Source organism: Pygocentrus nattereri, chromosome 22, assembly GCF_015220715.1.
Source record: "Pygocentrus nattereri isolate fPygNat1 chromosome 22, fPygNat1.pri, whole genome shotgun sequence".
Lineage (NCBI taxonomy): Eukaryota > Metazoa > Chordata > Actinopteri > Characiformes > Serrasalmidae > Pygocentrus > Pygocentrus nattereri.
The window spans coordinates 17049756-17158544 of NC_051232.1; the positions used below are offsets into that span (position 1 = coordinate 17049756).

The 108789-nt window shown below is 38.8% G+C and overlaps 4 protein-coding genes across 4 annotated transcripts in view; 1 reads left to right on the forward strand and 3 right to left on the reverse strand.

Moving 5' to 3' along the window:
- The first annotated feature begins 245 nt into the window (after positions 1 to 245).
- On the forward strand, positions 246 to 45878 carry ecpas (Ecm29 proteasome adaptor and scaffold). Its single transcript, XM_017709349.2, has 49 exons — positions 246 to 267; positions 2912 to 3042; positions 5106 to 5222; positions 6798 to 6916; positions 7161 to 7307; positions 8046 to 8214; positions 10366 to 10505; positions 10603 to 10681; positions 11498 to 11617; positions 11820 to 11905; positions 12977 to 13052; positions 13592 to 13641; positions 13830 to 13896; positions 14330 to 14452; positions 14889 to 14992; positions 15070 to 15193; positions 16939 to 17019; positions 17135 to 17342; positions 20496 to 20587; positions 20701 to 20835; positions 22253 to 22418; positions 22525 to 22697; positions 23380 to 23481; positions 23632 to 23755; positions 25316 to 25461; positions 25921 to 25975; positions 27088 to 27202; positions 27468 to 27536; positions 28883 to 29000; positions 29738 to 29905; positions 30220 to 30299; positions 30395 to 30500; positions 30892 to 30939; positions 31146 to 31264; positions 32261 to 32411; positions 33881 to 33946; positions 34168 to 34257; positions 34692 to 34758; positions 34959 to 35050; positions 35171 to 35237; positions 36869 to 37057; positions 38603 to 38814; positions 39125 to 39168; positions 40096 to 40288; positions 40377 to 40518; positions 42386 to 42491; positions 43784 to 43872; positions 43956 to 44027; positions 44793 to 45878. Exons 1-49 carry the CDS (start codon positions 246 to 248, stop codon positions 44930 to 44932), a joined length of 5499 nt encoding a protein of 1832 aa, XP_017564838.2. The 3' UTR covers positions 44933 to 45878.
- A 2384-nt stretch (positions 45879 to 48262) lies between these two features.
- smc2 (structural maintenance of chromosomes 2) lies at positions 48263 to 63805 on the reverse strand. Its single transcript, XM_017709350.2, has 24 exons — positions 63458 to 63805; positions 61791 to 61940; positions 61567 to 61689; positions 61313 to 61351; positions 60956 to 61066; positions 60664 to 60708; positions 59947 to 60180; positions 58415 to 58564; positions 58061 to 58294; positions 57788 to 57947; positions 57596 to 57713; positions 56445 to 56583; positions 55981 to 56100; positions 55690 to 55894; positions 53499 to 53634; positions 53127 to 53251; positions 52686 to 52879; positions 51813 to 51956; positions 51353 to 51547; positions 51062 to 51262; positions 50244 to 50360; positions 49967 to 50127; positions 49457 to 49604; positions 48263 to 48873 (listed from the first exon to the last, which is right to left on the reverse strand). The coding sequence occupies exons 1-24, from the start codon at positions 63623 to 63625 to the stop codon at positions 48685 to 48687; spliced, it is 3606 nt and encodes a 1201-aa protein (XP_017564839.1). The 5' UTR covers positions 63626 to 63805; the 3' UTR covers positions 48263 to 48684.
- Positions 63806 to 70059: 6254 nt separating this feature from the next.
- Positions 70060 to 79670, reverse strand: si:dkey-245p14.4 (uncharacterized protein LOC563576 homolog). Its single transcript, XM_017709343.1, has 3 exons — positions 79550 to 79670; positions 75381 to 75541; positions 70060 to 70320 (listed from the first exon to the last, which is right to left on the reverse strand). The coding sequence occupies exons 1-3, from the start codon at positions 79668 to 79670 to the stop codon at positions 70060 to 70062; spliced, it is 543 nt and encodes a 180-aa protein (XP_017564832.1).
- Positions 79671 to 88547: 8877 nt separating this feature from the next.
- LOC108434321 (adenylate cyclase type 2) overlaps positions 88548 to 108789 on the reverse strand; it is a 26376-nt gene continuing 6134 nt past the window's right edge. The window contains exons 5-26 of the mRNA XM_037532797.1: positions 108065 to 108214; positions 107050 to 107195; positions 105283 to 105394; positions 105044 to 105171; positions 104198 to 104356; positions 102523 to 102670; positions 101603 to 101773; positions 101375 to 101418; positions 101217 to 101276; positions 100432 to 100495; positions 100231 to 100328; positions 99561 to 99645; positions 97886 to 98023; positions 97345 to 97425; positions 95788 to 95966; positions 95541 to 95625; positions 95269 to 95427; positions 93826 to 93972; positions 93600 to 93707; positions 91379 to 91493; positions 89729 to 89853; positions 88548 to 89113 (exon numbers count right to left, since the gene is read on the reverse strand). Coding sequence (XP_037388694.1) covers positions 88982 to 89113; positions 89729 to 89853; positions 91379 to 91493; positions 93600 to 93707; positions 93826 to 93972; positions 95269 to 95427; positions 95541 to 95625; positions 95788 to 95966; positions 97345 to 97425; positions 97886 to 98023; positions 99561 to 99645; positions 100231 to 100328; positions 100432 to 100495; positions 101217 to 101276; positions 101375 to 101418; positions 101603 to 101773; positions 102523 to 102670; positions 104198 to 104356; positions 105044 to 105171; positions 105283 to 105394; positions 107050 to 107195; positions 108065 to 108214 — 2634 coding nt within the window. The 3' untranslated portion in view covers positions 88548 to 88981. The remainder of the gene's footprint in view (positions 89114 to 89728; positions 89854 to 91378; positions 91494 to 93599; positions 93708 to 93825; positions 93973 to 95268; positions 95428 to 95540; positions 95626 to 95787; positions 95967 to 97344; positions 97426 to 97885; positions 98024 to 99560; positions 99646 to 100230; positions 100329 to 100431; positions 100496 to 101216; positions 101277 to 101374; positions 101419 to 101602; positions 101774 to 102522; positions 102671 to 104197; positions 104357 to 105043; positions 105172 to 105282; positions 105395 to 107049; positions 107196 to 108064; positions 108215 to 108789) is intronic.

The window sequence follows — 108789 nt, forward strand, 5'->3', positions numbered from 1 at the left end:
TGCTGTAACACTTTCCAAAATAAAAGTTCGTGTGAGTTTCTGGTAAAAACTGTAGGTAGATATGATCACATTCAAGGACAACCAGTATCCGAACGATCGAATTTAGCTTAATATTACAACATGTAATAAATTTGCGTATTTATAAACTATGTCGTTATGTTAAACGCATACCGGGATATTTTGTATGCGTGTGTGTGGGTGTGTGTGTTTGTGTGTCTCCACTGCTGAACTGACTTCACTCCAACATGGCTGCACAGGACGAGCTCAGTAAGTTTGACCACATATTTGAAAGATTATTTGCACTGAACTGACCTCGTTTCGTGTCCTCTTGTGTTAAAGCCAGACGTTTTGTGAAAATGAAAGCCATCATGTTTTTATTCATTTGACCACGCGTTATTGATACGGCCGCGGTGTGAGGTTTAAAGCTAGCTGGGCTGGGAGCTAGCCGGCTGCTGCTCAGTGCTTCACAGGCCCACTGCACAGTCATGCTCCGAAATGAAAGTGAGCTTTTCTCGGCAGATTTGAGCGATTTAAAATTCGCCACATGTATGAAATGCTTTATTAGTGCCCTCCGTTTGTTTGGGGTTCAGTGTCATTTGCAGTGAGCGTGTGAAATAAGGTGGCGTTACGCCCTGAGGGCCCAGCCTCTGGATGTAATGTTGCACTAAGCCTATTTATTGCACACTTGCACAGTCTCTTTTTGCACTATTTGCTACTATTTGCACTTCTGGTAGATGCTAACTGCATTTCGTTGCCATGTACTTGTACTGAGTAATGACAATAAAGTTGAATCTTATCTATCTATCTATCTGCTGAAGTTTGTTAGCTGCCAGGCTAACTGAGCAGCCCAGGCAGCCAGACGGCTGTTATTCCACATTAACTGACTACAGACCCGTCACTTCTGATCCGCCGCTTCAGCCACTGCGCTGTCCGTGTGACCGGACACTGAAGCAGCGACAGACGCGCTACTGAACGTACAGATGAATACGAGCAGCTACTGAAGTGTTCATTCATTTTACTTGCCAGTTAAACGCAAGTCAGTCACAGTAACTGTAGTCTTGCTCTTTTTCATCAGCCAATGTGTGAACATCTCTCTCTTTCGCCCTCCCCTCTCCCACCTCCCCTCTCCCACCTCCCCTCTCCCACCTCCCCCTCCCTCCCCCCTCTTTCTCCCTCCCCCCTCTTTCTCCCTCCCCCCTCCCTCTCTTTCTCCCTCACCCTCCCTCTCTTTCTCCCTCCCTCCCCCTCCTTCTCTTTTTCCCTCCCTCTCTTTCTCCCTCCCTCCCCCCTCCTTCTCTTTCTCCCTCCCCCCTCCCTCTCTTTCCCCCTCCCTCCCCCCCTCCCTCTCTTTCTCCCTCCCTCTCTTTCTCCATCTCTCCCCCTCTCCCTCTTTTTTATTCCCTCCCTCCCTCTCATTCCCTCCCTCCCTCCCTCTCTCTCTTATTCCCTCCCTCTCTCTTTCTTATTCCCTCCCTCCCGCTCTCTCCCTCTCTCTCTCCCTCCCTCCCTCTTTCTTATTCCCTCCCTCCCTTCCTCACATTGTCTCCATCTTTCTTTCTTTCTCTCTCTTTCTCCCTCTCTCTCTCTTATTCCCTCCTTCCATCCCCTCTCTCTCTTATTCCCTCCCTCCCCTCTCTCCCTCTCTCCCTCCCTCCTTCTCTCGCTCTCTTATTCCCTCCCTCTCTCTCTCGTATTCCCTCCCTCCCTCTCTCTCATATTCCCTCCCTCCTTCCCTCTCTCTCTCTTATTCCCTCCCTCCCTCTCTCTCTTTCTTATTCCCTCCCTCTCTCTCTTTCTTTCTTATTCCCTCCCTCCCTCTCTCTTATTCCCTCCCTCCTTCCCTCTCTCTCCTATTCCCTCCCTCCATCTATCTCTTTCTTATTCCCTCGCTAACCTCTTTCTTATTCCCTCCCTCTCTCTCACTCTCTTATTCCCTCCCTCCCTCGCTCTCCCTCTCTCCCTCCCTCCCTCTTTCTTATTCCCTCCCTCCCTCCCTCTCTCTCTCTCTTTCTTTCTTTCTTATTCTCTCTCTCTCTCCCTTTCTTATTCCCTCCTTTCCCTCTCTCCCTCCCTCCCTCTCTCTCTTTCTTATTCTCTCTCTCTCTCTCTCTCTCTTTCTTTTTCTTATTCCCTCCCTCTCTCTCTCTCTCATTCCCTCCCTCCCTCCCTCTCTCTCTCTCCCTCCCTCTCTCTCTCTCCCTCTCTCTCGCTCTCTCTCCCTCCCTCCTTCTCACGCTCTCTTATTCCCTCCCTCCCTCTCTCTTATTCCCTCCCTCCCTCCCTCTCTCTCGTATTCCCTCCCTCCCTCTCTCTCATATTCCCTCCCTCTCTCTCATATTCCCTCCCTCCTTCCCTCTCTCTCTCTTATTCCCTCCCTCCCTCCCTCTCTCTTATTCCCTCCCTCCCTCCCTCTCTCTCTTTCTTATTCCCTCCCTCTCTCTCTTTCTTTCTTATTCCTTCCCTCTCTCTCTTATTCCCTCCCTCCATCTATCTCTTTCTTATTCCCTCGCTAACCTCTTTCTTATTCCCTCCGTCTCTCTCTCTCTTTCTTATTCCCTCCCTCCCTCTCTCTCCCTCTCTCCCTCCCTCCCTCTTTCTTATTTCCTCCCTCCCTCCCTCTCTCTCTCTTTCTTATTCTCTCTCTTTCTTTCTTTCTTATTCCCTCCCTCTCTCTCTCTCTCTCTCTCTCTCTCTCTCTCTATCTTTCTTTCTTTCTTTCTTTCTTTCTTATTCCCTCCCTCCATCTGTCTCCCTCTCTTATTCCCTCCCTCCCACCCTCTCTCTCTCTCTCTCTCTCACACTCTCTGTCTCTCACACACACTCTCTCTCTCTCCCTCTGTCCCTCCCTGTTTCTTGTTTTTCTGTTTGTGTCTTTCTGTAATAAATTTTTTGTGTGTAATCCCCCCTACAGATCAGCTGGAACGTGTGTTCCTGCGTTTAGGTCATGCAGAAACAGATGAACAGTTGCAGGACATCATATCCAAATTCCTGCCACCTGTTCTGCTTAAACTCTCCAGCGCCCAGGAGGGTGTCCGCAAAAAAGTAAGTGCTTGTTTGTCTGTAGGAAAAACAAATGAATAACAATATCTCAGACATCAAGCAATGCATTTGTAAGCATTTAATGAAAAATCTGGGGAATTCCACTCTGTGTGATAGTAATTTGAGCTCATCAGTTAGTCATTAAATGAGATGTACAGTTAAATGGTCAAACTTTAGCTGATTTTAAAAGAAGTGCGTTATCTAGCCTTGTTACGTTAGTTATCTTGAATCGAGGAGCGCAGCAGTAGACAGGACCATGCTCTGATCCACATCAGGAAAGCACTTCTGTACAGCTGAAAGTAAAGTGCATTTCATAGTTTAGACCTCCTGCTTCTCAGCTGTCTTCACTGTCTCTATAGCACAGTGACGTGTTTGTGTTGTTGGAAGTCTTTTTGGCTGGATGGAGATGTCCTTTAAAGCCAGGCATATACTGTCTGTGTACATGCCAATCTGATTAAAAACATTCGATAGATTAAAGACTGAGGGGATTTATATGCTCACTCTTTACATACACACTACAAGTAATCAGATCTAAAATTTCACACTTAATGTAGATGTTACCATGACAACGAGCATCACAACACATAAGCTGGACGTCCTGTCCCACTGCCATCTTTTGAGACAGCTGAGACAGGTCAATCTACAGAAAACTTCAAATAAAGCTGTTTCATTCAATATAACATGCTTCGCACAAAGTACTGAGCGAACACACTGAGAAACTGAGCTACAGCAGCTCAGCTCTCCATGCTGTGCTATATACACAGTAGGACAATATAGCCTATTTTACAGTGACCACTTGAGAAAACAAACGCAGCATATACAGACAGATGACTTCTTTTTTGCCTCCATTTTTGCTGCCTTGTGGGCTTCCAGCTGTGTTGGTAGTAATTTGCCAAGGTGGAATGATTAAAGTGACCAACAGCTTTGTGTCCAACTGGCACAAAATCAGTAACTGCGTGAGCAGATCCTCATTCACTGGCAGCTTGAGTGTTGTGTTCATTAGTGTGGCAATGTACACTCGGCTTACAGCACGTGGTATCAGCTGGTATCGAATGTTAATATCAGTGTCTTTGTCTGAGACTGAGTAAATGTATTTGTTTCAGTGCATCTCTAATTTTTAATGCTGTTTGTATGTTAATGATTCTTTAATTTAATCAAACTTAATGTAATTTAGGCTTTAATTGTTTAGGCTTAGGACGGGTCTTGAGACGGGTCTTCCTAATATTAAATAGAGAAACAAATACCAATGTAACAAAGTGAGCCATTGAGTATTCAGATAATACAGGCTAGTCCTAGTTGTATTGCTGACTCACGTAAATCTCATTCAAGAAGAATTCCCCTTATAAAAAAAAATAATAAATTGGACATGAAGCCGGATTCACAGACACTGCGTGTGTGGCGCGAACGATGCGGAAAGTCTTGCTTTTTATTTCAGGATGCACGCTAAGTAGTCAGCGCTTTAACACAGGCAGTGAAGCGGCGCAGTGTGTAAAGAATAGACCCACTGCTGATTTTTTTCAGTACAGCTAAATACAATGAAATAACCCTTGAAAATCAATGAAAATTAAACAGAAGACCATATAAAAACAAAATACTAGCTAAACATTCCCTCAGTTGGTCCATCAGGCTTGAATCTTTGGCCTAATCACAAGTCAAAATGCTGTCCAGGATAAACTAATATACCAACAAATATTTTGTCACTCTTGCCACTTTTGCTACCTCTACCTCTCTGCATGAAACTCACAAATTACATTATAGCCTAAAGTTTTCCTGCAACATAATCGTAAACCAATGTCTTAGACACGGTGTAATATATTTAGTGCCATTTTGGTGTTTCTGTGAGGGAGCTTTTAGAGGCATTAAACTCTTCAGACGTCTGGTTCCTATCACCAACACTGACTCGTTAAGTTTACCTAGAAAAGAGCATTTCATATCAAATTATGTTGAACTTCTCTTATTTAAGTATTTAAGCATACAGAAAATTTGAAAAGTTGGTGGAATTCCCCTGAAAAGGCTTCCCTTCTAAAGTGATTTAATATTTGCTGTTGTTATCTTGCTCCATCCAGGTAATGGAACTGCTCGTTCACGTCAATAAAAGGATCAAGAGCAGACCCAAGATTCAGTTGCCCGTGGAGACACTCCTAGTGCAATACCAGGACCCAGCGGCCGCCTCATTTGTCACGGTATGTATAAATTAACTGTCCAACTGCTAAATGCTTAGCATATAGTCTTCTCTTTGGAGAAGATGCTAACATTGTCATCTATTAATTATACATTATTGCCACTTTAAACACAGAGTATATGCAGAATGTGGTCATTTCTTTCAACATCTCAGTCCTGCACCAGTTTTCCCAACTCTTTTTACTGTAAATAAATGCTTATACTGTAGATCTATGTTGTAGATTGGAACGTGCAGTGTACGTTGATTTTCTGAAATTGCATAGCCTTTTTAGACATAGTGCTTAACTGTGGTTGTGTTCAACTTTTATTGCGCAAACCCATTATCAAAAACTGTAAAACCGTATGTGTAATGCAAATAAAATCTGAAAGCAGTGATTTTATGAACGTACTTCGACTGGAATTTGAACAAAAACAGTACAAAAGCAAGATATATAATGTATTTCTTGTCAACAGCATTGTGGGTTTTTTTTTTTGGTAAATATACAATCATTTTGAAATCGGTGCCTGCAGTGTTACAAAGCATGTCCTAAAAAGTTGGGTTATGAGCAATTTAAGACTACGGCCCAATCCCATTTCTTATTTTTATCCCTTACCCCTTGTTTTCCAGTGTCGCCTTGCCCCTTGGAACTGAGTAGTGGTAGAAATCTTCCCCTGTGAAATGGGACAAATAAAGAACATTACATCATTACATGCTACTAGCGGTGTGCTGTATGCGACCCTGCCAGTCTGCAGTGATAGAGGAGGGTAAAGTTCAGCAACTTCACTGTTAGGCTGTAGTTACGTTTAAGACATCATATACCTTCAAAGAGGGGGGATTCTAAAGTGATATGAAGCTGAAGTCACCTGTTCACCAGCATCTTGATCAGATTTTCCCTTCCACCTTAAATTGAGGTGACCCCTATCCCTAGACATGAATGCACAAAACGCTAATGGCTAAGTAGTAGAGGCAAGGGGTAAAATGGGATTCAGCCTTGGAATTTCCTAAATAGGTGATTTGAATCATGCTTGGCTATAAAAGGAGCATCCACAAAGGTCTAGTCTTTTATGAGCAAGGTTTGCTCGAGGCAGTTTTCGGTTAACATGGATCAATGGCAAGGATATTACATATTTCACCCTTTATGGTGCAAAAGGTCATCAACAGATTCTCTGAATCCAGAGAAATATCTGTACATAAAGGGCAAGGCTGAAGGCTACACCTGAATGCCCATGATGTTTGACACCTCAAATCAAGTACTGGCATGTTTCTGTGATGGATATCACCACATTGGCTTAGAAAAACTTTGAGAAACCATTGCCAGTAAACACTGTCACTGTGTCCACAAATCCAAGTTAGGACTCGAAGGACTTGTTGAAAAATGAGTAATGTCAAAAAATGCTGCCGACTTCTCTGGACTCTTAACTTAAATGGACAGATGCAGAGAGTTTGCGTATGTTGTAGTCTGAGGAGTCTCATTGTTTCTTGAAATCATTGATACTCATGTTCTCAACTCAAAGAGCACAAGGGCTTCTAACTTTTTTTGGAACTAGGCATGTATTGTTTTAGTCCTGTTTTCACTGACTAGTGGATTTATTTGCAGAACTTTACTATAATCTACATAAAAATGGGCTACCCAAGACTGGACGTGGCCAAACAGTGTGAACTGGCTCCTACATTGCTTACGGCGATGGAGGGCAAACCAGAACCTCAGCAAGACAGGTGAGTCTGACCTTCAAGAGTCTATGTGTCTAATTCAACAAATTAGATCGATATTTTTGTGGAAAATCAAATTTGTACACATTACCCCTTCCTTTAATGTGATTCATTAACCAAGATATATTTTCTTGTTGGTCTAACACTGCACAGAATTCAGGCTTCCAGATGCCTGATGCTTCTACTGATTTTAGATATGTGGCATTATTTTGTCTTCAAATTAGATGGATATTTCTTGTCTCTTTTCCAGCTTGATGCATTTGCTGATTCCTACGCTGTACCACATGAAGTATCCCACAGAACCGTCTAAAGCATCGCCCTTTGTTCTGACTGAGAAACCCAAGACGGTCCACCAGCTGCTGGAGTTCATGCTCGATGTGCTCCTAATGCCTTATGGGTATTTGTTTTAAGTTTCCCTTCCGCTTTCAGTCTTGGTCAGGTCCCACCTACTGGCTAGGTCACTACTGTTTACACTGTGCTCCAAGCTGAGAGGGTTAAAGGAGAATTTCACTGATTTGTTGAAATGTCTGCACAATTAAAAAGATGGAAACATAATCATTCAGAGTAGTTTGACCAAAACAAATACTGAAGAAATTTGGTAACAAAGCAGATACATAGAACGATTTTCTGTGTGCAGATATTGTAAAGATATTTTAAAGTTTTTAAAATTTCCATCCATCCATCCACTTTCTAAGCCGCTTCTCCGTCAGGGTCACGGGGGGATGCTGGAGCCTATCACAGCAGTCTTCGGGGGGAAGGCAGGATACACCCTGGACAGGTCGCCAGTCCATCGCAGGGTTTTAAAACTTTGTGCTTTATAAAAAGTTTTACTGGGTTTTTCCAACAATAGCTAAAAGCCATCAACCTTAAAATGCTCATTAGATGATGATGATGATAATAATAATAATAATATGTACAAAATGAAACAGTTTATTGAAATATATTTGATATGTGTTGTTATTTGTTGACTGGACTAGTAATTATTTGCTAAGCCTTTGCTTTGTAAGTATGAGTTTCCCAAATGTAAATGATTCCTCCTGCTTTGTAGGGTCTCTTTAACATTGCCTTATGATCCAAATTGATTTTGAATTCATTTTGGCTACCAGCTAAAAAGGGCTTTTTCCTCCCTGTGCAGCTTTGTGTTGAATGAACCACCCAGTCGTCCAGCTCCTTCCTCGCCACAAGGCGCTGTGGCAGGAGCAGCAGCAGGACAGAACCTCCCTCAGCCTCCTCCTGGGATGAGCCTGTATGCTGTCAAAAGGGTCATTGGAGAGGCTCAGTGGAGCCCTGAACAGCTGGAGCAGGTGAGGGAATTAGTACAGTTTTTGTTTGGGATGAAATGTCTGTGAATGCTATGATGGCATGTTCATGCATAGTAAGGAATCCACAAGCTGCACTGCGAGTTATCATGTCAAGTAAAATGATCTTAAATCTAATATTTCTCCTGTTGGGATTGTTGTAAGCTTATTTCACAATGATAATTTCTATACCTGAAACCAGCTAAATTAATTGCCAATATAATGAGACAACTTTTCTTGATGAAATTGCTTAAAACAAGTAAAAATGTCTATGTTGTAGATTGGAACATACAGTGTATGATGATTTAATGAAATTGCATAGCCTCTTTAGATGTACTGCTTAACTAGGGTTGTGTTCTATCAGTAATTGTCAACTTTTATTGTGAAAACCCATTTCCAAAAACTGTAAAACCGTATGTGTAATGCAAATAAAAGCTGAAAGCAGTTATTTAGAAATGTACTTCACCTGAATTTGAACAAAAACAGTACAAAAGCAAGATATATAATGTATTTCTTATCAACAGCATTGTTTTTTTTTTTTTTTTTTGTAAATATACAATCATTTTGAAATTGGTGCCTGCAGCGTTACAAAACTTCCAAACAATGAGCAATTTAAGACTACGGCCCAATCCCATTTCTTATTTTTACCCCTTACCCCTTGTTTTCCAGTGTCGCCTTGCCCCTTGGAACTGAGTAGTGGTAGAAATCTTCCCCTGTGAAATGGGACAAATAAAGAACATTACATCATTACATGCTACTAGCGGTGTGCTGTATGCGACCCTGCCAGTCTGCAGTGATAGAGGAGGGTAAAGTTCAGCAACTTCACTGTTAGGCTGTAGTTACGTTTAAGACATCATATACCTTCAAAGAGGGGGGATTCTAAAGTGATATGAAGCTGAAGTCACCTGTTCACCAGCATCTTGATCAGATTTTCCCTTCCACTTTAAATTGAGGTGACCCCTATCCCTAGACATGAATGCACAAAACGCTAATGGCTAAGTAGTAGAGGCAAGGGGTAAAATGGGATTCAGCCTTGGAATTTCCTAAATAGGTGATTTGAATCATGCTTGGCTATAAAAGGAGCATCCACAAAGGTCTAGTCTTTTATGAGCAAGGTTTGCTCGAGGCAGTTTTCGGTTAACATGGATCAATGGCAAGGATATTACATATTTCACCCTTTATGGTGCAAAAGGTCATCAACAGATTCTCTGAATCCAGAGAAATATCTGTACATAAAGGGCAAGGCTGAAGGCTACACCTGAATGCCCATGATGCTTGACCCCTCAAATCAAATACTGGCATATAAGATAATCTTATAAGAAGTACACAACCATCTCAAAATAAGAAATTTTACAAAGATCGAGAATTTAAGGTCATTGCAGTTGACAGTTCAATTTTTTGCAGCATTTATGAACAAGAGTGAGAGGTTATAATCATGAAGGTGTTGGAGCCGTTGGTTTTATAAATGATATATAATATATATGCTCATTGGTTGGAACATGTAGCCACTGTCGCTCTCAGTGGACATCCACTGAGGAAATTGGGAACTGTGGTCTGTGGAAATCACATGATTTTCATCTTAAAGTTCACATGAACAATGCATTGACTAATGTTACTGCATTATTGATAGTAATGTTCCTACACTGTACTGTTGCTCTTTACATTGTTTCATAATGAGTGGACCAAAAGAAATAGCCCACAGTGACTCGGTTCCATTAACTTACATTAAAAGTAAAGTATGTTTTTTCCTTCCCCTGCATAGCTGCCTTTTTGGAGATGAGGTTTTGTTCCTACGGCAGCAATATTCAGATGCATTCATTCACCTGACATTTAGGGCTGCCTGCAGTAGGCCTCTAAGGACATGTGGAAAGTTACCCTATACTCACCCCCTGGTCCCAGAGAGAGCAAATTAATTCTTATTTTCTCTTTAAAATAGATTTTTAGTAACAAATATTGTGTTATTTATCAAATAAAACAGAAGATTCCATTTGAATCCTGTCCATCTTTTTGATTTATATATTGTTTTGACTTTTTGGCCCTTGCCCACCACCAACAGAGCTCTTAGGGACCCTCAAGACATAAAACAAAAACTAGGCACCTCTGATACAGTTCTGCTCTTTGTGAATGTGTTGGGGTTTTTAATGCTTCCCTCTACAGTGTAAGCTAGGGATCGTGAAGTTCATCGAGGCGCAGCAGGTGCCTGAAGTGGAGACAGTCGTCCACCTGGTCATCGCCTCCAGTGACACCAGACACAGTGTTGCCACGGCCGCCGACCTGGAGCTGAAAAGCAAGCAGAGGTACTGTGCTTTTATATGAGCTGGCAAGTATGGACTATGGATGTTTTGTATGAACTGACGTATCACCTAATGTGTGCTGTTTTTTTTTGTATTACAGCATCATTGACTGGAACAATCCACTTATAATTAACAAGATGTTCAGAGTTTACTTGGGCGACATTCCACTCAAAACAAAGGTATGTTTCTTGTTAAGGTCAAACAGCTGGTCAGGGTTTGGGAGTGTCCTTGTAACAATGGTTGCATTAAAGAAATGTTTCAGCAAAAACTCATTTTGAGCCTATTTTCCAGGTGTATTCGATCAACCAAGATGTGTTTGGAGTCCAGATTTTGCTTCTTTAGTTTAGAACTGGAGCTGCGAGGCTAATATTGCTAACAGGCACTAGAACTGCACCAAAATAACTCAAATGGATTCTGTAAAAATACATCTACAAAATCTGTCAGCACGCAGAAACCACACCCAGCCCTTCATTTGGGTCATGCAGACTCGCTGATGTGGCTTAGAGCACAATATGATTTGTCGTAAGCTATAAAAAAGTAAAAATAGAGGACCATGTTCCTCTGTATTGAACAAACACTGATTCTAGATCAGCACTGCTGCTCCTGAGGTTTGTCTATTTGGACAATGTTGTCTAAAGTGATTGTCCTCAGTTTTGTTCATCTTTACAGCTCACAAAGTCATTTTGTGTCCTAAACCACAAAGATAAGTCTGCATGACATGAAGACTCAGATGTGGTTTAAGCAGGCTGAGAGATGTTTTGTGTGTATGCTTTTGGGTTGAGTTCTAGTGTTTGTTAGCAGTGTCAGCCTCACAGCTCCAGAACAATTTGAGCTCCAAACACATCTCAGGTAAACAACTACATCTGGGGTAAGTGGAAAATTGTGATTAGATTTTTCATCAGACCTTTCTTTTAAAATTTGCCTCAATATGCTCTTGTGATCCCTCAAATCCGTTTGACATTGGTAGTTCATCCATTAATTTATTTTTTACCCAGGGTGCTGCAGTAAAGCGAGAGCTGAAGCATGAACCGGTTAGCACCAGAGTAAAGCTGAAGATACTGCCTCACCTTCTCCGCTCCAGACTCGCAGCAGAGTGTTTCCCTGCAAACATCCAGGTGAGTGAGAGAATAATCTCAGCCTCAGTTGATCTACTCAGACAGAAATGTAGTGTGTGGGTGTAGCTGTTGAGATTTTGTCAGTCAGGTTCTGATTCGCTATCCTCACATCCAAATATAGATATAATAGTTGTAATCAATTATTTTATTTTATTTTTTTACAGTATTTGATAATCTTAATGTATGTTTCTCTTTATTTCAGGTTGTCTATGATGGTCTGTTTGGAGCCAACTCCAACAACAAACTCCTGTCTCTCACTCTACAGTTTGTGCACCATATTTGTGTTGTGTGAGTGTTGCTAATATGGTTAGAATTTTCCAGCTACTTTGGAAAACATGTCCCATTAATGCTCAGGCAGAGATGGCCATAATGTAATTTCTGTAGTGTTAAGCATTTTGCAGCTTGTAACAAAAAATGTGGTTCCAGTTTTAAAAGCTTCTTTAAATAGCCAAATACATCAGACTGAGAAGAACCATATAACCATATCCTGATGAGCCCAGTGTTGTGTAAACTTTCCACCTGGCAACAGTAATATTTTTGTTTTACCTTTTTCATTTACAGTAAACAGTATTAAGGCATGAGAGTTTACATACATATAATATGCAAAGCAATTAATGTTTTATTTTAGGGTGTGTACATAATTGAACTAAATTCCATGCCATGGCTTTTAAAGAAAATATTGCGCCACTTGATCTAAAATTTGAACATCCATCAACTAGAAGATGAAAAATAGTTAAATCCTTCATTTCATCAAGCATGTAGTTTCAGCTTCGATCCAAAAGTGTTGGGAGTATGCTGTTAATACAAACATTTGAATAATCTGATAACTGTAGAAATCCAATTATGATTGGATTATTGAGTGCATGTAAACACGCTCATTGAGAGACAGTTCTGGATTGCAGGAAGGCCAGTCTTGGCACGTGCACTCTCTGAGTTTCTTACTAATACCCCCTCCAATACCATGACAGACCATCATGACTTCAGAACTACACTTATAATACTGTGGATAGTCCTTTACTTCTTAGGCTCTTAATATACAATGTCTATTATTTCCATAAACAGTCTGAAAGGTGAACCCTTCAGACCATAATATATGTTTACACGGTGGTTGGTTAGTGTAGTGGTTAACACCTCTGCCTTTTACGCTGTAGACTAGGGTTCAATCCCCCACCAGGGTAAGCACCCTACACTATACCAACAAGAGTCCCTGGGCAAGACTCCTGACACCACCTTCGCCTACTTGTGTAAAATGATCAAATTGTAAGTCGCTCTGGATAAGAGTGTCTGCCAAATGCCATAAATGTAAATGTGTATCGGTCCATTTCAGATGAGCTCATTCTAGATGTTTTTGCTTTGTAGGTGCCCCGATACTAACAAGCCACTGGGTCTGATGCTGTTGAATGGCCTCACCAAGCTTATCAATGAGTACAAAGAGGTAGAATCTTTAGTATCCTTATTTCAATACTGTTTATTTTTACTGTTCAGAATCTCCATTTAAGGGCCCATATCCAAAATGTTTCTTAAAATTAATTTCTCTTCAATGTACAAAGCCTACATTTTTCCTAATTCATTTTTTACCTACCTCTGTTTATCTCTTGGCTTTCGTTGCAGTGCCATTAAGATTAATATGTCTAAATGTATTCGCAAATTGGCTGCCCTGCTTTGTTGTCCAGACTGAAACACTCCCGATAAGTTCAGTGTGAATAAGTGGGGTTAAACTGCTGTAGGCGGATATAAAATATATCCGCAGATATAACCTCAATATCAAAACCCTGATCTCTCAAAATAAAGAGTTTTGCACTTTAGTTTCAGTGTATGGACTGAGGAGTGAACTGTATATCTTGAGGCTCTTAACAACTTTTATCTTTTATTTTAAAAAGCAAGATAAATTCAAATTTCATGATATGGGTCAATCAAAAGGAAATTATGGAATGAAAAATGTTAAGACTCAAATATGATCATTTTATTCTTCAGGATCCGAAATTATTGTGTGTGGCCTACTCAGCTGTTGGAAAACTTTCAAGGTAATTTATGGTTTATTTAATTTATCCATTTGGCTAAGACAGAAAATAAAGCGTTATATACGAAAATGCAACAGATATATAGTAGTATGTACCGTCGTAACCTTTTTGATTTTGATAACTGCCACATGAACCATTCCCATGTTTCTTTTTATTCAAAAATCTCTTCTGTCACTGTATATCACATCTAGCCGAATGCCACAGCTCTTTACTAAAGACATAGCTCTGGTCCAGCAGTTCTTTGAATCCATGTGCAAGGTGAGTCCATTTATACCACTATGGAGCAGCAAAGAATGGTTTTCTTTCACATAACATGACAGTTTAATGTGAGTTGTACCCAGACAAGAGGCATTTTCATTAAGTTATACATATAAGATAGCTGGGTGCTTGCAATGAAAGCTGTATTTATGGTGTCTCACCCAAATGCATGCAAATGACCTGGAATATTTATCACTATAACCCAGTCTATCCCAGTTGCCACAAAATCTTCTACTAGTACTTAAAGGCTCTTGATACCCACCCTGTTAAGTAAAATGTTTTGTTGCATTTAACATGTTGCAAAAAATAAAAACAAGCTAAAGTGTACCATTACTGTTGCCAGTAATTTTGCATTAAAAACTATAATTAGACCAAAATTTTGTATACTTCTGTATTTTTAAACCAACGTCTGTCTCCACTTTCCTCTTAACAGGAGGAAGCTGATGTGCGATTGGCTATTCAGGAGGCTTTATCTATGATGGTCGGTGCATATGTCAACCTGCAGGGGGCACTCCTCAACCTAATGGAGGCACTGGTGGCCGCTTACATTGGAAAGGTTCGTCACATCAGTCAATTATCATTGCTGACAGATCTTGATTAGTTGCTTGTGATTTATTATGCTTAAATGGCACTGGAATATGGTGCTATTTTCCAGAGCATAATTGCTTTTGAAATGAACTGGGCACCAACTGAGTGAGTAGAATCAGTAGTTTTGCTTAGCTTGTTTTTGGTTTGGGCAGTATGGGATAAATCTTGACACTTGAAGATGTGCTTATTACAGTATTGATTTTCATATATTTAGAGATTTGATAAGTTCATAAAGTACTCCTATAATCAGAAAAACATGCTTTAATGAAATTTATCACAATAAAATAGTCATATTGGCATCCCCTGGTTTGATTATCCTTTTATGTAGCAAAATTAATTTATGGATGTGCAATGTTTTATTTCATCATTTGATTTGATACTAATAACACCATATTTTACCGTAGCCTGAGGTGCAGGTGCGTCAGGTGGCGATGAAGTTTGCCAGCAGTGTGTTTGCGCCTGATCATGTGCCGTCCAGATACCTGTTGCTCCTGGCAGCGGGAGACCCGTAAGTTGATATCTGAAATATTAATATTTGTATTAATGTTCTTATAGTCTGTCTCATTAATGTTTGTGTGCTTATAGTCGTGAAGAGGTGTGTGGAGAGGCCCGCCGTACTCTGAGATCTCTGTCGTCTAAGAGGACAGAGAAAGAGGGATCCAAGCCCATGCCATCCTTTCCAGAGATGGTCAGCTACATCCAGGAGAAGGTACAGCCAGATAGAGTAAAGTAGGTGGGTGGGGGGGTTAATGGACAGTTCTGATGGCTCTTTTGGGGCTGGAATGAATCGCAAATGTCCATTCTTTTTCAAATTTTATTTACATTTTTTATGTATAGACATAAAAGCCATAAAAACACCAAAGTTGCTGCAGACATACTGAGTCATTTCAACAATTCAGGCAAATCAAATAAGCCCAATTTGACCTGATGGTGGCTTTATAGTGCAGAAGATTTTGGCCAGTATCGCTGCACCAGTGAAAATTGTATGGTCAAAATTTTTTTTTTTTTTTTTTTTTTTTCTTGGACCATTTTTTCTTGTTTTTTTTCTTTTTCATTCACCTCCATCATACTGTTTGTGGCTGGTATCCTAGTATTAGTAGACGTGAGCATGTAACTGGAAGGTGGGTTCATATCTCAGGACTGACTTTGTATACTTGGTTGTGCCCTTGTGCAATGCACTTGGCCCAGGTGGTGCTGCTCTGCTGGGGACACTGGGCTTCTCTGTAAAGTCCATAGCATACTGGGTTTCAAGCTCATGCAAATTGAAGTCTTTGGTTTTGGTCCCGTCCACACAAAAATCTTAATGTTCTCTAGTATGAATCTAAATAAACATTTAAAAGTGTTGCCCTTTGAAAACAGTATGGTTATTTTAAGCATGTAAGAGCTTTGACTGATTCAAACTAAATTTGAGACATACAGTATACTTTATTGCATTATAATGAAGCATCCAGATTTAGGGAAAGTTTTATCAATAGAGGGTGGTAGTATGTGTAAATAAGTACCTTGATCTGCCTTCTCTCCTAAACTGGGTAACCTCAGGTAGCAACTGGCAGGCCTTAAAAAAAACAAGGATTCACTGGCTCTTTATTCTAATACATTCTAATACTGGTGGGACCACAGCTTCTAGGCATGAATTCAGAAGGTGCTGGAAATATTTGATAGCGATTCTGGTGCTTGTTAGTTGCATAATGTAATAGCTGCAGAGCTGTCAGCTGCACAGTCATACTGTGAATCATTTGATCACATCCTAAAGGTACCCTATTGGATTTATACCTGGTGCTATTATAGTACACTGACCTCATTGTCATGTTCGCAGAACCAGTTTGAGATAAATTTGTGACAGTTGTTGTAGCCCATCCACCCCAAGGTTTACAGTGTTCAGAGATGCTTTTTTGATCGCTGCTGTAAAGAGTATTTGACTTCCTGTAAGCTAGAACCAGACATTTTCCTCCGACATCTCTCTCAACACATTTTCTACTTCTACCCACAGAACTGGTGTTCACTGGATGTTTTTGGTCTTTGCACTGTTGTGTGAATGAGTGGCCTCATGTTTTAGCAGTTCTGATGTTTTGATGTTTCCATTAACTGAAGTTCTTGACCCATCTTATTCATTGCACCACAACCCGATGATTGGCTGGTTGGAAAACTGACCAGCTGTACAGGTGTTCCTAATGAAGTGGTTGATAACAAAAGACCTGAATCTATAAACCTGACTTTCCCTATATACATTTTACTTGTTGTTTTCCTGAAGTTCTCAAAAGTTTGACATGACATTTCAAGCTAATGTCAAAATTGATCTTGTACCTGAAGTAGTCATTTAGAAATTTTAAACCGTAGCTTGAACAGTTATGATAAATGTCACAAGCAAGTATAATTGAATTCACATTTTTCTTTTGTTTTTCATGTTAATATTCTGGTTTGCTCCATGACTATAATTTAAAATGTTTGTAATAGGCTTCTGAGAGAATGAAGAGTCCAGCCAAATACATTATTGGAACCTCAACACTTCCTTTTAACCCTGCCACATTTGAAGAGGTGAGCCAGAATGTATAGATTATAAATATATACAGTACTATGTGATTTCTTTTTGTGTCTGTTGATAGTGTATTAATAAATAATAAGCAAAAGGTTCATCTTTATTTCTCTCTAGATCATTCTGTACCTCAGGATGTGTCTGGCTCATAGTGCTGGAGCCACACCGACTTCTCAGAGTTTGATTGATATGCAAGACGACGCCCCGCTTATTGGACGCTACATTCGATCATTGCTCGCAAATGAGGCTTCTCCCAAAGGATGTGAGACCAGTCCTGTGCAGGTCTACATGGATCTTCTACAGCAGCTTCTGTCAGCTGTTGGAGGTAAATGAAAGAGAAGGGCTGAGACACTGCACAGTATAATGTTTTTATTGCTTTTGAAGGATGAAACATACATACGCTACTGACAAAAAGTTGGGGATATTTGACTTTTGAAACTTAGTGAAATTTATGGAAAACATAGAAAGTTCACGCTACAGTGATATTGTATCATGAAAGTAGGGCATTTAAGTAAAAGCATGCAATGGAGATTTCCTCATCTCAAACAATTTATTGAAACAAAAACCAACAACAGTGGTGGGTAAACCCCCAAAAAAATCTCACTGTCTCAATAATGTCAATGTCTCAGTAACTTGTCATGTGCCCTTGAATATCAATTACAGCTTGACAATGACGTCTCATGCTGTTCACAAGTCGATTCATTTTCTGCTGTGGCATGGCATCCTACTTTTCTTGAAGGGTGGCCCTCAGGTCATTGAGGTTCTGGAGTACAGAGTTACGAGCCTCTACGCGGCGACTCAGCTGATGCCATAGGTTTTCTATGGGATTCAGGTCTGGAGAAAGTGCCAGCCACTCCATCTGAGGTACCCCAGTCTCCAGCAGCCGCTCTCTAATGATGCGACCTCGATGAGCTGGAGCACTGTCGTCCATGAAGATGAAATTAGGCCTGTGTTGTTCATGCAGAGGCACAATGACTGGATTAATGATGTTAGTAGTAGTATGGGCTTGTCACTGTACCATTCACAAAGTGCAGGGCAGTTCTGTGTTGACTAGACACACCTGCCCACAGTGTAACACCACCACCACCACCTTGCTGTTAAGCTCCTTGTTAGAGAACAGCAAGTTGTGCAAAACGTACTGAAACATTGAACAGGTGGACATGTGCTTTCAAAAGTTTAGAGAAGGTCACATTAAGTTCACCTGTAAAGGTTAGAGTGCATTTTAGGTTCATCCTGAAATTTCACCCAAAAACCAAATATCCCTGACTTTTTGTGAGTAGTGTATATCGTCATTGTCCAAAGAAAAACAAATATCTCCAAAATAGAAACTTAAAACCAAAGAATATTTCATTGTAAGTTAAAGATATGTGTGCGTGTGTGCGTGTGTGTGTGTGTGTGTGTGTGTGTTTATGTTTATATATCACACACATGGAGAGAGGGAGAGAGAGATTTTCTTGACTGTACATTTTTAAAATCTGCTTTGTGTATATGTGGCCATTGAAGATTAATAATTAAGTACACATTAATGTTTAAGTAGCCATCTCCTTTTCAATCTCCCACTAAGCCATCAGCTGTTTTATTTTCTTGTCCTCTTATCTGGTCGTTCGAAAGAATGTCATTCGATGTGTTCATTACCAGCTGTTCCACAAATTTGTTACACTTGCAACTGTTGCTGCTGAGTTTCAAGTGAGTTGCTGTAAACTTTAAATTATGCAATTTAAGTGCAATTTGGTTTCAGTAGTTTGGTTTCAGTTGTAGTTTTCAAGCAACTAAAGTTGAATGAACTATCTAAAATCTTAAATATGAATTTAAGACCAGAGTATGTTCATGTATAAACAATGTCTGTGTATGAAACCACATACATTTAGAAGTGGACCTCAAATGGAAAATTAGAAAAGAAAGAAAATGTAAAAAAATGAGAGCTGTGGGCAGCATTGTTTTACCACCCCGTTTCCAAAAAAGTTGGGACACTGCAAAATAGAATAGTTACAGGACTGCAGGCAGGTCAGTCTAGCATCCGGTCTCTTTTGATACGGAGCCGTGCTGTTGTAATACATGTAGAATGTGATTCGGCATTGACTTGATGAAATAAGTAAGTTCTTCCCTGAAAAAGACATGATCTGAATGCCAGCATAGGTTGCCAAAACATGTTTACATTGTTCAGCATTAATGGTGCCTTTACAAATGTGCAAATCACCTATGCCATGCTCACCTGTGCTCCCCCATACCATCATGAAAACTGGCTTTTGAACTGTGCACTAATAACAAGCCAAGTGGTCTTTAGCCCGGAGGACCCAATGTCCATAATTACCAGAAAGAATTTCAAGTGTTGATTTGTTGGACAACACAACATTTTTCCACTTCACCTCAGTGCATTTTAAATGAGCTTGGACCCAGAGAAGGTGGCAAGATTTCTAGGTCCTGTTTATATTTGTTTCCTTTTTGTGTTTTAGACTTTTAACTTTCATTTGTGGACGCAGAGACAACCTGTTTTCACAGACAGTGGTCTTTAGAAGTGATTTCCACTACAGAATCATGTCTGTTTTTAATGCAGTTCTGCCTGAGGCTCCAAAGATCACAGCCAGCAAATACTGGTTTTTGACTCTTTGAATCTTTTAGTGATATTATGTACTGTAGATGATAAAAAAGCAGGAGTTCTGTGCTATTATACATTGATAAACATTGTTCTTGAATTGTTACACTATTTGCTCACACAGTCTTTCACAGAATGGTGCATCCTTCCCTATCTTTAATTCTGAAAGACTCAATCTTTCCGAGATGCTCTTTTATACCCGGTCATGATACTGACTTGTTGCTTCTTTTTTTTTTTTAATTTTTAAAAAACTTTTTAAAACTTTTTTTTTAAACATTACGCAACTTTACCAGCCTTTTGTTGCCCTGTCCCAACATTTTTGGAATATGTTAAATCAAAATAGGTACAGTACATTTTCTCAGTTTCAACATTTGATATGTTGTCTTTGTACTATTTTCAGTTAAATGTAGGGTTTAAATGGTCTGCACATCATTTGCATTTTTTTTTAGTTTTTATTCATCATTGGATTTTTTCAGTAATTTGCAACAAAAAATGAAAAGCAGTAAAATTTTGTAATAATTTCAGTAATACATAACTGAAGCAAACATTTTCAAAAATATCTACATATATTACCAAAGTGAAATGAAAAGTATTTTCTGCCCTTAGGTTTTATCGTCATTGAACTGACAAAAACAGTTGTGTTCACAGTTGTGTACCACAATTTATGCTGGTAACTTTATAATGAAGTGAACACAACAGCCGAACCTCGTAATGCTGTGTTTCTGTTCTCTCATAAGTTTAGAAAATGGATAACGTTACAGAGAAGTTAAATTGGTTATGAAACTTATTCATATCAATCTTACTTGTTTAAAAAAAGGGCTCACAATAAATCAGTTATATTCCCACATTGATTCCCATAAATAGTTTTAAAATCGGTCTCTGCAGGTATTCCAGTGATGTATTGTCTTTTGGAGGTGGTGTCTGTCTGCCCTCCGAAACTCGCTGCCAGATTTGCTCACAAAATCGATTGGATAAAAGTAAGTGGTTCAGTCCAACTGCTTACTTCCTCAGCTGAATAAAATCAATTCATGTGACTGTGTACATTGATTTATAGTTATTGATGTTAGAGATGTTAATTGCTGTATTTCAGGGTCTAATGAATACTAATAAGGAAGATATGCGAGAGCTAGCTGCTCAGCTCTATGCTGTGGTTGTCTCCACCATGTCTGGCAACGAGCTCAAAACAGCTGTACAAAACCTGATCAAGATCACCAAAGACGCTCACGTATGTACCATTAAATTATCACCCACTTTATTCTTGTATTTAATGTAGCTTTTTAAAACATTGCCCAGAAATGTAACGTGTGCTTTCCATTTTTTATCGTCTCTCTAACGAATGAAGGTATTGTGCAGTTGAATACAATTTCAGTAAATATAGGTTTATTTAAATATAGGTGGTTGAATACAGATTGTTATTGTAATGACTTTGTAATGTTCTTATTAAGCCTTTTAAAATCAGTAGCTGCTTATTGACTGGCTGCTTCCTACTTCATTGTGTATATAATTCTTCACAGCATCTTGTACAACATATTGCATAAGCCATTAGAAGTCCATTATAACACTCATATTAAGCCTTCTTTAGTAAAAGATCATGGTCATTATTTTGTTGTATAATACAAGAAACTCGCTGTGGAAAATCCTGAATTCACCCTTGTTTTCCCATGTTAAAGTGGTAAACGATAGCCAATAGCAAAAAGTTATTTACCAGTCAATTGATAATACTTAAAGGAGGACAATCACATTTTTTGATCTCAAAATGCCAGAGGTTTTTCCATCTCACACATCGTTTACTATCAGCTGTTTCAGATAAAAACACAAAAAAATAAGGGTATATTAAGGCAGTTTAGAAATCTTAAAAAAATAACTGCCTATTTTAGGTGACATCAAAGAGGTAATATTTAATGTTTGTCAGGTAATATTTCATGATATTAGGCTAAAACACTTTGCAGCAGCTAAAGAGTTGTTAGCTTGGTTATTACCAACAGCCCGCTTCAGCTCAGGTTTTCTGTTTCTGTCGAGTGTGCACAGAATGACTGAATTCCAGTGTTGAATTGATGGTGAATTTCAAACTTTAAATTCTTAACTCTGAAGCTATGAATGTTTCTTGGAATAAATAATGTGTCTTTACATTGTACTTTACATGTGTTACTTTTTTTTACAGTCTGGCATAAATACTGGCTTTTTACATATGCATATGTTTTTGACTGAAACGATTATAAATTCCACTGAACATTAGGTTCTTACTAAAGTGTTTCACTAACGACATTGTGGTGGATGAAAGGGTGTGGCCATAGATCTACAGTGCAGATACAGCCAAACCACCAGCTGAACAGTGCAAAAGTTATCTTGGAGATTTGGGACTCAAGCACTTTAGATTCTATATCAATACCTCTAGAAGGGTACTGCAGAATGTCATGATTTGTTTGGTCTAACATTTTTAAAGGGCTGTACAATTGAGTGTTCTTGGTCCCCTTGAATACAAACACAGGTGTTATAACTGTTTATTCTGAGTTTTAACCCGATTTTTATTAGGTTGAGAACTAAAGCTGCTCTATGACCTATAAATTATGCTGCATGCTTATAGGTAGAGTTTGTATAAGATGTTTCTGAATGACAAAGTTGAAATATTCCATTTGAAACAGAGTCCCGAGACCCAGCATGGAGCCATTTTGGCTCTAGGCTATATGGTGGGCAGGTATATGAGCCGGAGGCGTGGCTTGATCATGGGTGACACCCCAGACCTTGATCAAATGAGTGCCACATCCAGGGAGGATGAGGAGCTGATCACTATGGCAACCAAAATTATCGGTATGGCCGTAGAAACTTAATTAAAGTCAGTAAATTCAGTTTCTGTTTTCATTTTTTGTTGCTAATTAAAAACACAAAATGACTTAAAGTGTTAATGGCTCTTTAGGGTCATTTCTGGATAGTGGGTCTCCAATGCTCACGGTCGCTGCAGTAACAGCTCTGGGTGAGATTGGTCGTAATGGTGAACTGCTGATACCAGGAGACGGAGATGGCTTCACCAAACTCAGCCTTGTGGACAACCTGCTCGCCAGGATACCATCAGGCAAAGAGACCGGAAAGGTAACAATCACTTTCGCAAAACTGACAGTATGTTGAATTAATTTCTAGTATTCACTAAAATTAAATACTTGTGTTAATGTTATTCATGAACACTTTGAGATGCCATCGTTGCAAATTAGTCACTCAAGTTGGAGTTTCACCAGAGTCTGAGTCTCTCTGAGCACAGCTGGTAGATTATTGCAACAGCTGCAGCACAGCAGAAAGAGGTGCAAAGAGAACTTCTCTCTCTCAATAGGCTAAAAGGACATGTCCTGTCCAGCATGGAGAAGGAAAAAATATTCAGTCTCATACAAAAGCAAGTATGTCTGCCATCAAAAATGTATGTATATAAAACAAAAAAGCACAAAAACATACCAAACAGTTTGGCAGACTGCTGATGGGCTCACACGTGAATTCTTTAATATTTGGAGACTTTAAGTTAAAATGCTTCCTAAAGGATTCACTGTAAAACTGAAACACAAAGTTTTTTTAAAAAATGCCATTGTAGGGCTGAAAGATTTGGCCAAAAAATTCTGACCAATGTTGCAAATTAAAAGGTGATTGCTTTACTATAAATTAAGATCTAACTTATTAACAGACTCTTTGTTACTTTGTTTCGTTTTTCCAGTTTGCTCCCTACCATGAGAAATAAAATGATTAGAATCAAGTTACTTGTTGTTAAATGATCCATTTCTTTTGTCAGATGAAGGAGCGTGCTATCCAGACACTTGGGTTCCTTCCAGTAGGAGATAGTGAATTCCCCCACCAGAAAAAGCTCCTGCAAGGCCTCATGGATTCAGTAGAGGTAGAGTTATAGCATCATAAGCATCATTTAAGATGTAGTAAGGACTATTTAATATGGTAGTAAGATGCCAATAAATTAGATCACCATTGTAAATCCCATTAACCGTACTGTTTCAGTGCTTCTATCTCGTTCTCTTTCTCTCTGTCTCAGGCCAAGCAAGTTGAGCTGCAGTTTACAGTAGGAGAGGCCATTACTGGTGCTTCTATAGGAACCTGTTCTGGAGCTGCCAGAGACGTCTGGACTTGCACTGAAGACCAGTACTGCCCTCCTCAAAGTAAGTGTGTACATGACAGTGAGAGAGCTACTGTTTTGTGTGCATCTGTACATCTGTATCTGAGAGCATTGCAAGAATGATGCAGTAGTTCAAAAGTTTGAAATCAGTCACATTAATAATTGTAGGCATTTTATTCAATAATGTTGATATAGACTGCATACTTCTCTGGTCAGATTCCATGTTTTGTTGATTTTCTAAGTAAAAAAAATGCTCATCTTAAAATAATCTTCTACAGAGAGTTAGAGTTTAAATTTAAGATGTTTAAGATGTTGGAAGAAACCATAAAATAAAATGTGTTTCAACTTTAGTGCAGGCCACTTTTTATGTTTTTATATTTTTGTCCCCAGTATGTTCAATTCAGCAAATAAACAGTAAGTGTGGATTAAAATGTGTAGAGGTGTGTTATCTGTGGAGCAGGTATGTGGAACTGAGGGGTTGGGTGCACAGTTGGGTGTTTTCTCTGAACAGCACAGTTGGGTGTTTTCTCTGTTCTGTCCCACCAAATAAACTTGGTGATTAGTAGAGATGCACCGATACCACTTTTTCCCTTCCGATACCTGATTCTTTAGTAATGACTGATACTGAGTACTGGTACTAACTCTGTCTAACCTAACTCAACCAAGTCCTGATTTTTGTACAATTACATTTTTAAAATATTTTCTTTTGGTAAAATCTTCTGCATCGTAAATAAAACGCACTTAGCTTAGGTTCATGGTATTTACTTGTTGGATTACATTTATTAGACACTTAAACTTATTTTTTGTTTCTTTACTTTATGTATTTAGTATTTCTTTTTATATAATTAGTAATAAGAACCATCTTTAAACTTCAGTAAATGTAAAATATGTTAATTGTGTAAAACAGTTAAAAACAGAACTGAACAGTATACAGAAACTTGTATCCTTCAAATGATTTGAATCATTTTGCAATAATTGTATATGTGTAAATGGAACAGAACTGTTCTTACATTAGCAACAGTGATTCCTAACTTTTGAACACTACAGATTTGCAATTCACTTATTTTGGGAGCAACAGAAAGTTTTGAAATGATCAACAATACTCTGCAATTATGACATTTTTGCCTCAAGATTTAATCGTTTTGAAATATGAGATATTAGGTATTAATTCATTCATCTTCTGTATTATTTGACTTTGCAGTTTTCTCAATTATTATGGAATCAGCTACAGCTCTGTTGGCCTTTTTATCATACATCAACTATTGTACCTTTGCTTTAAAGCTATTGTTTAAAATGTAAGTTACACAAGACTAGCATATTCAAATTGTTTTATACTTGAATCTGCAAGCAGGCTGCTTTTAAGTTGCTTCCAACTTTTTTAAGCTTTTGCTTAGTAGAAAACATTTGTAGACACACATGCAGTGTCTTAATGGCTTGCTTCTCTCTCTCTCTCTCTCTCTCTCTCTCTCTCTCTCTCTCTCTCTCTCTCTCTCCCTCTCTCCCTCTCTCCCTCTCTCCCTCTCTCCCTCTCTCTCTCTCTCTCTCTCTCTCTCTCTCTCTCTCTCTCTCTCTCTCTCTCTCCCTCCCTCTCTCCATCCCTCAGATGTGAAGAATAATGATGTGGTGCCCTGGGTGTTGAGCTCCATCTTGTCTAAGTACATAGTGAGTCAGAACCCTCATGTGCGTCAGGCTGCCTGCATATGGCTGCTCTCGCTAGTGAAGAAACTGAGTGAGCACAAAGAGATTCGGGTAAGCATAAACACGAACATGTACATGTCATGCAACAGATATTTTATTTGCACACTGGTCATGTAAGTAAATGAATGAAAAGAAAGCAGTTTGCAAGTGCAGACTTGAACCTGATGTTAGAGAGCTACTTGTATTTAAATATAATTCATTATGTAAATTAATTCCGTAAAAGGGCTGGCCGATCTTCCAAAATATAGTATCATGGTGCTTTTTCACAATAATCAATATGCATCTCTGTTGTTTCTGAAGTTTTCGAAGAATCGATAGCTGTAGTGAAAAATGCAGTGCTGTTTTAAGTAGTTATCCAGGGTAAACTCAGAAAAGCATATTGAGTCATAGATTATCACAATAACAGTAAATATCGTATTTGGCGTGTAATCTAAATATGCATCTATAGTCTAGTATGGAAATTGCATGTATGGCAAACAATGGTAATATCACCATGTCTCTCTGTTGCAGTCCCATCTGAAAGAGATTCAGACAGCCTTCATTTCCATCTTATCTGACCCAGATGGTGAGTTACCAATTGCATCACCTTAGGGAAGAATTGCACTAATTTTTCACAAATTCTGCTTAAGTCAACTGTTGAGAGTATATTAAATAGTTCATAGCAGAGAAAGTTACAGATTTCTTTACAGTGGTGGTGATGGAAACCAGGGGTTGTGACTCTGAAATCTTTATCTGTTTAGTCAACATTACAACTTCAGTTAGGACTAAATTTAGCACAGAGGCTATAACAGAACACCAGTTTTTAAGTTCATCATCTGATCCATGAACAATGGATAAGAAAACAGTATTACAGAAACATCCTAACTAGACTAAATCTCCTAAATTCTGTTCTAGCTTTGCCAGAGGCGTCTTAACTGCTGTTTAACCATCTGTTTCTATTGTTTTATGCAGTGACAGGCAGCATAATTCTGTAGAACTGGCATAATGATGTTACATTAAAAATGGTGCTTTGACTTATGAGGGTTTGTGCTAGCATTTTAAAACCCCAGACGCTGCAGACACAATCTCCACTGTCCCATTTATTACCATTGTTTGTTAATGTTGATGAAAACCTGTCAGCTAAAATTTTACAGTGATGGTGGTGAATAATGACATTAACCTCATGTTACCTAATGTTAGCTGATGTTAGCGGTCTGGCTAACTAACTTGATTACTTTAATTGCATGTTCACGGTTCAGCTGTGCGCGTATGATTGATTGCTAGGTAACAGACATGACAGTTTATTGTCGATTTAGATCAAGTAAGTTAAGATTTCGTGACTTAAGATGCTGGAAGATAAGATTCCTAAATTAGATAAGATTTTCTTATGTAATATAAATTTGTATCTTGACCTCGAAGGTCTTAATACAGAAGGATAAGAAGGTTCTGTATATGGCCTCAGGTGTTGTGATGTGTACAATGGAAATATAGCCATTTTATGTACTATACGAAATTACCACTGAATCTATAGTTGTTTGAGTTTTTATTTGTGATGGTAATAATAGTACAACAGTTATAAATATGAAAAGCTTTCTTTAAGGACAATTTTAAATGTTAAATAAAGCCAAATCATAGTGTGGAACTACTACTTATTTTCATCAGTATGTAAGATTTTGATGAATGCGTTTTACTCTGTAGAACTGAGTCAGGATGTGGCATCTAAAGGCCTGGGTTTGGTGTACGAACTCGGAGGGGAGCAAGATCAGCAGGAACTGGTGTCCACTCTAGTGGAGACTCTTATGACTGGAAAAAGGTGGGTAGTACACATGTATTCATTCATTAATCATCCATTATATCTTTAGCAGATATTCAAGCATGAGTTGAGACAGTGAGATTCATGGATTATTGAATGCTGCTGTCAGTTTTAGGCATGGAAAAATCGAAGTGCATCAAAAGAGCATTTAGCGGATGCATTTAGCTTTATTATCTTTCTGCTGCCAATTCATGATGACCAGTATAATGCATGATTAAATATTTCAATTCCTTTTTAATGGTCTGTGTGTCTGTTTGTGTTTTAGAGTCAAACACACTGTATCAGAGGATACTGAGGTCTTTCAAGGCGATGCTCTTGGTAAAGCACCCGATGGGTAGGTGTTCTATTAGATAGTATTTTGAACTAAAATGTTTTCCATTCATTGACTTTTTGTCTTTAGTTTGTCTATAGTAGGAAACATGGAACTGGACTGCACTGTAGGAAAAGTCAGAGAGCTCTCTTCCATCCTTAATAAAATGATAGAAGCCTCAGCAATTAAATGTACATCATTTCAGTATTATTGTGTCCACCCTTTGCCTTCTTTACAGCTGTCATTCTTTTCAGAAAACTGCCTTTCAGGTTTTCAAAGTAGTCTCGAAAGTTCAGTCTTAAAGCCATTTTACAGTCTCACTGTCACTGGACAAAAAGTACTATGGTTGACGATGTCACAGCAATGAAGACTTTCATAGTCCTTCGCCAGCAACATGATGCCGGAATAGAACGTGATCTGTAGTTTTTATGAAAACGTTTATGTTGATGCAGTTAATGAAGCAGCAGTGAAACCACACAGAACCATCTGAAAATAACTGCTACAGTGAAATTGCAGGGTCACTGTGGCAGCCATAAATACTTTTTTTATCACACGTAATGTTTTTCACTTTTTCACTTTCACGTGCAGTTTTCTCAAAGTCTCTTCAGTCTGAAAGTGCAGTGGAGGGTGCATTACACTGTTGTGAGTTGTGTTTTCTGCTTGGAATACATTTGTAAAGTGATCACAGTCGCAGAAAATTGTTTGAAAATGAAAACACATTGTATATTGATCCTTGTTCTGAATAGCTAGCAACCTGTTCTGCTTCTGAAAGCAGTGGAGCAGTAAGAAAGAAGCCGCACACCGTGATCACGGCAACAATCCAGAACGTAGAACTTGGAACAAATTTAGTCTCATTTACATCATTTTGTTCGAGAGACATTTGTTGCCTGGAAGCTGTTAGAAGTCGGTTCCGTATTCATCTTTTGCTGATTCAAATAGTCCCAGACACCTTGAGGACTGGACTCTAGGGTGGTAAGTTTATTGTTCTGAGAACACCAGCAGCTCCTTTGTTCGATTTGCAGATGTTCCTCCTTTTTGTCGGTTTTCTTTTCTCAGTAACAGCTTCTTGACAGCTACACATCCTTTCAGACCCACAATGTTGTTGTCTTCTCACAGTGGAAGGATGGGCAGAAACACCTGAATTTTGTTTGAATATGCAGCTAGAGTGAGCCTGATTTGGAACAGTTGTGGTGGTCTACCAGGTCTTGCATTGTTGTTAGGGGTCCCGTTTCATAAATATTTATCAGAAATATCTCCTGAAAAAATGAATAGCTTGGACTTCTCTGTTCTCTGACTTTCACACAGTACAGTATATGCTCATTATTCAGTCCAAATAAAAACCTAAAAACTGGCTTTGTTTTTGTTGACAGACATGGCCTCTCTACCTACAAGGAGCTGTGCTCATTGGCTAGTGATCTGAACCAACCAGATCTTGTTTACAAATTTATGAATCTGGCCAATCACCATGCTATGTGGAACTCCAGGAAGGTAAGTGGCATCAGTTAGAGTGGGATTACAACAGACATATAGTAAAATCCAATTCAGTATTTAAAATCATTTTGTAATGATGTAGATCTCTAATCTTTTTTTGAAGCAAAGTGCAATTCAAATAATGTTCCCACTTTTTTGTTCACCTGTCTAGTTAAAATGCTGTAATTATTCACAAATGTTGAGCAAAGAACTGGAGTAATTGAACTGAAGATCAACACTATGGAGAACTCTGTTCACTACAGACCATAAAGGTTCTCACAGCTAAAAGGAGACTTTCAATCTATTCAGATGTTTTAAAGCAGGATTCCTCAGATTTTTCTAAATTTGTATTGGTTAAGTCTTTCTGAGTGGTTTGATATTAAATTCTTGGCTCTAGAGAAAGAGTCAGAATTGATTTCTGAAGAGTTTAGTGCCTCTAAGAGCTTCCTCACAAGAAGCTACTACATAAATGTTTATAAAAACACTAATTTATTGGCTTAATAAATATTTAATCTATTAATGACTGTTGGGTCCTATAACCCCCACTGTGAAAATCTTATATGCCAAGTTCCTTAGCATCACAAACTGTATTTTTGCATGCGTTTTGCATTTTTACATATCTATTTTAGCTGCTTTGACTATTCAGTCGTGCTCTTTTTGTGTATAGCTTTAAAAGTAGTGCCAAAGTATATAGCAAAAATATGAAGTTAAAAATTTGTGATTTTCTTCATACCTGCTTTGATCTCTCGCTGTAGGGGGCAGCATTTGGTTTTAACATCATTGCAGCAAAGGCAGGGGAGCAGCTCGCTCCTTTTTTGCCTCAGTTGGTGCCCCGCCTCTACAGGTACCAGTTTGACCCCAACCTGGCCATCCGGCAAGCCATGACCAGCATCTGGGATGCCCTCGTCACGGACAAAAACATTGTGAGATTTCGTTAGCAGCTTTATCTCATGCCAACTTCTCTCCAAACAAAATGCAAATATAATGTAATTACCACCCTGAGGTTTAAAGATATGGACTTAGTCTATTGATTACACATAAGAGCATACATTACAAAGATATTGTACCATGAAACCTCTGGGGATGTTTAGTATTAAACATTTAACCAGGTGATGCTGAGCTGCAATTCAGTTCATTCTGACTTTATTATTATTTTTATTATTATTATTATTATAGTACATTATCATGATATAGGACAACATTGAGTTTTTATATTTACACCTTTTTCATAACCCAGGTTGATAAATACTTGAAGGAGATATTTCAGGACGTCATATCCAACCTGACCAGTAACATGTGGAGAGTTCGGGAGTCATGGTAACTTAAGTCTAATAATTCATAATCCTGACCCTAAATATCATTATCACTTCAATAGAGACTTCACGTTTTTACTTTATTTCCACTCTCTGTAGCTGTTTGGCTTTGAACGATCTGATCCGTGGAAGGCAGGCAGATGACGTCATTGACCACCTGACAGAAATCTGGGAGACGCTGTTCCGGGTTCTGGATGATATCAAGGTGACCAAGTAGCATGACATTTACAATTCATTAACGTTCAGAAGTTTGCACTCACACATTACTAACTTCTTCAATGTGAATTGAATGGGCCCAGCCCATTCACAGTGAAGTTATATCTTTTAGTCAGTCATTTATCTGTTTTGAAGGCCCACTAACAAAAAATAGCCTGTTATTTCTATGGAATAAAGGTGCTTGTATGGATTTGACAGTATTTGGTACATAAACTACACAAACAACGTAAAAATAAAAAATAAATAATATGCAAGAAAAATATTAAGTGTTGACCATTTAATTGTTCTTAACAGCAATTAAAGTGTCTAATAATTAGCTTGTATTTGGCTGCTGTTTATATGGTCATCTGTTATTCACCTGTGTGACTTTTGTACTTCAGGAATCAGTAAGAAAAGCAGCAGACTTAACTCTGAAGACCCTCAGCAAGGTAAATGCCTGTTCTCAAAAGTCATATGCTGTCCATTGTAAAATGCTAATAGGGCTAACAATGAAAGACAGAATGGTTATAAACTGGTTATTAGTAGTTTCTACAATTAATCAGTCATTTACCGAATACTAGTATTTTGTGAGAAGTATTCTTTTGAGGGTCTGATGAGTGAAAACAGTCTAACACTCAATTCGTTTGCTCGGCAGGTGTGTGTGAGGATGTGTGAATCAACAGGTGCATCTGCTCAACGAATAGTTGGAGTGCTGCTCCCAATTCTGTTGGACAAAGGCATCGTCAGCAATGTAGCAGAAGTGCGCTCTCTCAGGTAGAAACCAGCATGCTTCATTAGTTAAACATGTACTTATGCAGTTTGTTTATAGGTATACTTAAGCTAAAATGATAAAATTCCTCCTTATTGTGTTGATCAACTGAGACATGTTGGGTTTCGTTTGATTTCAAAGTTTCCTGCATTCGTTTTTCACTTGAGCTACAAGGCTGTTATAGCAAGCAAGTCATTCACCAGCAATTGGCATTATACAAGCTGTATGCCAAAGTCATCGCATGCTTGCCTCAATCCACGTCAAGTACTCTCGGAAACACTGTTTGTTTAGTAGATTTAATATTCTTCGTTGATACTTAACCCACGTTTAACTTGCATTATACCGCCACGCGTATGTGGACACCCTTCCTTAGTTCTGATGTTTGAGTCACAATCATTGCTAACAGATGTAGATAATGAAGCACATAGCCATGCAATCTCCATAGACGAACACCAGAAGTAGACTGGATCGTACTGAAGAGCTCAGTGACTTTCAGTTTAGCGAAGGCCTTTTGCTGTCTAAGCATGGTTCCTCTGATTCCCCGTGCATAAAGCAAGCTCCATAAAGACATGGTTAGACAATTTTGGTGTGGAGTAACTCCAGTGGCCTGCAAAGAGCCCTGACTTCAACCTCACTGAACATCTTTGGGATGAATTGACTAAGTTTTGCATAAGATCTGTTTTGCACTCATGAACATAATGTTACATAAATGTTATCCTGATCCAGATCCTAACCTTAAGCTTAAATGCAAATGTATGATGAAGTGTGCGCAATGCCAACTGGTGCAGTTTAAGATTTATAACTTATTAGCTACATTAGCTTTGTAGGCCCAGTGCTAAAGGAGAGAAACTTCAGACACCTATTGTCTTGGCTGATTAGCTACATTTGGGATAAGCAGGAACATTGAGTACATTTAGATTTTTTCATCAGATTATTCCTTTTAAAGTACGTGTATGTGTTCGTTTTTAATGTTATTGTCTCCATCCGTGTATGTGGATCAGTATCCAGACGCTGGTTAAGATCAGTAAGACAGCAGGCAACCGCCTAAAGCCCCATGCCCCCCGTCTCATCCCTGCTTTGCTTGAGGCACTGAGTGTGCTGGAACCTCAGGTGCTCAACTACCTCAGTCTGAGAGCCACTGAGCAGGAGAAGGTAAGTGCCTGCTCTGCTGTTGAATAGTCTGACATTAACTCACCATACTGAATTGTTAATGTGCTGTCATGAGCATCTAACAGCATCTTACAGGAAATATGGGTTATCACAACCATGGGGTCTTCTACAGAGCTTTATTGAGAGAGTACAGAGTTAAGAAGAGTGACGTTACACTGGAATAATTTTAGACTTAATCCTCATAGGTTCTTCGTGATATACACAGTGAAGATTTTGTTTGATTATTTCTCACTCGTAGCTAATTGAAACGGGCTGTCTGGCTTTCTAAATGAGCTTGCTTATAGGCCCATCACAATCATGAAATTTTAGCTGAGGATAAGTTGCCGTAAAAATATTGTGATTTAACAACTTCATTGTCTTTGTAGGCTTTCTCCACACATATCTGGATAATAAAAACAAAAATTTGAGATTTTGTTCCGACTACAGCGATATTGTTTGTTGCCAAGCCTGCGCCACGATCTCCAAAACACCCACACAGTCAGGCAGAGAAGCTTGAGTTTTTCTAGCTTTTTATGTAGTTTGTATAATGAAGTTTGGTTAGAATCTGACTTTTGTTAAAATCAAGTCATAGATGCTTAGTATTTACAATCAAGATGACAACCCGTTTACACCCCCCCCCCTATTTTCTATTTTCGAAAGCTATTTTCGTTTGAACTGGAAGCCAGATTGCTGAAAAAACTATGTTTCTTAAAAGATACAGATATGTGTGGACTGGGCCTTAGTTTACTGTTACAGTGCAAGTCTAAATTGGCCAAACGGGCTGGTTTCTAGCTGTTGATACTGTTGATGGCTCCCAGCTGATTACAAGCACGGCTTGACCTTAGATAAACAAACAGTACTGACCACTGCCCTAGAAGAAAAATGTTCCGACATCAGTCAAAACAATGATTTCCCAATATATGGGTTTTCTGCTTTGCTTATTTAACTTTTGCCTCAGCTCAGTTCACGTTGTTTGTTGTAAATTAAGCACATCTCACCTTTTTTTTCCTTCAGCTGAGAGCTGATCAGAGTTTATTATCTTCACAGCGAAGGCTTGTTGTGCACATTAGTCTATTTGCTAATGATGCATTCATTCACATGACATTGCTCAGTAGGATGTGTGCATGCAGGTCATTTCAGGACGCTGGTTCATTCACATTAATGACAGATTTGAGTCACTTACCTAAATGAGTGTGAACCATCTTGTCAGAAATCGGATTTGAGCAAAAAATCGGATTTGAGCAGTGAGGCTTGTAATGTGAATGTACCTTAGTGTCTCTTCTACAGACCATAATTCTAGACCGAGTCAGATTCAGAAGAGGGAAAGCTCTACTCAAATGATTTATTAGACTATTAAAATGTAAGTGGGGGGAAAAAGAAACTGAAAGTCAAGGTTCCTGGTGTGTGTTATTGGTATGTGTAAATGTGGGAGAAATGTGAATCTGAAACTTTTCCCCTCCCTCCCTTTTTAGAGTGCAATGGATACTGCCAGACTGAGTGCAGCCAAGTCTTCACCCATGATGGAGACTGTTAACATGGTATGAATTTGCATTGTGAAGACAGGACTCACCACACGCTACTGTATTTATGATCAGATCTGACCAGACTTTGAGTCTATATTTAGTGCTTGCACACAAATAAAAGTTTTAGTTAAGAACAATTAAAATAATTTTGTTGCACAATGTTTTGATCTGTTCAGTTATTTTAATGTCCTTTTGTGTGCAGATTGATGAATTGCTTTTTTTGTTGTGTACTGTAGTGTCTGCAGCATTTAGATGTGTCAGTGTTGGGAGAGCTGGTCCCCAAACTCTGCGACCTGCTGAAGAGTGGAGTCGGTCTTGGAACTAAGGTAAATTTTTCTGTGTAGAGGTTGTTGCTGTCGTGATGAAAACTCATAATTAGAACATAAAAATTATATAGAAGAGAGAAAAATTTGTAAGAAAAGGTCATTTTGGAGCATTTCTGTTGCTGCGTTCATTGTAAAATTTTAGTATATTGTAAAGAGTAATTTTATGTAGTGTGTGTGTGTGTGTGTGTGTGTGTGTGTGTGTGTGTTGAATGAGTGTGTGAAATAGACTTACAAGATTTTTTTTTTTTTAATTATTATTTTATATATTATTTTTATATTATTACAAATATTATTATTATATTTGTCGATACACCCGACTTGGATGAGAATCAGATCACATTTTATGCAGAAAACCATAAAATTCCAAAAGGTTCACATACTTTTTCTTGCCACTGTAATATATCCTCACACACTAACCTTTTTGCAATCCACAGGGTGGCTGTGCCAGTGTGATTGTCTCTCTGACAGTACAGTGCCCTCAAGATCTCACACCTTACTCAGGTAATTACCACTGTGTTCATGTTACATAAATATTGAGAGGGGAAATAATCGCATCGGTTCAAATTTTAGGTAACCAAAAAAAAATCCTAGTTCTGTAAAGCAGTTGAGAGGAGATTTGTTTCACTGGGTAAAAAGCAGCTATATATTATTTAAGCAGAGCAGTTAAGTATACCACTGATTACTGCTGCCTTCATGTGTAGGTAAACTAATGAGTGCACTTCTTAATGGAATCCATGACCGCAGTGTCGTAATCCAGAAATCTTTCGCCTTCGCCATCGGTCATCTGGTCAGGGTGAGTGCACATCAGCTTTGACGTTAATCATCCAGTGATTGCAAAACGTGTGCACGCAAGTACAAAAACATATTGGCTTAAATTGAGTAATAAAACATGGTTCTCCTGGTTCTCCTCCAGACTGCAAAGGACAGCAGTGTGGAGAAGCTTCTGCAGAAGCTCAGCACCTGGTACTTGGAGAAAGAAGGTGAGATAATTGTACAGATTGAGGAAAAAGTCTGATATGTTTAAACTGGCTGCCTTTTGTCAAAAATACCGCCACAATCATGTACTGAATACACTCCCGCAATGTTTTTCACCCTCAAGTATGACTAAAATAGAGAGAAAGAAAAACGGTAGCTGTGGCATCAGAGCAATATAAAATGTACATAAGTAGTCTAATAAAATCAGTTCAACTTGTGTATTAATATGCGTTTATTAAAAATCATGTGACTTTAACTGAATTGCCATTTTAGCAATCGGTTACTTTGGATTTTTGCAGCAGTCAGATTTGATCATAAGCCAGAGGTCGGCAACCCAAATGTTAAGAAGAGCCATTTTGTCCTTTCAACAAAAATCAAACTGCCTTGAGAGCCACAACGTTTTATATACATTTTACCCTCTTGGCTGTAAATATGTCTCTGTGTGTGCTGATGTCCTAGTGTAGACTAAAAATATAAACAAAAACAGACTTGCTCTGCTTTAAGCTTTAGGTCAGCTGCTTTTTTTGCATCTCCAGCAGAAAACTTTACCACAAAATTGAAATAGTTTATTGTTAAATGTCTCAACGTTCAACTTCTTAAGGGTTTGATCTGCAGTGAAACACTGAAAATTTGTGAAGCTGAAGTCAGTTTCTCGTTCAAATTTCACCGTTCCCACTTAAATGGCACAGCAGGTACATTCTGGCACCTCAGGCACAATTTAAGGTGGAACGGTAAAATTTGAATGAGAAACTGCTTCAGCTTCACAGATTTTTAGCGTTTGACAGTGTCTCGAGGCAGATTAAATGTAGCAGGAAACCATTTGAAATGATTGTAATTGCAAATAAGTCCATTCTTCTTCAGTGGTCCTCTTATATCTTTCTCTTTGCTGTGTCGTTAGCTACTAGCTAGGCGAGACTAGGCTGCATTGCTATGGTGACCAGCAGTCTGCATGCCAACCTTCAGGCTTAAAGGGTGAATTAGCAATTATGCATTAATTCCAGCGTTTAAGACCATTTGTTGTTAAAACTGTTTGAATGATCAGCAGAGCTTTATTTTACTGCAAAGGAAGATTATTCTATTTTTAAGGAGCCACATGTTGAAGACCCCTGTCATAAGCCAGTGTTCAGCACTGATTTTGAGAAAGTAGGCCTAGAAACAAAACATGTCTGTCCACATATCTGTCCAGAATGTCACGTTATGCTCACCCTAAAATAAACAAATTTTACTGTGTTATTAATCAGCAGAGATGCATAGCCCTACCTAAACTGTGGAGCTGTATTATCTACAAAAATACAAACAGGGGACCAGAATTTGTATTATCCATTACAACATATTAAAGGATTCTAATAAGATTGGGTTCCAGGACCTCTGTAATTAAACTGTAAGATGATGCATAAAGACGCTGTGGAAAACAGAATAGCCCACCATGCAGAAACATCTAGCTGAACAGTGATTATGTGTTCTAAACTGACTGCTGATGAAAGACTAGAGGACAGGATCGTGTAGTCTCAAAGTGCATATTCACATTTTCAACCAGTTAGTTTGAATAAATTAGATGTTTAAGACCATCTTGTTCTTGTTTTCTGTTTTTATCTACTTGTTTTTCCTTCTTTATGTTCTTCCGTCTTGTTTTCAGAGGTGGTGTACAAGTCTTCATGCTGTCTGACCGTGCATGCCATCAGTCACTACAGTCCTGACGTGCTGAAGGCTCATGCAGGCGTGGCCCTGCCGCTGGCCTTCCTGGGAATGCACCAGCAGACTGACGAACAAGGAGAAAGTGCTGACGCCAACCTGTGGGCTGAGGTCTGGCAGGAGCATGTGCCTGGTAAGGAAAGGGAGAGATGCATGAGTGAACGACAAGCAGAAAATACAGCAGCACAGTACACAGGCCTTGGATTAGGCTTGCAATAGCAAATTAGAGTTTGAGTTCAATTTTATACAGCAGGAGGAATCCAGACACAGTCAAGTAATTGCACAGTTGATGGCACAGGACAATGAATAGCTTGGCTTTACCAGTTTAAACCAGACGGGTCTGTATGTGGGTCCACACTACTGTTCCTCCCTCTCATAACTATGTAATGCGCAGATTAGAGCAGTCGTGTTATGCTGGGATCAAACTACACAAATTCAACAGGATTTTGTCACAGCTAACACACTTCCAGCATCAGGTCCGAATAGGAGTGTTGGGAACAATGAATGGGTCTTGTAGTGTGACAATCTAAGAACAGTGATGCGGCATCTCGGACGTCACCACAACAAAAACTCTAGCAAGGTAGTTTTTTTTTTGCATTTTCCTGCTTAGTCTGACCTACGACACTAACCAATAGGATGGCAGAGTGCTGTCTGGCATACATATGTAAACATGGCGAAGAAAAAGAGGCACTAGAACAACAAAACTGAGGGAAGGTTCATTAAGCTGTGGCAGTAGGCCCTGCCTTTTAGAAGTTTCCATTAGTCCAAAGACATAAATGTAGGCATAAAATAGTGTTTAAAGCATCTGTTTACATCTAGTGAACCTGGTAGCTAAATTTATATTTACTTCAAGCTCTCTTTGATGGATAAACAGCCCATACCATCCTCTTCGTGACACCCAGGAACAGGTCCACAACAGGAGCAGTGTTTGGTTGGCATCTTGTTGTGTTGCCACATTTATAATAATAATATAATATAATAATATAATATAACATTTATAAATTGGTCATGTCACATGAATAGTCCAAAAATAACTACCAAAAGCTATAATGTCAGTGTGCTCCAGTGGTGGTAGCTGCTACTCAACATGAAGTACTCAGATTGAATCAGGAGACAAAGTGGATTGAAGATACAGCCTGTTTAATTGGATAAAGCGCAGTGGAGTATGTGAAATGTTAAAATAAGTCATTGTATTCATAGTTTCATATTCGTAGTATCTCCCTTCCGTACCTAGTAAGAACATTAGTGTTGGTTGCCTAGCTAGATAGCTTTGGCAAACATTTTAAAATATAAAATTCCAAACATTAATAAAGTGAAAAAGTTGTCATATAATAGTGCTTGGTGTGTTTTGTTGTTTTTGTTTTTGTTTTTTTTTTTTTTTACCCAAAGATTTAGTTAAATTGTGTTTCTGTAGGTCTATAGTTTCTAGATGTCTGCTTGCAAGTGTTACCAAAGTAAGGGAACTTCAGACATAGGCAGACACAGCTAGAGGTCAGCTGAATAAGTCTGAGAGTGTTATTGCACTGATCCCTCTATGAATGTGTTTTCTTTCATTGTTTATGTTTCAGTCTTGTCTTTGGGGAACAGAATTGTTTCTTTTTAACACCTAATGGAGGCCCAAGTCCATGTTGGATTCCCTGACTCTTTCTCTCTGTACTTTTTTGTTGTTTCTTTTCAGGCAGTTTTGGAGGAATCAGGCTGTATATGACAGAGCTGATAGCCATCACCCAGAGGGCTTTGCAGTCTCAGTCGTGGAAGATGAAGGCTCAAGGCGGCGTTGCTATGGCCACCATTGCAAAGCAACAGACAGGTTCTCTGGTGGCACCTCACCTGGGTATGGTGCTGAATGCACTGCTGCAGGGACTCGCAGGACGCACCTGGGCAGGCAAGGTGAGGTGCCACCAGACTCACACATCCACACACACCCATCTGAGACATATATGTATATGTATATGTATATGTGTGTGCGTGTGTGTGTGATTTTTTTTTTTTTTTTATATATATATAATCTCACTCTCTCACACACACACACACACACACACACACACACACACACAGAGAGAGAGAGAGAGAGAGTTATTGCAGAACATTCGGGGGCTCTTTTGAGTGAATCTCCCTGTATATAGTAATTAAGTGGGGGTGTTTTGAATATTTCTTGGTGAGTCATAAGTCACTGAAACATTATCATCTATCCCTTCAGGAGGAGCTGTTAAAGGCTGTTGGATCTGTGGTGTCAAAATGCAGGTTAGACGACTTTTTTCTCTCTTATTTCTTGGTCTTTCATTTCTTATACATGCCCGATAGTTTTGGCTAATATCTAAAAATAATTAGCATGATATTTTTAGTTAACTAAAAAAAAGGTAATCATGAATATCGACTATGTTGCCCCACCCCTAACAAATACACTTAGTCGGCCACACCTTTCTATTCTGTGTTTAATTCAGTTTTTGTTCATGGAAACGTTTGTCTTTTAAACATCGCCATCAGGGGGGTCAGTCCTTAATGATATCCATTTACATCATCCTTTCATCCAGGTGATCATCCATTGGATGTGCCAGTGGCAATTTTTATCAGCTGCACAGCAAGGACATAAAACGCAGTGTTCAGAAAAGCCTTTGAATGTTTCAAGGACGATATAAAATGCAATAAATTATTATTAAAATAGTGGAAGTGCAGCAGGTACTGACTCTGATTTTTCCCAAGTAAAGGTAAATGTAACTGATCTCCTATACAGATTCCAAAAACTACAACATTGTAAAAGCCCCGTTCAATATTGTGCGAAGTGCAAAATAAAAATTTAGCGTCACAACCAACTGCAAGCACGTTGTAAGGCTGTTAGGAAAAAAAGAAATAAGCGTTCCCTCAGCAGTCCAGTCCTATGAAAACAATAAAATAAATTGTTTAGAAAAGTCCTTATGGTGATGCAGGTTTGTTGTGAAAGTAGTCTTTAAGCTATTTATACACAACACTGGGAGTGTGAACAGTGCACATGTGTTTGCTTTGTAATTGGCTCTGTAACATAGAGGTGACTCTGACTCTCATATAATTTGATCCGTTCTGTCGTTGCAGCTCTTAGCGATGTCTGCATTGCGGACACTCATCGGATTAATGATTAAAAATATGATTAATCACATGTCTACTCTTTCTCTAATTTTTTTGTGTGTTTTGTAGCGCGGAACTAAAGAAGACGGTTGCAGGTCAGCCGAGTGTACGGCAGGTACTGGACCTGGTGCTGAAGGAGTGTAAAAAGGAGAGTCTAGTTTACAAAATGGCTGCCCTGCGCTGTGCAGCAGACATTTTAGAGGCTACTGAGGAGGACCGCTTTCAAGAAATGACAGAAATTCTGTTCCCACTCATCAGAAAGGTACACCAATGACCATTTTAGGAGCAAATATGTATCAATGATAAATACTGAAGTTTGTTTCTTCATGTGCACTTTCCTGTGTCATCAGAATCAACCTACAAGCGCTGGTTCACCCAAACATGATGATGACGACGACGAAGAAGCAAAAGAGCGAGAGCTGCGGATGGAGGTTCTAATATGTGCATTTGAGACCCTCGGAAAAGCCTGGCCCAAAACTGCACAGATGCAAAGTATGAAAATACAATAACAAAACAATGTGAAAAGAGCAATTACTTGCTGTAATATTAGCAGTGCTACCAGGTACCTCTGTTAGTATGTAGTGTTTATTTTAATGTGTAATTTCTTTCTTTAATATGTACACTGTATTGCCAAAAGTATTCACACCCATCCAAATCATTGAATTCAGGTGTTCCAATCACTTCCATGGCCACAGGTGTATAAAACCAAGCCCCTAGGCCTGCAGACTGCTTCTACGAATATTAGTGAAAGAATGGGTCGCTCTCAGGAGCTCAGTGAATTCCTGCGTGGTACCGTGATCGGACGCCACATGTGCAAAAAGTCCAGTCGTGAAATTTCCTCACTACTAAATATTCCACTGTCAACGGTCAGTGGGATTATAACAAAGTGGAAACAATTAGGAACGACAGCAACTCGGCCAAGAAGTGGACAGCCACATAAAATGACACAGTGTTTACAGCAGATGCTAAGGCTCATAGTGCGCAGAGGTCACCAACTCTCTGTAGAGTCAATCACTACAGACCTCCAAACTTTATGTGGCCTTCAGATCAGCTCAAGAACAGTGTAGAGAGCTTGATATAATGGGTTTCAATGGCTGAGCAGCTGCCATATCAGCATACCAAGCCTTACATCACCAAGCTCAATGCAAAGCATTGAATGCAGTGGTGTAAAGCGCCACTACTGGACTCTAGAGCGGTGGAGACATGTTCTCTGGAGTGACAAATTACGCTTCTCAGTTTGGTGATTGAAAACGGTACTTGTCTGACTGCATTGTGCCAAGTGTAAAGTTTGGTGGAGGGGGGATTATGGAGTGGGGTTGTTTTTCAGGAGTTGGGCTCGGCCCCTTAGTTCCAGTGAAAGGAACTCTTAATGCTTCAGCAGACCAAGAGATTTTGGGCAATTTCATGCTTCCAAATTTGTAGGAACAGTTTGGGGGCGATCCCTTCCAGTTTCAACATGACTGCGCACCAGTGCACAAAGCAAGGTCCTTTAAGACATGGATGAGCGAGTTTGGTGTGTAAGAACATGACTGGCCTGCACAGAGTCCTGACCTTTACCCGACAGAACACCTTTGGGATGAAGCTGTTATAGCTGCAAAGGGTGGGCTCACATCATATTAAACCCTATGGATTAAAAATGAGATGTCACTCAAAAGTTCATATGCGTGTGAAGGCAGATGAGGGAATACTTTTGACAATATAGTGTATGTATACAGCAGAGGTTGCCTATGCAAATGTTAGGAAGAGGCTCATAGTGCGCAGAGGTCACCAACTCTCTGTAGAGTCAGTCACTACAGACCTCCAAACTTCATGTGGCCTTCAGATCAGCTCAAGAACAGTGTAGAGCTTGATATAATGGGTTTCCATGGCTGAGCAGCTGCATCCGAGCCTTACATCACCAAGCACAATGCAAAGCGCAACACATTTTGTGCTTTCAAAAAAAAAAAATCAAACCACGTTGGGAGACACAGCATGTTATGTCCATTTTATCATCTTAACTGTATGTCTCAGTATTGTATTTGTTTAGGCTAAGGCAGGGTGCAGCCTGCAGTGTTTTTTTTAGGTTTGGCATATCATTACAGATGCTTCCACATTGTAAATTGCATTTAAAAGTGGGAAAAATATAAAAAATATATATATAAAATTATTTTTTGGTAGAACTAACGAGGTACTTATAGGGATCGGTAGAGCAGGATCTCGCTTGGGCCCTGAAAATGGCCATAAAGACTTCTTTAAATGTTCATTCAAGTGTATAAAAAAGTTGCTCATGCTAGATAGAAACATTAATTCATGTTTGTTATTACTGTGTTAGAGGTGAATCTATGTGCAGATATAAGCATGTGTGCATGTCTTGTTGCAGGTCGGTATCAGGCAGAGGTGTGTGGGCTGATGTGTGATAGACTGAAACTGAGCACGTGGAGGGTTCAGCTGGGTGTCCTGCAGTGTATGAAGGCTTTCTATCAAAGGTAAGAAAATACAGCATCATCCAGTATCTACAGATATGATCCGGAACAGCAATGATGGTAAAAGACTTGGATTTCAAAACTGTTTCAAGGAAATGAACCTTGACTACAGTCACAGTGCAGGTAAACGCCACCCCCTCCCACAAATGTATCAATAGGGTTGACCCATCTTTGAATAGGTGTTTGGCTTATTTTTCTTCAGATAAAAAGAGAGTTACTTGTCTCGCTTGTCATCTTACTTGAACTATTGCATAACCAGTTGTTTTTGTGTACATACACAACACATACATATGCTTGTACATTTATGTTTTTGTTTTAGGTGTTATGCTGATATTTAGGTTATTTGATGTTTGTGACAGTTTTTGTATAATTCTGTATTTTCCATTATATTGTGAAATTTTAATAATATTTAGGTGGAGGCTTATCTTATATATTATATATTAAAGCATATCAGGTTTCTTGTCTCTGCATGTACTGTGCATGTTATCTTTGTTTATTTGTGTGTATTTTAAATTGTGCAAAAAATAAACAACTAACTACTAACCACAGTAACATCCATTGTGTCTTCCAACAGAGTTTTGCTCTGCTTTAACCTTTTCTCGCACCTCTAGCAGGAAAAGTAGAGTAGTTTCTTGTAAAATGTATCTCAATATTAAATTTTTTCCAAGGCTAAAGTCATCTTCTCGATCGCCAGCTTCAGAATGTAACTGCTGCACAATTTAAGGTGGAACAGAAAAATTAAAAGGAAAAGCAGGCTTCAGCTTCGCAACTGTTTAGTGTTTGACAGCTTCTTGTGCAGATTAAATGTATAACGAAAACAGTTAAAGTGCTTATAAATGCAAATAAGTCTGTCTCCAAACTATCAGTGTTCATCTTAAATCTCGATTTGCCATTTCATTAGCTACTAGCTAGGTGATACTTGTCTGCATTGCTGTGGTGACCAGCAGTCTGTGTGCCAACCTTCAGGGTTAAAGGCTGAATTAGCGATTATACATTTACTTTAATGAATTTGGTTTAAGACCATTTGGTGTTTATTGGGCTTTATTTTACTGCAAAGGAGGATTGTTTTATTTTTAACTACAAGTCTAATTCCACTGTGGAGCAGCAACAGGACAGTAGAAGAGCTACATGTTGGTGACCCCATGCCCTAGAGGATGTGTTGACTACATTTAGGAAGTCGGTAACACGTCATTTGACCGGTGCACTCTAAACGTTTGGAGACAGCTGTATGAACACAGAACATAGGCATGAAATCTGAAGATTCACTGCATCGAAATATCTGCTGTGTGTTGTAGGTTACTGCTGTTAGAACAGGACCAGAAGAACTCCGGAGTACTGACTGAGCTTCTGTCAGAAACCTGCACTGCACTCGCATCACCACTAGGTGTGGGGAAAAAAAACATCTGCATATGAAGTAGCTGGCCTTCAACAAGAGAGGAAATTTTAATCCTTTTCTCTTGTCCCCAGAAAACAGAAGTTACTCGTCTGTAAGAACTGAAGCCTTGTCCATTCTGGAATTGCTACTGAAAAGAATCGAAGGTAGGTTTGCAGGAGTGGAAAGCGTTTAAAAAAAAGTTCTAATTAAAGAAGAGTATTGTTATTTCAGTGACATTTCACTGGAGTTCATGCGTAATGTATGACTGAACTACTCAAGAAAAAGCCAATAAGATGTTTATCAAAAACTTCTCGAGTACTTGTTACTTTTTGTGTATCTACAATCACTATCTGAATGGATTTCTGAACCGACTTGAAAATGCCTAGATTACTTAATAATGCATTTTTAGTGACAGCCCATTAGCCAGTTTAGACATCTCTGGCAATCGATAATAATCGGCTAAAAGGAAAAGTTCATGAGCAAACGTGAAGTTGGCTTGAAAAATTGTTAAATTGTTAGAATTTTGGAAGACTGTTGATGGTTGCTGCCTCCTTAATTCAATGCTACCTTAAATATACTGCCACCTTAAATCAACTGCCACTTTAAATTCTGTGATACCCTAAATGTAGTGCTTAGAAAAGCACAAACACACAATTACGAGGAGCAGTAAGTTAGCTTTTTCAAGCCAGCTTATTTGGCTTGAAAAGGCCAACTTAATTGTCTTGCTTAAACACAAGCAAGCTGAGTTAAAATATCTCATGTTTGTCCACAGAGATTAAGTTGTAAAGACAGTTACATGTATCTGTATCTTGCTAATAGTGGTTTTTTTTTTTTTTTGTCCCAATTAACTTTGAAAGCTTGGAACACAATGTTTTTGTTTACGTTAATGGTTTTATCTTGGTGTTTTATGGGTTTGTGTGTATGTACAGAGAGCGATCAATGGGACTGCCTGGCTGAGAAGAGTCGGCAACAGCTCCAGCGTTCTCTTGCTACCATGGAAACAGACCTCCGTCCTGATCTGAAGGACAAAGCCCAGACGCTGAGGAGGAAAATACAGGGCCTGCCTTAAAGCAACTTAGAAAGACTCCTAGAATCTGCTTTCTCCACTGCAGTCGTAACCCACAGACCAAACTCGCACCTAATTTATCTGCCAAACCAGGTTACCAAATCCAGATTATGCACAGTCCCATTCAAGTTAAATTGATGTTTGCCAAGCAAAACTTTTAAAACATCTTCTCCTGACCTGATTTTGTGACCCTGTAACTTTCAGCAGTCTCAAAGATGTACAGTTGGGACATGCGTATATGATGTGCTTTTAAAGGCAGCCAATTTGGCTCATTTGCTTTTACCAGTTTCTTATACTCACCACTGTTTGCCACTACCTGTGCCAAGTGCAAGGCCACCGTTTGGATAATTTTCTACTCTCCTGAATGGCAACGTCTTATTCTGCGTGTATGGTGAGATTAGAACCTGTCATCTAGCCTTGTATGTATTACTGAAGTTACTGAACACTAGGGAGATGCATTTTAAAGAACTCATTGCAGTCATTGGGTCTAATGTCCCCACGCATCTGGGTTGTCTTAGTCAAGCGCTAACTGCCACTTTGAAATATGTTTACCTGCACTGAATTACTCAACCCTAAATGGGTGGCGTGACTACTGCAGCTTGCTTAGGCCTCATTACAGTTGATTGATGCTTTGTTTTCCCGCAGTCTTCTCTTTCATCAGTAATAGAGCAGATTGGTGTACACACAGCCAAAGCAGCCGATTTGTTTTTTGCCTCCCATCCTTGTTTTTTTTATTAGTCTTTTTAGAAGTGTCAGTGAAGTAAAAGAGATGGAGGAATGATGCCATACAAAAGCTTTGGAATGTGAAATTAAAAAGGGACTTGATTAGAGGCATTTTGTGTGTGTAAAGGAAATCTTCATGTAAATTAGACTAAAACTTTGCCTTTACTGATGTTTGCATGTTACAAGGTGTGGTGCGTAAAAAATATATTTTCAGAAACAACAAAGATGTTTTCTTGTTGGCTCCTGCTTCACCCATGGTGTGGCAGATGTGGTCATACCGGGGGCAGTTGTGGTCTGGGGTTTAGGAAAGCAGTCTTGTGACCGGAATGTCAGTGCCTCAATCCCCTGAGCTAACAGTATATGACTAAAGAGAGAAAGGCACCTTACCCTCAACTGCTCCCCAGACGCTGTGGATAGGGCTGCCCACTGCCGCCTGGTGTGTGTGTGTATGTTTCACAGCACAGCTGGATTAGAACATGGAGGTGAAATTCCCCCATTGTGGGACTAATAAGGGTATCAAATGAAGTGGTATATTTTCTTGTCATTTGATCTTTATCGTTTAAAAGAGGGAAGACTACATTACCTCAGTATTCTAACCCTCCAAGGCTAGTCCAACTGATTACTTTGGAATATTTTAATCTGTAATCATAGAGGTGGGTGGTTTAATGAACTCATTACTGTATTGTGTTGCCATATGGCAGCAATTATTTTCTTTTAACACTTTTTCACGGTAGCCATAAAGTGCCATTTCCACCTGTTTTGGAGTTCCTTCTGGTTTAGCACTATGCGTTTTTGTGCTGTATGTGACTGCTTCACATATTGAGAAGTGAGCTGAGATGGGGCTGACTGCAGAGCCGCAGATTTCAGACCAGTGGAGTGCATGCGCAGTAGGACAGCGCGATTGTGCCAAAGGACAGTAGCTTTATGAGTGTTTCCGTTCACCTTTCGTCTGGTGGCCGGTCTGCTCACTCACAACACCTCTGATGTATATTATCCTTGAGGAAGTGATGCCGTTGCCAACATACGAATCCTTCAGAGCCCTGCTGGTGACATCCCATATAAATAAAAATAATGCGTGGCCACGACTTAGCAAGGCATGGGAATGATTTAGTAAGGCTTACTAAGTGGTGGCCACGATTTAATTATCTCATTCCCACGCCTTGCTAAGTCATGGCTGTGCATTATTTTTATTTATACAGGATGTAAACCAGTAAAACCATAAGACAAACACATTACAAAACCATCAGAAAGCAAAAGAAACACTTAATGGTTTCTATAGGATTTTTGTAGCAGGGTTGCGTTCATAAACTAAAGTTTGTTTTAGCCCAAAGCTTAATATTGTGCCCAGTTAAAGCTGCTTAAGGTAAAGTTTTATTCTTGTACGTGTAACGTAAGTATACTCAGAAAGCCCTTGACTTGAGCGTCAGTTCTGAGCTAACGCCGTGTGTCTACGTTACACAGCCCTTTACCCAGGCTAGTTAAATTAGCTGTAGTGTAACATTCACCCTGTGAATCTTTGTGTTCAATCCAGTTTGTTTTTGCCTAAATCTTAACGTATAACGTTATCACAACACACATGTATCACGTATGTATTGGAAACCCACATAAAATTAATGTTGATTAGCCTAAAACTCACCAAGAAAACAAGTTTCTGCGCATGCCTCTGGTTTGAACCTGCAGCTCTGCAGACAGTTATTTTATTTTATTGATTTATTTTTATTCTAACTTTTTGATACAGAACAATATACCAAGATGCAAACTCTCGTCGAGGATGTCATAACTACAAGTTACTAGCTAGGGGGCGTAAAATAATACAGAGTACAAATGAGCAGAGCCATACAATGACAATTAGAACAATAAGTTTCTAGAGATCTGGTGTGAGATGATTCTAGCATTTTTCCAGTTTTTTAATCTACTTAATGAAGAATAATATGATTTAAATTAATTTAAAATCATTTTGTGCAATGAGATGCAGCTTTTAGAGCTATTAAATGCTTCAGACGTCCAGTTCCTACTACTGTAATGGTAAATAATTTCAACTCTCTAGAAAGGCACATTTTTACAGAGCCCCGCTGGTGACATCCTGTATAAATAAAAAATAATGCTTGGTCATGATTTAGTAAAGCGTCTGAACAAGATCCTAATGCGTGCCCATGATTTAGTAAGCTGTGATCTTGTTCCCACGCCTTAGGATCTCATTCCCATGCGCATATTTTTTATCTCTACAGGATGTCGCCATCGGGGCTCTGTACATTTTACACCGAAACACTCAATTTTTCCATCTAAACCGCCTAGTTCCCCTTTAGCAACCTCTAATGAACCCTTACTGACCCCATGATCTGCTGCTACATTCACACAAACCAGTGATAATGAATGAATGATACATACTGCACGAGTGTGTTGAGGTTGCCTTACTTTCCAACATAGCAGCTAAAAATATATAAGAAAGCACATCCTGGCATTGGTCAATATCTCTGTATCTTACTGGACCAACACACTTTCAGGTCTTCACAACCATTTCCAGGTTATTGGAAAATGAGTGGAGTACTAGTCTATATATGTCCACTCTTGTGTGGACCGGCTGGAATCTGATTAATGTGAAAACACAACTTCAACTAGAAATTCATTTATTGAAAACAGTATAAAATCAAGAATAATTAAGGAATAAAATGTTTGCAATTCAGAGAGTAGCCTAACAGAGTAGAGAGTGTGTTATAAGATGTTGGACAGAAAATATGAACACATACACACACCACAAAAAACAAGAGTCTCCATTTCAAGCCCCTCAGCCAAGCACTCTGTTGGAACATGATGTTACCTTACAAGCGGCTGCAATATCTCATTTCAAAAATCAGTTCTAGAATGTACAGAGGTTTCAGGCAAGGAGTCAAAATCAAGGTATAAAGAGGAGAAGCAGAACTCAGGAGAAGGTACTGGACCATGAATATATTTACGCGTTTTTGAGCAAAGAAGCCGTTTAGGTATACGCTTGAGTTAGTGCTCTGCAAGCAAAACTACACACACGAGCGCATTTAACTAGCAAGTATCTGCCGCTGCCGTTTGTCCTTAGCCTTGGCTTTATCCTGGGCACGCTGGGCCAGGACTTTGCCCTCGTGTGTCTGTGCTGTACGCGTCACTGTGGAAACACCGTCCACGAACTTTGTCTTGAAGAGCACGTTGGCGTTGGTGAACATTCCATCCTTCAGCGACACCACCACAAACTACAAAAACAAAGGGAAAGCAGGGAGCAATTAAAAATAAAATAAAAATAGTAAATATGGCCTTTTGAGTGAATCAGAGCAGATGCTTTAGGTAAACAGCTAAACTATGTAAATATGAGCTACGTAATGCAAAAGATCATTATGATAATATAGTAGCACTTTAGAATAAGACTACCCTTCTAAAGCATTTATGTATAGTTTGAATTAGTTTGTTAAATGGTGAAAGTTGGGTCAAACACTTCAAAAATCATTGATAGGCAGTTATAACACTAATAAAAAAGCCAAATGTGAGCTTTTCTATCTGATGAATGTGATGAAGCTGACAAATTAAGATCTGTAAACAGCTAAATCTGAGCTTTAACAGTATAAATGTACGAGGGTTCACTATTAGACAAACAGGCCACTGCTGCCCTTTTTATTTATGTATTTTAACTGCTTAGTCTTTTAAAGCCTAATCAACAACCATTAATAAACTAAATCATTAAAATGATTGATCAATCATTTCAAAGCTCAACCTCTGTAAGGGTAGTCTTACTGTAAAGTGGTACTGATAACATTGCTAATGCATGACATGGGTGCTGACCTGAGAGTGTGTGAAGTGTGTGCGCAGCATCTGTCCGATGTTCTGCGTGTGTGAGAGGTCCAGAGCAGCGTCCACTTCGTCCAAGATGTAGATAGGAGCAGGTTTAAACAGCAACATAGCCAAAATCAAAGAGAGCGCCACAAGAGACCTGAAACATACAGGGACACATCAGAATATACACACTCCTTAATATCAAGAACAGTTAGACAAATCACGAAACCCTCTGTAGTGTCCATAGTTCAGCGTGACATTCTTTCAGAATTCAGCACAACTCCTGCCTAAAACAGCCAGCTGCTGCATTCAGTTACACAGTGAAGTTTTCATTTTTATAGCTCACAGAACGTTATGGCGTGAATTTAACTGCACCAAAGTCTGCCTGACCCTAATGAAGACCTGGAAGCAATTGGAGAGAAGTTTGGAAAAAATTTGGGTGACTTGACTTCTAGTTACAGAACAATTCCTTTGCTGCAGATGGTTGTAGACTTCATTTCAGGTTTGTGATTGGCTGACCTTTGACCTCCACTGAGCTCAGTCAAGTTCTCCTTCCAAGTGTTTCCAAGAGCCACCTTGAACTCCAGTCCATCTAGGACACCACACCCTTCAGGTGGGGCCAACCGAGCGTTTGCCCCTGGCAGCAGAGTGGAGAAGATGGAGCCAAAATCCTTATTCACCTAAAAACACCCAGTGAACACATAATTATGGACATGATTTTGACCATTCATAGGTTCAAGCAGTCCATGGCAGCACAGCTGGCCTCTAAACGAGTATGTAAATATGAAATGCTGACCTTTTGCCAGGCCACATTAAGCGCTTCATTCTTCTTTTGGTCCAACTCCTTGATAGTCTCCAGAATCTTTGCCTTATCGTTTTCCACAATCCTCTTCTTTTTCTTCAGATCGTTGTACTAAAATCGGACATGAACTCATGAGCAATGAAAAAGGTGACCTGTCGATCTTTTGGTATGATCAGTAGCCAAAAATTAAGTCTTAGCTGAGCGTCTTAATTGAAAACAATACTAATTTTCACGTATGAACCATTTTGCCCACAAAAAAAACTATTTAAGGCTATCAAGGCAAGAAATAAACCAACTTTACCACTCTCCAAAACACTGCTCTCATATATTGTTAACAAAAAGTGAAATTTCATTTCTGACTGGCCAATAAAAAAATGAAGATGAAAATAAAATACCATCTGCTGGTTAGCTGAATAATGTTTGAACTACAGTGCTGTGTCTAGAGGAGAGGAAATCTTGACTTGGCATATTCATCATTTACTGATGAATACATTTTGCTGAAAGGCCCCAAGTTTGCATGAGTGCAAACAGGTTCTCAAATTCAGATCCAAATAAATATCCAAACTCCGTTTGGATATAAAAGCATACATTATTATATTATATTATATTATAAGCACACACACACACACACACACATATATTAGGTGTTCAAGGTTTGCTTCTTAAGTTTTGCACTGGAGCTACAAGACGAGTGAAGCTAACCAGTAATGCGCATTAAAACAAAACGCCTCAAAACTTTCGCTTAATCTTCTGTAAAATCCTGGCCCTCAACTCAATCAACACCCTACAAAAGTGAAGACAATAGTTTTTACCCTCTCCTCAGCCTCACTGAGCATATTCATGGCTCTGCGGTTGATGTTCCTCTCCAATTTGTCTTTGGTCTCTTCCAGTCTTTTCAACCTCTGACCAGCTTCTTTTGGGCTGTTTGTGTTAAAGTCGTATGCGGAGTTGGGCTGGCCAAAGAGATGCCGTTCAGATGAGATCCAGTCGTTCTCAGCCAGCATACGTGTCACCTACACACAACAAACACGTACAAATCATACTTATTTCCATTACACTCCTAACTAATAACATCACACAGTTTCCCTCCGTTTCATACATACTCTAGCAGCAGCATCTGCACTGTCCTTCTTGTGTTTACTGATGTTGTGTTCGAGCTCTTTAATTTTGAGCTGGGCATCATTGTTTTGTTCTCTGAGCCGGTTGGCTTCTTCAGTCTTTCCTTTGATTTCTCTCTCTTGTCCCAAAATCACTTCCTTCTGCTGGGACAGCTGCTCCTGTGCTTCCCGCACAGATTCCTACAAAAACAAAACGTTTATTGTTGATTATTCAGCTGCAGTTACACTTCTTGTAAATTGTGCACTAATACACCAATACTGCCTCTGGACCAACATATGAAGATTGTTTTGCAGTCACTTTGACCTGAACATTGGTTTTATGAAATACTGTCAGACCAAAGCTGATGAGTAACATCAAAAATATACAAAGCTTTCATATATTTCATATGATGTACATTTAGCAGCCTATCAGCCAAAGCCAGCATGACAGCATTCATAATGTTACCTTATTGGCTGCAACCTCGGTTGTCATGGCAGCGATTTGTTCCTGTATGGCTTTCATGGCTTCGTCTACAGCCTGGATCTGCTGTTCATAGCCAGCCTGCTCTCGCTTCAGCTCCTCCAGCTCTAGGGCAACAGCATCAGCTTCCTACACAAACAGAGAACAGATAAAAATGGAAAACTTTATTAAATCATCATTAATTTGATCATTTTATGCCCAAATTTGGAAAACAGAACCTTTGCATGAACTGTCTGGACATATCGTTCAACGTGAGGTTGGAGGGTTTAGCATTAAATAAGAAAAGTTCAGTATATTGTAAAGCAAATGAAAGAGTAGTATACGGCCTTGGGTTTAGCTAAATAATGGTCAAAGTATGGAGGAATACACAAAGCTGCACAATTAAAGAGGAATCACAGTAATTTTAATATAATCATTTACATGAAATACGGCTTAATTCACGTAGGTGTTTCAGCAGAAGTCAATAAAACAGTATTCAGTGGCTTGTGAGCCAAAGGCTGTGCGGTGGAGTTTGAGGTTAAGCAGTGAATGCACTGCTCCCCCTACTGACTAAACTTTATAGTGTTAAAATAAGAAAAACTGGAAAATAAGAATTTTTTTTTTTTTTTTAAAGACCACACAGTTATGTGTTTGTGTAGTGCAGTAGTTTCCAACGCTCCTCCTGGAGAGCTACTTTCCTGCAGTTTAGTGTCATCCTGCATTCAGTAAGCTGCCACATCACTTAACTCCAATACACATCATCCAGCAAATCAAGCACTTGGAATGAGGTTGATTAGCTGGAGCATGTGTGGCAAATTGCAGCGGAAACTAGGCTTTATCAGCTATAAAATGACAAAAAATGTGTAAAACGGTGAATACCTGTTGTCTCTCCTTGAGCTTTTTATTGTAAGCATCTGCTTTGCTCTTGGCCTGGTTGAGCTTCTGCTGAGCTGCTTTCAGTTCTTTCTCCCTTTCTGCTTCTGCATTCTTCATCTTGTTCTCCAATACCTTGTATTTTTCCTCTGCCTTTTTCTGCACCTCCTTAGTCTTCTTAAGCGTCTCCTCACTCTCCTCTAACATGAAAAACATGAAAAAAAATATTTATTAGATTCAAAAATGAGATTTTTATGCTGAACAATTTCTTTGAACTCTGTTGTATAGTATGATAAGTCACTGTATGGCTCACTGGGAAGTACATGACAGTAAAACGAAGCTACAGAAGATGTAGCTAAGTGTGCTGTCTGATATTTGCATGTTTCAGGGAGTTGGAATATGAAATACACTTGAATGGTGTTTCTCTATGTGTGCGTGCACATATACCGATAGTCTTGCGGAGGTTCTCCAGTTCCTCCTGCTGTTTGTGGAAGGAGCTCTGTTGTAGTTTGGTCTCTAGTATCTGAGCCTCCTCTGTCTTCAGGTCCAACTGCTGCTTCAGCTGCCGATACCTTTAAAACCAAAGAGAAAAATTCATCCTTTAACCTTTTAGTCTATTTCTTTGCAGGTCTTCGGAGTAATATGGGCTCCATCCTGTTTCCCCTGTATAATCTGTCCTTGAATGTTTATATCCTAAATTTACAGAAAGTGCAGGATAAAGTTTCTCTACCCCTCTGGCCTCTCATACCATGCAAACAATTCACCCTATGAGCAATTATGTAAGGCAGATTTGGTTCCTGGGGATACTCGATTACTCACTTTTCAGCTGTTCCTTTGAGGCTGCTGAGATCAGTTTCCACAGCAACAAGCTCTGCCTCTTTGGCCCTCAGACTGTCCTGGACATCTTTCACTTCTGCCAGCTTTGAGAGCACTGATGCTGTCTGAGCACGAGCACCTATACACAGACTCAATTTACTGCAATTTCTGAGCATTACTATGCAATACAGTCATATGCAAAGTTCAGATACCCCTGGTCAAAGCACGTTTAGCTGATTTTTTTTTTTTTTTTTTTTTTTTTTTTTTTTTAAGGATTTCACATTCGTCATTCGTGAGGAAGGAAAAAAGGGAAAAAAATGTGGCCTGTGGACAATGTAGGGCACATTTTATATAAATATTTTATATGGCACATTTTATCTTCAAATATGTTAAATTCAACAAAAGCAGTAATGGTGCATTAAAATATACACAAGCATGTTCTATACAGGATGTGTTCAATTATTTTCAATTAGAAAATCTATAAAACATGCAACTTCACCAGGGGTGTTCAAGCTTTTGCCTATGACTGTTCTTTCAAACATAAAATAGCACAATACTAGAGCTAAGCAATATGACCATATTTAACACATACATCCTATGGTGTCATTTAACAATAAGCTTTTCTAAGCATATTATGTATGTCTCCAGTACTAGAAATAAAAAATATATCCTGACTCACATAGCATGAAAACTTCTCAAAGTGATATTACATTGCCTCATCTCCCAGGTCTACATGTTACCACATTCACTTTTTCAACTTCTCAGTTTCAACATTTGATATGTTGTTTTTGTACTATTTTCAATTAAATGATTTTAGGGTCAAAATGATTTGTAAATCATTTGAATTATATTTTTATTTACATTTTTTCATGTCCACTACACTGTATTGCCAAAAGTGTTCACTCACCCATCCAAATCAATAAACTGAGGTGTTCCAATCACTTCCATGGCCACAGGTGTATAAAACCAAGCACCTAGGCCTGCAGACTGCTTCTACAAACATTAGTGAAAGAATGGGTCGCTCACAGGAGCTCAGTGAATTCCAGTGTGGTAGCGTGATAGGTTGCCACTTGTGTAAAAAGTCCAGTCGTGAAATTTCCTCACTACTACATATTCCAGTCAACTGTCAGTGGTATTATAACAAAGTGGAAGCGATTGGGAGCGACAGCAACTCAGCCACAAAGCGGTCGGCCACGTAAAATGACAGAGCAGGGTCAGCGGTTGTACAGTTAATCGCTACAGACCTCCAAACTTCACGTGGCCTTCAGATTAGCTCAAGAACAGCATAGGGAACTTCATGGAATGAGTTTCCATGGCCAAGCAGCTGCATCCAAGCCTTACATCACCAAGCGCAATGCAAAGCGTTGAATGCAATGGTGTAAACTGCCACCACTGGACTCTAGAGCAGTGGAGACATGTTCTCTGGAGTGGCGAGTCACCCTTCTCCATCTGGCAATCCAGTGGACGAGTCTGGGTTTGGTGGTTTCCAGGAGAACAGTACTTTTCTGACTGCATTGTGCCAAGTATAAAGTTTGGTGGAGGGGGGATTATGGTGTGGGGCTGTTTTTCAGGACTTGGGCTCAGCGCCTTAGATCCAGTGAACGGAACTCTTAATGCTTCAGCACCAAGAGATTTTGGGCAATTTCATACTTCCAACTTTGTGGGAATAGTTTGGGGATGGCCCCTTCCTGTTCTAACATGTCTTGTAAACATGACATGATTTGTGAATCAGTGCATAAAGCAAGGCCCATAAAGACATGGATGAGCGAGTTTGTGCAGGTCAGTCAAGTTCTTCCACATCAGAGTCCTGACCCCAACCCAACAGAACACCTTTGGGATGAATTAGAGCGGAGACTGTGAGCCAGGCCTTCTCGTCCAACATCAGTGTCTGACCTCACAAATGTGCTTCTGGAAGAACGATCAAAAATTGCCATAAACACGCTCCTAACCCTTGTGAAAAGCCTTCCCAGGAGAGCTGAAGCCATTATAGCTGCAAAGGGTGGGCAGACATATTAAACCCTATGGATTAAAAATGGGACGTCACACAAGTTCATATGCGTGTCAAGGCAGATGAGCAAATACTTTAGGCAACATAGTGTATTGTGGAAACAGGTTGTAGCATTTTCTGATAATGGCCCAACACTGATATCAGATATTGGATTGTCTGGAGTCTCTCTGAATCAGTTATGCATACCTCCGGTTAGTGTTCCCTGTGGATCAAATACGTCTCCTCCGAGAGTGACCGTCTTGGTGCTGACGCGCTTATCAAAAGCAACTTTCTTAGCATTGTCCAGAGTATCGCAAACCAGTGTAGTTCCAAACACATACTCCATTGCTTTACGCAACTCTGACTCATAACCAACCAATGACAGAGCAGTGTGCACATTATCCTCCCCCACCTGAAATATGACAAATTAGTTTCCTGTGAAACAAACATTTCAATCCAATGAAAACCGTCTGATTTTTTTCCTTAAAGGTTTATTACCAGGTCTTTAGCAGAATTGACCACTTTGTCATTGAGTGTCCGTGCTGAGATCTTGTTCAGAGGGATGATGGTATATCTGCGTTTCAGTTCACCTTTTTCCAGAATCTTCTTTCCAGTTACCTGAAAAATAAAAGTAAAATATAAAATATGATACATACTGTGATCCCAACAAATTGCAACACACTACAGAAAGTTATGGGGCAACATGGCTTCGTTAATTTCAATCTTCGTTATGAAAAGAAATTGTGTTGCATATAAAGAACTATAAACTATGCTGCCAGCAAAGGGAGAGGAACCTAAAATTGCATAACAGTCTAGCAATTGTACAGTAGTCAAAAAAGATTTGACTTATTGAAATAATTAATTGCAATCTCATATAGTAAAAAAAACAAACATAAAATCACTCAATCAAGCTTTAGCAGTGAACCTGCTCGCTCTTGGGGTGGAGAGTGCTAAACACTCACCTCATTGTCCACCACAACGTTGTAGAGTCGACCCCCTGCAACAACTTCCAGAGCTGTAGCGTTAGACACATCGGTCACTGTGAAGAGGTTTGCCACCAGACCCTTTACTTTACTGCGGTCCCAGTTCCTTTCAGGGTCCCTGCAAAAACACAACATTTTGGTTCGACTCGATGCCACAGGGTGAATTTGTTCAGAGTAGTAAAACAGAATTCAACTCAAAAAGGAAAAAAAAAAACCCAATACTAACTTCCCTTAAGATACCAACCAATCACCGAAAGACATGACACCATACATATTACATCTACCCAGTCACATGCATATCTAATAATGGAAGTACAAATTGTCATTGTTATCCTTTTTTTCTCGTTACTGTTGCTGGTCTGACCTTTGTTTTTAAAATCACATTATTATATGTATCCTCCCTTCTTTATGGGATCTTTCACCGATTTGTGAACTAAGCATAATCAACACAAGCATGTGAAAGCAAATGACAATGCTTGGCTAACCCATTTGGCTCTTCTGTACAAACTTAATGTCCATTCTTACATTACTGTGGCAGCTAAAAGACAGTACTCAAGGGGACCAAAGGAAACAGCCACACAATGACTTAAAAATAAAAAAAAAAATAAAATAAAAGTCTGGTTCCACTGACTTACTTTTCCTGTAAAGTTATCATTTTGCAGATACAAGTTTTTGTTTCAGCAGCAGCGATACGTTTATGCAAGCAAACCATTATTGCAAGAGTCTCACTGCTGGTGTGCTAGGACAATTGAATTGACCAGGGGAAAATTATGCTGGACATTATGCAAGACAGCATGTCCAGACTCAGCTGTTATGGCACCGCTTGCTGTAAAGATCAGAATGCACCTGCGATACGTTATGAACTGTGTTGTTACATATTTGAGATTGCAATGGCACGAGAGCTGTGATCTGGCCTACCAAAGCTTCAGTTCTTCTCTAAAAAGGATAGAAGTCACAGCACTTCGATCAAGGATGGTGGTTAAATGAGAATTTTGACTCATGCTTAGTATGAACAGGGACATTAACTAACAAAAAAACAAAAAAGGGGGGTGGGGGGTGGGGTGGGGTTGGGGGGTCACTTTGAAAGCATGAAGCCTTTACACAACCACAAACAAAAAATAAACACTTACTTGTACTCAAAACGGAGGTTGGGAAACTGACCCATGAAGGACTCATATTGTTCTCTAAGCTGGTTGACCTCACAAGACAGCCGTCTCTTTTGCTCCATCAGACGCTCCTCTCGTCCATCTGAAAAACAAGCATGTGTGAGCTCTCCCTCTTTCTCTAAACTTCTAAACCTAATAAGGTTTTATAGGTTCAACCTTCATAGTTGAGTTTCTGCAGTTCAGTCTGTAGCTTGTCTCTGCATTTCTGTACGTCCTCAAAGGCATCTTGGTCCTTCTTATATCCGCTGTCCATCTTCTTAACCTGGGCCTGTTTAGTCTTTAGCTCCTGCTGAGCATGCTTCAGCTTCATCTGTGCCTGAGAGAGTTATGAGGGAAAAAAACAAAAACTTTAAACTAACCAAAATAAAGCAACCATAAGAAACTACATTTACAAAACATGCAATATCATGACTTTTGTATAAATATTACTTGTTTGGCCTCCGTCTCTGCTTTGCTCATGTCATTCTTGCATGTCATCATCTGGCCCGCCAGTGTGGCCTCCTCTCCATCCTCATTGGACGACAGTCCAGCTGACACCGCCTTGAAGTGCTGCTGCGCTGCCTCCAACGCTTCCGCATCCTTCTGACCCTCCTCCTGCACAGCCTTCAGTCGCTCCATTGCCTTGGCAACCTCACTTTCTTTTGCTGCCATCATTTTCTTATCCTACAGTGAAAACAGATCCACAGCATAGATATTTGAATATTAATTTATATAAAATATAAATTATACAGTATAACCAGATTGTCACCACATAAGATTACAAGTTTTTTTTTCTCCCCATACCTCCTCCATGTTTTTCACAAGCTCTTTCCTTTTCTTGGTCTCATCCTTGAGGTTTTGTTTTTTCAGGTCAAGAGCACTCTGAGCTTTTGTATCCACTCTTTGTGCTTCAGCCAGAGTCTCCTCCAGAGTCTTCAACACTCCTGCTACCTCCTACAAGCACATGTAGCAAGAAACAATAACAACAAATTAAGTTACTACGAAATGACCAATTTAAAATGAGATCAGTTCAGCAGGGAGGAACGCCACAAGTTTTGATTCAAGTTTTTCCTCATAAACATTGTCACTTTGCAGACATATTCTTTTACACCCATTAACACTTTCACATAAAATATGTACTGGCATTATAAATGGATTTACTACTCAAACATCCACAAATAGCACTCAAATATCCCAAAAACAATACTGTATATTTTATTGGGGGAGGGGAAAAAGGGGGTTTTACTAACAATGGATGATACACCAGTTGAAATTCTGGAATTCCACAATACCAGTTGAAAATCCGCAATACCAGTTGAAATTCCACAATTCTGCAACGGGTATTCCGGAATACGAAATAAACTGGTATTGTGGAATTTCCACATGTATTCCGGAATTTTAACTGGTATGAAATTCTGGAACTGGTATTCAACAATTCCGGAATACCAGTTGAAATTCCGAAAATCTTGAAATTCCGAAAAAAAAAAACGTGGAAATTCCGGAATACCAGTTGAAATTCCAGAAAATACCATTTTTTGGTTTCATCATAACTGTTACAACGACATGCCACAAATATGCCGTTACTGCAGCATACAAAGTTGAGTTTTAACATAACATTTCTGTTCCATCTTAAATGGTGCTGATTCTTGAAAGACGCAAAAGAAAATTCAAACAAATGTCAACTTCAGCCTTGTAGAAACTCAGACCTGAAACAATATGTAACACCTTTTTTGCCAGGGCCAAATTTATATTTTGCACATTAAAAATTTCAGGCTTACTTTGGTTGTTATTGTTTACAAAACGGTGACATTCCAAAATAATAAGCCACTGCTAGCCTACAAGTGTAGATTTACTTAACCAACTAAAATATTTTCATTTAGGAGATAAATATTAAAAACTGAGATCCCTATTGTTCAGTGGGTTTAGATGTAGGTGATTTAAATTGTGAACTGCTATATGACCAACAGAATGATGAGCAGGAACTTGCACTGTATACATGTGTTGCCTTTTTCATAATATTCAAAATATTTCCATATATAACCTAAATATGCAAGACAAAATCTGATGAGCTGAATGGCACTAAATTACACACTTAGTAAGAAACCTGTTCAAAAAAATGCTTACAAAAAAAAAAACTACATATGCCACAGTTAAACGCTCAATTAAGTGAACTACTACTAAGATGACTTCAGATATGAGTACATTAAATTAATCTCGCCAATTCCAAACACAAAATCTATATGACTTGACACAGTCATTCCCACTTCAACCACGACTGTTGCAATTCTATGTTCATAACACGCAGTGAAGCCAGGGCCCTGCTCCAGGTGTGTTACCTTGTCCCTGCTTCGTTCCAGTGCTTTAATCTCCTCACTGAGCACCTGGATGCGGGCAGCATTCTGCTGCATGGTCTCTTGGAGCTCGCTGATTGAGGCCTGCATCAACTGCAGGTCCTCAGCAGACTTCAGTTTGGTCTCTTCCGCACACACAAACTGCCACGCCACGTACAGCCGGCTCAGATGCTCAATCTCCCTCATCAGCTTCTGGTACTCCAGGTAAGAAGAACGCTCCTGTGGCATGTCAGAGGTTTACGATTACATAACGTTTGTTTATTTTAAAAGCACTTCTATACATTTGAGCTGCAGGGACATATTTGTGAATTGTGGAGCGCATGATATACTCAAAGTCTAAGGGAACACTGAGCAAAATATTAAACTTATCGCTCAGCCCACGTAGCTAGGTTAGTGTTTGCTCTGTTAGTTTTTCAGAAGGTTTTTCTGATAAACACAGGGAGAGCACAGGTTTGCTGCTGTGATCAGCCTTTAGATTGTTGACAATTCTACTAAAGTATGCACTACTCAAGATTTGGACTGCCAGTTTAAATGGACAGTTTAAATACAGTGACTATTGGGCATTGCACAGTTATTGAAGACACACTTTCAGTTTAAGTGTATTGCATTACCACAACAACAAAATTGACCTTCCCCTGGGACTTGAATATATTATCAAACTATTAGCTCTGTGTTCAAAAAAAGAATTATATGTAGGTTAACCTCCTTCAGTTTCTCCATAGCAGGTGTGATCTCCTCATCCAGGATCTATGGTAAGAGAACACATACACTAAGTAAACAGTGAAACCACAGTGTGCACAGGCACACACGCAGGCACACACGCAGGCACACACGCAGGCACACACGCAGGCACACACGCAGGCACACACGCAGGCACACACGCAGGCACACACGCAGGCACACACGCAGGCACACACGCAGGCACACACGCAGGCACACACGCAGGCACACACGCAGGCACACACGCAGGCACACACGCAGGCACACACACTACCGTCTGAATCTCTTTCAGTTTGGCATCTTTCTTCTCAATGGTTTTCTGAGCACTGATTTTCTTGCATTCATACATCCTGGTACCAGCAGCCTCCTCAATCATGGCCAGAATCTACATAATATGAGCATAAGATAAGAGAGGAAATGGCACAACATACAAGAGATCATCCTTCTGTACAGGCAATGACAGACGAGTAACAGGAGCATGTACGTCTTAGTACATTTCCACACACTAGAAGCAAACCCTTCAGAGGAAAAACTGGATGACATGCATGTAATAATTCACTAATTAAAGTAATAAATATAAACTAAAGTAATTATTAAGCAGCCAAAGGCAATCAGTTGAAGTAATCCTCACCTCTGGTGGTTTCATATTCAGAACCTTGGTGATTCGTCCCTGAAAGGAAAACACCGGTTTTGTGACAAAAAATGCTAAAACAAAGCATCAGAAAAGAAAAAAAAATGGGCTCAACATTAACTTTTAAACGGCAGAGTTAAGCCATAAGGCAGAGCAAAACTGCTTGCCAGTTGCCTAAAAGTCGCTGCTTAGTGCAACCATTAATATTGAGCCTTGCAAAAATGTTCAACTGATTTCTTTAATCGCAAAGTTACCTGCATAATAAGAAAATGGGGATTGTTGACATTCAGGCCCACCGAGCAGAAGAGGTCCTGGACCCGCATATTGTTCGCATTCACGCCATTGATGAGGTACTTATTTCGCCCACCTATAACCACCTAGACAAAATAAATAAATAAATAACAGGTGATGCAGTGAACCCTGGGTCAGTTTGACAAATATGACCAGGAAGAACATAGTAGCCTCCAGGGTGGCTTACCTGTCTGGTTACAGTGATCTCATCATGGGTTTCAAACCCCAGTGGGCTCTGTTTCTTGTTGGAATTGTCAAAAGTAATGGACACTGTTGCTTTAGTGATTCCAGCAAGTCCATTTTTGTATACCAAGTCTTGGAGGTTAGTCGCTCTGACCTACAAGCAATACCAAGACAATAGAGGATTTACATTTTTGGCAAGTGGCAGATGTGCTTATCCAAAAGTCCATTTGTTGTGTTATTACAAATAGCACAGAGTAAAGACCACAGAGTTCTATCTGAAGAGTTTAATGTCTCTAAAACCTCTCACAGAACATCATTAAATGAAATTACAAATATGCTGCCTGACGACAGAGTCATTGTTTTGTGATAAATTTGAGAGAAGTTTCTGGCCTGAAACTTATTTTAAACCAGCTCATGTTGGAGAGATACATGTAGGGCAATGAAAAAACAAAATGGTATGCAAAGAAAAATGATTTCATTAGATGTACCACTATATCACCATCCTCAACACCGCATCGAAACGAAAAATTCAGAAGGCAGGCGTAGGTTCACTGGTGGCTTGTGAGAGCAAATAAATAGCAACCCCTGGAGCTTTCAGAGGCACTAAACTCAGACGTCTGGTTCCTATCACCACCATTGAAAAGAAATTCTGAACTACAGTTTGTCTAGAACAGAGCATTTCATATCAAACCACTCTGAAAGACTTTTACATCTAAACCATTGAATTATGCAGAATTGTTGAAAAATCAATAGACTTCCCCTTTAATATTCGGACACTTGTAGGCAGGTATGGTCAGCTGCCAAGTGTTTAAAAGATGGCTAAATTAGAACAGTTCATGTTGAAAATATGGTGTGGGTCCAAAAACCGTCTTCTTATTTTCTGTCTTTAAAACAGGGGTGTCGAACTCAGCCACTAAAATGCCTTATTTAAAAAAACTCAACAAATATGTTGGCCAGTTGTGTTTGTATTTCATTTTACTTAACATTTTGACCCCAGATGGCCACTGTTTACTCAAAATATGCCAAAAATCAGAGGTGAGTAATCCAGGTCCAAAAAGTAAAAACCCTCCCCAGGATATTGTTCCAACTGCCTGAACACCTTCGCTGCTGGTTTGAGCGAATTAGAGAAGTCAAACAGTTGGAACAAAATCCTGGGGAGGGTTTTTACGTCATGGACCTGGATTAACCACCTCTACCAAAAATACAGCGACAAAAGTAGGCACTGAATACTTGACCGATTTAAAACGAAATCTTTAAACGTTCCCAATCTCCAGCAACGCAGCTAAGCTAACAGTTAGCGTTAACGTTACTGTTTTGTTTTTTTTGCGGCGCTGTCCCATAGATCGATGTTGGGGAGCGGGTGGAAGCACACATTACGCTGCAGTGTATGTTGGGAAATGTAGTCCAGCTCAAAGTGAAATAAGATACTATTAATAGAAAATTTTAATAATTTTGGGGGACTTGTGTTCGACATTGACTTTAAACCTTGATAACACCTGCCTGTCTTGACATTGAAAACAAAGTGCAGCGTTTCCTGGTAACAGTTAAGACGTTGGGCAGCTAACGCTGCTAACGTAAACGTTAACCACTACTCATAAGCTAACGCTAGCCACAGACTCGCTTATACTAATTTAACGTAGTCAGCACAGCATTTCTGTGCGCGTCACTTACTTGTGATAAATTGGAAATGCCGAGGAGAAAGCAGATGGAGTCGAGTATGTTGGACTTTCCGCTGCCGTTCAGTCCAGTGATGGCGTTGAAAAGCGGGTCGAAGCCGCTGATCTCGGTTCGCTCTGCGTAGGACTTGAAGCCCTCCAGCACAATAGACTTAATGTACATTTCGAATCAGCTCCCTGCTAACGGCACCACAGTCCTCAGCAACGCGTCTGCGAACACGACCGATCGGGAAATGAGCCTGCAATAGCCGCCGGATAGCGATCTCCTCTCTTCTCCTCTCCTCCCTCGACTCCTCTCTTCTCTGACGGAACGACTTGAAAAGTTGAAAATTGGCGCGAGACAACCCCCCCGCCCGTTTTTCCTTCTGCTGCATGGTTCTTGTGCGGCCGCACTAAGCGAGCATACCGCCACCTGCCGTTTTGGAAGACACTTCCAGCGTCCATAAGCCTCATATTTCTTTTTTTTATATGTATATGAGCCAGTTCAAACTGCGATCCCACAGCTAAACGAATAAATAAATAAATAAATAAATAGAAACAAAATCAAATTGTAGGTATTTACAAGGATTATGTTATGATCTGCTATGTCATGTTATGATCTGCTATGTTATGTTATGTTATGTTATGTTATGTTATGTCATGTTATGATCTGCTATGTTATGTTATGTTATGTTCTGATCTGCTATGCTATGTTATGTTATGATCTGCTATGTCATGTTATGTTATGATCTGCTATGTCATGTTATGATCTGCTGTTGTTATGATCTGCTATGTTATGTTATGATCTGCTATGTTATGTTATGATGTGCTATGTCATGTTATGTTCTGATCTGCTATGTTATGTTATGATCTGCTATGTCATGTTATGTTATGATCTGCTATGTCATGTTATGATATGCTATGTTATGTTATGATCTGCTATGTTATGTTATAATCTGTTATGTTATGATATGTTATGATCTGCTGTTATGTTATAATCTGTTATGTTATGATATGTTATGATCTGCTATGTCATGTTATGATCTGCTATGTTATGTTATGTTATGTTATGTTCTGATCTGCTATGCTATGTTATGTTATGATCTGCTATGTCATGTTATGTTATGATCTGCTATGTCATGTTATGTTATGATCTGCTATGTCATGTTATGATCTGCTGTTATGTTATGATCTGCTATGTTATGTTATGATCTGCTATGTTATGTTATGATGTGCTATGTCATGTTATGTTCTGATCTGCTATGTTATGTTATGATCTGCTATGTCATGTTATGTTATGATCTGCTATGTCATGTTATGATCTGCTATGTTATGTTATGATCTGCTATGTTATGTTATAATCTGTTATGTTATGTTATGATCTGCTATGTTATGTTATGATCTGCTATGTTATGTTATAATCTGTTATGTTATGATATGATATGTTATGATCTGCTATGTCATGTTATGATCTGCTATGTTATGTTATAATCTGTTATGTTATGATATGTTATGATCTGCTATGTTATGTTATGATCTGCTATGTTATGTTATAATCTGCTATGTTATGTTATGCTATGATGAAGATGTGCAACAACTCTTCAGAAGACAAAAAGTGAGGAAAGCACCAGGACCAGATGGTGTTTCACCCTCCTGTTCACACCAGTGTTTACAGCGCTCTTTAATAAAACACTGGAGCTGTGTGTCGTACCTTCCCGCTTCAAACGTTCCACAATAGTACCAGTAGCCAAGAAAGCAACCATCACAGGATTGAATGACTATAGACCCGTTGCATTGACCTCTGTAGTCATGAAATCTTTTGAGAGCCTGGTGCTCTCCCATCTGAAGGACATCACAGATCCTCTGCTAGACCCCCCTGCAGTTTGCATACCAAGCAAACAGGTTGGTGGATGATGCAGTGAACATGGAACTCCAGCTAATTCTTCAACAGCTTGAACATTCAGGAACGTATGCAAGAATTTTGTTCTTGGACTTCAGCTCAGCCTTTAATACGATCAGCCCAGGACAGCTACACAACAATCTACTCCAACTCAGCGTGCCAACCCCCACCAGCCAGTGGATCACCAACTGGCAGAGAGCAGCAGGTGAGGTTGGGAAAGTTCACCTCAAACACTCAGATCATCAGCACAGGCACACCACAGGGTTGTGTCCTTTCACCATTGCTCTTCTCACTGTACACGAACGACTGTACCTCCATGGACCCCTCAGTCAAAATCTTGAAGTATGCAAGTGACACTACAGTCATTGGTCTCATGCGAGATGGTGATGATTCTGCTTACAGACGGGTGGTAGATCAGGTGGTCCTTTGGAGCAGCCACAATAACCTGGTGCTGAACACAGCGAAAACAGTGGAGAGGACAGTGGACTTCAGGAGGAGCCCTCCAGCCCTGCCAGCACTCACCATCCTGGACAGAACTGTGAAGTTGCAAGTTCCTGTGCACAACAATCACCAGGGACCTGAAGCAGGACAGCAATATAACCTCCGTCATGAAGAGAGCTCAGCAGAGAACGTACTTCCTGCATAAGCTGAGGAAGTTCAACCTGCCCCAGGATCTGATGATGCGATTTTACACAGCCATCATAGAGTGTGTCATCACCACGTCCATCACAGTGTAGAGCAGCTCAGCTACCAAGCATGACCTCCACAAACAGCAGCGCATCATCAGGTCTGCAGAGAGGACAATTTGGTTTAAGTTGCCTACACTGTTGGGACTGCATGCCTCCAGAACCAGGAAGCATGCAGAGAAGATCTCCGCAAACCCCTCTCACCCCATACACCACCAGTGCCAGCTCCATTCTCAGGCTGGCGCTTCAGATAGATGAGGATCAGGACATCCAGGCTACAAAGGAGCTTCTTCCCACAAGCCAATACTCTCTGAACAGTTAAAATATTACAAAAACAATATTCCAGCTTCAAACTGCGCTTCTGCATATACTGGTATATAGTATCGAGTATATAATATCAAGTTCCATCCTCTGGAACTGCCGTCTCAAAAGAGTGTTTATTCTAGCATCTTACTTAGATGCTAAAAAATATTTTAAAATGCTGTCCCATGTTTTCATGTCAGTACCAAAACGCAAAAGGTGCGTTTCAATCACCTTCAGTGTTCCCTGCTAAGTGTACTACACAGGGGCACAATCCCACTTCACCCCTCGCCCCCACCACTTAACCTGACACTTAATGTGTTACATGCTATAGAAAACTAAAACGGCTAATAAAGATGCATTTTGAGCAACTGTTGTGCAGCAATGCAAGCAATCGCTTGTGGTTGCCAGGGTTTAGACTGTTACTAGGGTTTTTGTTGGTGGTTGGTGGTATAGGTGGTTGGTAAGGTGTTCTTAGGTGGATGCTGGCTGCTATGCGGGAGACACGGCACTGGCGAATCAGAATCATGAGGGAGGAGAGCAGATTACACCTGTATTGATGAGAGCAGATTACACCTGTATTCAGGAGAGTACATTACATCCATATTGAGGAGAGCAGATTACACCCATATTGAGGAGAGCAGATTACACCCATACTCATGAGAGCAGATTATACCAGTACTCAGGAGAGCAAATTACACCCGTATTGAGGAGAGCAGATTACACCCGTATTAAGGTCCGTGCCGTCACTAACGTTTTACCCGCGCGCCTAGAGCCGCTTCTGGAAACTACGGAAGGATTAAAAACGCGTTATTTCAGTAAAATTATTGGTTTATTTGACGTACCATTAGTTTTTAATTCTGATATTTATTCAGACCTAATCCTAGAATTTGTGACTGTTGAACTTTTCATATGTCAAAACGAAAATAAACACTTGCTAATGGTTAGATAGCTATCTTGCATTAGCTAACCTAGCTAGCGATAGCTAACCTAGCTATCATATAAAACTTTGGTAGATTAGCGAGTCTCCTCTTTTAGATGGTTTACTTTGCTCTCACAGAATATGAGAAAGTCATCTTTTAAAATCACAATTTTAAAGTGAGACGGCGTCAAATTTCTAGTGGAATAAAATGGTGTTTTACTAATGTTTTAGTTGCAAGCTAACTAGCTAACCTAGCAGGCTAACCTAACGCAAGCTTAGCTACTTCCGTGCAGTGTTGAGCTAGGTTAAGTTTATAGCGCTACTGGACGACTGGCCCATTCAAGCTAACCTGTGTTAACCTGTGATGAATACGGGCTCAAATATGAACAGGAGACGCTGATGATTTGATGTTGGAGTTAAAAACTGTAGGTTAATAACTTGAACTGAGCTGCGATTTGGTAACTAGTTAGATGCCAAGTGATTTTACACGCTAGGTTAACTATCCTATATCAGATAAAAGTTTGTGAAATCTGTTTTTTTTTTTCTCCTTATGCCACTAGTTTAAGGCTTAACCACGTCTTTTCTTTTTGCAGTTACCCAAGTTACATGTTTCCTACATCTACCACCAGCATTTTTCAGGTATGGAAGCAACTTTTATTTACCTATCTTTTTCTGGCATGGAAAAAGGAAACAGGTTTTTGATGGTTTGTAACCAATTTCAAACCAACTTGTGTGAGTTTGTCTATTGATTCATTGTGTATATATATAATTTTCTCATGCCTTTTTATGCCAGGTCAATGCATAAAATGGGACAAGGAAGTTGTGCTAGCATTTGTGATATTTGATTACATGTAGCATTGCACAATATATCAGTGGCTGAAATATGATATGCTGACAAATGGGAAATTCATTCGTTTGATTTAATTCAGTACTAGAGATGATTTTGCATCTTATTTTTGCTCCCACAAGCATCAGTGATCACATAGCCTTGCTCTGATGGTGGAGAGTGAAATTTTCAGTGATGTGGAAACTTTTATTGGTTTCGCCAAAGTAGAACAGAAATGCAGTTTGTAACAAAAGTTCATCAGATTTACAGCAAGAAACACAACGAAGACTTTCAGGAGCAGTAAGTTGTTTGAAACTGCTATAACAAGTAGTCTATATAGCATAGAGAAAAATCAGGCAGCATCTGTAGCTAGTAAAGCTGTAATGATACACATATTCAAAGATTGTTTGATGATCCATAACAAAAAAAAAAAACAAAGGTTATGGTCCCTTATTGTTTGTAAGTGACTTGAGAAAAACCTAGCCATTTGAGCTTAAAAGAGCTTTATGGTCTGTGTGGTGTGTTTGAGATTGGTCTCAGTCATATCTTAGTGGCCGGGAATACTATTTTGCTCTAGTTACCTGCCATCCCTTGTGGAGTTCCTCAGGGCTCCATCGCGGGGCTGATATTATTTAATGTCCATATGCTTCCATTAGCCAAGATGACTAAAAAATATAAAATTTCTTTTTGTCAGTATGTGGATGACCCTCATCTTTATATGTATCTGGCTCTTATAGGTCTATGTGTTCTTTGTTGACTACTTAAAAGACATTAGTTCTTAAATGTGACAAGACTTCTGCAAGTAGACAAAAATAAAACAGAAATCTTTGTAACTTGGAATAGACATCAGCTATGTTGACTTATTTGTGGTCCCTACCTTCCAAAGTTAAAACTGTGTTAACTGCCAGCTTGAAAAGCAGCATTGTGTCAGAAATATATCCAAGATCTACAGCATTGTAAACACGGATAACTGTGTACTTGTACTTTTTGTTGTACTTTTGTGTCAACTTGTTTGTATTACTGTCAGGCTCTTTTATCTAGTATTAACAAAGAACTCTATTACCAGTATACAGAGGGTGCATAATGCTGTGAAATGATCATTTTTTCCTGCTAATTTCATTCATGATTAATTTGCTTTTTACATTTTCCCAGAAATCTGGTAGTGCTATGTAAATTGTTATTAGTATTATTATTAATATTATTAAGACTCACACCCTCCAACTATTCTAATAAGATGAGGACAGTGGTTTCCATAAAACACAGCAAACCAGAGACCATTGAAAGATACATGGGGCGCTGATTGGCTATGCAGTTAAAAAAAAAAAAGAATAGATGCGAAAATGTATTTGTTTCCATTTTTTGATGCTGCATTGAAATAGTCACACCTTTAACAGCTAGCACTAAGAGTTTTTAGCAGCTGAGTTTTAAAAGAATGCTCCACCCAGACTAGGAGAACATATAGAAAGTGCTAAAGGAAAGAAGCCAGAGAGATCACACTACCGGGAAGCTAGAAAACCAATTTCTAACAGCCCACCAGCATAAAAAGTTGTGTCCCAAAGTCTGAAAATCAGCATGTAGCATTAAGAATTATCACTATCGAAACACGTATTTTCTGCGGTCAGGTAAACGTGTTGTGTTTTAATGAAAAATAATATGCTTTAAGGTGTATACAGCTGTTCAAAGCTGCGTTTGCTCATCATACGCTGGCTAGCATTTTTTAAGTTCAATTTTTGTTCCATTTTATTTTAATTAAATAAACATAATCAAGATATGGGGTCTCTTAAAGCAAAAGGATTGTAGTTTGAAGTCCAAGTCAGTTAAAAGTCCAAACACAACTCTGACTGTGAACCAACTTGGTAGAATAATCCATCTATCGGTGAATCCTATCAGTGCATCCCTAGTTGTATTATTTTGTTAATTGTATACCAGAATCTGAGCTCTAACAGAGGAAACGTTAATTTTTGGTTAGTTGTAGGAAGAGTTTTTAAGGCACAGGACACAAGGAAAGACACACTAAGTTGAAGGCATAGAAGCAGATTCGCATCAGAACCATGCAGTCGCCTCTGTTTGAGTATATGGACGTTGGCTTAATGTATGTCCAGTCAAAATTATGAAGGTGGAGCTCAGTGTGCTGATGTGTGTCGCTGAGGGACACCAGGCAGCGAGCCAGGGAGTACTTTGCAGCGCAGCTCACTGCTTTCACAGGACGTACTGTGTCAAAGTGCATCAGGAAACAAGGATCATCCTGTCGAAAGAGAGAAAGGCAAATCAACCTGTGAAACAGTCAATGTGTACATTATGCATTTTACATTATGTTTTACAACAAGGGTGGGGGAAGGTAAGGGGCAGGGGTAGTCAAGATGGTGACATACATATTTAGGAATTCACACAAATCAAAAATAAAAGACAATGCATAAACAGCTACACAACTGAAAAGCATTATGAAATTTAGCAAAGTTCTTGAATAGAGTCATATGAATTCTCCCAGTTTCATATTGTTGACTTTTTTGCCTATTTGAGCTTTGCTGCAAGATACTCCATCCGAATTGTACAGGGTGAGTCAAAAGTCACAGGACAGGTTTTGTTTTATTTATTTTTTTATTTTGTTATCGACTTTTATCTCTGGGGTCATTTCAAAACAAATTGTGTTTGCTGAGAAAATCCACAACAAACACCACCTTCAGCACCACATAGTGGAGGCTTGTGACAGCATAAAAAAATAAAATAAAACGGTGTCCTGTTACTTTTGACTCACACTGTATTTATAAAAAGACATATATCCAGAATTTTATAGCTGAAAGCTGTGGGTCACTCTAAAGTTGCAAGACAGTTTTCTTGGTAGCCGTAAAACCTGCCATCACCATCCTTTGTTGAATCAAAGAAAACTGCAAGGCTCGTTAAAAAGACATAAATGTGGCGCCAGTGAAATACTGAGATCAAGTATTTTAGATATCTACTGCAGAGGTCCATAAATCTGCTACTTAGAACAATCCCAGTGTGACGAATCAGACGCTTACAGTCAAAATCAAAAGGAGAGGCTTTATTATCAAGGGCTTGAGCGAAACTCGTGGTCATGAAACAGGCAGAGGTCAAATCCGAGAAAATCCAATGACGAAAAGGAAAAATAAGATCCAGGCAACCAAATCCAAAGGGGCAGAGACAAGCAGACAAAATTGAAAAATCCAGACGAAACAGTAACCAGAAGACAATCAGAAAAACGCTCAGTAGCTCTCACTGGAAGAAGCAATACCTCTCAAAGTAACTAGTCTAAAAGCCTGGGCTTTATACTAAATTTAACCAGACACATGACAGAACAGATGTACCAGATTAGTATTCAGGTGAATGAGATCTATGATTGGAGCGCAGAGAATAGTTGACCAATAGAATTGGTCATGTGATCCCCCAGAGGGTTCTGGGAGATGGAGTTTGTGAGCTTTTCAGAGCTGAGGGATGCATGACACCCAGAACATGGCCATATGTTTATCAGGAGCATCTACTAAGCTTTTTCAGTATTCCACAACAACATGCATGAATAATACTTGCACTATACAGTCATATTGGAAAAGTTTAAGTGCTCCTGGTCCAAAGACATGGCTTGTTGATTTTCTAAGTGAAAATAAATAACATATCTAATAAATAGCATATTCTCTACAGAGAACATGCTTCTGTACATTGTAATACATAATTACTGTTTAATTGTTAAACATGTTGTGAAAAATATAAAAATGAAACATAAAATGTAGTTTATTTCATTTTTCATCTCAATATTTTTAACTATTTATTTAAAGTAAATAAATAAATTGGGCACACAAATTGGCAGAAAATGCTATATTCAAGGTTTTTCTGTTTAGAGGATTTTTTCTTGGAGGATTTAGAGGTTCTTTCTACTTGGGGGCACTTTTGATATCATGCAAAAGGTACAAAAATAGTGTTTTTTAAAAAACAATCCAGTTTAGTAAGTCTTGTGTTTTTTTTTATTTTGATGAGAATGGATTAGTAAGTACTATATCTTTTCATATATATATGTATGGGTTAAATGCAGAGGTGGAATTTCCCCGTTGTGGGACTAATAAGGGTTACATACATAACATACTAACATACATACCCTAAATTTCCTTCGGGATCAATAAAGTATCTATCTATCTATCTATCTATCTATCTATCTATCTATCTATCTATCTATCTATCTATCTATCTATCTATCTATCCATCCATCCATCCATCCATCCATCCATCCATCCATCCATCCATCCATCCATCCATCTATAGCCAGCATGAGAGAGTTCACTATTAGCCAGTGTATTGATGGCATAGATTCATGCTGCTAACTTTACTACACAATCAGAAAGTACATTAGACTATATTTTGTCTCATTAACTGTATGAGTAGCTGCCTTTCCTATCAGCTGAGGTTTGGGACGGACAGCTTTTATAACTTATGTTTCATGTGTGTTTTTCAGCAATCAGTGAGGACAAAGATGCAAAAGAGACAAGGAGAAAGAAACGAAGGAAGAGAGAAGGGAGAGACAGAAGGGTAAATGAAATAAAATCAGTTTGAAACTATCATTTGATTTAGTGCAGGTTTCAATATGTACTTTCAGCTGGGAATAAACATATAAATAAATAGTCAAATTATGAATTAAATAAATTTAAACAAGGGGGAGTCAAATCAATTTAGGGAGCAGTAATAGTAGTTAATGGAGGAATGGGGAAGGAACAAATGGAAGGAAAAGGTGCCTAACAGTTATGGATGGGTTAAGAGGAGCAATGATTTTGCTAAAGATTCTGATCATAGTTTCAGCTCTGTGTGAATGTCCTTTTTTAATATTTTATGAATAATACTGCACAGTCAAAGAGTAGATTCTCTTTTTTAAATCACCTTAAAATAACTGTCAAAATTATATAAGCATGGTAGGAAAAATGTCATTGATGATGTCTGCAAGGACAACCCTGAGGTGAAACTGATTCTCAATATGTGGACTACGCCACTGTGACTGTCAATCATATTACAGTTGCACAGCAACTGTTTCTAAAGTTACAAACTTAGATACTTACAAACACTGATTTATTAATAGAAAATGACAATGATAAAAAAATATTTTTTGCGCAGACAACAATTTATTTTTTTAAACATTATGTTAAAATCAGCAAATGAACAATATTTGTGCATTAAGAGGTAAAGAAGTGAGTTCTCTATAGAGTATGTGTGTTAAATTTTGCTTCACAAAAAAATCAACAGAAATGTCATTTGACCGAGGCGTCTGTCTTTTGCATATCTGAAAACACCTAACAAATACACATTGCAAACATTGCATAATGTTTGCAGTGCATAATATATTAGTTTAATATAATACAACATTATATAAAACCAATAGACTGTGGGCTATGAAAGATAATATGAATTCATGATTAGGGCTACATCAAACGGATAAGTGTCAACAATATTGAACGATTATTCAATTATTCAGATCATGAATTACCACCTAACTCTTACGAAGCTTTCAGCCTTTAAATTTAGCTTGAGGTTGTTTTATGCATTTGCTGATTAACAATGAGGACAATAAAGATGAATAAACTTTCCTGCTAATACAAAAGATAAACAAGTCCTGTTTATTTTTCCTGTCGATATTTAAAACCAAGGATTTGCAAAGTAGCAGCAATAAAATTACAAAACTAAAACTGAAGACAGAACTAAATCAGTTTTCCTTTAATCAAGTAAATAAAGACACAATTACATTTAAATGTTAAATTTATACAGTACAGTCTGTGTTTTGTGCATTCTGCTGTCTGTCTATATTCTGTTGCATCTAAATTCTACAATAACAGGTCTTTATTGAAACGCACAAATAGTACGTAGCAACCTTTTTTTCTGATAATTTTTTTAATATTTTCTGGTAATATTAAAACATTCCTAGTGAGCAAAATCTGTGATGACATCACCAACTAATCAACTGTAAAATTTGTTGCTAACTAATAAGTCGAATAATCGTTCCACCCCTATTCATGATTTGCCCGCAGGTCAAGGAGTAGGTTGACTTTGTAGACCCCTTTCTGAGGCAAGGTTCTTGAACATAACTTTACAGTAGAGTGCCATTCCAATGTACAATATGATGCTTTCTCCATCCGAGCTAGTTTGTATCAACTCACAAATGTGTTTTTCATCGAAAATGTTGTGAGGTTGGTCAAGCTTTAGAGAAAGGAGCCAAAATCCCATTCAACCTGATGACAACATGTAGTGCAAACCTCAAAATATAAAAGCTTCGAGTGCGTTATTAATTTTGTGTGACATGTTTTTGGATACACAGGAAAGGCCACACTGTTGGATTAGATTAGACATATATTTTTTCATATTGTAATCGAACACCTTCTTAGCAAGGTGGCAAGTTCTTTTTTCATTTTCAGTCTAGATAGATAGATACTTTATTGATCCCGAAGCAAATTTAGCAAGGAAATTTGTCTGCGTTCGATGATCACTACACGACTTTTAAAGTCTTAACTAAACAGCTCAACTTTTAAGCTGCTGCTGCATGGAATGGAACTCACTGAACTCGCATGAGCTCATGCAATCTCTCACGTTCTCCCATCACTAGGAGCCCCAAATAAACAAACGTGAAGCAGCTTGCTGCTGCTGTTTTCTCTGCCATTTGCTCTGATGCAGTAAAGCAACAGGTAAACATGTTTAAGTGAGGCTCATGGGTTTAAAAATGTGATCAGTGTGGTATTTTTTGTTTTAAAAGTCCATCAACTCAATTGTGCTTGTGCCTTAAACTCATTAAAAAGCTTCAGTCCACATGTGAGGGACTTTTCACCATTATTCTTTGTTTACTTCTGTATTTTCTTCCTCTGCGCTCTCAGTTTTCATTGGCTGTTGCAGGAATCCATTCAGATTGAATCGTTGACTAGTTTACATTACTAGATTGGAGTCAGGTCAGAAAAATCAAACATGTATTAACTCTGTCTGGTCTGAAACACAATCAGGAGGCAAAAAATCTGTGCGTCTCGAACAATACTCGATTCTCTCTCCAACTGTCGACTCTGACTGACCCAAAAATGTTCAGACTAGAGCCAGCTAGCGCAGACTTGGCTAGACTGAGAATCGGGGCTAAAATTGGGGTAAATGTTTTGTAGAATAACCCCAGCAAATTATAACCTAAATTTATTAGGTTAAGTGAGATTTAAAGTAGGTTGTAAAGCTTGTGTAGCTGCCTAACAGTTGCTTTAAAGGAGCCCAACTGTCATTAGAGTCATGAGATGAATGAGGAGTATTGGACTGTGAGAAGCCTGTTCTATGAAACTGTTGACTTACTATGTCAGGGTCTCTCCCATCCAGAATGCTCAGTTCCTGAAGAGCCCACACCTCCGTCTTCACATAACTGTCCTCCAGGCCAATACGCTGGGATTTACAGTCAGCAGGCCGAGCTTTCTGGCACTGCACCACTGCGATCTGGACCTCTTTACTTTTAGATACTACACACATACAAACACACACGCACATAGACACGGTTAATTAACTGAGATAGTAATATGCTAAATATATAAAAAAATTATAGTACAGTGTTTGAATGGTGTCTCTCCCAAGCCCTATCCCTAATTCAGTCATTTAAAAAAATGTTTTGGGTCTTTCTATTTTAAAGTGAATTAGCAAAGAAATAAAATGAAGTTTAAATAAAAATAAATAAATAAATAAACTTACTCAAATACTGCCCCATGTTTTCATGCCACTACCAAAACAAAGAATATGCTTGAAATAGCCTGTTATGATCTGTGCTGCTTGCACACCGATTGTGCCTAATAGTAGTGAGTAGTAAGGGTATCCAACATGAATTTCCCCAGTATGCCAAAGATACCCCAATTAACTACTCTGGCCAAATATCCCAGTATGCAGCCAGAGACATCTTCATCATATACTGCACTGCAATACCTGGATACTTTTAATAGCCCTAGATTCAACCTTTCCATGAACTGGCGAAAATGGGGTTTTGGGATGGGTCTGATTGGCTCAGTCCCTGATGTTGGCAAGAAAAGCAAATGGCTTTTGTCGCATACTGAATACTGTACTGTATAGTACTGTGAAAAGTAGCATGCAGTACACAGTAACACAGTCAAAGAGTTTTGAGCATTGTTTTAATCACACTCCTGCATCTTAGAGCAGGAAATGAGACTTTGTCCATGTCCCACATGGTGGGCCTCACAGACGTATTCAACCCCCTTATAAATCATCAGATTCATCTGGATTTCAAATGACACCTTGATATTTTGTGCTGTGTCCTATTTTACTTGAAAAGGCTGACTGAGAATTATGTATTTTAAAGTGATATAAGCTTTACGAACAAAATACTCTGACAAAAATGAATAACTAAAACTTGCTGTTTGCATGAGTATTCAACCTCTGAGCTAGTTTACACAGAAGAATAATATTGACCTAACACAGCTGGCTTACAGTTGGCCTCTACCTCAGGATCATAAAAAGGTCATCTTTTCAAAATAAAAGACCCTTTTAATTCACGTACTGCTGATCACACTGAATTAAAAGCAAAACTGTGAAAATGAAGACCAATAAGGATTCTATAACAATTAGAGATAAAGTTATAGAAAATGCCCAAGGAAGGAAAAGGCCACAAAGTGATATCTAAATGTTTGGATATTCTAGTTAACACTGTTTGATCAGTCGTGAGAACATAGAAGCAGCATTATACAACCCAGGCACTGCCTAGACAAGGCTGTCCCTCAAAACTCAGCATCAGAGCAAGAAGGAGACTCTGTGAGGAAAGCCACTGTGAGTCCAACAATCACTTTGAAGGAGCTGAAGTTCAGTGGCTCCTGCAGGCAAAATGGTGTTTTCTAGTTTAAAGATGGGAGGTAAGCAGTCTGGTCTACTGGATACTGTAGAGTTTTAGCAGTTGTCCCATTTGTAGGCTCATGTGCATATTGGTTCATCATGTCAAATATGAAAATGTGCATTAGCCTTTTTAGGTTTCTGATCAAAACAAGCACAAGAGGGACACCAGCCAGTACAACGTGGTGTGGTGCTTCCAGTCTTTTCTGAGGATACCTGTTTCTATGAATAACAATGGAGGATATGATCCTTTATATTGTAGAGACTGCACACTGTGTAGTGTATTTTAATAATAAGTGTTGGACCCAATCCCATTTCACCCTTCGCCCCTACCACTTTAATTGTGTGGGTCACACTCGGAAAAGTGGGAAAGTTTAGTTTTTAAGTTTAATGTTGTTTCAGTGTATTATGGTCCTTCATAACAGTCATTAATATCACTAGTGGTATGCTGATGTCTCAGTAGGTAGCTAGCTAAATTTCCTGTTTCACCTTAAATGGTATAGCAGTTCCATTCTGGCACCTCAGGCATCAGATCTGCTGCATCATTTAAGGTGGAACAGGAAAATCTGAACAAGAAGCTGGTGAATAGCTGACTTCAGCTTCATAGTCACAAAAGAATTAGAGGTGGGTTATAAATAATTTTACTACCTCTTTTATTTCCGTTCCAAGGGGCAAGAGAACCCTTGAAAACAAGGGGTAGGGGTGAAAATAAGAATACCCTACACTAGTTAGTGGTTCAAAAGAACCTTGTAAGACTCTTTGAGCAGTTAATGCTGAATCGATCAGTAATTCATGAGTAGTTACTCTAAGAAATCACAGGTACTCTAAGCATTTCTATATAAGCCACAGTAGTTATTGTTTAGTTAATAGTGAACTACCCTAATCATTTGCTCACTACTGCTTACTGAGTGATAAACTAATACTTCTTGATAGTTAATAGTAGTTACTTGAATGTTAATGCAGTGCATCATGAATAGAAGGGAGTCTATAAAAAAGACATTACTAAGAAAAAACAACAAAGCATGTCTGAAGTTGGCTAGAAAGCATCAGAGTGACCCAGTGCTTTGTGTGGTGCCAACCTAACGCTGCTCCTTCCTCAACTAACACTATCCCGACAGTGAAGTATGGGGGTGGCAGCACCATGTTCTGGGGTGCTCTCCTCAGTAGGGAATGGGTTCCTTTTTGCAAATCTGTCTGGAATAATGAGTGAAAACAGTGTGCAAACTTACCCCAACAGAAGTAAAGCTGTTAATTGCAGCAAAAGGTGGTTTTACCAAGTACTAATCTGAAGGTGTTGAATATTTAAGCAAAATTTCAAAATTCAAGCTTTGTCATTACAACGAAATTGGGCAGCAATACCAACAGTACATTTACCAAAAAGGATTAAAATAGGAATAAAAAAAAGCTCATATAAAAAGCAAAATATTCAAGGAAAGACTATATAATTTAACATTATAAAAAGAGTTTAAAATAAAAAAGAAAACTAATAAATAATTTAAAATTTAAGAAAGTGAGATAAGGGCGAATATAAAAGAGTATAGCAGCTATGGTATTGCACGTGAGGGTATTGTACGTATGTGAATGGTAGTGTTTCTGTTTACAAATAGTGCACTTTAATAAATGAATATGAAAGCGCTAAAGTATTTAAACTTATTTTACAGATGTTTTGCATGTTTTTTAAAAAGATAAGTAATACATTTAGACATGCTTTAAATTTACTTTTAAGAGTATATTGGTTTAGAACACCAGCAAAACATATAATTTAAACAGTGGTGCCCATGATTTTGCATATTACTTTAGTTATTTTTATAGCGTTGGTTTTATTCACAGTAGATATGTCATTAGCTTGAATGTTTTTGAAATAAAGCGGTTTTCTTCAATTATTCAGTTAATGAACTGGGTTGAGAAGCATTTGGTTCCTGGTTACGCTATTAAAATTCTGATCATACATGCAGTTCAAATGGTTCTTTTTTATCACAATATTTTCATTCACATACAGTTTAAATGTGTTCTTATATATTATTGTCTCAAATTTGTTCAGAAGCATGATAATGTAATTGACAAAGTACATATTTTACATTTAAAATATTTTGAAGGATTTATTTGCAGAATCCTGAAATTTTTAATACCTTGTCCCTGGCATTGTAGTGCAGAAAATGAAAGAGCTTGATGAGGGTATTATGAGCTACAACTACCAGTAAACCAGCGTGCATTATAAGCACACAACTGTGCTGTAAAGCTCTGACGTTATTTTTGTCGTGCATTTTAGAAAGCAATGAGTTTGATGAGAGTATTATGAAATTTAAATACCAATGAATCAGTCTACATTATAATTGTATAATTGTAATTGTAAAACACAAAATAGTTGTAACTGTGCAGTAAAGCTCTCACATGTTAATCAAAGGAATTATGAACAAACCCAAAAACCAACAGGGCAAATATAAACAACAATACTTATATTTGACATGGAAAAAGTTGCTTCAGGGTCTGAACAAGGATCCTTTTAGAAAAAAACAATTTGTCCAGGTTTTGTCATTTTTTACAGAAAATCTGTAATGCAATGCTGAGGAAATAACCAAACAGCACTTCAATATAAATACATTTTTATGCATACATGTATATGTCTACAGGTGTCTTACCGGACACGCAGAGGAAATGTCGTCCCCTTTTTTCCTCCTCAATCTCTATAAACTCCACCAGTGTGCGTTTCTCTGGTCTGAACAAAACTCTTTGCATCTCTTCTTTTAAAAGTGATGACATTTCAGAGAGATAAAATAGATGGATTATTTGATGAGAAAGCAAAGAGACAAAACTTGATTTGCTCCTACTTTGCTTTGACTACTCTCTCTCTAATGTCTCCCTCTCTCTCCCTCTCTTGTTCTGTCTCTCTTCTCTCCTTTCTCCCCCTCTCTCTGGGCATCAGTAGTTATCAAATGGCATTTTCCATTTAAATCCCCATTATAAAAGCACCAATTAAAGACCAGTTGCTTCGAGACCACTCAGAATTTCTTGAGTAGCTATGCAGCATAAATATTCAATTGTGTTCGATTTAGCAATGCATAATGCATGTTTATGAAATTCATTCACACAAATGCACACTCCCTCCATCTCTCAGACACACGCACACACACATTGGCATTTATTATTCTTTAAAAAAAGGTAATCAATATTTTCCTGTGCATAGCTGTCATTAGATGTGAGCGAACTGACGCCATATAACTGGGTTTCAGTTGGGAAAAGCGCTCTATTATACTGCTCTTCTTTGTGTAAGGGTAAGACTGATGGTAAAGTGCTATGGGCAATCCTATGAGGTTTTGCTAAAGTGGTTTCAATTTATTTAAAATGGAAAAAGGATATCTCCCATTCCTCCACCTCCTGCCTTGTTGGAGTCCAGTCAGAGTCACAAGTTAGCAACCTGTAAGAAGCAAAGCTTTTGATCTTATAGCCATCCTGTATAGAATATTCTACTGAATTAGTTTAATCATATTAAAACAAAAATAAACAAAAAAAATATATTAAAAAAAAACCAAAAAAACACTCCAGTCTTAAATGTTTAAAACGATTATGGTATGGTCTTAAAGGCTTTAATAGAGATAATAATAAGCTGCTAATAAGTAATAAGCTAAATATATGCTAAATCATCACTTATAGGGCACCTTCTAAAGGAAGCTGGCTGTCCCAAACTCTAACTCTGAAGTTTCAGCTTGTTCAAATAATTCTTCACTTTTTTCAGCATTTCATAGAGCTCCCTCGAACTTTTGCTAAATGACTCCAGTTCTCAATGGCTGTAGCGGTTTGCTATGCTCTGCCTGTGCCCTTCAGGCCTCTCGAATGTTGGCTGAGGCTTTCTGCCAACATCTAGGCCAGCTCTGAATGCTTGCTGCTGAGCTTGCTCGCTGTCAGTTCTGCTACATTCTCTCCAGGCCTCCTGAACACAAGTCACAGATTCAGTCCTTCCTCTCACCAACTGTCCTCTTCTTATGTGGCCAGCCGCATACTTCCCACCAGCTCTGCTGTCATTTCTTTTCCTCTTACCTGCCATGATCTGAGTTAGTGCTGCCAAAGCTGCTCCCCTGCATGTTTGAACCAACCCACTTCTGACACCAATGTGACATCTCTAAAAAAGAGGCAGTACAAGAGGCATTCTGGGAAATGTGCAGTGCTCTTTATTAGCAGTTTTAAGGCTTGTAGCTCCTAGTGCACGGTGGCTAAGCTAACATATCCTGTCTATGGACAATAAAGAGGTGATAGATTGTATTATCCACTTAGACAATGATAGGTCGAACACACATCACCACTCTTACTGGATGCGATGTTCTGTCAGTTCTGATCTCAGCATCTTTGGCCACCAAAGTTCCAAAAGTGAATGTGCTTGTAACGTGCCTGTTATTCATTCACTTTTCATTAGTCTTATTACAACCCCAAATGCAATGAAGTTGGGACATTGTGTAAAACATAAATAAAAACAGAATACAATGATCTGCAAATCCTTTTCAACCTATATTCAATTGAATACACTACAAAGACAAGATATTTAATGTTCAAATGGATAAACTTTATTGTTTTTTGCAAATATTCACTCATTTTGAATTTGATGCCTGAAACACGTTCCAAAGAAGTTGGGACAGGGGCATGTTTACCACTGTGTTACATCACCTTTCCTTTTAACAACACTCAATCAGCGTTTGGGAACTGAGGACACTAATTGTTGAAGCTTTGTAGGTGGAATTCTTTCCCATTCTTGCTTGATGTACAACTTCAGTTGCTCAACAGTCCGGGGTCTCTGTTGTCATATATTGCACTTCATAATGCGCCACACATTTTCAATGGGAGACAGATCTGGACTGCAGGCAGGCCAGTCTAGTACCCGCACTCTTTTGCTACGAAGCCACGCTGTTGTAACATGTGCAGTATGTGGCTTGGCATTGTCTTGATGAAATAAGCAGGACGTCCCTGAAAAAGATGTTGCTTGGATGGCAGCATATGTTGCTCCAAAACCTGTATGTACCTTTCAGCATTAATGGTGCCTTCACAGATGTGCAAGTTACCCATGCCATGGGCACCAACACACCCCCACACCATCAGAGATGCTGGCTTTTGAACTTTGCGCTGAAAACAATCCGGACAGTCCTTTTCCTCTTTGGCCCGGAGGACACGACGTCCATGATTTCCAAAAACAATTTGAAATGTGGACTCGTCAGACCACAAGACACTTTTCCACTTTGCGTCAGTCCATCTCAGATGAGCTCGGGCCCAGAGAAGCCGGCAGTGCTTCTGGGTGTTGTTTTAACTTGCACTTGTAGACGGAGCGATGAACTGTGTTCACTGACGATGGTATTCTGAAGTGTTCCTGAGCCCATGTGGGAATATCCGTTACAGAATGATGTCAGTTTTTAATGCAGTGCCGCCTGAGGGATCGAAGGTCACGGGCATTCAATGTTGGTTTTCTGCCTTGCTGTTTACTTGCAGAGATTTCTCCAGATTATCTGAATCTTTTGATAATATTATGGACTGTAGATGATGAAATCCCTAAATTCCTTGCAATTGCACGTTGAGAAACATTGTTCTTAAACTGTTGGACTATTTGCTCACGCAGTTGTTTACAAAGTGGTGAACCTCACCCCATCCTTGCTTGTGAACAACTGAGCCTTTGGGATGCTCCCTTTATACCCAATCATGACACTTACCTGTTTCCAGTTAACCTGTTCACCTGTGGAATGTTCCAAAGAGGTGTTCTTTGAGCATTCCCAGTCTTTTGTTGCCCCTGTCCCAACTTCTTTGGAACGTGTTGCAGGCATCAAATTCAAAATGAGTGAATAAAAAAACAATAAAGTTTATTCGTTTGAACATTAAATATCTTGTCTTTGTAGTGTATTCAATTGAATATAGATTGAAATGATTTTCAAATCATTATATTCTGTAAATTTATGCTTTCCACAAAGTCCCAACTTCATTGGAATTGGGGTTGTATATGAATTCTCATGTCTCACCTTCAGTTTGCAAAATATTGCCAGTTTATTGCCACTGCTTAATGTCCACAGCCTTTCTCCTCTGTTTTATGAACTCGTGTGGTTTTTGCCTGTTGACTGTCTTGTGTTTTTATCTAATTGTGAATTTAAAATCCTGCATGTGTATCCATCTCAGCAGTGTTAGCCTCAATCATCATACATACACAGCTCAATTAGACACACGTTAAACATTAATACAGGCTACTTAGTGCTGAAGCAACAGCTTTGAGTCCTTTAGAGATGATGATTAATGATTCATACAGCTAGTAGCAAAGACATTTCATGACTACACAGGTGGCATCCTATCATGTTACCATGCTGGAATTCACTGAGCTCCTGTGAGCGACCCATTCTTTCACTAATGTTTGTAGAAACAGTCTGCATGCCTAGGTGCTTGGTTTTGTACAGCTGTGGCCATGGAAGTGATTGGAACACCTCAATTCAATGATTTGGATGGGTGAGTGAATACCTTTGGCAATATAGTGTATATAAAATAATTCTAACATGTTAGTCCTGGAAAACACTCCATTTCATGGAGTACTATTGCATGAAATGGTTACAAATATACTGTGTGATGCCTGAGAAATAGTTTTACAATAGTTTTGAGATAAGACTGTGGCCTAAATCATACGTTTTTAAATACATTCAGGGTGGAGAGGTACATATAAGGCAAAATAGTGTCCAGAGAAAACATACTATCTAGTTTCCTTCTTTGCTTTTAAAAGTGTAATATACCATACCTAAATGCAAAACTTCTTTTAGCAGTAAATACCGATTTTTTTTAAAATGAGTATATTTGTGATCTTTGTTCATCAAGGGGTCAGGCAGCCTTAACAGACCTTAAGAATGCATGATCAAGGATCTGGTAGTGGGCAATATAGTACTTTAACCAGTATATCGACTGAAATTTTGTCTCTACCTTTATAACACTGTGCCACAAATAACGCAACATGCAATACAAAACATACCAAGTCTCTCAACTCCCATGCACTCTCAGAAAAAAGGGACGAAACTGTCACTTTCAGGGGTATATCTCAGTCTCTTTAGTCAGGGGACAGAACTGTATTGTTGTACTTGATCAACCCGCCCTGTCTCATCTTCAGTTTTTTTATTTTATTATTCTGTTTTAAAACATTAGGTTATTAAAAAGTAACAAAGGTACTTTTTTAAGGTACATAGTTGGACCTTACAAACACTGTTGTACCTTTGAGGGAACATTTACAGTGTTTGTTCCTTGATGAATGAAAAATGTACCTGAACAGAACCTTTATTTCTAACAGTGTGTAGTGAGTCAGTTAGTGCAGTTTGTTGGAGCAAACATGAGACTTTTTTTTATAAAAACATCTGAATATCTCAGTGCATTACTACAGAATTCAATTTAATCAGGTGTTTTATAATGGCAGCCAATGAGCTTTTACGTCTTCTGTTTTATAATTGATATTTTGATGGGTCGCATCATTGTTTTTAAGCCTGTCAGTTAAGGATTGATTAGCTTTAAAGAATTTGCCAAAATCTGCATCCCTAGCACCAATATTTGTCATTATAACACAAATTTTCAGGCTTCTCCCTCATTTATGATGCATTTGTGAGCATCCCGTTATTGTTTACTTTACTGCAGTTCCTCAACTACTCACTATGTGTCGCCAGTGCACCGCACATTTTGCGTCTGTCTCGCTCTAAACAACCTGCCCTCTTTTTATGAAGGGCTTCATAATTGTCTAATGTGTTAAAACAGGACTGACATTTAGGATCTACTACACGTTAAAAAACGCATTAAAAAGACAAGGGGAAAAATACGCTGCTGTGTCTGAGACTAGCATAACTAGCTCCGGGCTACAGTGGTCGGATTGCCGACACTGGCCGTCCGCGGATGCGTCTGAGGCGGCTAAACTCAATCGATGGTCGGGGGCGCATCCAGGAGCAGAGTGTTTACTGCTCATTTACTATGAACTCACATTATTCTGATATATCTTGAGAGGACACCTCTCTTGCGTTCAGCCTTAAATGGTGCAGCAGAATGTAACTTAAGATCATTATTAACACGGGATCTGAATTACTTTTCAGTGCAATTCCGACAGGTGAATGTTTGTGTAGGTTTGTTGGAAATACAGGCCTTTTTACCGTATAGACAGCCTGATCATTAAACATTTATTTTAGGAAAAATGTACCATCACCTTTCCATCTGTGTCTTTGGGCTTTGCTTTCTGACCTATCACAACTTATTTAACCCTGAATGTAATGTAATGTTGTATTAAGCTACATGATTACAGTAGTATTTACAATGCATTATTTACTAATGTTGAGGTATTTTTTCCATTCAATTCTAATTTGTTGTTTTCTTTGTCCTTAAAGGGGAACTCCACCATTTTTTCAAAAGTTTCACGTAATTAAAAGGTTGAGATGTAAACGAAGTCCATGGTTTGAATGGTTTGAGAAGCCAAGCCAGAACTGTTCACAGTGGTGGTGATAGGAACCAGATGTCCATGTCTAAAAGCTCCCCCACAGAAAGTTATTACAGGTAATAGTTATGAATACACTGCTTGATGTATGACACATTGTTTTACGATAGTTGTATAATAAAGGTTTGGCTTAAAATGCATAATCAGTTTATTTTAACCCTTTCATGGTGGATGGGTACATACAGGGTGTTTTGAGACAAAATAGCTTTTTTTCCCCAGATTTATGCTATTATTTATATTATTTATATATTTATGTTATTTATATTTTACCATCAACACCTTACATATAAAACTTACATAAGTCTGCAAGCTTCTCTACAGTGAACCATTTTACATCAAACCAATCTGACAGACTCAAAGACTGAATTATTCAGAAATATTGAACAACTGCCAGAATCTCCCTTTAACTGGGTGCACTTTTTCACCCTGTTCCACAAAATAGACAAATTAAATATTTTTAATGCAGTATTTACAAAAATCAGAAGGTCTAACCTTGTTAACAGGGAGCCTGGCAGTTAGTTTTGCATGAAATCACAACTTCAAATTGATGTTGGACTTCTCAGTGATCATTTGGCATAAATAAATAAGTAAATGATAAAATTTGTTGTATGTTATCGCAAAATGTCTGTGTGTCTAGTTTACTTTGTATTTATTGTCTGTGTACTTATTGTGTATACACATTCACACACACACACACATTCACACACACACACACACACACACACACACATATATATATATGTATATATATATAGAGCACTTTATTAGGAATACAATACTGAGTAGGGCCTCCTTTGCTCTCCAATTAGTCTCAATTCTTCTTGGCAATACACCACAAGATGTGGCATGAATATATTAGTGAGTTAAACCTGGTGCACATTCCAGCATTCAACAAAGTCATTTGCTAGCTTAGTCCAGTTTTTAAGTCATGTGTGCTTTTGAAGGTTTAATTTTGAATGAGTTTAATAACAGCATGTAACATGCATCAACTTGATGCAACCTGGACACATCATCAGTGATGTTACCTGTGGTCATGGAGTGTTTCGGGTCTTTCGAACATCATACACTCTCACCCAGGCGACCCAGCTGGGGTTGATCAGGCCCCAGCTTGTGTCCAGGTAGCGCTACTCCACCCACGGTTCTCCTCTCCTTATCCACAGCCACCTTGAAGCAACTTCTGCTGCCTCGGTGGCTTCCTTAATGGCCCTTCGCTTACTGGCCCCTGTGATGCCCAGAATATTGTAGGCCCTGCAGAGAGACTGGCCAGCGAACCCTCTGCATCCCACTTCGATGGGCTCACACCGTGCTCGCCACCCGTTGTTCCGGCGCTCCTCCACTAGCTCAGTGTACGCCCTCTTCCTCTCGTTGGCCTCCTCTATGCGATCTTCCCAGGGTATGGTGAGTTCCAGTAAAACGATTTGCTTGGAGGTCTCTGAGATGAATAGCATGTCAGGCCACAGTGTTATAGTGGTGACAGTTTCTGGGAATTTCAGTTGCATTCCAGGTCAACTTTCAATTCCCAGTCTTGTGCTGTTGCTAGCAGGCCAGATGAGGTGGCCCTGGCAGCTGATGGTGGCTTCTCCCCAGCCTGGGCGAAAGCAGTGGTGTTTTTCACTTGGCAGAGGTGTTTGCAGTGGCCAATTCCACAGCTTGTTGTGTTCACTATGGCTTTCAGGACTTGGTCATGGCGCCAGCGGTAGTGCCCCTCACCCAGGACTTCCAAACAGCAGCTGAGGATGTATTTCAGAGTGTATCAGTACTCTCAGGTAAGGATTACACCAGTATCTTTAGGTAGTTCCTGCCCATTTTAGCCCCATTTTCCATTAAATTTATGCTTAATGTCCAAGGAAAATAGAACATTAACAATCTCACATTCCAGGATGATTCCAGGGTATCTGTGTGGTTCAACAAACATGATAGAGCACTGGGAGAGTTTGAGTGACCAGCAAAATCACCAGACTTCAATCTCAATTCTCAGTTTAGAACAGCGGGTGAAATGCTAAAATAGGCACACATGAACTCTGGCTGAAATGGGCACCCAGTTATTGGAAGAGTTGGCTAGAACAGACCTTACCTGACAGGGCTAAAGCTGTTATAAAAGCAAGGAGACATGTAACCATGTATTAGAAAAGAAATGTTGCATCTCAAATAATTTTTTGTCAGCAGCCTTCTGTAGAAATTCAGATGAAGGTATATTATTAGGTAGGTTTATATGGAAAAGTAAAACCCACTTTCTTAAAAAGTCAGTGATGAATGTCATGCAGCTCTAAACGTTCTGGATTTTATGGTCTTAAACAATATCTTCAAAATAAATATATGATTTGTTAATGACCTCTCTTATTTTTGGGATTTTTGGAACCTGTTTCTTTTTTTCTGAGTACAAGGGAGTTGAGAGACTTGGCATATTTTGTATTGTATGTTGTGTCATTTATGGCATGCCAATATAAAGATAATGACAACATTTCAGCCGGTATACTGGCTGTAGTAGTATATCGCCCACTACTAGTTCCATGTATGTACTGTAGAATGCAGTACTGGCATCAGCAGCAGTATGAATTAAGACTTACCTACTTGAGAACCTAGTTTTGTTTAATCAGAGGGGGTGAAAATGATATTGTGTTCTTGATTATATGAACAAATAAAACCTAAAAAGTGCTATTGAAAGTTCTTTATGCTAAGGGTATATGAGTTGCCACTCCTTACTAGCCCAAGTACAACAAACACAAATGCCATGGATCAATGTACCTCAGTCTTTGCTTTGTTGGAAACAAATATAACCATCTATAATATCTCCACAGTAAAGAGTGAGACTGTAGATGGGGGGTTTAAGGTGGTCAGGTGTGGGGCTGGTCATGGTTAAACAACCGCTTGTGTAGTGTGAGTGGTGTGAGAGACATGATTTATACACATTAATGTATGGTATGATCAGTATACTTTGGTATGATACTGTTAGCAAAATATGAATAATTGTTTCCTTCTGTATTTGTGAAAGAAATAGACAATTGATAATTATGTATTTCAGTAATCTGTCTTTAAAAAAACAGGCACTGCACAGTATTCACAATAGTAGGACTGATGAATCAGGATCTTGTATTCTTTCCCTGGAGTTATACTAGAAGGAAGTCCTGGACCAATCAGACCCAGGTCAGTGTGAAAGCACTCACAACAACAATAATAAATAAATATTTTACTAAAATGCAAGAAGGAAAATGTACAATAAATTAAATATTCTAACATTAAGGAAGCAGATTTGCGTCCTTAAACAGATGCTTAGGTAAGGCAGGTTTGCAAACATCTAAAGTACAGGATCTGCTGTGTGGGGCGTGGCCATGCTTCCTTCACTTTATAATGGATGAAGAAACCCACAGTTGATGAACTGAACGGAAAATGTGAAACTGTAAAGTCCATTTAAGTTTTGTGTAAAAGCAATTTTTATGTAAAGTTTACATACTGTCCATAGTGTCCATACTGTACACTACATAAAGATGCTATTGAAAAAGATGCATTATGACCATATTCTTGCTTATTCAGACAAGGAAGGCAGACTTCGCTGGCAAATTTGACTGTGCATACGGGTTGTTTAAACAGGCACTGTAGTTGTAAATTATGGACGTTGTGATAACTCAATGTTGATAAAGTATGTGGTGAGTTCTCCTTTCCCCTTCACATTAATGACCCCTCTCTTGGTCACATCATAGCCCACGCTTTGGGCTACCTGCGCTGTTTCTTCCGTCACCTAAAGGGACAGCACACAACAGATCTTGAGTTAGTAAGATTCATAGTCTTCAATTTTTCTTGAAACATTCAGAAAAGATCATTAGTCCTTAAGCGTTGTTTACAGCCTGTCTGACCTCCTGATGAATGTATATAACAAAAATAATAACAAAAAATTGGTATTTATTAAGTTTCATGACACTCATATTTGCAATTAAGTATGGTATATTACACTGTGTTACACTTTAAAAAGCAACAAAGGAAACTGGACAGTATGTTTTCTTTGGGCACTATTTTGCCTGACATATACCTGTCCACCATGAATGTATTTTAAAAAGTACGATTTAGGCCACAGTCTTATCTCGAAACTATCATAAAATAATTTATCAGGCATCACACAGTACATTGGTAACCTTTTCATGCTATCATTTTCTTTAAGGTAGCTTTAGGAGGCATTGAATGCTTCGGGTGGTTCCTATCAGCACCACTGAACGGTTCTGACTTGGTAAGCTTTTCTAGAACGATGCATTCCACATCAAAATATTGAATGGCTTTGTTCACATTTGAATTATTTAATTAGCCAGATATTTTCAAAAATGTGTGGAATTTTAATTCAACATTATAATCCCTTTCATACCTGTATTTTGTCGAGCACTCCAGTGCTGTCCATTCTGCTGGCCACATTAACAGCATTGCCCCAGATGTCGTACTGAGGTTTGTGAGCTCCGATCACTCCAGCAATCACAGGGCCATGATTTATTCCTAGATTGAGGAGACAATGAAAATATTCTAAACATGAAAATGACTTGTATTTCAATGAAAAGGTATCAAAAATATTGCAATAGTGCAAATGTTTGTCAAAGCGTTATGACTCACTCATCATTTAATAATTAACACATCACAAAGTAAGCATAATAATTGCTATTTGAGAACACCACACTACAACAGTATGTAAATATATGGTTGGAAATTATCAAAGTAAACAATACATTTTGATTTTTGCTACATTTTAAAGGTTTGGGATCAATGTTTTTGGTCATATTAAACCAATTGTTTCAGATATATAAAATGATTTTAACATATTAGCTCTGGAACACACTGGTTTTAATAATTAAGACATTAGGAGGCTGTAAATACAAACTAATACATTTTAGATGAGTGTAGAATGACGAATGAAGTCAAATAAGATTCTAAAATAACTGCTAAAATATTGTACAACTCTGAGAATCGTTATAATAATATTTACATCCAGGGTTAGGGGAACTAATCATATTTCAAAAATGGAGACCAAATATAGGCAGATAACCTGACAAAAAGTATGTAAATAAATAATTACAGCATATTTTTAATCAATAAAAACTTATTGTCCATAGAATTGCTGAAATGTTGAATGAAACAACTAAACATACTTTTTGGTGATTTGTATGTAATTTTGAAATCCACATTGTAGGACTTATTATTGTATATAAAAAATAATAAAAATTGTAAGTAATCTTAAACTTTTTTACCACTAGAGTATGTCATTTAAATGTATTTAATCTAATGAATAATGATCTATTAAACCTATTCTCTTCAGACCAAGTACGCGTACATGTTTTTTAGTACTTGCCAATACTAGTTCCAAGACCATAATAAATAACCTACTTAGACTTATAAATTAAATGCATTAGCTAGCTATGCTGTTTTAGTTTCCTGGGATCAGAAAAGCACTTCTGTACTGCTGTATGTAAAGTATGTTTCATAGCCTTTGATCACAACAGCCTCTGTAGTACAATGACAGCAGGAATCACATTTGAGGTTAATGCATCCAAGGAGCTCACTTGTGGAGCAGCCCCTCCAAACAGCTCTGTCTCTCAGTAAAGCGGTTTCATTCCAAATAACACACTGCTTACCCATGTACCAGGTAAACATGCCGCTACAGCAGCCTTTGGTAACCACACTGTGCACTGAAACTAAAACCAGGCAGTTGTGCACATGTAGGACAATGTGGTCTCTCTCTCTCTCTCTCTCTCTGGCCTTTTTAACAAAGACATTTGGTATTTTTTTATATTATAGTTTTTACTTTACAGTTCTGATCAGTCAGAGTAAAGTTGAGACTTTAGTAGCATAAATGTTCACCCATTTGGAAAAGCAGTTGTGATTGTGCTTGTGTGTGTTTATAGCTGGGCTTATAAACACTGTGTTTTCTACACTCTTGTGAGCAGATACAGTACTGTGTAATGATGTACTTGCATCTTTCCACAAATGATTAGATAGAAGATCAGAGATGGTAGTTTTGTGAATGTACCTATTCTGAGTTTGAAGTTGTTGAAGGAGTGTCTGTTGATGTTGTCTAGTCTGCCCATCAGTGCAATGGCGAAGTCCACCATGCTGCGTACATGACTTTTGCACGCATCGCTGTCCTGCAGGGATGTAACAGAGTCAAGCATAAAACTGCTGAAAAGACATTTAGTTCTGGTCTGCTGGACACACTGGATGGATATATATAAGAAATTTCAGACATGTCCAGGATGATAAATAAAGCTGTAGAAGACTGTAAAATGACTGCAAAGCTGCAAAACATCAATAATTGAATTGTAATAAATTTAATATCCAAAATGAATCAGGTTTCAAATGTGAAGTCAATCAAATCTTATAATGTTTTGTTTGCAGAATAATTGAATAAACTATCAAAAAACATCTTTTGGTGAAACGTTTGATATTTAAATTCACATTGTAGTATTAAGTCATACTATTGTATTATAAGTGATTATTGAGTGTAAAATAACAAAAAATTGTCAATGTGACATGATTTTTTAAAAATACATTATATGGACAAACGTATTGAGACACAGCGCTTAATCATGGAATTCAAGTGTCTCATTCAGTCCCATTGACTGGAGTATAAAATCAAGCACCTAGCCATGCAGTCTGCCTTTACAAACAAATAAAAGAATGGGTTGCCCTAAAGAGCTCAGTGAATCTGAGCGTGGTACTGTAACAGGAAGCCACCGCTGCAACAAGTAAATTCACGAAATGTCATCCCTCCTAGATATTCCACAGTCAACTGTGAGTGGTATTATTGAAAAGTGGCATTTAGGAACCACAGCAACTCAGCCACGAAGCGTCAGACCACTTAAAGTTATAGTGCGGGGTCTCTGAGTGCTGAGGCGCAGAATACATAAAAGCTGCTGTCTCAATAACTGCAGTGTTCCAAACCTCCTCTGGCATTAACATCAGCACAAAACTGTAGGCCGGCAGTTTCATGGCATCTGTTTCCATGGCTGAGCAGCTGTATGCAAGCCTTACATCACCAAGCACAATACCAAGCATCAGATGGAGTGGTGTAAAGAAAACCGCCGTCGGACTCAGTGGAAACTATTCTGTGCAGTGACGAATCACGTTTCTGTGGCATGTGGCAGTCTGATGGATGAGTCTGGGTTTGGCGATTGCCTGCATGACTGCACTGTGCCAACTCTTAAGACTAATGGAGGAGGGATAATGCAATGGGGTTGTTTTTCAGTGGTTGCCCTAGGCAGCTTAGTTCCAGTGAAGAGAAATATTAATGCTTCAGCATACCAAGACATTTTGGACAATTGTATGCTTCCAACTTTGTGGGAACATTTTGGGAAGACCCTTTTCTGTTCCAGCATGAATGAGCCCCAGTCCACAGTGTCCATAAAGGCATGGTTGTATGAGTTTGGTGTGTAATAACTTGACCTGCACAGAGCCCTGACTTCAACCCCATCAAACACCTCTGGGATGAACTAGAACAAAGATGGAGAGCGAGGTCCTCTTGTCCAACATAAGTGTCTGACCTCTCAGATGCTCTTCTGGATGAATGGGCAGACATTTCCACAGACACACAAAATCTTGTAGAAAGCTTCCCAGAAGAGTGGAAGCTGTTATAGCTCTAAAGGGGGTACCAACTCCGTATTAAAGCCTTGGATTTAGAGTAGGATGTCATAAAAGCTCCTGTAGGTGTAATGTGTGGGTGTCCCAATACTAGTGTATATTTATGCCTGGTTTTAAGTGGTGGAGGAACATTCTTGCCAAACTGGTCTTTGCAAGATGCTTAAACTTTAGTACATCAAGCTGAATATGTACTATTTGCCATGAATTGAACTTTTAGGCATGTGCACCAGTTTCAAGCATAACAAATGAGCAGAATGCTTCAGCTTTGCACCTGATAATGGCACTAAAGCCTGAGTACATCAGGCCATTAGGACTACAATGAAAGGTAGTTATCCACATAAATATTAAAACTACAGCAGTGTCTGTTCCTTGAAATGTACACTCTGCCAGAGAAATATCGTCATTGTTTCTGCTTCAGAGACACCACACCTACATGTAGTGTAGAATGCGGTTGCGGGATTTACCACATTCCAACTGTAGAAACCTACAGTGCAGTGTGACAGTCTTTTCTAAGTAATGTACCATCCCAGTGAGGCCAGACTTTCCCAGTGAGTCACTCAAAACAGAAGCATTCTAGGCAAAATGTTGGCGTCTGATTGGCTGTCCTGTCTTACCTTTCGTTCCTCGCCTGTATTAGGATTGGTCAATCCAGCAGCAGCCATGTAAGTTGTACCGATGGTTTTAATTTTCTCAATGACGTTGAATTTGGGCTTGCTGAGGAGCTAAAGAGAAGAGGAAATGTATAAATCAGCCGAAGTAAGGAAAAGTGAAACTGTGGCAAACTTAACAGGCTTTTCTTTGTGTCCTGAACTAATATTGCTTTTCATTGTCTGTGCTTACCTCGTCAAAATCTGTGATGATTTCGTTGAGAAATCGTAGACACTCCAGGCCATCTCCATTTACACTGCTCTCAGTGTAGAAATCCTTAAACTCCGGTACTGAGGCAAACATCACACATACGCTCTGGCATGACTGACTATATAGGTCCTGAAGAACACACACACACACACACATACTAAGCACACGTTGCAATTTTGTCACTGACTGGTTAAAATTACACTCAGAAGCCACTTTATTGTAAATGCTTACACTAGGTTCACCTTTCTAACTATAGAAATATGTGTGTTCGCTGTCTTCTAGCCATTCGCTTGTGTGGCAGATATTAATTGCAGGTATAAAAACATGTGGCCAATACAGATATGAGCTGAAAATATAGACCAGACTCTAATTATTTGGATAGTGGATCATTTTTAAGACCACACTGAAAAATTGTGCGTGACACCAAGTGCAGTTATACACCTATATGGGAGTTGCTAATAGGTTGGCTGTCAGTGAAAGTACAAAGTAGGAGTTTCTAAAGACCCCTTTGCATTTAAAAACCTTTCAAGACCAGAAAATTCCAATGCAGGTTTGTACAATAAGACTACATTTTAAGTCAAGGAGCTAAACCACAGAGCTCAGTCTGGTTGCAGTGAGTTCAGTGTTGTATCCCAGTTGTGTGCCACACAGGTCAGGTGAAATGAGGAATCACTATGGCTGGTGCCAGGTGGGAAGCTCTAGCACAGAGAATGGCACAGCAGTATACACAATATGACCGCTAGATGTCTCTAATTTTGCACAGTATACAGTGGCCAACTCTACTCTGTACATACTAATACTTTATGGTGCCGCTTTAAATTAAGACTGTCTTTGTACACTGTTCATGAATGGTTTAAAATGAGTTTATTTATGAGTATTGATTTGAACATCTTAAAAATCTTTAATAAGCAGTTGTAACCCATGAATAAAAATATCAACACTGACCTGTTACTTGCCAAAGAGTGAGCCCACATTCATCTACGCTGTTAAAGCTCAGATGTTGCTGGTTACAGATCTTACTTTGTCTTCTCCATTAGTCAGCGTTAAACCTGTCAGCTTCATCACATATCCATCATTCGTTCCATATGGCAGCTCACCGTACTGTTTATTTATGTACTAAATCTGCTTATTAATGATTTTTAATGCTTATGACCAAAAATAATAATCATTAAGAAATGACATTTCAAAACACTGAAAATCTCTTATTTTAAAGTTTTTCTTTTTAAAAATTAGTTTCATGTCAGAAATGTTTGTGTTATTTTAGTGAGATTTTGTTCATGACTTGTGCTAATACTTAACCCCTTCACTTTTTATCACAGTTAAATTCCTGGGTACAAGTGGATGTGTACAGTGGCTTAATAAATTGGAAGAACGTGGTGGAATCGCGTTGTGTGGGTGTGCGTGCCGGTACTGGTACTATACTACCTGATTGCGGACGTCTTTGCCGATGAAGAAGTTAGTTACGTGGATAGGGAGGAGATTTTGGAGGAGGAGCCTGTTGACATTGTCTGTCGTCTCCATGTCTTCTCGCTCTTTCTGGAAATATTTCTTGAGAAGGAACTCGAAACGACAAGCCAACTCATCCTAACACACACACACACACACGGCTTATATTCAGGAAGGCAGCAGGATTTTTACTGATAATAATATTTATTTAATTATTTATCTATTTATTATACCCTCACACAAACACACACCTGTCGTGCAAGAATTAGAGAAGTCAGATAGAAAATAATAAGCCAAATCCCTGCCATGATCTTAGGCTCCTTCAGAACTCCGGGTCTAGTACAAAGACAAATAAATAGCATTTTATAGACCGTAGCTTTTTCTGTCAAGTGTGATATTAACAGAGTAATAATAGTGTCTACTGTGTTACTTACTGTACTTTAGGAACTCTATTGATGTAGTTGTCACAGTTGTGTCGTGTGTGTTGTGTTTTCTTACTTGCTATAGTTTGGATACAGCTGCTGTACGAGGCAGTCGGAGCGGGGGGCGTAAACGCAGAGGAAGAGCGCGAGGTAGACCACCACAGCCAGAGTGAGGAGGAAGAGTTTAACGGAGAAGCACACTCGCACAAACACTACCACGCCCATCATCGCCAATAAGCAGCAGTACAGGTAATACTGCACACACAGGAGCGAGAGAAGACCATCAGTGTAGGTTCATTTCAGAAACACCATGTAGTATTATAAGACTATGTAGTACACAATATATCATTTGTAAATAGAGAAGCACTGATTGAGGCTTTTTAGGGATGATTCTAATTACTTTACAGCCAGATTAGCCATTTTCTTGTGCAGCCAAGTTTATTAACCTTTTTGTTTTTAAAACCGAACCTCACACTGTTTGGGCTAAATGAACTCATAAAACATACTAGCACAATTACAGTCCTTTCTGTGAGCCGAAGTTGCAATAAAAATAACATTATTTGCTATTTATTTTTTTGTTGTAATGTTATATCTGAACAGAAATTCAATTTCCTATTTAAATAGTGTAAATCAAATAAAGAGCCACATTTAAAATGAGAGGCAACGTTTTAGCAGAAAGTTATGCATAATTGACCCCTTGCAATGACATAGTACATCATTTTTTGTCAAAATCATACAAGCATGGAACGACATAGTTTAAAAATAATTGACGATCCTAGTAAAGGGTGGAATGGTTAATATATGGTTTTTCAAAGGAGGATTTAATTATGCTACCACAGTTTGGTGCACAGTTGTATGCAAAAGACTGAATACTCCTCGACAAATTACATCAGAAAGCAACTTAAACATGACATTTTTCTTCTAATTTTAGTGCACATTTTCTATTTATTTGCAGAGTTTAACATCAATTCAGCAAATAAACAGTAATTGTGTGTTAAATGTGCTGAAGTGTTTTCTGTACAGGACTTATTTTCACCTAGTTAATCAACAAAATGTCGTTTAATCAGGGATCAGGATCCTGCCTGCTAACCTAGTAGATAATACCATATTAGTGTACCTCAGTGTGATAGAGGTAAAGTATCTCAGTAGCTAGGTAGCTACCTTGCAGTTCTCCTCATCTGATGAGACATTTTTGTAGTTTGAGTAACCCAAGCTACAGCACTTGTCTGCGGAGTCTTGCCCAAGGACACTTATTGGTAGGGTGTTTGCCCAGGTGGGGATTGAACCCCAGTCTACAGTGTAGAAGGCAGAGGTGTTAACCACTACACTATCCCAGCCACAGCTACTAAAGTTATATGTTTGCAATAGACTTCCTAGCAGTGATGTTAGTTTTATAGCTATCAAAAAAACATGCCCGCCCCCAAAAAAAAATCCACCCAAGTTTTTCAAGAGTTCCTTCCACCTTCAAGATACGTATTCAGAAGGGGGGTTTCCTGTTCTTTAAACTGGAAAATCTTGCTCGACAGTCTACTGCTGTAACACTGTGATGCAAGTAAGCATATTTACAACAGATGCAGTGATATTTTTGCAGTTTTGGGTTGCCCTTTTAGTGTTGAACAAGCATTTATCTTACGGGTACAGTAAAGAGATTCAGACTGTCCAGTGCCGTGGCATTATAGGAGAAGTTCAGGCAGTTGTCACCTGGAATAAAAACCTGTAAAACATGAAACATGAAAAGGGTAGTAACGGAATATGTGTCAAGATACAGAAAAGTACATTTGGAAAGGTTCATTTATAATAAGGTGTTTACCCTTTTTCGTATCTCAAGATTCATATTGTAGGATTCTAATGAATTCTTTTTTCAGTTGTTTTCAAATAATATTATATGTATATTATACAAAATATTATATGTAAATGATCATAATTATCATTATTTGAATTTGTATGTTATCCAAAGGTCACGGAAAGTAATAAGATTAACTTGCTTTAACGTAACAATCCTTTGAATTAGGCTACAGATTACAGTTTTTACCAGGTAACGAGTAATCTGTGCTGGAATATGTTTTTAAAGAACCCCTCCCAGCCCTGGGTGTGACACTGTCCAAGTATGTTTGCTTGTGTTCGTGTTTGGGTGTCTGTACAGGTGTGGTTAATTAAAACGGGATATGACTCACTATGTTAAGTATGGCCATGAGTAGTGTGATGAGGAGGCAGGTGAAGACCAGCAGTAACCTGAGCGCCGCCCTGGTGGCCACTCCCTGCGACAGATTTGACACCCAGTGCACACTGGTAGGAATCTTAGAGTTCCATTGCTGAAAGACAATGCAGTAAACTGTCTTGTTAGATTAGCATAAAAAGATTCATGTACAGCTTGCATGTCTGACAATCACACAGTATTTATTTCATACAGTGTTGGGGGTAATGTAGTACAAAGTACTGCATTACAGTACCATTACAAATTACCTTTGTAATGAAGTTGTACATTATGGTTTAAATTCTGATTACATTATAGTAGAGGTGGACAAAAATATAATATTACAAAACTGCAAGACGTTTTCATGATGCACAATGTCACAATATATATATTTTTCTGATGATAAACTAGAGTCAGATTTAAAAATACTTCAAAAGCAGTGCATTGATTTATATTCAATATTCCATATTAAATATGTTTTTTTGTAATCAAACATGTAGAAGTGTTTTGACATACTAGTGATATCCACAATGTTCTCAGAAAAGCGTATTGTGATGTTTTGTGATGCAGTTTATCACAATATTAATAAATATTGTAATATTGCCCAGCTCTACAATACAGTTACTGGCTTAATACGAATTTAATGAATTTCCTTTCTTATGTGTCTTTAAAAGACCAATCGTTACACAGTACTATGTAAGAAGTGCCATTACTGAGTCAGAAGAAAAAACACCCTAAAATGTGGTGTGCATGCATTGCTGTGAGTCGGCCTGTAAAGCCTGAAGTAATCATTTAAAAGTCTTAGGCAGTGGGTCAGATTCTGACCAAATATTGTCTTTATGTATTATCATCACAAGACTTGGCTCAAAAAGAATGTCCGACTCAATGTTTAGGGTTCAATTGCAAAATCAACGTTGTACTGATGAAGATGTGATGACAATAATAGAAAATTTACTCATATCGTCAGAGGATCAATATACTCTTTCAACATGCTTGCAAGTGTCACATTTATCCGCTCACAAAGGGGTCTGAAGCACGGCCTATGTTACAAAATGTTCTTCCACACCTTGTGTGCAATTACACATTTTCACCAAAGAGGTCTCCAAATCCCCAAATCAAACATTTTGATGTATTTAAAACATAAGTTTCCTCTATGTAGATTAGCTGTGCTGGTCCTTGTATGTAATAAAGATCCCTTGCTGAAGAGGAGCGCAGCCCAATCTTACCTATACAGATTAGACTGAATTTTCATTGAGCTCTATAAAATTGAAGTTTTGGTATTTATTTCAAGGCAGCTGTTTTTAGGCTGTATTTACATTTAACATGACTAGTTACTCAGTTTTCAGACAGCATCAGCAGCACATTTAAGGCCCTTAAATGATGTTTACTTTAATTGGCATTTTATTCTGAATAAAGTACAGAAAGGACTACAAGACCTTTCCTTGTACTTTCCTATTACTTGTTTGAGTTTCAAAGAGTCACATAAAGAACAGAGAGATTACTTCTACTTGGAAGTAATCCCATCTTAAATTAGTTAGTAATTTGTAATTGATTACTACTCCACCACTGATTACAAATAATACAACCATGCACACGTTCATATTATTATGATACAGAACACATACAAACACATTTGCACAAGCAGAGTCTTCTACCTTTAAGAATCCTGTGCTGACCACCAAAAGTATCAGCAACTGCACAGGAAATGTGCTGCCATAGGATACTGCCAGGGCTAGATTTCTATAATGAGAGAGATATGATAGATATACAGATACACATTGTTCTTTAAACAACTTTAACCAACATATCAAAAACTAAGAAAACTGAGCCTTCACTTTCATTAATGAAAGAGTTTGATATATCCTATATAAAGACTAAGTGTTGTTAGCATGTATTATTTTTGTGATATTGCAAAAATCAATGCAGCTATATATAGTACAGTGCAAACTCTTAGGCACCACAGAAAATTATATTGAAAAAAAATGATCTTAGAAATACAAACTAATATTAGAATAAATACTAAACAACAATAATACAATAAATAGTGATTTTATGTAGGTCAGGTTCATGATACCATTTCCAAACATCTTGTAGAAGTCTGGTATTATTTATAGTTGTCATATACCACCAGCTTTGGCTTGTTTATGTTAAAGCAGGAGTTTTCAAGTCATTTCGGCGTTCTCGTTTGGAAGGAGAGATTTTTGAAAACGCTGTTGACCAAAGTTGTATTTGTTAATAAGAATATCTGGATACATGCAGGCGACGCCCTTGAAAAGCCTGTTATAATTTTAACGTCTGTTTGTCGGCGCGGTGTAGATTACTTACTTTTGTGAAGTCAGCACCTGCACCACAAACACGGAAGTGAAGATGAGCGCCAGACATGCCACAGACTGATGAATGTCGTGCACCTCACTCAGGCGATACTGCAACATGCCCACATTCTTATAACCCCTTAGCATTTTTGTTCTAAGTTCTTTAATTATGCAATATGTAATTAAAAAAAATAGCACAGAGCTGTTGTCCCACCTCTCTCTCCATCTTTATATCATGGAATAACAAAGTCAGCCAGTTCAGCTTCTTAGGTTTTTGCCTATCAGAACCAAAGAAAGAAGAGCAATCACTTTAACATTGCTTATAAAGCTGAAATGTGAAATGTACTACCTTTTCAGTTCAGGGGCACTTTCTACTTACACTGACCACTACTTAGTAAACAGTGTTTGCGTATAATAGCTCATTTGCTAATTCTTTCTCTATCTAACACTTTATGTTCACCAGAGTATCTTGGTTGCTATGAAGAGAGGATTTTGCCTAAAGAACGATGATTTGATATTTTCTTTTCCAAGCTAACAACAAAAGTACATATTACAACTGTTTTGGCTCAAACATGGTTTAAACACCTTCATTTCATGCGAGGTCCAAACTTTCAGCAAACACCTCATGGTTACAGTCACGTGAAGAAGTAAATACACTCACTATGTCTCTTTCCCTCTTTTTCTGCCTGCTCTCTTTTTCCCTCTTTCTATACCTCTACTTCTCTCTCTTTCTCGATCTCCTTTTCTCTGTGTGTGCTCGTCTTTCACTCTCTTCGGTTCGCCTTCTGTGTCTCATTCTGTCCTTCTAGTTCTGTCTCTCCCTCTAACTTACTCTCTTCCTTTTTCTCTCTTATTCTCACTTTATCTCTCTTTCTTGCTCTTGGTTTCTCTCTCCCTTTCTTTTTCTCCTTCCCTCTTCCCTCTTTCCTCCTTCTCCTCCTTCTCTCTCTCTCTCTCTCTCTCTCTCTCTCTCTCTCTCTCTCTCTCTTATTCACTCACCCTGTAACCTGTAGAGGGTCTAACGTATCTACGGATCCATTTTCAGATACTCGAGTGGGCCTAGAAAGAGAGTTGGAGAGAACGAGAGAGAATCAAACAGACTTACATTCACAGATAAAAGTATTGACCATAAAAGGTCAAAGTAGAGTTCATTCTACCTGCTCTCGAGGTTTCCAGGGTGTGACTGATGGATTTCTAGCTCCTGTTTATTCACAAAAAACAACAAAAACAAAAAGAAATCTGTCATGCTGTAAACACTGTTCTAGAGTTAGGTAGGTCACAATTTGTTTAATGGGAATATGAGAACAGAAAATTGCAGATTATTGCAGATGTTAACTAGGGTCCCGTAGTCCTCAGGGAAAATAATGAGTAAGACTGCCACTGACCATGAACACATGTGATTGGCTGATGCCATTTGATTGATGGGGCATGGCTGGGATGCAGTCTTCTGGTTGGTTGAGCTCTGCAAAAGGTTTGACGCTCTGCCAGGACTGCATGTACTGTGACATCCTCACTGAAGCCCGGAGCTTTTCCCTTCCACTACTCAGAAAGTTACTCTATACACACACACATACAGAAAAGTGCAAGAGGTAGCCAGTTGTCATTTCTCTTGCATCTGTCATGTCATGTCTTATATGACTACATTATTAAATGACTAAAGTAAACATGTGGAATCATGTAAACATAGCACTGATTTACATTGATTTACAGCATAGGCTATAGCACTGCATGATTATAGCAGAGAATATAGCGCTGCATGATTATAGCACTGTATGATTACAGTATAGACTGTAGCACTGTATGACTGTAGCATAGACTATAGCACTGTATAATTATAGCACTGTATGACTGCAGTTTAAACTGTAGCACTGTATGACTGAAGTATAGACTGTGGCACTGTTTGATTACAGTATAGACTATAGCACTGTATGATTACAACATATACTATAGTGCTGTATTATTATAACATAGACTATAGCACTGTATGAGTACAGCATAGACTGTTGTACTGTATGATTATAGCATAGACAATAGCACTGTATGATTATAGTATAGACTATAGCACTGTATGAATATAGCATAGACTATAGTAATGTGTGACTATAGCATAGACTATAGCACTGAATGACTATGGCATTCACTAGTAGGGCTGCCAAAAACTGGCCCATGAGGACATTTGATTTGTCCTGACAATCACAGATCTTCTCTATAATCATTTAAAACTAATTAAAGTACCTCCCCATGTTGAAGTAATCCAGTTTTAAAACAGCTTAAGTCATGTAAGTCAATTAAGACTTACAGCTACCTTTGGTTTGTCAGCTCTGTTGTGAGGGTCGATCACTAGGAAGGTTCTCCTGCCTTGCAGAGCAGAATCCCGACTTGCCCCATTTCCCTCCTCAACTTGGTACGCCCCACCCAGGTGTCCAAGAGTTTCTTCAGTAATGTGGACCCTCCTAAAACAAGAGTGGGGGAAATTTAATTTCGAGCTCAATTGCTCTCAATACTGAATCATAGAGATGACAAATTTGTACAGTATGAATAGCACAGTTCTAATAAGTTAGCTTCTTTCATATGAGGCCTTGTGCATTTTTTATTTGTGAGTCCCTCATTTGACTAGAACTGTCAAACCGATGTGCCGCTATAGTTCTCATGACTTTGTCAGTATTGAGCTTGAATGAAATCTTTGCCCTTTGGCTAGTCCACTAACAAGCAAATTAAAAAGCAGTTGAGATAGAAGCATTTTTGTGAACGTTTCGCCAAAAACAATTGAGACTAAAAAAACAACACAGGCCAACATGCATTCCAAGCTAGCCTAAGATGGTTTATTCTGGGCTATGCCAGTCTAGTTCTGGATCGGGTGCTCATTTAAATGGTCACCCAGCATGATCATGCTGGATGACCAGCATACCAGCATCTGAAACACAATATTATGGTTACATCAAAACTGAATAAATTGCCGTTGTTGATTTTGATGGTAGAAATGTACTGTAGCGTCCTGCTAGTGAGAGGTTCGGAGGTGTGGCCATGCAGAGGGCCATGAGAAGAGGCTGAGTGCATGTTCCTAGTAAAAAGGGGCATTAATGTTGTTTATGTTGTTGGTCAATGAAATATATGTAGTATGTGTTTATTATATTGTTCTTTGTTGTTGTGTGGGTTTCGTTAGAGTGGGGTAGTGTTGTATGGCTAGATGCCTCCCCTGTGTCTTACTCTAAACAGACACCACAGTACTATTTAAAAGTTTAAAGGCTGTGAATATATTGTTTACTGTTAGTAGAGGTTGACTTCTATGAGTTAATGTAAGCTAATGTTCAAGGAGTTAATGGGTAGCAGGACTGTCTTTAAAATTATATAGGTAATTGAGTTATTTTTCTTTTAGCGATTCTAAACTGCTAGAAACAGAACATCTCATATAAATCATATAGTTTAATGCAAACCGTATGTGTTACACAGTAGAAAGAAAGCTGTGTCAACGTGCATTAGCAGATCATACTGACATCAGTCTCAGCACTCTATTTTTATCTCATGTAACATCAGTTTTGCTTCAGTTTTGTTTGTATATATTAATGAACTGTCGAATCAGCCTTGCAGTTCACTGAAAATCACAGCTTGAAGGAATCAGCAACTTCCAGTTGCTATTATGCAAGAAAAAGGTAGCTTGTGTTTGATCAGGAACTTACATCCTGGAAAACAGTCTTCTGTCTTTAGTAAAAAGCCAGTATCTCTGAAACGTGGCAAACACAGCTGATAACAGCTCAGAAAGACACAACACAGCGATCTTGAAGTCTGAAATCAAAATAAATTTTCTATGCTACAGCTAGGAAGTGCAGTGGTTTTTAGGCAAACTGTGTGCTTGATACAATTAGATCATCAATATTGTATGATCCAAGTATTAGGACTGTTCCTTGTCAATATTGTGTTGATAAATAAATATATAATCTCTCAAACCAAAGCCGGCCAATTAGACTCCTCAGCAAACTCACCCTGGTAAACCCCCAGACTCCATGCGATTGGCTAGCGTCACGTCATGTGACCAGACATCATACTGCCACTTCAGTGAGCCGATCACGCCGCAAAGGACATTTCCAGAGTGCACGCCCACTCTCATACTAATGTTCACTCCTGTTGCCTCCCGTAGCTTGCTGTAAGAAAGCACACGGCCAAAGGTCATGCCTAATCATAAAAGTAGGATGGGTATCATGGGTACAGATTAGAGCTTTATCAGGCCTAAACTTTTGGTCCAAACACAAATACAGCCTGAGAACTCTCCAAGTCTGACCTGATGTGAGCCATATCAAGTGCATCAATGTATTTCTCATCTGCATCTAAAGTGGCTAAAAGAGAAGTTTTAAAGGAGAACATCTTAGATATCACATAACTAGCTTACCTAAGGAAGAGGAAAGCCAAAGGAAAATAAGTGGGGAAAAAAACAGAAGTTTCTAAAATGCAGTTCAGAAAGTGATTAAAAGAGAAAATGAAACTCTTAACAATCTACAAGACCTGGTAGACCAACAGAACTGTCACCATCAGATAAACAGCACTTAAAGCTCTCATCTTTGAGAGAGAGAGGAGAAAATCAAGCTCCACTCTTGCTTTTGGTCCCCAAAAAAAAATCAACAGCCACTTGTATTAGTTGTTGAGGCTTCTGTGTAGCTGTCTGACAAATCTATGATTCCTGCTTTTTTCCTGACACTGAAAAATTAATAATGCTTTTGTGACTGTAAATTGAATAAATGAAAGAGGAGTTTATGACTTTTGCACAGTACTGAACAAGGTAAGCGTTTCTAAAATGGGATGTGATGTAGCCTGCTTGTACTGTAGTGACTCACTTTATGGCATTGCACATGTCCAGTCCCATCTGTACACAGTTGCGAGCATGATGAGGTATTGAGTCTGGAAGACCTGATACACAGTAATAGCAGTCGCCCAGAATCTTTATACGTAAACACTCGTTCTTCTGCAGAGAGAGAGACAAAACAGAAAATACATGGTCAACAGCTGCAAAACATCTGTAACTTCAATGTGGCCCAATAGTGGTAGTGATAGATATAATAAGACAATTCTTCACCTTGGCAATGTCGTCAAACCTGCCAAACAGTTTGTTGAGGACGGCAACGAGTTCCTCAGGAGTGCAGGTGCTGGCAAGACTAGTGAAGCCCACAATGTCTGCATACAGAATGCTGCAGGGAAGAAGAGCCAAATTTGTTGAGAATACAAAACAGTGAATGTAAAACAGTTGTAATATGGCTCTCTATAGCTTCCTAGATTTCAACCAGTTAGGAAGCTATAAAAAAATGAAGAAGCTTTAGCTCTAGAAAAGAAAACGAAGCCTGTAGATGATTTTATGATAACTGAGAAAGATACAGAGCACTTAGAATAAAACATCAAGTATTCAAACAGTTGTGATCAGTGTAGCTTTGAAACAATTGACTATGAATTAAATAACTAAAATGGGAAATTTAGCATACATAGAAAATTAAAGTATATTATCATTTCAAGCTGCACTATGTAAGATTCCTGTGGTGCAAATGTGCATTTGCGAACATGTGGTTGTACTTCTGACTCCTTCCCAAGCAGATGAATCTGCTAATCGCAACTGAGCTGAAAGCGAATTTAAAGGGAACTCAGACTAAACTTGAACGAACAGCATGTCTTCAGGGGATTCAAGTAAACGTTCTACTGCTGCCATCATATCTTCATTAGCATCATGTTGATTTTGTGTTTGAGACCTGAACATGGAGTCAGACCTTCTTTCTGAGTCTGTGCATGTGACGTCAATGCATAAAATCCAGCAAAATTCCACCCAACTTAAATTATTTTTGATTATTATTTCAGGCTTTATGGAGTGATTCACAGCAGCATGTGCACAGCATATGTTAGCATGTCTTTTTTCTTGGTAATGCTATGCTGTCACGATTGGCCCCTCCCAGTCCTGTCCATGTGCGTTTGTTTTGGTTTTCTAGTCCTGCTCCCTCGTTTCATGACTCCAGCCCTGATTGTCTCCACCTGTTTGCACCTGTCCCTTGTTACCCTTAGGTATTTAAGCCCTGTGTTTTGCCCAGTCTGGTTACTGGTCTTTGTTTGAATCTCTGTCTGTGTTGTTGGTGTTATCTGCTGTGTTGGTTGTACTGGTGTTGTTTGTTTGATTCTGGTTTATGTCATGTCTGGTCCCCGATCTATCCATGTTAGCTCATTGACCCTGGACTGTCTCGACCCTGATTTTGGATTTGCCCTTAATAAATCTCGCTTATCCCAGCACGTGCGTCCGCTTCATCGCTCCCCGTCACATATGCAATTTTTTTTTAACATAAACATTGTACATAATGCTGCTTTAATAAATTACGTTATTCCTAGAAAAAATCAGATAAAACATCGAAAACTACCTTCTGGTCTAGTTCAGTCAACACCATTAGAGTTATATTTTGAAGCGAAATAGATTTTTGCGTTCTTGCTGCCTTTAACATTCAGGTGAACTAGATTTTCTGCCTGTTTGATTTTCTCAGTGTGTCCCCATCCTTAGGAACCGTGAAATAGTTCTATGCGGCCAATTTATTTTTTCACTATTGATCTGCTGGTGCTTATACAGTAATAAAACACCATTTTTAATCATTATTTATTGTTTTCATTGTGATTCAAATGATTTGTTATGCGTCTTATTTGATCTGTTGTTTTTCTGCCTTTTTTGATCATATCCAGATTAAACATTTGAGTGGCTGAAATTTCAGTGAATCTCTTATAGATCAATCAGAATTGTAATTCAGTGCAAAAAACTGACCACCTCTGACTTTTAGTGTGTGTGTGTGTGTGTGTGGTGGGGGGGTGTTGGTGCTGTCACCTGACATCCTTGTGTTGTTTGATGTATAAGCTGTGGAAGTTTGGTGTGTTTTCAGCTCCTGTGAATGTTTCGGAAAGCCCTTTGACTACCTCCCCTTTCAGCTCCATAGCGATGTAGCGCGGCAACACAGACAGGAGGAGGTGCTCCTGGGGAAGCGGGCAGGGCATGAGGATGAAAGACCAGAACACGTGTATATGTCTTTGAGGATAATAAGCATATAAAGGCAATATGCTTCAAATTTGTTTAACTCCTTTATGCAGAAATTATTAATTTAAATGGGAAATTCTTCTCATTTCATTTTAAATTTCTGTTTAAGATGTAAACAAAGTCATTCAGACTGTTTTGAGTGATATGCTTCGTTCTAGAGATACTAACAGGTTGAATTGTTCACAGTGGTGGTGATAAGAACTGGGCCTATCAAAGAAAGCCTTTCTTGGCCAAAATAGTTCCCAAAGAAAACTCGTTGTATCGACATTACATAAAAAATTCACATGACAGGTGTACGTTCACTGGTCATTTGAATTGTAAATATGAGAAAATATTTTCACTGTATTGCAAATTTCTTTACATTTTAATAGTTGAATGCTGCAGTGGGACCCCAGTTCATGTATACTGTTGTGCTGTCCACTCTAGCTGCGTCATGCAAATGTGTCATGTACTTTTTTTCCTTTTCATTTATTGTTCTGTGTATTTATTGCTCTCTATTTTCTCTGGTGTATTTATTAAATGTTCTGCGCTCCTTTTAACACTGTTCTGTATCTGCACTCTGTGTAGTCCTGTGTAATGTGCTGTTGGGCAATGTTTATAAGTAATAACAAAGAACGATAATATTACTTGATCACACCCCAAGATCCACATCTCCACCACTGTACAGAAATCTAAATTGGTATGTTTCTCTTCAATGATTTTTCATAATTAGTGAAGCTGAAGTGCATTAGTTGACGTCTGCATTGCTTCTATGGACCTCACTCTTTACTACCACATGTCGAGGGTGGCTGGGTGGGCATTAGCATACCTGGTCACGTTTCAGTTTGGCTCTTTTGGAGCAGTTGCTACTGAAGTTTTGTCTGCTTTTATTGGACTTCCTGCGTGCATGCTCAGTCAGCCAGAGGTGGAAAAACCCCACACAGTTCACACATACAAACAACACTGCATTCGCAACCAGCTGAAAAAGAGACAGGAAAGGTTGATTCAGTCTGTCAATATAATTCTTGAAAAGACACAGGTGATAAAAAAGGTGTGGTTTAGGTTTAAATGAAAGGGTCCACAATATACATGTCTCTGTGTTTTATTTTCCTCCGTGATGTACACATTTGACATTTCTGTAGTTTATGTACCACAAAAAGTAGCAGTTCATTATTACATGATTATCTCCCTTTATCCCTTAGGATTCAACAGACTGTTTTTCGTTACTGTGCATTTAAGATGGATACAGTTGACTTAGAGAGTCACATGCAAACAGTTAACACTCTGGTCAAATGACCTGTTGATTTTCTAGATGAAAACAAGTTAACACATCCTCTAACAAGAACAAACTTAAATATGATCTTTGCAAATTATATTACACAATTTCAGGTTCTTTGCTGATTTAAGCATATTGTAAAAATATATCATAAAAAAACCCTACAACATGTGCCATAACGTTTGCACAGGCCATGTTTTATTTTTCCCCTAATATGTGAAATTCGGATATTTCAGCATTGTTGTGCATTAAAATGTGCAGAAGTGTGCTCTCTATAG

Coding starts and splice junctions, on each gene's coding strand:
- ecpas (XM_017709349.2), top strand. CDS start 246: ATGGCTGCACAGGACGAGCTCA. Junction 20,836..22,252: donor AGATCACCAAAGACGCTCAC/GTATGTACCATT, acceptor CATTTGAAACAG/AGTCCCGAGACCCAGCATGG. Junction 43,873..43,955: donor TGCACTCGCATCACCACTAG/GTGTGGGGAAAA, acceptor TCTTGTCCCCAG/AAAACAGAAGTTACTCGTCT.
- si:dkey-245p14.4 (XM_017709343.1), bottom strand. CDS start 79,670: ATGTCATCACTTTTAAAAGAAGAGATGCAAAGAGTTTTGTTCAGACCA. Junction 75,542..79,549: donor ACATTTCCTCTGCGTGTCCG/GTAAGACACCTG, acceptor GTATGTGTGTAG/TATCTAAAAGTAAAGAGGTC. Junction 70,321..75,380: donor ATGGGAGAGACCCTGACATA/GTAAGTCAACAG, acceptor CTCTTTCGACAG/GATGATCCTTGTTTCCTGAT.
- smc2 (XM_017709350.2), bottom strand. CDS start 63,625: ATGTACATTAAGTCTATTGTGCTGGAGGGCTTCAAGTCCTACGCAGAG. Junction 53,635..55,689: donor ACAGGGAACACTAACCGGAG/GTATGCATAACT, acceptor GTCTGTGTATAG/GTGCTCGTGCTCAGACAGCA. Junction 51,957..52,685: donor AGCTCAAGGAGAGACAACAG/GTATTCACCGTT, acceptor CTGTTTGTGTAG/GAAGCTGATGCTGTTGCCCT.